The 140,592-nt window shown below is 43.2% G+C and overlaps 6 protein-coding genes across 11 annotated transcripts in view; 3 read left to right on the top strand and 3 right to left on the bottom strand.

Moving 5' to 3' along the window:
* Positions 1–14,080, bottom strand: part of map4k5 (mitogen-activated protein kinase kinase kinase kinase 5) — a 54,182-nt gene extending 40,102 nt beyond the window's left edge. For 4 of the 5 annotated variants that reach the window (XM_080849877.1, XM_080849879.1, XM_080849880.1 and 1 more), the window contains exons 1-2: positions 13,935–14,080; positions 12,708–12,994 (exon numbers count right to left, since the gene is read on the bottom strand). In XM_080849877.1, the coding sequence (XP_080706003.1) occupies positions 12,708–12,815 (108 nt within the window). In that variant the 5' untranslated portion in view covers positions 12,816–12,994; positions 13,935–14,080. Of the gene's footprint in view, positions 1–12,707; positions 12,995–13,726; positions 13,760–13,934 lie in introns of those variants that run through there. The other variant, XM_080849878.1, reaches the window with a different exon arrangement.
* An 839-nt stretch (positions 14,081–14,919) lies between these two features.
* On the top strand, positions 14,920–26,288 carry atl1 (atlastin GTPase 1; the record flags this gene model as incomplete). Its single annotated transcript, XM_080850545.1, has 14 exons — positions 14,920–14,953; positions 18,127–18,377; positions 19,576–19,710; positions 20,202–20,306; positions 20,787–20,837; positions 21,213–21,269; positions 21,532–21,624; positions 21,785–21,923; positions 22,765–22,892; positions 23,358–23,414; positions 23,669–23,740; positions 24,838–25,269; positions 25,778–25,792; positions 26,178–26,288. The coding sequence occupies 14 exons, from the start codon at positions 14,920–14,922 to the stop codon at positions 26,286–26,288; spliced, it is 1,680 nt and encodes a 559-aa protein (XP_080706671.1).
* A 16,016-nt stretch (positions 26,289–42,304) lies between these two features.
* sav1 (salvador family WW domain containing protein 1) lies at positions 42,305–54,061 on the bottom strand. Its single transcript, XM_080850361.1, has 5 exons — positions 53,468–54,061; positions 51,921–52,472; positions 45,861–46,134; positions 44,918–45,073; positions 42,305–43,648 (listed from the first exon to the last, which is right to left on the bottom strand). The coding sequence occupies exons 1-5, from the start codon at positions 53,559–53,561 to the stop codon at positions 43,429–43,431; spliced, it is 1,296 nt and encodes a 431-aa protein (XP_080706487.1). The 5' UTR covers positions 53,562–54,061; the 3' UTR covers positions 42,305–43,428.
* Positions 54,062–61,966: 7,905 nt separating this feature from the next.
* nin (ninein (GSK3B interacting protein)) lies at positions 61,967–92,121 on the bottom strand (the record flags this gene model as incomplete). Its single annotated transcript, XM_080849701.1, has 30 exons — positions 91,918–92,121; positions 90,593–90,686; positions 87,378–87,580; positions 83,564–83,609; positions 83,172–83,350; positions 82,587–82,733; positions 82,175–82,333; positions 81,813–81,949; positions 81,180–81,320; positions 80,673–80,847; positions 80,400–80,510; positions 79,985–80,074; positions 79,754–79,892; positions 79,386–79,495; positions 79,051–79,209; positions 78,004–78,947; positions 74,564–77,746; positions 73,931–74,029; positions 73,604–73,673; positions 72,385–72,570; positions 71,937–72,053; positions 70,684–70,785; positions 70,136–70,249; positions 69,819–69,965; positions 69,372–69,551; positions 65,985–66,134; positions 65,661–65,762; positions 65,322–65,432; positions 62,305–62,418; positions 61,967–62,182 (listed from the first exon to the last, which is right to left on the bottom strand). The coding sequence occupies exons 1-30, from the start codon at positions 92,104–92,106 to the stop codon at positions 61,967–61,969; spliced, it is 7,914 nt and encodes a 2,637-aa protein (XP_080705827.1). The 5' UTR covers positions 92,107–92,121.
* A 16,908-nt stretch (positions 92,122–109,029) lies between these two features.
* On the top strand, positions 109,030–117,062 carry LOC308374863 (uncharacterized protein). 2 transcript variants are annotated; one of them, XM_080850818.1, is made up of 7 exons: positions 109,030–109,592; positions 110,393–110,431; positions 110,601–110,889; positions 111,051–111,684; positions 111,991–112,081; positions 116,625–116,752; positions 116,868–117,062. In XM_080850818.1, exons 4-7 carry the CDS (start codon positions 111,556–111,558, stop codon positions 116,970–116,972), a joined length of 453 nt encoding a protein of 150 aa, XP_080706944.1. In that variant the 5' UTR covers positions 109,030–109,592; positions 110,393–110,431; positions 110,601–110,889; positions 111,051–111,555; the 3' UTR covers positions 116,973–117,062. The 2 variants fall into 2 exon arrangements, with proteins under 2 accessions (XP_080706944.1, XP_080706943.1); XM_080850817.1 differs by having other exon boundaries at positions 111,934–112,081.
* Positions 117,063–122,032: 4,970 nt separating this feature from the next.
* Positions 122,033–128,620, top strand: fcf1 (FCF1 rRNA-processing protein; the record flags this gene model as incomplete). Its single annotated transcript, XM_080850525.1, is given in 9 exon segments — positions 122,033–122,057; positions 122,060–122,103; positions 122,623–122,690; positions 125,503–125,574; positions 125,678–125,826; positions 126,689–126,761; positions 127,319–127,406; positions 127,499–127,593; positions 128,482–128,620. Coding segments are annotated over 9 exon segments (663 nt in total). The 3' UTR covers positions 128,531–128,620.
* Between the last annotated feature and the right edge of the window lie 11,972 nt (positions 128,621–140,592).

Genomic DNA, 140,592 nt, shown 5'->3' with positions numbered 1-140,592 from the left:
GCAATCGGAGAAATCCGGCATGCCCACACGTCATATTTCACATTAATGAACTGACAAACTGATAATTCCTTGATTTTAACTGATTTACTTGATAATTACTGATTATTATTCTTCAGAGAACAGGGAGTTGGTACATGAGATGATTCAACAAGAGAGAAGGACTACATACAGAAATAGGGAGACCGGAAGAGAGAGAGATTTTTGGCCTATGAAGTCTAGACAGGGAGAAACAGAGGGGGTGAGAAAGAGATTCAGTTCCTCTGTGTGTATGTGATTGAAAGAGACAGAGAAAATGTGACAATACGAACTCATTACAACTCAACATTATAAATCAACAAGCTCTACAGATTCAGTTTTGAAGATTGGATACATTTAGTTCATTCTCGAAGGTAGCCACACACACACACACACACACACACACACACACACACACACACACACACACACACAGTGTTTGGAGTAACCGATATGATAAGGGAAACAAGAGAGATAAGAATGTAATGATCTCTCAGGAGGAGGCAGTAAGTAAATCAAAACATTGCACCGTCACGCCCCCCCCCCCCACACACACACGCCAAACAGTGAAAAAAACTCAAACCACCCAAGTAACAAGTCCAGATAACCCTTACCCTTCGCAGCAGTTAATGATTTAGCTTCAGGAGTGATGGGAGGTGGAGTTTAGATCAGAGAGTTTGAGCAGGGCAGTTTGGGCTGATGGGGTTCATTTGCAGACACATCTACCATCAGGGTAACTGCCAGTCACATATAGATACACACACACACACACACACACACACACACAAAGATGACACATAGCCACAGTGACAGACACACCCGCACAGTCTCACATGAGTCTAGTGGTGATGACACGTTGACACTGATGATGCAATGACACTGCTGTTTCTGCGTAGCCTTCTTCTAGTCATTGAACCACACTGAGTGAAGAGAAAAAGGGCTTCTCTCTCTCTCTCTCAGCTGTTCAAAAGAGATGGCAGAAGAAAAGGAGAGGAGAGAGGAAGGAGGAGGAGGAAGGGAAGAGAAGAGAAGAAAAGAAAAGAAAAGAAAAGAAAAGAGGGATGGGGAGGGAGGAGGCTAAACATGAGGCTTCAGGAGAGGAAAGGGGAGGAGTAGAGAGGAGAGGAGAGAGTTAGAGAGGGTATAGTTGAAGAGAGTGCAGTGGAGAGGAGAGTGGGAAAGACACGACAGGAGATAAGACAACCATGGGACATTAGGAGAGGACAGGAGGAGGCTAAAAAAGGGGAGAAAAATTGTGTGGGAGGCAGTGAAGGACGGAATGTGAGCACGTCCTCTGTGACTTGCCTGTAAGCAGTTCTAACAGCAACATCCAGGGAGTAGCTCTGTGTGTGTGTGTGTGTGTGTGTGTGTGTGTGTGTGTTTGAGATCAAGTAGGCCTACATATCCAACACATTTAACATTTCCATTTTCCACCGAAGAAACACAACAAAGAAGATCTGTGTGCACCATCCAGAACATAGAAAACAGCATACAACCATCATCCCATCTCCTGCTGCAGACAGACAGACAGACAGACAGACAGACAGACAGACAGACAGACAGACAGACAGACCACACTCTGCACTAGTGCAACACAGCAGGGGCAGCCACACACACAACCCAAAAGCAACCCACTGGCACCAGGAGAAACCCCAGGCACTGCAGCCGTCCTGCCTGACTGAGGTTACGTTCACTCTGAGCAACACTGTACATGCCACAGCTCAGAATCAGCTTTACCAACACTGCCACACCCCGGTCTTGGGCAATTTGGGAGAGGAGAAAACCCCATTTAGTTTAATTCACACAATAAAGGCTCAGAGAGAGGCAGGGCACGACGACACTCAAATTAATCATGGTGTTCATGTGCTTCTGTCATGTTTTCCATGACAGCAGTCAATATAACAACTGAAGAGTTCCGGCTGTGCAATGTAAGAGGGCGGTCACGCTATGGGATAGCTCCCGTATATTTCATAATTTACGTGCAACACTTCAACGTTTTCCCTATTTCACCGTATACATTTTATCAAAAGTAAACTCGCCTACATTCTGATACGATTTAACTGGCTTACAATGTTGAGACCACGACAGGGAAAATATTCTGCTGCAACTCAAGCATCAACGGCTAAGATGGCCGAGGTGCTAACTGTTACTAGCCTGGTGCAGGAACTTGAAAAACACAAAGAAAGCTTGGCCGAAGAACTCAAAACGTTCCTCTCGACATCTTTAGAGACCTCCCTAACACCTATACGGACGTCTCTCAACACAATCAGCGCTGCATTGGACTCTCACAGTCACAACCAAAAGATAACGACCATTGAAAATACACTTTCCACCCATAGTGATGAGCTAGCCGAGATGACAACCAGACTTGATCAGCTGGAGAAAGCCAACGCTGCACTAGCATCCAAAGCAGAGGACCTTGAGAATCGTTCTAGACGTCAAAATAAAAACAAAACTGAACAATTATTTGACCTGTATATTGAACTAAACATCAGAACATTTCTTTTCATGACAAATACCCACAAAGTGTGCAGCTTACCCCTATGGAGAGTTATTTTGTTCTCGTTGTCAATATGCTTTTAAAGCTCTGCAAGTTTTTGTCCTAGAGACATAAAAGGAACACCCCCAGAAACCTTGAATCGTCTACTTTTAATATATATACAAAACTAAAATAAATTAGCACTTTGTAAGGAGAATAGAACTCACACCTTGACATTTCAGTCTCTGAGTGTCAAAACAACGACCCACCCTATAGCAAATGAGGGCGATTCCTATGATAAACGCATGGTAAATCTGCGATCGCTATTGGGTCTTGTCGTAAAAAAACCTGAGAACACACACTGTTACACCCGTAAACAAGTCCACGTTGGGTTGTTTTCATACATCATAGTACTGAAGACAGCGAGGACAAACGTATCCACTTTGAGCTTCGCCTTGACCCAGCTGAAGATATTTGTGAGGAGTTATATTCGTTTGACTAGCTCTTGCAATGAACATTGCTGATTCACTTAAAGGAAGTAAAACAAATCATATAAATGACTTCATGCCACTAAGACTACTATGCAGTAAAATACATATTATGGTCATAGTTGCAGCGTAAATTATTTCAGGCTATATACGTCTGTGTTTAGTAGTAGACGCGACAATATTTTTCTGCTCTCTGTCTGTGAGTGGGAGTGTGTGTGTGTGTGTGTGTGTGTGTGTGTGTGTGTGTGTGTGTGTGTGTGTGTGTGTGTGCGCGCATCGTGGCGGAATTCAGAGAGCAGAGGAGAATAGTAAACACGCGACCATGTAGGGACAAGAATGACATGCCATCGTGTAAATAAGATAAATAAAATAAGGCTATTTATTTTGCTTAAAAAAAGAACACGCTATAGACCTGTTTTATAGGAAAGATAATCTAAGATGACTTCTGTTGTAATCTGGCGCTATAAAGAAAACAAAATGTAAAAAAATTAACTTGACCTTCAAGGGGGGGGCGGGGGGTGCTGTTGGGGGGGTGGGGCGCACCCTAATATAAGGGTAAGGGAAACCATAGATATTTTTTTTTTCTAAATACAGTGTGCCTATGGGGGCAACACTGGAGAGAGCTTTTCCCCAGCCAAAGTTTCCCACAGCAGTTGACCGTGCATGATTCAACAAACATTTTCAGAACATCCCTTCAGGCTTACTAGGAGACATTTTCAGTCACCACACACAGCTATTCCCCCCCCCCCCCCAATGTCTTAACTGATAGTCAGATGCATACCTGAGATTCTAGGGGAAGGTGTGTGTGTGTGTGTGTGTGTGTGTGTGTGTGTGGGGGGGGGGGGGGTTGGAGGGTATGGGGCATGGTTGATGGGAACCGTTTAGCATGAAGCATCTGCTGACAGCTCTGTTATCAGCCAATCAGATTTTGAGAAAAAACAGCTGTCCCCTGCACATGGCCCTGCGCATTTCACACACACACACACACACACACACACACACACACACACACACACACACACACACACACACACACACACACACACACATACACATACACACCTGGGAAAAGACCACAGATAAACCTGGAAGTGTAGGTGGCCTTCAGACAGATGCATGGACGGAAATACGCACGCACACACCTAAGGACAAAATAATCACAAGGTCCGCTGAAGAAAAGCATTCAAATCATTATTGAATTAGCATGCCAAATAAGATGCTCTGTTGGAAACAGTCCTGTCTGTTCATCACACACACACACACACACACACACACACACACACACACAGAGAGAGTTTAAGTAGTGTGTGTTGCCTGACAGGCACCATGCAGGTACGTTGTTATGCCACACAATGCTCTGAAGAAGTTATGTAACCTGAGGTAAACAGACCTGTCACTCCACACACCTTATTAAACACACACACACACACACACACACACACACACACACACACACACACACACACACACACACACACACACACCGTCAAGCCAGCAGATGCTTCACTCCCTCTCTTTTCTCCGCATTCTGGAAAAGGATATTAATCTTTTCATACCGGAACATGTACTCCTGCCCAAACACATCCTGCCCTCAACTAAATATACTGCTGGCACAGAGCAACACACACACACACATGCACAGGTCATAATCTGGCACAAAGCAACACACACACACAGCATTGGTCATAATCTGACCCTAGACTGAATTAGCAATTTGTTTTCATCTGTGATATTCTGGCAGATTCTGCCCCTAGTTAAATACTCCATGCATGGCCTACTTGTTGAGCCCCTATAATCAGAGCAAACACTTCAGACTGGCGGAAACTGAGAGGATCATGCATGTGGACGTGTAGTGCTTAAACCCCCCAAGCCCCAAATCGAAGAACATACTGTATTACTGTAGCAAAACTTTGACATGCAGTCATTTACGGTGTGAATGCTGCAAAACAACGGCAGCACTGGATGTGCACACCTATAACTGGAGGGTTTAGGAGAGCCAATACCCAAAAGCTCATGCCTGGTTGGCGAGCCTGGCAAGCACTTTTAGAAGCACTGCTAGAAGTGCTCCTCTATAGTCAACGCCTTGAAACAAAGGAAAGTCAATTAGAAGATTTACTGCCGATAAATTCACAGGAATTGCAGCCCTAGGCGTTAAAAGCAGCGTCATACATCATAAATAGCGCCATAAATATTAGTAAAAAGGCAGCTGTTTCTGACAGAGCCGCAGACCGAAGATTTGTAGCCCTGGTGGGTGAGAGAATAAGGGTGAGAAATAAGGAAGCCTTAAGCAGAACCTACCCAAAGGGGGAAGGCCTCTCTGTTCTTTAACCTTCATAGTTTCAAGGCAGCACCATTTCTCTAAGGCAAAAGCAGAACTCGTACACTAACCCATCTCTGGAAGGATGAGAGTATTGAAGATTCAAAAAGATATTTAAATGCTAGCAGGTTATTATTTCACAGCATCTGTACACCTTAGGCTTGTGTGTGCATGTGTGGACCAATGACACAAGACCGAGTTAGTGTTGAGAGTATTCAATCTTGTGTTTGTATCTGTGCAAGCGTATCTAAATGAAGGTGTAAACTGTACACTATAAATATGCCGTGTGTGTGTGTGTGTGTGTGTGTGTGTGTGTGTGTGTGCGCACACGCTATAGGAGCAGGTTCTCCAGTAGAAGATACTGGCTGCAGTTGTGGAATATGACTCCACGCCAATGATGTCACTTCGCCTCCTGGACAGAGCGGTCGAGTCTGGCACAATGTGAGGTCTATGTCCGGGGTCAAAGTGTTAATCACACTATGTCATCTCTCACACACACACACACACACACACACACACACACACACACACACACACACACACACACACACACACTTAGGAGGGCTGACCCAGTTCTGACTGAGGGAAGTTTTGGGACGCTCCAGCATCTCAACTGACAGGTCATAACCCTCCCGTGGCGGACTCCGACTGGTGGCATGAAAGGAAGGAGCCGGAATGCTTTGGTTTTCACTCCCCTGTCATTACAAAATAAAGCCCCCGCACACCCCACACCCCTCCATCCAGTCCAACCCCACCCTCGGCTCATTCACATGCAGACAATACCAGTGGACCATCTCCTCACATGACATTCCTGCTATGGTAATATGAGACAGCAGCAGGCCTGCCAGGACTGACACATTCCTCCTCAGATGCATAGAAAACCAGGCTACCCTGACACACACATTTATCACCTCTCAAATGTTCCCAGGCAAAAACGGGTTTGTGTAGTTTTACTCACACAAAAGTATACACACACACACACACACATTCCTGTACATTTTTTTCTGTTTCCCTCTCTCTCTCACACACAGACACACACAGACACACACACACACACACACACACAGACAGACAGACACAGACACAGACACCTGAGCTTTGTAGATGTGAAGAGCTGTGCAGCAGTGGCAGTCTTCAAAAGCTAAAGACTCTGGGGCCAGAGGGTCAGGACTCAGCAGCACTGTATAGCTGCAGCTACATGTGGGGAAAACTGCTCTTTCATCTTGCATAACAACTGTGCGTGCGTGCGTGCGTGTGTGTGTGTGTGTGTGTGTGTGTGTGTGTGTGTGTGTGTGTGTGTCTGTTCGACAGAGAGACCGTGTGAATGTGTGAGAATGTGTGAGCAGAAATATATGATCGTGTAAGAGAGAATGTGGTTATATGGTGTGTGTGTGTGTGTGTGTGTGTGTGTGTGTGTGTGTGTGTGTGTGTGTGTGTGTGAGAGAAATAAAAACCTCCATCCCTAAACTGTGCGTGTGTGTAGGAAGAGAGAGAGACTGAATGTGTGAGAATGTGTAAGGAGAAGTATATGATTGTGTGAGGTTGAGGTTATTTGGTGTGTGTTTGTGCATGTAAATACAAACTAAGAGAGAGATCTGTAGCCTGAGGGAGTGTTTACACACACCTTCACTGATGTGCATATCTGTGTGTGTTTCCCTGTGACTGTGTGTAGCACAGCAGCATATTGGGCTCTGTGCCGCACTCCTCAAATGCACGGTATTTCCTGTGTGTGTGAGTCCAGGGAGGAGAAAGGGGGGAGAATAGACTGAGAGAGAAAGAGCGGCGTGCAGCGAGCAAAAAACAGAGGGAGGAGAGGGAGAGGCAGAGGGAAAGAGAGAGAGAGAAGCAGGGAGAGAAAAACATACAGCACGGTTGTTTTGAAAAGGCCCCAGTCCTGTTTCAGCCTGTTCTGTGTGCATACAGGGAGAGGGAGCACAACCAACCAGCCGACTCTGTCTATCTGTGTGTGTTGAATATCAGCGCCGGCATTCCAGCAGCCAACAGCTTGTCTGATCAGGACAGACCTTATGGGAGAGGCCACCACATAACTTTCTCTGCAGGGCAGACACACACTTACTCCCCAGAAACAGCTCTAGACGGTTACAGCTTCACACACACACACACACACACACTTACTCTCCAGAAACAAATCCAGACGGTTACAGCTCCACACACACGTCACACACGTCACACACGTCACACACGCACATGCACACACTTCATTCAGCACGTTGCAGTCTTTGCAAAGAAACATATTGTATTGTCTAAAGTAAACCACACAAGCGACCTATGGGAAGAATACAAAACTGCATGTGAAGACATGATCTTTCATGTGCGCTCCGAAGGTCCTGCAGCATGCGCACATACACACACACACACACACACACGCGCACACACACACGCACACGCACACGCACACGCACACGCACACGCACACGCACACGCACACGCAGGCAGAGAGCCTTCTCTTAAGCTCCTAGTGTTTTCCAGTCGGACCAGCGGGCAGCCTGCCGAGACTGAAGTCAGCAGTCACCACAGGTGAAGTGAAACAATGCTGCGGTAGTGTGCCAGATCGAGACTGCATGCAGCCGCACCGTTTCCCTCCTGAGGGCCCTTAAATCACATTACCTGCCCCACTGTTACCCTCCTGAGGGCCCTTAAATCACATTACCTGCCCCACTGTTACCCTCCTGAGGGCCCTTAAATCACATTACCTGCCCCACTGTTACCCTCCTGAGGGCCCTTAAATCACATTACCTGCCCCACCGTTACCCTCCTGAGGGCCCTTAAATCACATTACCTGCCCCACCGTTACCCTCCTGAGGGCCCTTAAATCACATTACCTGCCCCACCGTTACCCTCCTGAGGGCCCTTAAATCACATTACCTGCCCCACTGTTACCCTCCTGAGGGCCCTTAAATCACATTACCTGCCCCACTGTTACCCTCCTGAGGGCCCTTAAATCACATTACCTGCCCCACTGTTACCCTCCTGAGGGCCCTTAAATCACATTACCTGCCCCACCGTTACCCTCCTGAGGGCCCTTAAATCACATTACCTGCCCCACCGTTACCCTCCTGAGGGCCCTTAAATCACATTACCTGCCCCACTGTTACCCTCCTGAGGGCCCTTAAATCACATTACCTGCCCCACCGTTACCCTCCTGAGGGCCCTTAAATCACATTACCTGCCCCACCGTTACCCTCCTGAGGGCCCTTAAATCACATTACCTGCCCCACTGTTACCCTCCTGAGGGCCCTTAAATCACATTACCTGCCCCACCGTTACCCTCCTGAGGGCCCTTAAATCACATTACCTGCCCCACCGTTACCCTCCTGAGGGCCCTTAAATCACATTACCTGCCCCACTGTTACCCTCCTGAGGGCCCTTAAATCACATTACCTGCCCCACCGTTACCCTCCTGAGGGCCCTTAAATCACATTACCTGCCCCACCGTTACCCTCCTGAGGGCCCTTAAATCACATTACCTGCCCCACTGTTACCCTCCTGAGGGCCCTTAAGTCCCACAGTCAGTGCCTATGAATGTGTGCATGTAACTGTGTGCATGAAAGGATATGTATGCATGTGTGTATGGGATGTACATGTGTGTAACAACATGTGTTGACGTTGCATTGCCATCTAGACTGCCTGACTGTGGCCAAGAGGCTGCCAGTAATTATTTTTGTTATGCAATCCAGGTAACCTATTAGTGTGTTAGTATTTGTGGGTGTGCGCTAAAGGCAATATTATTGTTGTTAGGAAGTGCTCAGCTATCAGCATTCTTATCGCTCGCTGTGAGACAAGGTTGTGGCAGTAAAACAGTAGTCAGTGTACTAAATACATAAAACATATCTCGGAGTTAACTCGGATGACCCACATCCCAACAGCAAACCTACACACACTCACACACACACACTACACACGATAGGTACACCATCTGGGAAAACAAAATTATAAATTAAATAGAAATTATAGTTATAAGCTATGGTAGCTAGCTACCCTCTAATCCACTACAGAGCAACTACAGTTTCAACAATTCTTATCAATGAGGGAACTTCTGGACATCCATGCATCATGCAAGATAGATTGTGTGTGCATTGCACAGTGAGAGGACATGTTCTCCAACCATGGCAAAGTCTAGGAGAACCACCACTGACTAAGAGAACAACTACAGATTAGTAGAACAACAACAGAAACAGCAGATGAATAGTCAAACATTTTCACAAGAAATGAGTGGCATAGGGCATATCTTCATATTTACAGAACAATTGTGAAATTGTGCGCAGATGCCAGACTGTGTTTGGGGGGGACAAACCCAGTCGAACACATAGTAGGGTTCCTCTGTCTCTCTCGGCTGAATAATCTTGCCTACCTTTTTTTACTTTCCATGAGCCAATGATTAACTAAAATAGTTACTTTGAAAGTCATCAAAAGGAAGGTTATTTATGTGCGACCATTCGGTCCATAGAGGTTTATATATCTTCTGCTGGAATTTGTACTATTTGCAGCCATGGTAGAGCCTGGCCCCGAGGCAAGGAGCTGTGAGTGGACAGACTCTCTCTGGGCTCCTGCCCCTCTTGGTGAAGCTCTGGAGCTCCAACCCAGCATGTGGAAAATGGAAAGAATAAGCCTGACCCATGATAGCTGCCTTTCAAAAAAAATCTCCAACTGTCCTCTCCTTGCCACAAACACACACGCACACGCACACGCACACAGACACAGACACAGACACAGACACAGACACAGACACAGACACAGACACTGATCTGTGCGGCAGCACAGGAAGTTATGCAAGACATGACAAAGCGGCCTTTTCCTGACGAATTTCACTACTTTTAGGAGTAGTATTTTGTGGGCTGCCGCTGTGGATAGTGGCATATTGCGCATCGTTGGGCGTTCTGTCGGAAACTGGTCATTTGTCACAACAGCAGAGCTGGGAGAACACGCCTGTGGCTCGCATACCTGATGGGAGAGAAGGGACAGAGTTGTTCTACTGCTCTCAGGCAAAACTCTCAGAGAACCTGAAACTAACCTTCTTACTTCAGTGCTGTGTACTGCTTCTTTGAGTGCGAATGCGTGAGTGTGTGTGTATTCACTTAGGTAAGGCGTTCTTTTGTGTGTGTGTGTGTGTGTGTGTGTAAGTGTATTCACTTCGCTTCCTCTCACATATATTCGACTGGGTAACAGGAAGCACAGACAGAAACACACACACACACACACACACACATTAACGTGGCATTGGGTCATAAAAAAAGCCAGGAGGTCCGGCGGAAGCCAGAGGCGGATGACTGGACCACTTTCACTGCTCTTCCAGGAACTTCTCCAGCATTATCCAGGATCCCTAGACAGAGCAGGGAAGGTCAGAGGTTCCGGGCGACGGCTGAGGCCTTATTACAGTGAAGACTCTGACCTGCTGCTACCGACAGCAATGCACCAGCGGAGGGAGGTGCAGCTGGGGGCATCCACTGACAATTAGGAGGGGTGGAATGAGATTCTGTCCCCACCACACACACACACATCTTTCTAATTTACTGTTTAAAGTCAGGCTAGCTCCTCTCAGTTAGCCACAAGTCTCTAGAAGCTTCTACTAGATAGGAGGGAGGTCAGGGGGGAGGTTCGGGAGGGGTCGCTAATTGTTACTCTTACTTTAGTCTTTACCACTGCTGCATCTCGTATGAACTCAATTACACAGGCTTCTTGATGGGACTTTACTGCAGTGAGCCTAAGAGCCCATATGATTTCAGCTGTATTGAACTGCATGCTGGAGTGAATTGTGATCGGCATGACGCTCAGCTGTAACCAGCCAGGGAGAGTCGCATTAGAAGGTGAGATGTTCTTTTCCATACAGAGAGCATCTGGTACTGATCAGTGGACTCATGATTCTGCTGTCAAAATGAAAAAGTGAGCCAGTTATTTTTCCACGCTGCCCATATAACGAGGGCCAGGCTGCTGCCTTTATTTACATGGAGCAGCCAGTCACTGGTATCCTGCTGGGACCTTAACTCTTCACCACTGACACTCACACTAGGTTGAGGAGTAGTTTGTTAGGCAACACATGAGCTACAAACACAGTTATAGCTGATGGATGAACATGCTTTTCTCCCTCCATGATTAAAACTGTGACACTGCTTCAGGATCACTTCATCGGTTGAATTTGGGGTTAGTAGATTATGAAACTACAGAGGTCCTGTCCTTCAAAGTGTATTGATAATATGCTGTCCCTTCATGTGGATAGCTCACAGTCTTGTCACACCTGATACGCAATATCATCCTGGCTCTTTTCAAATACATGCTGATAAGCTCTTGTCTCCTCCCCCCCCCCCCCCCACCTTTTGAGAGGAATGTTGTCAATTCAGATGTTGCTGGGAATGAGTCTTTGCAAAACCTCTTCCTCTCAGTCAGACACACACAGCAAAGTCAAGTTTACAAAACAAGCATCAAATACATCAAAACCATTTAAGAAATAAGTACCATAATATCTGCAACAGTTTAAAGTGTGAATCAGAGGCTGATTCCTCTGATTCACACTTTAATCCCCCCCCCCTTCATCGCATTGCCAAGTGTGTCTGGACCATGCTGTGCAAACAGGTGCATTTGCTATAGCAGCAAGGTCTGGCTGGGTGGCCAATGTTGTAGGTAGGAAGGCTATGGGGGAGGGTTGGGTGATGTGGTGTGAACTTGAGTAACTCAAAAAGCCAACAGATCTCACTGAGGCTCTTTGTTGGTGGCTTTGTGACTCATTTTTCTTTTATTAGAAATGATACACTGTTAACCCTTCTACCATTGAAACAGCAGAGAGAGTGAAACAAAAAAAAGAGTGATGCAACACAAGTGTGCACATATTTGCTTGCACACTCAACAACAAAAATATACGTTTTTTTTTACTTTTTGGGCTTCTCTGAGTTTTAGTCAAGCGATTCTTGGAAAGGTCATTGTTGACTTGGGTATGAGCACGTTTACTTTGGTGGGGGGGGGGGCAGTAAGAGGCGCTACATGTTATTCAGCTGTTACATGACTTGTGACTGCAAACACACGAATGCTGCACGTCAAAAACAAACATCAAAAACAACCTCACTCTGCGGGTGTAGACATTTGTTTCTGGGTAAGATTTGTTTCCAAATCTTAAAGGAGGTTGCCAATTTGAACAACTATTCACGGAACTCTGGCAGTTTCTACAGAAAGAGTCACCTAACATACAGAACCTGCAATTAATTGAACAAAGAAGGTGTGGATGAGTTATTAGACTAAGAGCAGAAGAGTCCATAATATTCACCATGAATGCCACTCACTACCCAAATAGGCTTCCATTAACAAATGGGACTATGTCTAGTCCGTGAATCCGACTTGGTCATATCTCCAAAGCTCCTTAACAGAAAATGTGATATTGAATGTAAAGATAAAAGTTTACCTTGTACACATCTCCGTATGTCCCGCTGCCGACGCGCTGAATCAGCTCAAAGTCGTGCTGAGGATTTCTGCGCTGTATCTCGCCACTGGGTCGGGGGTAGATGTCCATTGTGGCGTCCTTGCTAGTTGCAGCTATCGCAGTTGCAGTTTCTTGTTGCTGTTTCTTGTTTACATTGACAAGAGGTTCCAGCCAACAAACAAAGTCTTCCGCAAATAAAACAATGTGATATCCTTAGTGGTCTAATACAGTGCCACTCCAACTTCCAAGTAGGGATTTTGGTCCATTTCCTGGTCGCCAAAAAAAAGTGAGGAAGAGATATTAAACCACAATCTCATTTCGACTTGGACAGGTGTTTACTTTAATTGCTTAAGTAAGCGCACATTCCTTATCTCTATCAATGTCAACATTACCATTGTTATGTTGCGGTTTGATTAATTTACGTAAGCAACTGTGTGCAGTGTCTCACTGGAAATCACAAATGTATCTGCATTCACTTCACCCAAGGTTTAACTTTCAACCATTCACTTCTATCTCCCTACGTATCCAGCTAGGATAGCAAGCTAACAGGTCGCTGGGAAACAATATGTACTTTGCTGTAACATAACTGTTAAACGATCAAAGTAGCTAACGTCAAATTCAGGAACACTTCGCCTCACTAGATACGAGTATATTGTTAAATTCACGTCAGACAAGATATCGCTAGCCTGAGTAATTACGTAAAATAGCCTACGTTAAACAATCCAGATTCTTGACAGACAACTGATAAGCTAATATTCGCTAGCATCGGCAACGTAAACTATAACGTTGCATGAATAAATCCGGAGACCTAGCCAGAGTTAGCACACTAACGTCAATGTTAGATGGTTCTGATACTGAGCGTTAAGTTAACGTTAGCTCGTAGATAAACCAAAGTTATCCCACTGACTATCAAATGCTTCATCATTAAAAAAAATGGAGCAACAAGTGATGGCAAACGTCAGTTTGACAATATTTAACGACAACGAACCAAAGGAGCTTACATTAAATGTGACTGGAAACGCACACCAGACAGGCGACACAGAGATGGCCACTTAGCTAACTCTCTCCCTGCATCTTCATAACGTTAACCAAGCCCTATGGTTACCCTGCCTTGCTGTGACTACAAGCTGCTAGCTAGCTAGCAGAAAACTCAACAGCTTTAAAGTGAACTGTCTGCCAAGCTTCTATCATCAATGTTTACGAACTCACCTTTTCAATTGTTCAAATCAATTATACACCAAAATATTGACTAGTATTTTCTCTTATGTAAAAAGCAGCGATTTTGTGTCGAAATTTACATCCGAACGGTTGTTTCGCAGAGTTTGACGGAGGCTGAAACTTCTATTCAACAGACAACTGAAATGCTACAGAACGAGTCTGGCTAGCTTACAGTCAGCTACCTGGCGACTCTCCACTCCCCGCCTCAAGATGCATGTCACTTCCTCCTGTGCACAGAAAATAATTTTAAGTTGTCCTAACCTTTGTCAGAGAACAATGTAGGCGACGCCGACTTTATTAATTCACAGTGATTAAAGCACAAACAAGGTGATATTCAACTTTTGGTTTTGTGTTAGGATTGGGGTTAAGGTTACAATGTTGCGTTTTGAGTGTTGTCAATTTTCCTCAAAAAAATGGAAAATAGCCTTGACAATCTTGGGGTTAAAATGGCCTTCATGTCATTAATGTTCACAGATTTACACAAACAATGGCAAAAATTATCAGTTTAAGCTCTTGTAGATGGCATCATCTAGCGATCAATTATTATATTACAAGAGTGCATGCAGCCCACGCTTTTATTATTGAGAATAGCCTAAATGAATGTTAGATGGCTTAACTTTGTACAACGTGTGATTTATACTGACCACAGTACGTATACGTATGAGGAAATAAATACAGTGTTTTTTGTCTCAAACCTTCCCACGTAGCTGGGATAGCTCTCTCTCTCTATTGGAATCAGCAAAGGGTCATTATTTTTGACAAAATGCATGGCAGTCTTACATTGCCCTCTAGAGGCTATTTGAGGGTTTGCACTTTCTTCATACATGAGAAATAAGCCTCAGCGTCCTCCTCTGGATGAGAACGAGCATCTTCCGTGGTGATCTGATAGAGTAGTTGCCTCATGATTGGTGATTTTCTTACTGTACTACCAACACACCCTTAAACAGAGGAACGGAGACCGACATTCAGCAGCACAATGGCCAGGAATCGCAAAGACAGAGACAGCTGGGGTAAGTTTAGTGCTCGTTTCGTGAAGGACCGCCTAGGCTGTGGCTTATTTTTTCGTGAGGCGAGACGCACCTAAGTGATGTGCCTGCAGTTGCTAAATTCTGTATCGTCTCTGACGAGATACTCGGCCAAGTCGCCTCCCTCGGTTGCGTCTTCAATAATTTATTAGAAAGCGATGGCGATATGTGGTCTTATTCTATTAGCAATTCTATATGAGGAGGTTTGTCGACCCTTATTTTTATCCATCGTAACGGGTCGGCCTGGACTATAGCTTCGCATCGTCACTATTGCAATAAGCGCTCTCTGAATCACATACACCCAACACACACAGTCAACGCTCGGTGCAGGCCAGAGCCAGGGTTGTTTTGTTCCTTTGCTGGTTAGGACTTTATTGTGATAAATACAAAGCCTTCTATGGTCTTTGGTATGCATTTATGTGGCTTATGCAAATGGACATCTCATGGTATTCATGTAGCATTGCCTTAGCTTCAAGATCAGATGCGAATATACGCTATAGGAGCTTCAATTTAAGCATTTTATTAACCGAATAACACGGGTAGCCTATCATTTGTGATACAGTAGCATTTTACATCAGTGTCACATGATCAATGCGCGGTGAAATGTATGTAGCTTGACATCAGGCTACGACCGTTTCAGATCAGGAATGGTTGAAGATGCAGCTCATGTCACAACATAGCCTATAAAATACATGTCCGATGAAGGCAATGTAGTTGTGGGTTGAAATGACCGGAGGTACAAACTTTAGGGGGCTATAATTCAAGAAGCAAAATCAGTTCTGACCTACATAGCAGTCGTGGTGTAGTTCTGACGTCTGGGCTGCGTCTGAACCTGGGATGATCATTAAAGGGAAGTGTGTGCGTGAGTGTGTGTGTGTGTGTGTGTGTGTGTGTGTGTGTGTGTGTGTGTGTGTGTGTGCGTGTGTGTGTGCGTGTGCGTGTGCGTGTGCGTGTGCGTGTGTGTGTGTGTGTGTGTGTGTGTGTGTGTGTGTGTGTGTGTGTGTGTGTGTGTGTGTGTGTGTGTGTGTGTGTGTGTCTGTGAGTTCAGTGCAGGCCTATGGTTTATGTTTGTGATGCTACCACCGATGTGTGATGCGCTCTATTCAAAGAAACACAGAGGGATTTAAGCGTGAATAATTTACGCGCTCTGTATGCTGCATTAACCTTAACGCTGCTGCTGTAGGCCTCCGTTGTCCTAGGGCACTAAAAGAAATAAATCTGACCCTCGCCAAGTAGTAAGGTCCACAGGGAAAGGTGAATGAGTAGCTGCCACATTCCGAGAAGCAAAGATGTCCCAGGAGAATTTGAGTCAAACAAATATTTTGGCCAGCTGGTTTTACAACTGGCACAAAGGGCACAGAATATAACTAAAGGAGGAAGCAGAAAATGTTAGTTTACATTTTTTGATAGTCGTACAGTTTTAGTGAAGGGCAAGGTTGAGCAGAGCAGCCTAAATTAGACCAGTATTTGTGAAATATTTAAGACCTACATAGAAATTGCCCTTATGTAAAATTTAACAAAATATCCATTTAAAGTTAGAACATGATCATGGATCTGTTTGTGTGAATTGTGTACCTATTAGAGGTGTACCTACCTACCAGAGTGGATGAGGGAGCAGCGTTTTGGTCCATTTCCCAGTTTTCTGGTCTTTCCTCATGCTCCAACAGATCACCTTTAAATTACAGAAACAGGTGTAATTATGAAGAGTTACTGCCTCCCTTAATGGCTGAAGCTAGAGCTGGGACTTGTGCCTTGTACAAAGGGACTAAGGCCATGCTACTCTCATTGAGACTATGAAGTCCTCCACTCAGATACACACACCTATTGCTTAGCACTTGAGGTTATTTGGGGACAGGGTAGGGGTTAGATCTTGACTAAGGGGGGTTAGTGGTTTAGATCTTTAGAAATACACATATAGGGATGGGAACATTCTCCTATAAGAATGGTCCATCATCTCCTCAAACTATACTTGACACACAAGTTATCAAATCAAAGACATCCATGACACAGTAAGATTTTTAATGCATGTAGTATAAGTTTGCTAGCTAGGGAATGGAACAGCTGAATAGACTAAGTGAAATCAATTAACATTAGCTTATTATGTTCCTCTATATGCAGTTTTAATTAAGCTAGAATGAATCTCCTCAGGCTGAAATAAAGTCGGTGCCCTTCTCATATGAGTAAAGGCAGATAGATTGCCGGCCGAGTTGCTCCTCTGTGTTATGATGCCCTGGAGTCCTTGTCATTCTTTCTCCAGCTTTTCAGCAGCAGTATTATTTATCACTTCAATACTTTTGTTATTCTGTTACACTGTATCAGCATAATTGTTGGTGAATTTTCCTGCTTTTTTTAATAAAATAATTTGCATACACATACACATAAATGCCAGCACACACAAACACATGCACATACAGTACACTGTGTACCACACCCAGCCATGTTTGTATGGTGTGGCCTTACCTAACCCATCCCACACAGCCTCGTCATGGCCAGCAAACAGCAGGAGAGAGGCGAGAAGCCCCATGTCACTCTACCCGGAGACCAGTGTTACCATCCAGCTGGCTTACGTTCCCTAGACGCTTCCTCAATGTTCTCTCACCGCTAGCAGCCTGTTGTTTGGAGCAGAGGAGCCAATTGGTGTTACTCACCAGCAGGCCCTGTGTTCTAACCCATCTATATAGCGTGATATATTGATCTGAAGCTGCCTGTAAATGAGGCGTTTCCTGAAGAATGCAGTGAGGTGCTAGTTCAAATAATGATGCTTTTAACAGTGGGAGTTCTTGTAAGGTTATTGGGTTATGGATTCATTTGTTGGAGATAACACTGAGACGGACTGATTAGTAGAGGACAGATATCCACTAATAAGATGTCTAGGATTGAGAGGAAATAGTTTGAATTGCCTCTCTTTATGTGAGTGTCTCCTGTCGCAAATGCATTTAGAGGATTGAGAAATGGATTGGGTGACTGTTCTGACCAACTCAGAAGTTACAATACAGCAATAAAATAAAGCAGAAACCCTGTAAAGAGACATGGTGGATATTCTTATTTCATATTTCTGAATGGCTTTTTGTTGTAGTTGTGAATTGTCTTTTGGTGCTGTAAAAATGGATTTAATTAATCTCAGTCTGTTTGTTGTTTATTTGTTTGTGTTCTCCCAGGCTCGTTCACAGATAAGGGCATATATGACTGGAGCTCAGAGGAGGAGGAGCCAGATGGTAAAGCGCGGCCTGTACAGGTGCTGGTTGTCAAGGACGACCACTCCTTTGAGCTAGACGAGGTGGCCCTCAGCCGCATCCTGCTGTCGGAGGAAGTGAGAGACCGTGAGGTGGTGGCCATTTCAGTGGCCGGAGCTTTCCGGAAGGGCAAGTCCTTCCTCATGGACTTCATGCTGCGCTACATGTACGACCAGGTGAGTGGAAGAACAGGTGTCGGAAGAGGCAGGAGGGAGGTATCAGCAGAGATAGGAGAGATTTTTTTTCCCTAAATGATTTTGGCGGTTTAAGGAATCTGCCAAAAGTGAAGAAACCTACCTGCATTCGTGCAATGAGTTCATTTAATTTAAATGATCAGAAATAGTCCATAAAATGAACTTAAAATGTTTATAAATATTCACAGTGGCCTTCAATATTTGTGTCCCTGTGCTTGTTCACTCTGAGTGTGTTAAGATGACCTTCATGGTTCATTACTATCTCATCTATAACACTTAAACCCTTTAGGCCCAATCACTGTTATTCTCCATCTTCCATTTACTGATTTAAGGATATCATTCATCATTGTTTATTCAGGGAGAATTGACTTAGCACAGGGCTCTTTTGCAGCAATGCCCTGACTGAGGCTACAGAATACAGTAGAACAATAAAATAAACAAACCATAACAAAACAAAACAGACAAAATACATTTTAAAAACACATTAAAAAACTCAGAAAAAAATAACATAAAGTAAAAAATTGAATCAGAGAATCATTTAAAACAACAACAGCAGTGAGGCACATCCTTAGCATCTTAAAGGCTCTAAAATTGACTGAACTTAAAGGCTATTTTACCTATATGATATGGCGACCCATAGCTATTCAATATGACTGATTGCAAAAAATAGAGCTCAACTTCAGTTGTAAGTTGTTTTGGATAATGAATACGTTTTTGATACATAATGGCCCTGTAAAGGTTTGAGCTGAAGGCTAGATCAGGCTAGCAAGAGTGGTTAGAGTCTCAGTTACGTAAGGATAGAAAGTCCCAGGCCACACAGTCTAGTTTCAGAGTGTTTGTGTATGTAAAGATGCTCGTTCATCTTCTTATGTGAGTCCTGCGTGTTTGTGTTAATCTGGGTCGATGGGTGTGGGTGTGTGGGTGTGTGCATTTGCTTGTCTGTGACTGTGTGTTTGAATGTGTATGTGTTGTGTATGTGTGTGTGTGTGTGTGTGTGTGTGTGTGTATGTATGTGTGAGTGTCTGTGTGTGTGTGTGTGTGTGTGTGTGTGTGTGTGTGTGTGTGTGTGTGTGTGTGTGTGTGTGGTGTGTTTGTGTGTGTGTGTGTGTGTGCGTATGCGTGTGCGTGTGTGTGCGTGCTTGTGTGTGTATGTGTGTGTGTGTGTGTGTGTGTTTTGTAGGCCTCTGAGGGTTGGTTGGGGGATCCAGAGGAGCCTCTGACTGGTTTCTCGTGGAGGGGGGGATCAGAGAGGGAGACCACTGGAATCCAAATCTGGAGTGAGGTCTTCTTGGTGGATAAACCGGATGGGACGAAGGTAGGAAAGCACACAGACACACACACTCACACACACACACACACACACACTCACACACACACACACAAACACACACACACACACACACACAAACACACACACACACACACACACACAAACTAATTGACAGAAATATTACCTCTCTGTAGTAATATTACTCTCACACATGTATGCCAACAAACATATGCACAAGAGTACAATCAATGTACAATCCTCAAAAGACATCTTCCTTTTTTATATCATGTACAAAACATATTTAGCCTAATAATTATTTGTGCAAAAAGACCAGTCTAGAGTTTACTTTACCAACCATCTGAACTCGCTAATGTCTGGCACTCTGTGGAGAAATGCAATCAGGGGTAAAAGAGGCAAAAACATGGCAGTCCAGTCAGAAAGCACTATCCTCTGTCTTTTTCACAATGTCCCATCTGACCTTGTCGTGCAGCCATGACTGTCCTCACGTGTTGTCCTGCTGTCCTGGTGTCTTGCAGGTGGCCGTGCTGTTGATGGACACCCAGGGGACGTTTGACAGCCAGTCCACTCTTAGGGACTCAGCCACTGTGTTTGCCCTCAGCACCATGATCAGCTCCATGCAGGTATGAGATACGGTGGGCGGCTCTCAAGGTCCTAATGTCAACCAGGGTCTAAGTTCACTACCATCAGAAGCAAATAGTAATGGACAACTAAATGTGATTATTCTCTTTTTCTTTCTCTCTGTCTGCTATATCTTAACCATACTCCGTTATCTCTGTTTAGTTGGTCATTAGTAAAAAATATGTCTAAGTCATGGCTATAAATAGAAACGTTTAATTTCTTGTGGACATCCTTTCATTAAAGAGTTATTACATTAAACCTCCCTGCATAAACAGCTGTGTCATACCTTATAGGAGTTCCTGCATAGCACAAGCAAAATATAGCAGCACTCATATATTAGTGTTCTTTACAATAGTAAATTGTAATTTGATAATAATCTGTAATGATTCTTACCAACCCATTGCACACTGGTTGTTTAGTTAAGTGGTACTAAAGAAATACATCTTAATGTATTAACAATCTTTATACAATCCTGCCTTTAGGTGTACAACATCTCCCAGAATGTCCAGGAGGATGACCTGCAGCATCTACAGGTGGGTTAATGGTAGACACATGTTGAGTTTTCTGAGTTGCAAAGTAAAAAAATGACCAAGTGGGTCAAAATGAGTCTTAAGATCTGTTTGATCGCCCACACAAACACACACACACACACACACACACACACACACACACACACACACACACACACACTCACATACATAGGTACACCTGTTCATGCACACCCACACACAAGCAGCCCCCCTCACAAACACACGCACACGCACACACACACACTCACACACACACACACACACACACACACACACACACACACACACACACACACACACACACACACACACACACACACACACAAACAGAAGGCTGGTTTTGATTGTTTGTGCTTGCTTTGGTCTTTGTCTCTGCAGCTCTTCACTGAGTATGGCAGACTAGCCATGGAGGAAACATTCCTGAAACCATTCCAGGTATTCACTCTCCTTTGGAAAATAACTCTTCTCTTAGCATTTTTGAAATCCACCATTCCTTCTTCTCCAGATCTAAATGCAAAAAATGCTTAATGCTTATTTCATCCTGTGTGTGTGTGTGTGCTGTATGTATGTGTTGAATTATTTTCAAAACGTTTAAAATTGTTTCCAGCAGTCTGTGCTGGTACTGAACTAAGGGATATTTTAATCGTATTTTTTTGTCCGGAACGTTCCCTCGGCTGATACGTTGAATGTGTTTCAGTCTATGATCTTCCTGGTGCGAGACTGGAGCTTTCCATATGAGTTCTCATACGGACAGGAAGGAGGAATGAAGTTCCTGGAAAAGAGACTTAAGGTCAGAGGTCTCCACAGCAGGATTGCCAAGTCATGATTACAGATACCATTTTCCTGCTTTCATAACAGACATGTTCAGCACTACCGCAAATATGCACCAGAGGGTGCTAAACTGGCTGCTTTCATACTTATGTGAAGATTAATACAATTTGTGTTAACAGATCTCAGAGAATCAGCATGAGGAGCTGCAGAACGTGCGGAAACACATCCACTCGTGCTTCACCAACATCTCCTGCTTTCTCATGCCCCACCCGGGCCTCAAGGTGGCCACTAACCCACACTTCGATGGCCGACTTCAAGGTGCCTGCCAGATTTTACAAACAGCTGTCTTTCTGTGCATTCGACTAAAGTGTTCACCTGTTAGAGAAATGTGTGTAGCAAGATGCTTACAACACCAAGACTATGGGTTTTGAGCACACCTAGGGAGCACACATACTGATAAAAAAAAAGTGTACGCTGTACTGTTGCCCGGCGCTCAAGCTTGTGCTGAGTGAATTAGCATAAATGCAATAACTGTAAATTCATCTTGCGTGAATCTGAAGCCCGTAGAGCATATCTGTTTATGCACACAGCCGCAGTTAAAGGAACCAAATGAAGTGATGGAAATGACTCTGGAAGTAAATGAAATGTGTCACACATGTGTATTATAGTAGAGTTAGCATTAGCGATCATTATATTATAACACTCTGCAGTATGTAATGTGTGATGTGGTGTTGATGGCCATTATTTCTAATTGGGCTGAATTGTGCTGTGGTCTTCCTGTCTCTCCCTCTCTCCCTCTCCTCTCCTCCGCTCTCTCTCTCCTCCTGTCTTTCTCTCCTCCTGGTTCTCTCTCCTGTCTCCCTCTCCCCCTCTCCCTCTCTCCCTCTCCTCTCCTCCGCTCTCACTCTCCTCCTGTCTCTCTCTCCTCCTGTCTCTCTCTCCTGTCTCCATCTCCCCCTCTCCCTCTCTCCCTCTACCTCTACCTCTTCTCCTCTCCCTCTCCCCTCTCCCCCTCTCTCCCTCTCCTCCTCTCCCTCTCCCCTCTCCACTCTCCTCCTCTCTCCCTCTTCCTCTCTCCTTCTCCCCCTCTCTCTCTCCTCCTCTCTTCCTCTCCCCTCTCTCTCCACCTCTCTCCCTCTCTTCCTGTCCTCCCCCACAGAGATTGACCCTGAGTTCACCAACCACCTGCGCGTCCTGGTGCCCTGGCTGCTGAGCCCACGTAACCTGGACGTCAAGGAGATCAACGGCAGCAACATCACCTGCCGAGGCCTGCTCGAGTACTTCAAGGTGAGCCGGTGACTCTGGAGCCTCTCTCACTCCCCTCGGCCCAAGAGTATCGTTTCCTCTCACTCACTTCTCATTTACATGAGACAAATGAGAGAGATATGACCTCTAGGACGCCTAGGACTCACTGTAAACCATGAGACATGTCGTCTAGGACTCACTGTAAACCATGGGTTACAAAATGATGGTTGTGGACCCTGCAGTCAAGGGCTTAGATAAACCCTGGTTTTACATTCGATTCTTTTTGATTGTGAAACTTTAACAGAGAATTGGAAGAGATACTTCACCAGTCTTTAGAGTTCTGGTTGATGATGACACAGGTTCAGAGATGCCTCATTACAATTTATGTATGCTTTTAATGGTGGTCTATACTCCATATACTCCATATATGAGTATGGATAATGCAATTGCAGCAGTAACTGAATGTGGACAGCCTTAACAATTTGTAAATCAACATTTTTGTTTTAGGCTTACATAAAGATATACCAAGGAGAAGAACTGCCACATCCCAAGTCCATGCTACAGGTACAGTATCTAATCATTACTAGCGCCAGGAGGGAGAGAGAGCGAGAGAGAAAGAGAGAGAGTGGTGTTGTGCTGTTTGCGTTTCAGAAAAAAATTGAATCTCTAATTACAATATTACAGAGATGTAGGTGTCTTGTCTCATTTTTACTAAATCTACCTTTTATATGTGGATTTGTACATTCAAATGAAATGTGTGTTTTCGTTTAGTTTCTATGGATATATGCCGTCTTCATGTGATTGTGTTCTTTCTTCAGGCTACAGCGGAGGCTAATAACCTGGCTGCCGTCGCAGCAGCCAAAGACCTGTACAGCAAAAAGATGGAAGAGGTGATCCATCCATCCTTTCCTTCATCACTCTCTCCAACCATCATTTATTTATCTATGCACTTGTAGGTTAGCCTGACGATGTCATACTCATAATTCTAGTCAGAATATGAGTCTGATACTGACCCATTGGGCTGTGATTATGGGGTGTGTTTCAATGAACCAGGAAAAATACCTCTTCGCTCAATTGGATACAACCAATCAGAGCAACATAGTATGACCATCTGATACATTAAAACATTTACCGGATCCCGTAGGAAGGACGGCAAAAACATATTTTCGATCGACAAATGCCTTGATCGCGTTTCTCTGTTCCTCTTTCAAAATTAATGCGCACGTACTTATTAGCAGCAAGGCTAGCTAGCTACTATGTGTTTCAATGGATTTTTTGTCTAAGCGTTAGCAATAACCTATCAATAATGGTCTAGAGCGCATCAGTTAAGACCTACAATCCTCGGCAACATTCGTGTTGCACATACACAACTAACCGAGTCAATGTAGACATAAAAAGTCGTGTAGATAGCTTAAATCACATAAAATATGTCCCACTAACAGGCTCCTGAGACGCCGCCTTCTTGGTACGATTTCTAATCTATCTATCTAATCAACTCAAGCGTTGGCTGGTCATCTGTCCATCATCGTATAAAGCCCGCCCTGACAATTTGATTGGTACGGCATATTGGGCACAATCCGGCCGCTGATACTCTCTCCCCAACTGCATAGAGCCAGACCTAACTTCCCAGACAAAAAAATTGTGGGCGGGGTTTGGGCTGGTATCCAGGCTACTTGTATGTCACTTGTCTATGCATTCAAATCAGTTAGCATCATTTTTTTCCCATTTGTTCCTCCGTTTTTATCTATGATCTACTCTTGTTTATCACTTTAACCATCCTTACATCCCCCTTTCATTTACTCACAGTCTATCCAGTCAACATGTAGTTCTTGCGGTGTTGTTTATACATTACTGTATTGTTTATATATGTTGTTGATCTTTCTTCGGGTGTGTTTGTGTATGAGTTCTTTGATGTATTCTGTGAGCTCCAACAATGTGTGTTGTATGCCACCTGTTGTTCTCATCATTATCATGCTTTCCCGTGCAGGTGAGCGGTGGCGACCGTCCCTTCCTGGCGCCCACCGAGCTGCAAGCACGGCACGCCGAGATCCGGCAGGAGGCGCTGGCCGTGTTCCGTGGCGTGAAGAAGATGGGCGGTGAGGAGTTCAGCCGCCGCTACCTGCAGCAGCTTGAGGCGGAGGTGGATGAGCTGTTCGTGCAGTACATCAAGCACAACGACTCCAAGAACATCTTCCACGCCGCGCGCACGCCCGCCACGCTCTTCGTGGTCATCTTCATCATGTACGTTGCGGCCGGCGTCACGGGCTTCGTGGGCGTGGACGTGATCGCCAGCGTGTGCAACATGGTGCTGGGCATGGCGCTCATCACCCTCTGCACCTGGGCGTACATCCGCTACTCGGGCGAGTACCGCGAGCTGGGTGCCGTCATCGACCAGGTGGCTGGGGCACTGTGGGACCAGGTGAGGTGGAAGTTAGAAGCACAAATGCTCATGAATGGATTCCATCCCTTTGTATTTGGACTAGATGGGTGAAAATGGATATGCAGTATGCATACAGTACATAGTATCAAGTAAATGGACATGCATCAATGGACATGAAGTGGTTGTCCACATAGTCTCTTATATAGACACACACATATATAATCTGGTCTGTCTCTATACAGTCACATTTACATGCATGCGCACACATAGATAAACTCAGAATATGATTTGTCTCACCGACAGACAGACACACACACACACACACACACACACACACACACACACACACACACACACACACACACACACACACAATCACACACAGTACCATAAGTGCTAGAGAGTGTACACTGAAGAGTACCAGCTTTCCTGTGACATGGACACTTAATAAGAATAAGTTTAAATCCCCAGTCAGAAATGCAACTAAACTGTACCTTTAATAGACAGTGGAGTTGAATACATCTGTTTTTCTTTTCTTTTTCTTTAGGGAAGCACAAATGAGGTGAGTCCACAGGAACAAATCATCAACTCAGCCCTTCGTAATCCAACGTCTGGAGGCATTGGTTGGGTATGCTATTGAATGCTACAAAACTGGGTCTTTTTTTACTGTTGTATAGGTTAAATCCTCCTCTACTGCCTCTGAAATAAGCCTAGGTGTAGGGAAGACAGAATTATGTCGTCAGTCAAGCTTAAGTCTCTTGATGATGCTTTTCAAATCCAGTTCAAATGGAATTAATCCAATTTTAAATTCAACTGAATCACTGAGTTGAGGCCAAAAAAAGGAATGAATGTGATAAAACATAATTTCATTGGTGTGTGATGAAGACATTGTCAGACTGAATGAAATGGAAAATAAGTCAATGATGAAGGGTTTGTCTCTTCCTCAGGCTCTCTACAAACTGTACAACGCAGCAGCCAATCACCGCCACCTTTATAACCACGCCTTCCCGGGTCAGGGGGCGGAGTCGCAGGAAGAACAGGACAGGAACAGAAACTAAGTGGCAGATCGCAAAGGATCATGGGTCTTGCCAGGAACACACGATGGACATTGGGACAGAGGGAAGAGGGTGGGCGGGAGGGAGGGAGGGGTGGAGAGGAAAGAAAGGGAAAGAGAAAGAACACAGGAGTGAAATAGAAGCAGAAAGTTGTTGGAAAAAAGAATAACACACTGAAAAAAGAATGGGGGGTTGGTGAGTGAGAGCTAGAGGACAAGAAAAAGACAGAGGGAGGGAGAGAGAAACAGAGAAAAAGAGAGAGAGAGGGGACCACACACACTCAATGGGCACTCTTCTTCTCTTACACTGTCTCGAGCAGTCCACAGATGCAATCACATCTTTTATGCTAAAAAACAAACCTGGGAGGAAACATGATGCCAAATCATGATCATGATCCCCCCCCCCCCCCCCCCCTCTGCCCACACACACACACACACACCCATCCCTGGCAAACGGCACTCAGGCTTGTGTGGAACCTTCACAACCCAAACATCGTCATTATCATTATCATCATCATGATTATCATCATTGCAAAGCTAACACTCCTCTGTTGCTGACACATCTGTAAATAACCCATCCATCACCTGCAGGAGGGGGTAGGAACAGGGGAGGGGCCAGGGGAAGGTGTTCTGTTCACACAGGTAGTTGGTTGTTGCTGTACCACATTAACAGGTCTACAGGGACTCAGGGGGGAGTTTTTTTGGAAAGGCCAGCGATGGTTCACCACTGAGGGAAATATGACTCCAACTCCTGGCCCCCGACAGATAAGAAATAGCAGTGAGCTCCGGAAACAGCACAAGGTTTGAGCAAAATGTCAAATGATGCAAAGGGATGGAATGATCCAGATGATGTGAGAAGATCAGGAGCGCCTGGGACCCTTTCAGCAGAGCCACCTCTGGTTCTTCCCCTGGAGTTTGCGAAGCCACTGGGCACATACTGACTCTGGCTCCCCGCTGTACAAAATTATATATGGTTTGATCCCAAACATTTAGCTCTCTTTAAACAGGTTACTGTTGTCGTAACTGCTACTGCTATTATTACTATATGTTTGACCGAGCTGATTACGTTTGTGTCTGAGATCACTCAAATACGCACCTTTCCAATAAGCATGGTGAAATGTCTCTGTCCATTCTAGATCATCGCGTCCTTGGTGAGGTATACTGTACTTAGCTACTTACTGTTCTTCTTATTGTGTGAAGACCATAGGGCTTTCTTCTCTGTGTGTTTTGAGTTGATGTAGATAGAACTATTGTGTGCCAAGCTAAACTCAGCCACCACTGCAATGCCGTCACAGACGCTTTCGGATGCCAACCTGGCGAAGCAAAGACACAGCCCAGTCAATCCCTTCCTGTCTTTCCTCCTGTGCACTCAGTAGGAGCGTTTAGGATGTGTAACCCTTTAGATTGAAGGGTTTTAGGTTAGGATTGGGACTTTAGGGTAGGATGGTTCTAGCCAGTTAGATTTACATTTACACACACACACACACACACACACTCTCAGGGTGAGAGCCGTGCCTGATACTGCAGCCTGCCAACTTGTACTTTAGGCTAAAGGTATGTCTTACAGTATGTTTATAGTGCAGGTTTTTCCACCACAGTTTGATAAACACACAGACCACACAGTTAGCTTAGCAAGGTTTTTTGCACTCTCAAGGTTGTAAACACAAAAACAAAAACTTGCACATATAAACACAAACTGCTGCCATTCCTTTACTGCAGTTGTGGCATCTGTAGAATGTAGTCCAACGAGGAATGGGTGGATTTTAAGACGGTGCACAAAAAAAAGCGCTTCTCCAGCCATCTGTGTCAAATACTAACTCACATTTCATGTCACATTCTAAAATATATTAGACCGCAGCGCTTAAGGTCAAATGTGCTGAAGCCTTCATACATGACCAGTTTGCCACGTTATTTTGCTTGTTGTTTTGACGGACTAATGTTCATGTGCTGATGATGTATTGGGCCACGGGGGGGGGGGGGGGGGGGAGGTTATCAGCACCCTAGTTCTAGTGTTCTAGTGTTCTCATGTTTGCTTCTGTCACTTAAAGCTAAAGCAGTCACACAGGTTTGGGACCTTTGTCTGCCTCCCTGTACAAACAAAGTGTCCTTTATTTCTGTACTGAACTTCACCATTCTGTCCCTTTGGTTAAGGCTGCCTCAAGAGTGTGCTTTTAAATACGTTATCAGAAATAAAGTCTCATAACTGGTTTAAACAGGAAACTTGTCTGTGAGCAGCTGACACGCTTATTGTGCATTTGAGAAATTAATTATGAAGGATTCATGAGAACTTGGGCTCTATTAAGAGTCCCTTGGATTCAGGTGTCTCCTCTAAAAACAAGTTTGGAAACAGTGTTCTGGTCATTGCTGGTGACCACTTTAGCACATTCTATTTGCTTGTTTATTTATTTCTGTGGTATTGTTTTGTGACAACACCCCACCCCACAATGGTTAATGCATGTGGGAACGCTATGGGCCCCTTTCCCTCTGCTCAGCCCTACGCTGATCCCTGTGACCTTGTGGTGACCTTGTGGTGTCCAGAATTCTTGTTATGTTTGGCCCAACACCCCCATCCCTCCCTCCCTGACTCGGTGGCCTGTTGCCCTTTCTAGAATGTACGGTGTTGATTTGTAACTTCTGTTTTTGTTTTTATTGTTGGATGGGGAGGGTGTTCTAGTGAGATGCTTGGTGTACATATAATAAAAGTTATTGGAAAGAGATTTTCTGCTTCACATAAATATTGTAAATGTACGTGGTTTGGGTTGGATTGCCTTCTTTTGGTCTGTGATGGCAGCACGTAAAATGGGCATCAGGTCACTTTCATTTCAGAGAATTTTGGTATATTGGCGCTTAGATGAAGTAAAAGTGCACTGTAAGAGACAAAAGACACTGTATAACGTGCATAGAGACTTTATAAGACATTTATAAACCACAAATAGCTTATAATCATCTGTGAGCTTTTATGCTCTGAATATAAAGGCTTCTGTATGAAATCTGAGTGTGTTATTCAGTGTTCATGTGACAACAAAACTGTCTTACTTGTATCAGCACTGTCTTCCACGCTTTGTAACACCACAGACCTTCAGACATGGCATACCATCTTTTTATTAAATGGGGAAAAAAATGTTGTCCTGTCCATTCTGGGTATACTGTTGAAGTGTTGATACTGATCATAGGCTATTGTTGTATTGTTTACTGCAGTAAAGCACTTGAACTTGAGTATGCATTCATCACAGTTAGAATTGTGGGCTTCCTCAGTGTCAATCACATGACATGTTGTGAGAATTCAACTTTGACCTGAGAATTCTACTTTGTCAGTTGCACCTGGCTGAGATAGAAACAGTACAAAGAGCTTGCTGACAACTACTTCACTTATTAAAGTTTATTTTGATTGATTAGCTTATATTTTTATTTGAACTATTTTGTTTAATTGCTGTTTTTGTGTTTTTTGACAGAAAGTTTTTTTTTAATGGTAAGACATTTATAGGTGAGTAAAATTGAGCAAACTTAGCCATTGCAAGCAGGACACAGATATTCTGAAGAGAAACAGTGGCTACTGTGGCAGTGGGACCGTCAGGAGGGGATGGGAAGACAGATGAGCTGGGCTGAGCAAGTCCACCTTGCTAACCCCCTGGAGAAGTGTGAGTTGAGTTCAGACTGCAGATTGAAGAAAGACATGTTCTAGTATAGAAACAGAATAGCCTTATATGTTTCAGACATATCAGTAATCTGTAAAGGCATTTACTGTATATAATATAGCCTTCTGTAGGTTATGAATGTGAAGGAAAGACAATCAATAGGCCTACATCAGCTTCACAGATAATTCATGTGCCAAGTCAAAGTCACTTCCCCATGTGTAAATATCCAGAGTGGTATCATTCTATGTTATTGGAGGGAAGTCCTTTTTTTTTACCCACGCACAGCTTCTACAACTGTGTTTTGGTTTATATTCAGTAACATATCGTTAATCTCAATTCATACTTATCCGAGCCCTCGCAAACCTCGGAGAGGCTCTCGTACGGGATAGTTAGAAAAATTAGGAGGCGCACGACAGCCACTCTGAGGTGCAAGGTTAATATCGGAGAGGCGTGCCCTGTGTCCGACTCCGTGAAATAAGAATAGTATAAATTTCGCTTTATACCCTCTGGTTTCTTGAAATTAAAACAATTCCTTACCATGTGGAGCCATGCTGCATTAGAAACAACCCGGGGCAACATTCCAAAAACTGCATGTCATTTTATAACCTTGTTTATGCAATGAGCCTGTGTAATAACTTTTGATCAAAGGTAAACTGTTTGTTAGGCTAATAAATCAGGTCAAACAGCCTTCAATTCAATGTGAAAAATAGTACAATTATTCAAAGATGATCTGTGTTTGAAGAAAAAACAGACTCTAAAATTCAAAAGCAAAATGTTTTGTATATATGGCTTGTAGAACCTGATAATGTAATAATTTCCTGATAACGTAATAACCCTGATAATGTAATAAAAAATCCCTCATAAGTCCCTAAAAGATGTAATAAAACCTGATAATGTAATAATACCCCGATAATGTAATAAAGTGCAGGTTAGCCTCAATTTTGCAAAACCTGATAATGTAATAATTACCTGATATTGTAATAACTTTGGTTGGTGCTGTAGCATCAGGTCTCCAGTTTCAGAGGTCCAAACAGTGAAGCTGTCCAGAGACCTGCTTCTTCACTATTAGCAGATACAGTATATATTTTATATGATTGCGAATGCACAATTTTTACAATGGTGAAAGGGATATTCAGTGGTAATCAACTAATAGAGAAATAATGAGAACATTTTGGCATGTTATAGACCGGCAGCTAATGGGCACATAGAACATTGAGTTTCTAAGTCCTCATTGATCATCAATAGCTGACATTTCGCTATTTGATTTATATCAAATTCTCTTTTGATTTTGTGTGGCAATGTCCCTTAAAAATGACACTGTACCAGGCCAATCAAATCGTCTTTTGTCATTCGTCAGTCGCTCGGATTGGTTGTAGCGCCATTCCTATTGTGTGGCATTGCGTGCAGAGGCAACTTAACAGACAACCGTTAATCCCGCCCACACTGAAAATCGTGTTGTGCCAGACCCTTGTACAGCTTCTTGCTGTACAGGTTTGGCTTGCGAGGCTAAAGGCCTATACCATTGGGATCAAAATATGAGCAAAACAATAGTAGGTGGTTGTCTACACAGCATCACTACTTGGTCTGAATAACTGGTGTCCCAACATTTCAGCACTGACCAAAGTTTTTACAATATCAGGAATTTGTTACATTATCAGGTTCTGCAAAATTGAGGCTAACCTGATAATGTAATAACTTCCCATTAATGTAACATTTTATTACATTATTGGTATGGCGATTGTTACATTATTGGGAAATGCACTTTATTACATTATTGGGATATTATTACATTATCAGGTTTTATTACATCTTTTAGGGACTTATGAGGGATTTTTTTATTACATTATCAGGGTTATTACGTTATCAGGAAATTATTACATTATCAGGTTCTACATGGCTATACTTGCACTATAATTAGTGGTCCTAAATCAAATCAAATGAAGCACATTTAAATACACCATAATTGCAATGTAGTTCCATTCAAGAAGCAGGGATGAATGCTAAATATGTCTAGAAATGAATTAAACAGTATATTTAAACTAGAAAATGCATTTCCTGAAGGAAATACCAGTGCATGAAATGCAAAAGTTAAGAAAGTAAGAAGAAAAGAAAGAAGAGTGAAAGAAGGAAAGAAGAAAAGAAAGAAGAGTGAAAGAAGAAAGGAAAGAAGAGTGGAAGAAGGAAAGAAGAAAAGAAGAGATTGAAGAAAGGAAAGAAGAAAAGAAAGAAGAAAGGAAAGAAGAGTGGAAGAAGGAAACAAGAAAAGAAAGGAAAGAAGAGTGGGAGAAGAAAACAAGAAAAGAAAGAAGAGTGAAAGAAGGAAAGAAGACTGGAAGAAGGAAAGAAGAGTGGAAGAAGGAATAGGAAAGGAAAGGAAAGAAGAGTGGAAGAAGGAAAGAAGAAAGAAAGAAGAGTGAAGAAAGGAAAGAAGAGTGGAAGAAGGAAAGAAGAAAAAAAGGAAAGAAGAGTGAAAGAAGGAAAGAAGACTGAAAGAAGGAAAGAAGAAAGGAAAGAAGAGTGGAAGAAGGAATGAAGAAAAGAAAGAAGAGTGAAAGAAGAAAGGAAAGAAGAGTGGAAGAAGCAAAGAAGAAAAGAAGAGATTGAAGAAAGGAAAGAAGAAAAGAAAGAAGAAAGGAAAGAAGAGTGGGAGAAGAAAACAAGAAAAGAAAGAAGAGTGAAAGAAGGAAAGAAGACTGGAAGAAGGAAAGAAGAGTGGAAGAAGGAATAGGAAAGGAAAGGAAAGAAGAGTGGAAGAAGGAAAGAAGAAAGAAAGAAGAGTGAAGAAAGGAAAGAAGAGTGGAAGAAGGAAAGAAGAAAAAAAGGAAAGAAGAGTGAAAGAAGGAAAGAAGACTGAAAGAAGGAAAGAAGAAAGGAAAGAAGAGTGGAAGAAGGAATGAAGAAAAGAAAGAAGAGTGAAGAAAGGAAAGAGGAGTGGAAGAAGGAAAGAAGAAAAAAAGGAAAGAGTGAAAGAAGGAAAGAAGACTGAAAGAAGGAAAGAAGAAAAGAAAGAAGAAAGGAAAGAAGAGTGGAAGAAGGAAAGAAGAAAAGAAAGAAGAGTGAAGAAAGGAAAGAAGAGTGGAAGGAAAGAATAAAAGAAAGAAGAGTGAAAGAAGGAAAGAAGAGTGGAAGAAGGAAAGAAGGGTGAAAGAAGGAAAGAAGAGTGGAAGAGGGAAAGAAGAGTGGAAGAAAGAAAGAAGAGTGAAAGAAGGAAAGAAGAAAGGAAAGAAGAGTAAAAGAAGGAAAGAGTGGAAGAAGGAAAGAAGAGTGGAAGAAGGGAAAAAGAAAGGAAAGAAGAGTGGAAGAAGGAAAGAAGAGTGGAAGAAAGGAAAAAAGAAAGGAAGGAAGAGTGAAATTAAGAAAGAAGAGAGGAGAGAACAAGCGTGGCTCTTGATAAAGACAGTAAAGAGAGAGTGAAGAGGGAAAATATTGAGAGAGAGAGATTGAGTGTGAGAAAAAAAAAAGTAGAGTATGGAAGGTGTCTCTTAATATTCCTAGTTATACAGTTGAATGGAGAGGGACAGAGAGAAGAGGAGCCTTGGAACCTTGGCGCAGGTGTAAGTGAAGCACAGGTGCAAGCCAGTTTAATGACCCTATTATGATGTCATAATGGCCCAATGTAAGTCAATGGGAAAATTTGTATTAGTTTTTCTTTAATATCTTAAAAAGTATAAAGTTTAAAAAAGTAAAAAATACATAGCATAAGTGTCCTTTACAAGACCTACGCAACAAAGTTTGAACAAAGTTTCTAAGTTAAGCGGTTCGAGCTGAATTAATCGCAGAAAAAGGTGAGAAGAAGAAGAAGAAGAAGAAGAAGAAGCCTAGGAATAACAATACAGGGCATTTCATGCACTGTAACTAGAAAATGCATTTCCTGAAGGAAATACCAGTGCATGAAATGCAAAAGTTAAGAAAGGAAGAAGAAAAGAAAGAAGAGTGAAAGAAGGAAAGAAGAAAGGAAAGAAGACTGGAAGAAGGAAAGAAGAGTGAAGAACGGAGAGAAGAGAGGAAGAAGGAAAGAAGAGTGAAAGAAGGAAAGAAGGAAAGAAAGAAGAGTGAAGAAAGGAAAGAAGAGTGGAAGAAGAAAAGAAACTAGAAAATGCATTTCCTGAAGGAAATACCAGTGCATGAAATGCAAAAGTTAGGAAAGGAAGAAGAAAAGAAAGAAGAGTGAAAGAAGGAAATAAGAAAGGAAAGAAGAGTGGAAGAAGGAAAGAAGAGTGAAAGAAGGAAAGAAGAAAAGAAAGAAGAGTGAAGAAAGGAAAGAAGAGTGGAAGAAGAAAAGAAAGAAGAGTGAAGAAAGGAAAGAAGAGTGAAAGAAGGAAATAATAGTTGAAGAAGGAAAGAAGAGTGAAAGAAGGAAATAAGAAAGGAGAGTGAAGAAAGGAAAGAAAAGTGAAAGAAGGAAAGAAGAGTGGAAGAAGGAAAGAAGAAAGGAAAGAAGAGTGGAAGAAGGAAAGAAGAGTGGAAGAGAAAAAGAGTGAAAATATTGAAAAAAGGAGATACAAATGGAGTGAAGAAGAGAGATTGAGTGTGAGAGAAAGTAGACTGAGAGGGATAGAGAGAAAGATGGAGAGATGGAGAGAAAAAAAAGTAGAGAATGGAAGGTGTCTTAATGTTCCTAGTTACAGTTAAATTGAGAGGGACAGAGAGAAGAGGTTCCTTTGATTTGGCGCAGGTGTCAGTGAAGCACAGGTGCAAGCCAGTTTAATGACCCTATTATGATGTCATAATGGCCCATGTAAGTCAATGGGAAAATTTGTATTAGTTTTAATTTAATATCTTAAAAAGTATAAAGTTTAGAAAAGTGAAAAATACATAGCATAAGTGTCCTTTACAAGACCTACGCGACAAAGTTTGAACGAAGTTTGTAAGTTAAGCGGTTCGAGCTGAATTAATCGCAGAAAAAGGTAAGAAGAACTAGAAAATGCATTTCCTGAAGGAAATACCAGTGCATGAAATGCAAAAGTTAAGAAAGAACGAATAAAAGAAAAGAAAGTGAAAGAAGGAAGGAAGAAAGGAAAGAACAGTAAAAGAAGGAAAGAAGAAAGGAAAGAAGAGTGGAAGAAAGAAAGAAGAGTGGAAGAAGGGAAGAAGAAAGGAATGAAGAGTGAAGAAAGGAAATTAGAGTGGAAGAAGGAAAGAAGAGTGAAGAAAGAGAAGAAGAGTGGAAGAAGGGAAGAAGAGCCGAAGAAGATAAGAAGAAAAGAAAGAAGAGTGAAAGAAGGAAAGAAGAAAAGAAAAAGGTAAGAAGAGTGGAAGAAGGGAAGAAGAAAGGAAAGAAGAGTGGAAGAAGGAAAGAAGAAAGTAAAGAAGAGTAGAAAGAAGGAAAGAAGAAAGGAAAGAAGAGAGGAAGAAACAAAGTAAGGAAAGAAGAGTGAAAATATTGAAAGAAGGAGAAAAAAGAGTGAAGCAGAGAGATGGAGTGTGAGAGAAAGTAGAGTGAGAGTGATGGAGAGAAAGAAGGAGAGAGAGAAAAAAAGTACAGTATGGAAGGTGTCTTAATATTCCTAGTTATACAGTTGAATGGAGAGGTACAGAGAGAAGAGGACCCTTGGAGGCTTGCCGCAGGTGTCAGTGAAGCACAGGTGCAAGCCAGTTTAATTACAGTGCATGAAATGCCCTGTATTGTTATTCCTAGGCTTCTTCTTCTTCTTCTTCTTCTTATTCTTGTTACCTTTTTCTGCGATTAATTCAGCCCGAACCGCTTAACGTAGAAACTTCATTCAAACTTTGTCGCGTAGGTCTTGTAAAGGACACTTATGCTATGTATTTTTCACTTTTCTAAACTTTATACTTTTTAAGATATTAAATAAAAACGAATCGAAATTTTCCCATTGACTTACATTGGGCCATTATGACATCATAATAGGGTATTTAAACTGGCTTGCACCTGTGCTTCACTGACAGCTGCGCCAAATCAAAGGAACTTCTTCTCTGTCCCTCTCAATTTAACTGTAACTAGGAACATTAAGACACCTTCCATTCTCTACTTTTTTTCTCTCCATCTCTCCATCTTTCTCTCTATCCCTCTCAGTCTACTTTCTCTCACACTCAATCTCTCTTCTTCACTCCATTTTTATCTCCTTTTTTCAATATTTTCACTCTCTTTTTCTCTTTCACTCTTCTTTCCTTCTTCCACTCATCTTTCCTTCTTCCACTCTTCTTTCCTTCTTTCACTTTTCTTTCCTTTCTTCACTCCTTTCTTCTTTCCTTTTTTCACTCTTCTTTCCTTCTTCAACTATTATTTCCTTCTTTCACTCTTCTTTACTTTCTTCACTCTTCTTTCTTTTCTTCTTTCCTTCTTTCACTCTTCTTTCCTTCATCCTCTCTTCTCTTCTTTCTTCACTCTTCTATCCTTTCTTCTTTCCTTCTTCCACTCTTCTTTCCTTTCTTCTTTCCTTCTTTCACTCTTCTTTCTTTTCTTCTTCCTTTCCTAACTTTTGCATTTCATGCACTGGTATTTCCTTCAGGAAATGCATTTTCTAGTTACCCTATTATGATGTCATAATGGCCCAATGTAAGTCAATGGGAAAATTTAGATTCGTTTTTCCTTAATAACTTAAAAAGTATAAAGTTTAGAAAAGTGAAAAATACATAGCATAAGTGTCCTTTACAAGACCTACGCGACAAAGTTTGAATGAAGTTTCTACGTTAAGCGGTTCGGGCTGAATTAATCGCAGAAAAAGGTAACAAGAAGAAGAAGAAGAAGAGGAAGCCTAGGAATAACAATACAGGGCATTTCATGCACTGTAATAACTCGAAAATGCATTCCCTGAAGGAAATACCAGTGCATGAAATGCAAAGGTTAAGAAAGGAAGAAGAAAAGAAAGAAGAGTGAAAGAAGGAAAGAAGAGTGGAAGAAGGAAAGACAAAAGGAAAGAAGAGTGAAGAAAGGAGAGAAGAGTGGAAGAAGGAAAGAAGAAAGGAAAGAAGAGTGAAAGAAGGAAAGAAGAAAAGAAAGAAGAGTGAAGAAAGGAAATAAGAGTGGAAGAAGGAAAGAAGAAAAGAAAGAAGAGTGAAATAATGAAAGAAGAAAGGAAAGAAGAGTGAAGGAAGGAAAGAAGAGTGGAAGAAGGAAATAAGAAAGGAAAGAAGAGTGGAAGAAGGAAAGAAGAGTGAACAAGAGTGGCTCTGGATGAAGAAATAAAGAGAGAGTGAAAATATTGAAAAAAGGAGATAAAAATGGAGTGAAGAAGAGAGATTGAGTGTGAGAGAAAGTTGACTGAGAGAGAAAGATGGAGAGATGGAGAAAAAAAAATAGAGAATGGATGGTGTCTTAATGTTCCTAGTTACAGTTAAATTGAGAGGGACAGAGAGAGAAGAGGGTCCTTTGATTTGGCACAGGTGTCAGTAAAGCACAGGTGCAAGCCAGTTTAAAGACCCTATTATGATGTCATAATGGCCCAATGTAAGTCAATGGGAGAAATTTATATTCGTTTTTCTTTAATATCTTAAAAAGTATAAAGTTTAGAAAAGTGAAAAATACATAGCATAAGTGTCGTTTACAAGACCTACGCGACAAAGTTTGAATGAAGTTTCTACGTTAAGCGGTTCGGGCTGAATTAATCGCAGAAAAAGGTAACAAGAATAAGAAGAAGAAGAAGAAGCCTAGGAATAACAATACAGGGCATTTCATGCACTGTAATAAGAAGAAGAAAATGCCTAGGAATAACAATACAGGGCATTTCATGCACTGTAATAAGAGTGAAGAAAGGAAAGAAGAGTGAAAGAAGGAAATCATAGTTGAAGAAGGAAAGAAGAAAGGAAAGAAGACTGAAAGAAGGAAAGAAGAAAGGAGAGTGAAGAAAGGAAAGAAAAGTGAAAGAAGAAAATCATAGTTGAAGAAGGAAAGAAGAAAGGAAAGAAGAGTGAAAGAAGGAAAGAAGAAAGGAGAGTGAAGAAAGGAAAGAAAAGTGAAAGAAGAGTGGAAGAAGGAAAGAAGAAAGGACAGAAGAGTGGAAGAAGGAAAGAAGAGTGAACAAAAGTGAAAGAGAAAAAGAGAGTGAAAATATTGAAAAAAGGAGATACAAATGGAGTGAAGAAGAGAGATTGAGTGTGAGAGAAAGTAGACTGAGAGGGATAGAGAGAAAGATGGAGAGATGGAGAGAAAAAAAAGTAGAAGATGGAAGGTGTCTTAATCTTCCTAGTTACAGTTAAATTGAGAGGGACAGAGAAGAGGTTCCTTGGATTTGGCGCAGGTGTCAGTGAAGCACAGGTGCAAGCCAGTTTAATGACCCTATTATGATGTCATAATGGCCCAATGTAAGTCAATGGGAAAATTTAGATTCGTTTTTATTTAATATCTTAAAAAGGATAACGTTTAGAAAAGTGAAAAATACATAGCATAAGTGTCCTTCACAAGACCTACGCGACAAAGTTTGAATGAAGTTTCTACGTTAAGCGGTTCGGGCTGAATTAATCGCAGAAAAAGGTGAGAAGAATAAGAAGAAGAAGCCTAGGAATAACAATACAGGGCATTTCATGCACTGTAATAACTAGAAAATGCATTTCCTGAAGGAAATACCAGTGCATGAAATGCAAAAGTTAGGAAAGGAAGAAGAAAAGAAAGAGGAGTGAAAGAAGGAAAGAAGAGTGGAAGAAGGAAAGAAGAAAGGAAAGAAGAGTGAAGAAAGGAGAGAAGAGAGGATGAAGGAAAGAAGAGTGAAAGAAGAAAAGAAAGAAGAGTGAAGAAAGGAAAGAAGAGTGAAAGAAGGAAATAACAGTTGAAGGAAAGAAGAGTGAAAGAAGGAAAGAAGAAAGGAGAGTGAAGAAAGGAAAGAAAAGTAAAAGAAGGAAAGAAGAGTGGAAGAAGGAAAGACAAAAGGAAAGAAGAGTGGAAGAAGGAAAGAAGAGTGAACAAGAGTGAAAGAGAAAAAGAGAGTGAAAATATTGAAAAATGGAGATAAAAATGGAGTGAAGAAGAGAGATTGAGTGTGAGAGAAAGTAGACTGAGAGGGATAGAGAGAAAGATGGAGAGAAAAAAAAGTAGAGAATGGAAGGTGTCTTAATGTTCCTAGTTACAGTTAAATTGAGAGGGACAGAAGAGGTTCCTTGGATTTGGCGCAGGTGTCAGTGAAGCACAGGTGCAAGCCAGTTTAAAGACCCTATTATGATGTCATAATGGCCCAATGTAAGTCAATGGGAAAATGTTGATTCGTTTTTATTTAATATCTTAAAAAGTATAAAGTTTAGAAAAGTGAAAAATACATAGCATAAGTGTCCTTTACAAGACCTACGTGACAAAGTTTGAATGAAGTTTCTACGTTAAGCGGTTCGGGCTGAATTAATCGCAGAAAAAGGTGAGAAGAATAAGAAGAAGAAGCCTAGGAATAACAATACAGGGCATTTCATGCACTGTAATGATACTTTATATAACTATGCTACAAATTATACAGTACCTACTGAGTTTCACCAAAGTGTTCCAAATTTGCCCCCTTAACTGCAACAGCTAAAATATTAAAATCAAATATTGAAATATTTGCATTACGGAAACAGGATTAAGGTTAAGATCAAGTCTGCACAGAGAAGAAAAATCGACTTCAAAGTTAAAAGTCAAAGTTACAACTATGAAATGACCCTGGGGAACAATATAATTTTGACATTGACTAAGAGGCAAGACATGGGGGAGGTGCTGGGTGGATATGATCCTGATCTTTTGACATGGATGATAAACGCCCCAAAGGACCTTGTGCATTAATAAACTCATTGGGCTTATCCTAAAACACGCTTGGTTCTGTGAGATGCTGTTGAGTTGAAGTGTCTATTTTCATAATGGCTCCCTCAAAATGTATCCTGAGGTATTTGTTGACAAATACCACCACGTTTTGGTATGAAAGTATTTGTGTCAGTACGTCTACACCAAACTATTCATCCATCCAATAGGTATAAGATTGGGTTACTATGTGTCCATGTCACTGTAAGTGCAAAACACATCACTTTCCCCAAAAGGGATGCATTACACTTTTCTTTGGAATGGCTCACAGATTGTACATACCTGTTTTGTTTCAACTCATGGCCAGACTAGTTTCCTCATTAAGCTGCCGAATATTTATATAAGTATATAGACACACACACAGACACATTCCTGAGAAATGGAAAGCAATTCCGATTAATTCTCTCCATCATTTCCAGCAGCTCAAAAATGATCCAACTCTGGTTTCCTTCAAATGACAATACAGGCCATTATGGGAACACATTTCCTGTCTGGGATTTATAAGAGCCCTTATTTCATCACACCCACGAAAACACGCACGTACACACACCTCCCTGACATGTAACTCCCTGATGCCTTCTTCCCTGGCGGAAAGTGAAGTACAGTACCTTGCGTAAGTATTCACCCCCTTGGATGTTTTACCCTTTTATGGCTTTTATAAATCAGTCATGGTCAATATAAGTTGGCTTTTTGGACAAAAAAATTCACAAAATAGCTCTCTTTAATGTCAAAGTGAAAATATATTTCTACACAGTTATGTAAATTACAAATTACAAATATGTAATGAAAATAAGTGATTGCATAAGTATTCACCCCCTTTATCACCCCCTTTATATAGACTGACCTAATTCAACAGAGGTCCAGCCAATTGGTGCTAGAAGTCTCACAATTAGTGATATGGGGATCAGTGTGCAGTAAATGTGTCTCAAGTGATTGTAGTATAACGACACCTGTGTCTGGAAGGTCTATTCACTGGTCAGTATTCAGTAATCAGTATTCCTGGCTACTGTTACACCATGAAGACCACAGATCACCCTAAGAAACTCAGAGAAAAGGTTATTGAAAAGTACAGGTCAGGGGAAGGATACAAAAAAATGTCCAAGGCACTTAACATCCCCTGAAACTCTGTTCAATCCATCATCAAGAAATGGAAGAAATATGGCACATGTGTAAATCTGCCTAGATCAGGCCGTCCTTACAAACTGAGTGACCATGCAAGAAGGAAACTAGTAAGAGAGGCCACCAAGACACCTATGACTACTCTGAAAAAGTTTCAAGCTTCAGCAGCTGGTATGGGAGAGACTCTGCATACCACCACTGTTGCCTTGGTTCTTCACCAATCACAGCTTCATTGAAGAGAGCCACTGTTGAAAAAATGCTCCACTTTGGTCTCATCAAACCACAGAACCTTCTTCCACTTGACCATGGAGACTTCCACATGCCTTTTGGCGAACTGTAGTCGATCCTTTTTTTCAACAGTGGCTCTCTTCCATAAAGCTTAGATTGGTGAAGAACCAAGGCAACAGTGGTGGTATGCAGAGTTTCTCCAATCTCAACTGCTGAAGCTTGAAACTTCTTCAGAGTAGTCATAGGTCTATTGGTGGCCTATCTTACTAGTCTCCTTCTTGAACGGCCCCTCAGTTTGTGAGGACGGCCTGATCTAGGCAGATTTACACATGTGCCACAATCCATCCATTTCTTGATGATGGATTTAACAGAATTCCAGGGGATGTTTAGTGCCTTGGACATTTTTTTGTATCCTTCCCCTGACTTATACTTTTCAACAACCTTTTCTCTGAGTTGCTTAGAGTGATCTTGGGTCTTAATGGTTTAACAATAGCCAGTAATACTGATTACTGAATACTGACCAGTGAATGGACCTTCCAGACACAGGTGTCGTTATACTACAATCACTTGAGACACATTTACTGCACACTGATCCCCATATCACTAATTGTGAGACTTCTAGCACCAATTGGCTGGACCTCTGTTGAATTAGGTGAGTCTATATAAAGGGGGTGATAAAGGGGGTGAATACTTATGCAAGCACTTATTTTCATTACATATTTGTATTTAATTTACATAACTGTGTAGAAATATTTTTTCACTTTGACATTAAAGAGAGCTATTTTGTGATTTTTTTTGTCCAAAAAGCCAACTTATATTGACCATGACTGATTTATAAAAGCCATAAAAGGGTAAAACATCCAAGGGGGTGAATACTTACGCAAGGTACTGTATGTTGTCCGGAGACAAGCAGGTTGTGTCCTATGTCTCACCTTGGACCAGGCACTGAGAGTAGCTCATCACTGTCAACCTCCCCCCTGTTGTAAGTGTGAAGAGGGTTTATGGGTCTACATGTTACTGTTACGATCATTTAATTCCCTCGTCCGGTCCTGTTTACCCTTCACTGAAGCAGTCTTTCTTTTCCAGCCGCAGACGTGGTTCCTACAAGCAACTCCATTGTTTCTTAACTGTCTTACAAGAGAAACCGCTTCTCTTACTAAAACTGCATCGGTTTCTCCACCATATATTCAGAGAAATGTGGTACAAGCCACTCAAAGAACAGAGAAAATGCGACATGAAAAGACCCCTGAATGACAGAAACCATGACCTCCGTGATATAAATACATAAGTATATTAGCTTATGATATATTTTTAATGATACAGAGCACGTAATGAAAAAAAACAAAAAAAAAAAACATATAATTACCAGGTCTTCAGAAGAAGGCAGAGAGAGAGCCAAGAGGCACGGTGACCACAAGGCATTCCGTGAGACTGAACTATGGGCCTTCAAAAGTTCACCACCTTTAAAATACATTAATATAGCGTCTTTAAAATAAGACATATGACCCAAGCTGAATCCCAGGCCTCCCTCAGAAGGTTAGCTGGGCATACAGAGAGGATTGTCTCCCAAGAGGACTGACACGTTATAAAAGGGAAGTAGAGGAGGAGAGGAGAGCGGTCACTTACACGGAGGATTAGGAGGAAAATGCCATTATAAAAATACTTTTGAAGTATCATATGTTTTGAGAGGCAAAAAAAAAAGGACATATACTCTGTAAAAGGGGAAGCTGCCTATATCAGCTTTCAAAAATGTCAATTTGCCTCTGCCTTTTTCAAATGAGCGCGCGCACACACACACAAACACACAAACACACACACTTTCTGTGTAGTGTAGACGGAGTAAGTTCTATAGAGCCTGTTACATTTGTAAACAAGAGAGTCTCTCAGGTTTAGTGCACCCACAGGAGTTCTCGCTGGTGTTTTGAGGTCCGCTGGATTTGGCTTGAGTGGCAAAGGCACTGATGTGTTTTGGCATCAAGAACAATGACAGCAAAAATAAAAATAACAACAACAACAAAACAACAACAAAGCAGCTCCGATATGACGTCAGTCATCAAACAAGGAGTCAAGAGAGCCCCACCATGTAGCGAGTCACATGCAAAGTGTGACACAGTCAGACTTGATGTGCCACCATAATTAAAACTAAATTCAAAATAAAAAACAAGCAAGAGAATAAACAAACAAACACACAGACAGACACTGCCCTGACTGGGCCTCCCTGGGCATGATGGACGACTCAGGAGAGACACTGACGGCCAGGTTGTGACATGCATTCCCACCCTCATCATCATCATCAACAACACTGCTGATCATGACGTTCCCTTCAATCCTGTCCTTACACCGCTAATCCTGCTCTACCCTTCTTCATCACTGTCCCCACAGGTTGAGGCGGTGAGCACGTTGTCTGAGGACACGCGGTGGCTGAGATCACCCCGTCTGGCCCTGGCCTCTCACATGTTGACGGGGTAGCTGTTGGCGGCCGGCGGCTGCTGGGCGTACCACTGCTGGCGCTTCTGGCGGGCCTCCACCTCGGTGAGCAGAGCCTGGCGGTAGGACTCGTAGGACTTGACGATGCGCTCCAGCTCCTTCATGAAGAGCAGCTTCAGCATGCCCTGGTACGTGTCCAGGTCCACCAGCTGGAACAGCTCCCACTTTAGGATGTGGTCGTACCTACACAAACACACACCCACACGTTATCACAGCCCAGCAGAGAAATGTGTTACACATGCACACACCAGTCATGTGATGCAACTAGGGCTGGGCAACGATTCCAATTTTGAATCCGATTAATCGCATGATTTCCCTGATTAATCACGATTAATTGCATTTTTATACGCAAAATCCAATAATCAATTAAAAAGCAGTGTATAGCACACTTTATTTTAAATGTTCTGCTATATGAACAAAATGCCACAACATTTGTTGTGCAAACACTTAACATCAGCAGTAGCAGTTTAATAAAATACATACTTTGTGTAATTCTCAACTTAAACAATGTTATCAAAACAAATACAAAACTAAAGCTTATTGCCACTGCCAGGGCATTAATGTTTAGAGTGTGCTAAAGCACCAAAAAGTTGTGTTGACAATATTACAACTCAATTCCATGTACTTGATAGCTGGTTTCCCTGTAATGTAACTAACCAGCCTGGTAATGACGTTGTTTCTGCCATATCCCTTTTGATTTTGCTTTGTTGGCTGACGTTTGTAGCTCGCTAGTTAATGGCAACTCCCCATGCTAGCTAGCGATAGCTAGCACGTTAAAATTAGTTAGCTTAATTTATCGGGAGCCGGGAGGACAGGGGATATCATTGCACAACAAGCTCAAAATCATATTTTCGATAGTTAATTTTCTTGTCATCCGGATGCGATCTTAATGATGGATCCAGTAGGGTGACAGGCTTGGATAGCCAGCGGCTTAGCTGCTGCTAGCATCATTCAGAGACAACGAACTTCTAGATTTTAGCTAACAGCTGACCGGTTAACGCCCACTGACGTTAACCTTTGCTGGAGGTGATGCACAGGCAATTAATCGCCACATTATTTCGAGAAGTTTAGCTTTCGTGGATGCGTGTTAACTTGAGTGTGGTCAACTTTTCAAGTATATGTCTATGCCCTTCTCCAGGTTTGTTTATCCGCCCATTCTTTTCTTTTTCGGTTGCGCAGCAGTCAGCAGCAGACTTTTTCAAAATAAAAGCCTGTAGGCAACAGACATTTACAATAATAAAATAAATAATTAAACGATATAAAATTGTCAGCGTTAATTAATTGATGAATTAACGCAATAATAACGCGTTAACTTGCCCAGCCCTAGATGCAACAGAATAATTCCTGAAATATGGGGTTACATGTATTCTCAGCAAAACACACAACAAATAAAGCACTTGGGCAGAGACTTTGCTACTGTGTGTGTGTGTGTGTGTGTGTGAGCATACTGACTTGAGTGGGGCTCTGGCGTAGACCTGGAGCCAGTCTGGGATCTCTGCGGTGTGGTAAGGGTTGGCAGGCACCAGGACCGGCTGCACACGATCAGTGGGACGAGGCTGGTACGTCACTGGAGGGGGGAGGGGCGGGGGCTGGTCATAACGAGGGACACTACAGGAGGGAGAGAGAGACAGTCAGAGAGATAGATCGATAGAGAGAGAAAGAATAAATGGTGCGAGGTGTCTATGCAATAGTTAAGTATGAGGTGACAAGAGAGCGACAAGAGTGGTAAGGAAACAAAATAAAAAGGAGAGATGAGAAGTGAAAAATATGACAGTCAAAAAATATATTGTACACCTTTGCCCACCATCAGCCCTACAGTGAGCCCTGTCCCCTACAGTGAGCCCTGTCTCCACCATCAGCCCTACAGTGAGCTTTGTGCCCACCATCAGCCATACAGTGAGCCCTGTCTCCACCATCAGCCCTACAGTGAGCCCTGTCCTCTACAGTGAGCCCTGTCTCCACCATCAGCCCTACAGTGAGCCTTGTGCCCACCATCAGCCCTACAGTGAGCCCTGTCCTCTACAGTGAGCCCTGTCTCCACCATCAGCCCTACAGTGAGCCCTGTCCTCTACAGTGAGCCCTGTCCTCTACAGTGAGCCCTGTCTCCACCATCAGCCCTACAGTGAGCCCTGTCCTCTACAGTGAGCCCTGTCTCCACCATCAGCCCTACAGTGAGCCCTGTCCTCTACAGTGAGCCCTGTCCTCTACAGTGAGCCCTGTCCCCTACAGTGAGCCTTGTGCCCACCATCAGCCATACAGTGAGCCCTATCCTCTACAGTGAGCCCTGTCTCCACCATCAGCCCTACAGTGAGCCCTGTCCTCTACAGTGAGCCCTGTCCTCTACAGTGAGCCCTGTCCCCACCATCAGCAGGGCCACATCTCACCCCCTCCTCACCTGGGGGCACACGGGTGGCGGTACTGGGCACGCTTGTTGACGTGGTCCACGTAGTAGACGCCGAACTCTGCCGATTCCACCTTCTCCCAGCCGGGCGGCAGGCCCTCGCGCTCCAGTGGGTGGCTCCAGTGCGTGGTGTTCGTGTTGTGATCGATGTAGTAGCGCCGGCCGCGGATGGTCCAGTCCACCGTCCAGCCGCCCGGCAGCGGGATCTCGTCGCTGCCACTGGGGGTGGACAGGTTGCCCAGGGACTTGGCCTGCATGCGCCCAATGCCTTAGGGGGATATGAAGGGGTAGAGAGAGGGAGGGATGGAGGGGTACAGAGAGGGAGAGATGGAGGGGTAGAGAGAGGGAGGGATGGAGGGGTAGAGAGAGGGAGGGATGGAGGGGAAGAGAGAGGGAGGGATTGGGGGGTAGAGAGAGGGAGGCATGGCGGGGTAGAGAGAGGGAGGCATGGCGGGGTAGAGAGAGGGAGGGATGGAGGGGAAGAAAGAGGGAGGCATGGAGGATTAGAGAGAGGGAGGCATGGAGGGGTAGAGAGAGGGAGGCATGGAGGGGTAGAGACAGGGAGGCATGGAGGGGTAGAGAGAGGGAGAGATGGAGGGGTAGAGAGAGGGAGGGGTTAAGAGGGGGAGGGATTGAGGGGTAGAGTTTAATGTCTGGATCATACTGTAAATGGGTTTGGACATTTTTTTTTACAAAACTTCTTGTGCTTGGCCATGAGAAGCAATGCTTAGCTCTTTTAACAAAGACACACACACACACACGAACGCACGCACACTCCTGTTTGTACATGAGTAGCAGTGCAATACAAGTTTGAATTTGCATCTGAAGGGACTAAGGGCAAAAGAGAGGAGACGAGCAGAAAAGATAACAGCTAAAATGAGAGGAGGGAGAGAACAAAAGTGGATGAAGAGAAGAATTTTGAGAGAGAGAGAGAGTACTCTCCACAGTCCCTGGAGTGAAGTCTGTTCCTCAGAGACTGCTCCAGTTCTTTAGCTCAGGAATGTTCTCATCCCCCTCACACACACACACACACACACACACAAAACCACACAGGCCAGACCAAGACCTCACACACATACAACACACAAACAAGCCATAACCGAAAGGCATTCCTCTATAGAGGAAGGCTGTACTCTCAGGTCTGCGGCCTCTTGTGCTGGGACTACTACTCTGTTTGTGTATGTATGTGTGTGTGTGTGTGTGTGTGTGTGCGTGCGCTTGTGCATATGTGTGCGCTAGCATACTGACTTCGTTCCTGGAGTCAGTAGCAAAACCCAACCAGTCATGGAGCCAGTACCTCATCTGAAGTCAGAATCTCATCTCATCTCAACTTTCTTTGTCTGTTTGAATTAGATTGTGTGTGTGTGTGTGTGTGTGGCCTATGCCATACAATGGCAGAAAACAATCAAAGCTATCTACAGAAGCTGCACAGAACAATTATAACTTTTGACACACACACAAATCAAAATGAAAGCAGAGTGGAGGAAGGGACCCAAAGTGAGCAAAACATTATGATGATGAAAGCTGAAAGGGAGTGAGTGTGTGTGTGTGTGTGTGTGTGTGTGTGTGTGTGTGTGTGTGTGTGTGTATCCATACAACTCAACGGTTGGTCTAAGGGTCTCTGCTACTGAATAGCTAACAGCAAATTGAAGCCAAGAGCAGATGTGCTGTGACCGTCTCACCTCCACTTCTACAGTCTATGCTTGAATGTCAACTTCTAGACGGCTTCACTAAGCACAACCTGATCAGCTCACCCAGGCGTTCTCACAGAAACACACAAAATGCATTCTGTGTCAGCACCCCTAAACCCACTGTTTGGCCACAATGCTAAATTGAACTTCAAATAGATGAGGACACGTGCATACACAGTGGGAGAGGGAGAGAAGGTGAGCGGGTTGGCAGCAGGACAGCTGAGAAATTCTACATACCACTGACAGGGCATCTACTTGGTGCCAGCTGGCCTGTGCCAGGTTGGCATAAGGCAGAGTGCATGAGAGGGAGAGAGACACCGTTTTGAGGAAGGCAGCACATATCTAACCATAGGCCATTTTCCAAAAAACAAGTCACACACTTATTTTATATTTAGGATACATTATCACTAGCGGTGCACGATTCAGAAAATGTCACGATTCGAATCAATACCGATTTTTAGGCTCACGATTCGATTCAAAATCGATTTTCGATTCAAAAACGAGTCTCGATTCAAAAAAATTGATTCACAGTATGAAAATGTTAGTGCTCTCAAACGATTAAAATATTCAAATCACGATTAATCGCATTTTTGTCATAGTTCACTCAAAATTAATCGCGATTAATCGCAAATGAATTAATCGCAAATTTTATTTTAATGCTCTTATCATGGAAAAGTGGATTGGCTTGCTTTATGCAATGTTTTATTTTATTGAAAAACAACATTGCCAAACAGGGCGGTACAAAATATAGCGTATAGCGCTCACCATCACTCAAACCGTAACGATAGCCTAATACACAGTTTGCGAAGCCAAAAAGAACGTTAATCTTTTTTTTTTATATGAATCGATTTTTGGAATTCTATGAATCGATTCTGAATCGGAAGCACTTGAATCGCGATACAAATGTGAATCGATTTTTTTTGCACACCCCTAATTATCACACACTTATTTTATGTCAAGGCTACATGTGGATGCAAGGAGCCAGATGAAGTTCTAAGCAGGATGAAATCTGGTGTGAGGCAGCAGCACATCCTCAAGGGAGGGAACCTGTGTTGTGTTAGCAGATACTTACAGACCTAGGAGACAACAGAATGGTCTCCATTTTGGGTTAATTTATTGACCTTAACACACACAGGAGCAGGATGTGCTTTCTCCTGTACCGGATCTACCATAACACGACCTGGGGCGTGTGTGTTTTGAAGGGTAGCACAAGAGCTGTTCCGTGTGCTTACAAGTCACCAGTCACCTAATCTGCCAGAATAATAAAGTAAAGTCCACCTAAGTTTACCTATCTGTCTATTAATGTTCTCCGTGTAGTGTAATGTACCACCAAAGCTTTGTCTTTCCTAACCACACAGCAAAACTGAGTAATTAGAGGGAGTAGCTGACTGTACCAGATCAGGAGTGCAGGCACTCACAGTAACTGCTGGTAGTGAAGAAATCGGACTACGTTTGAACCAAGTTTGGGAGTTGCACATGGTTGGATTTCATGACTGAAATGACAGATGACCTTAAAAAATCGACAGCCATATGAATCCAAGTTTACATGGCATCATACTTATATCAAATGATATGATTTTGTAGTTTTGTGTGTCTACTACTGTGTACAATGTTGTGGCAATATTTGTGTGGTCATGTGAGGCTTTACAATGAATAGACAAACACACCCACAAAGTAGAGTATCTGTTGGAGGTTGTGTGTGTATGTGTATGTGTGAGTGCGAGTGTGAGTGTGAGTATGTGTGTGTGTGTGTGTGTGTGTGTGTGTTTGTGCGTGTGCGTGTGCGTGTGTCTCCAGAATGGGACGGCCCATGTGGGAAGAGCGACCACATGCCATCATCAAACTCAACTGTTCTGTGCTTGTGTGTTTGTCTGTGTGTGTTTAGGCAATGAAAGTACAAGTGAAAGAGGATATGGGACATTTCAGTAAAACAAACAAATGTGATCGGTCTAGTTATTGAGCTGATATGGTACCCCGACTATTACTGTGTATGCATGCATGTGTGCGTTATAAATAGTAGCAAACATAAATCGGATTGGGTGGGGAGCAACATGAGAGTAACCCTGCCCTAACCCACGTAGTAATTCAAAGCGTACACACAAACACACACACACACTACTTTGCAAGCATTACATAATCCAAAGGAAGGAATTTTCAGAATTAGTAGTGGATATTTTTAGCATCAGGCCATGGCTGTAGGAGTTGAGTATTTTCCATCAGATAAGTCTGCCACTATTGTGATGCTGCCATGAGTGGGCACTGGTCTTCCGGCTCAAGTGGGCCACTGGGTGTACACATGTCTTCATTCTTCCAAACAAAGAGCGCAGTACAGCAACTACTCGAGACAACATGATTCCTTTGGTAAGCCTATAACTTCAGCTGACAATTATGTATCACTTAAAATTGATGAGAAAAAGGGGAATTAAGCTTTTAAAATAACCAATTAAAGGCACCTTTAATATAATAGCCCTTCAATATTACACTGCTACTGTAATACTGCTATGCAATTAACATGTGCTGAATAGGTGCTACATTAATATTATTGGTTTTCAGATACTGATGCAAATACAAACATAAATACTTAATATCACAATACATTGCTACATACATAGTTGTATCTGGTCAGCTCTAATTCCCCTCTACCATGCAGCTAAATCACTGTTAAACTAACTTGCCCCTGTAGATCTGCACCCCTCCCTTGTGCTGTGACAGCACGGACCACTCTCATCTGACAATAATGAAACCAGCGTCGGAAATTAGCGAGGGCAAAGGGCAAAACTGCCCCTAAGAAATATAGTTTTGCCCCTAAAATTACTAGGAGAGGGGCAAATTGTTGCGTGAAGAACCGAACGTTCTAACTAAAAATATTTGGAGCGCTTCCTAATCAGACCTGTGACTGCGTGAGGAGAAATGAGGATCAGCGCAGTCACCATCTCAGGTTAAGATCAAATTAATTCACACACCCAGCGACTGTCAAAATGTTTAAGTTAGATTGTCCAGGGGTGGAGGATGACGACGACGAGAAAAAGACCAGATTTTTTTTTCAAGGCATGTCGGACTTGTGGACAACGAGTTGCCCAAGTCGTTGTCAGCACAGGCAAATGTTTCTGCTGACTTCTTCAAGGGGAGCGAAAACATATAGAAATCCATGGCCTTTCGTCACCAGGCGCCAAGCAACACGCCATCGCCTACGGTGAATGATAACTAGTGATAATACTTTTAGAAATGATTTAGTTCGGTTAAGCTAGTTAAATGTTAGTTAGCTAACGTTAGCTATCTCTGATTGTGCGTTAGCTACAAAGGCTTGCTTGCAAGCTAGCTTACTAGTCTTATCTGTATTTCCTGTAGGCCTACTATGGTAGGTATAACATGATTAAAGGTAACACAAAAATCCATAAATATAATGTGTTATTATTATTAAAAAAAGAAAGAAAAAAACGATTGTTAATAGTTGAATAATGAAATAACAATGAATAATAATAATAACAACTAATAACCACAAAGAAATAAGAATAAACGTGAATATGATTGTGTAATTTACGTTGTCTGTTTGGTTTTTCTTCAAAAAATCTAAGAAAACACTTTGAATATGTAGACTAATGCCTAATAGTCTTATTATTGCCATTTAATGACAATTGTTCATATACTTTAAAGTAACACTATGCAACAATTTAACACTTTTTGAGGTATGGTTTTATAGGCAACTAGTTTTGGTACCATCCTCTAATTCATTTTGATCGCATATGGACATGTGAAGGACCGATCAAGACCTGTGTCTTTCCCACTAGCCATCAAAGATATGCCCTATGTAGTTCTGTGTAACGGGCTGGAACACCCTGCAAAAATGGAAGAAAAGCTTTCACATGCATGACATGCCAGGTACTGCAAAAATACACCAGTTAGTGTGGTGGCAAGCTTCTATCTGTGTCAGCTGGGCTGTTGGTGGTGGTTACAAGGTTTTTGCATGCCTTTTAGGTAGTTGGCGTACTAGTTTTGGAACAGAATTCCGTATTGCTGCTTTAAGCCTAAATAAGTGTGTTTATTATTTTGAACAAAGGTTAAATGTTTTTCACAAGTTTCTAAAAGTGCCCCCAATTTTTTGTGAAATGCCCCTGGATTTCAGTAAATGGGGGCAAAAATTGCCCCCTAAAAAATATGTAAATTTCCCACCCTGAATGAAACCCTTGGCATAGGTCACAGTGCATAAAGCTCATCAAGATTTGGGGACCTAGATGAGACAGTGCTGCGGGTGCCAGAAGACCAAGAGCAGAACAGGAGGCCAATTTAGACAGTGGAGTCTGATGCCAGCCCTAGAACCAAGTGCTTCACCCTCTCTCCTCCCCGTGCCCACCCTTGGCCTCACCTGCAGGGGGTCTGGTCTGAGCTGGTGGTGGAGTGCGCGGGGGCATCCTGGAGAAGGGATGCTCGCTGGCATGGTGCTCGTAGTAGCGATAGTCGTCATGGAAACGTTCTGGAGGAGGCAGCTGCAGCGGCGGTGGTGGTCGGTGCAGGCCCTGAGGGGCCCTGTAGTAACCAGGGGCCATGGCGGCCGCAGCAGAGGCGGGACCATCTGCGTAATAGAAACGGCCGCCTCCCACGTCCCCACCGCCGTTTTCTGCCTCACCTGTCGGCCCCGGCGACGGCAGGAAGGACTGCTGCGAGCCGCCGTACTCCAGCGGCAGCTCGCTCGGCCCGCGCAGGCCGTATGGCGGCGCAGACACACGCTGGCTGGCCCGGAGTGCCACCTCCTGGGCAGAACGCGGCGGATGCTGCCGCAGGAAGCTTTTGGTGCCGTGCGGCGGGCCGGCCTCGGGCCCTGCTGAGGGGTAGCTGGAGGCAGGAATCGGCTCAGGGAGGGCAACGTCACCACGCCGCGGAATAGTAGGGCCATGCCTGATGAAGGATGGCATAAGATCTTTGTGGGAGGGGGGGAAAGAAAGGGCAATGGAAGTGAGAAGAAAACCAGAACAGATGAGGAAATGTAGAATGCATATATAGTATATAGTAAAAGGATTTCCACGCACCAGTATTTTACATAATCTGAACTGAATGTTACACTTTTACATTACAACTGATCAATGGGTCTAGAAGCCATGCAACACTGCCCCTTCGTAAGACACTGTGACAACAGTATTGGGGGAAAATACCATCTATGAGTACATCTGCAACGTGATGGTTTAAAGAGCAGAATTAGCCTTCAAAAACGCCTGTGTCAAACAGTATAGAAGCAATCAAGTTATTTGCCTGAGTTCCTCTTCACCTCAACCACAAGCTGAAACGCTATAGTCAAACCCACAGTCGTTCACACAAGACAAGAATCAATTAATTTCATTGTGATCTATTCATGTATTTACAGAGAAATGGTGAAATCATCTCAATCCAATGTCATTCACGACACAACACTTGAGGTTGAAGTTAAAGGCTGTGCTGCTCGTTTCCAGATCCTACTTGATCTTGACTACTTTTCATCGCGTATTTTGAACGCTCAAACGTACAACGTTACTCACCGAAAATCTAAGTAACGTTATATTGTGTGCTACAGATAAAAAAATAATACTCCATTTTGTGATTTATGAATACAAAGAAATGCATGCAATGCCAAAGAGTGCACAATTTCTTCCAACTTCATATATTTTCGACAGCTAATTGACAGCATAACCATCCCACTGTACCTGTTCATAAAAGTGACAGTACTAGCGTTCAAGTGAAGGAAGTGCTAGAATTTACGAGTCGCCAAGCTATACACATTCTTGATTTCTAGCTAGTGGATATCATTAATTGTGCATATGCTTGCGATGACTGAAAATGCTGGACAGTGAGCTATCCAAATCCAATGATATATAACGTTTGCTACGTCCCCAAGGCTATCTGCAAGTCCGCAACTGACAACAAAGTTATATATAAGCTTACTTCTAAGAAGTGGTGAGGTCTCCTTCTTCACATACTTCCCGTGGATTTCGGCTGGTTTCGAGGCTTCGTTTTTACTTTTCTTTCTTGAGAGCATAACTCAAAAATAAACGACATCAACGCAGCAATAAAATCGTGAATAATCCATCTGGCAAACATTCACGGCGCTGACATTCGCGACGAAGTAAAAAAAGGACTGTCCTTGGAGTCCGACTTCATTTCACTGCTGAAAACTGATAGACATCAGTGGTTTAATATCTAGCTGTAGTAGCTGGCGACCAACTTTCGCATGGAGACAAAACAAACCCTTACCAACCACACAGCAAAGTTAGGTTGGAAAGCTAGCTAATTAGCAACGCTATGATAGCTAACTAACTTTTTCAGCTAGCAGACTTGCTAACTAGCTAACTTTGCTATATCTTACTGAAGTATACGACAGAATGTGCTTCACCAGTAATCGCTGTAAATATCAAACTAAAAAAACATAAACAGTCACTAGTGTGTCCCCCTTTGTTAATATATTATGGCTGGGGTGGACAGCCCTTGTTCTGACGCCTGGATCCAAGGGCTCTTTTCCGTTGCTGCCTGTTGGGTACTCCCCACGGCTCCATGTCCCTGCCCATTTCTTCCCACTTCACTCACTTCCCAACGGCAGCGTACTTCATTCCACATCGCAAAGGCTTGTGGGTAAGCTCCAGACTTTGTTGCCACAGGTATCTAGAATAATTTGTAATGACGAAAAGACCGCACTGATGCAATGACATAACAAAAGTTCCCTCATCACTTGTGTAACGGACTTTAACCAGCCCGCTACAATGATTATAAATAAAATGTCTGTATGGTAAAGGAACGTGTAGCGGAGTCGTGGGCACAATCTGTCATCAATTTATTCACCTGCAACACAGCAGTAAGGGGCGATTACACACACACGAGGGTAATGCTGGTATCCCTTTAACAGACTTCCAAACAAGGGTAACTAATGAAAAGTTTGTAAGCTACCATATGCTGTCCAGTGTTACATCCATTACAACCTACCAGCTACAACACTAGTAGTAAAACATACAGTGATCGTATAGTGTATTTATGTAAATGATAAAATTGCAACCATAGAAACAAACATAGTACATGACAGATTATAAATGTAAGTATTCACTTCAAATTCAAATATAAGTACACACTCAGGCTCAACATACCTGCAACACAGCAGTAAGGGGCGATTACACACACACGAGGGTAATGCTGGTATCTACACAATAATGAATTAGCCAGTTAGCACCCATTTAATGGCTAGACAAACATTTACATCTAACACGTATTAAACGCCGCTAATTTGCATATTCAACACGATGCAATTACCGGATATGATAGACAACAAGCTAATATCACACAAAAAACACATACCATGGGAAACTTTGAAAAATACATACTACTAATTCATTTTGTTAACGGAGAACTAAAGACACCCAGCTTACCCCTTTAACAGACTTCCAAACAAGGGAAAGTCTTGAGGTGTGTCACACCAATTATCGCCCCATTAGCAACAACACCTGAGCCCAGTAGTGGAACCAACAAAAATATATACATATATGCAGAGATTTGGGGAAGTTCATAAAAAGCACTAAACTTCATTTTTTACATTGTTACACTTGCACCAAAAGTATTCTGTTTTTTTGCTTCGGCCTTTCACAAGGACCTGCTGTGTACATTATGGAACATTGGGCACCAAAATCTTTGTCTTCTTCCATATTTTGTTCCAGTGAAGTTGTAGCCTTTCAATTCAAGCAGCTTTCACTGCTGCCCTGTGAACTCCGCTGATTTGCATGCAGTGACATGATGTTTTCTTTATTCAAATTGTTGCATGCTTGTCGTCTTATCTAAGCCTGAAATACACTTCTGTGTCCTTCTCGGTCCTCGAAAAAAAAAGGGCGGGAGGTCAGATTGATTTGACCGTACTGATCAGCCCTACACACTTCTCCGACAGCTATGCGTGCTGAAACCTATTTAACGCCAGACCACTGGGTGGGGGTAATGACTGTTTGTCGAGCCCGGAGCTACCCCATTACCTCTTTGTTTGAAGTCATTGATTCTTTTTCCTCATGTAGGCTACCTCTGGACCTGTCGAGCAGGTGTTGTCACATGGGTCTTGGAGACATGTAGCTTAGTCAGCGTGAGCATGTCTAATTAAGTAATATAGCAAAAGTGGGAGTGGGAGTGGGGTAGGTAAGGGATAATCCCACGGGTGGTGTTCGGCCGTAGCCACCGAGGCTGCAGGCGAGTGGGCAGCCGTGGCCTACTGGTTAGGGTTTCAGGCCGGAAACCGTAGGGTGGCCGTTTCGATCCCCGACCAGTAGGTAAAATGTGGGCAAGGGAAGTGGTAGACCACTGCTCTCCCATGCCCACATCCACGGCTGAAGTGCCCTTGAACAAGGCACCTAACCCCGATCACTGCTCCCCGGGCGCCGCCAATGGCAGCTCACTGCTCCGGGTTAGTGTGTAACCTCACTTCACTGTGTGTGTGTGTCACTTCCCTGGATGGGTTAAATGCAGAGGTCAATTTCAGAGTGTGTGTGTCTACACCACCTCTGCCATAAAGAGGAATTTCACTTTTTTTTCACTTTTTCACTCCCACGAGTGCTATATTGCTTTTATAAAACAATTCTACCATCAACAAATTAACATTTCAACACGAAGTTATTGATTAAAAATAGTTTATTTCGCCATTGTTTCCCCGCAACAAAAAATAGTTCCATTGTCAACGTCTTGGTTTGGAATTTTAAGGATTTTGAATTAACGGTTATCATCAACGCAAATTTTTCATCGCGGAGTGATTTATTATTAGCTGTGAAAAGTCCCGTTACTGTTGGTATGTTGACGAATAACCTATAGCATGGAACGTCTCTCGTCCAATCAGAAACAGATAAATTACGCGATAGAACCAGAGAGTTTTATAATGCTATATATTCACATGAGAAGGAAAATGTATTTCCATCATGGTAGTAGTTTTTTGTGGAAAACATAGTAGCGATCTATAACAAAACGATATGCGTAACATACATACAATATAGAAACTATTATAAAACGATTCAATACAATTAATACGTACTTATTTTCTTTGGTATTTTCGTCACATTCAGATTTGCAATGATTGCTGGGAAGCCTAATAGCCTATGGTGCGTGATTTTTCGCTTTATATCACTACTTCACCATGACAACGCACTCACTAATTTATTTCCGGGAGACGGTTGCCCTTGTCAAAAGTGGTAACGTGAATGTGTCACTATGAGCAAAGCATGCACACTTCGAACAAAATTACCCCCCAAACTCAAGAGGTGCGCGTTCCTCTCCGACCAGCTCTCGGATGGCTCGGATGGGCGTTAACACCTGGGGGAAGGTGTTGCCAAGGCGTGCCAAGGCGTGCCAAGGCGTGCCCAAGTGTCCGACCAGATTGCAGAAGTGAAAATCAGCCTTTATCTAGTACTGGCTCTGCTCAGCCAACTCATGTTGTAATGTTCAGTTGATTTAATCACTCACATTATCACTAACAACACACACATTATCACTCACAACACTCACATTATTACTCACAACATTCATGGCAGACTTAATTAAACCGAAACGACAAAATCAAATGAGGGTCACCTCTCTTGACAAATTCAGTGATTGTTATATCTGTAATCCAGACAAAATGACAACTGGTGCATCTTTGTCGTCTTTACAGCCTAATTCATCTTGGCCATCATATTTCTTTACTTCAGTTTCAACCCAAAATGTGTTTTATTATTCCTTTTTACTATAGTGGTGTTGCTGAGACTTCAGCAGAAGTCTGGGGCTGTAATGAACGCCATTAATATATGTGTGTGTGTGTGTGTGTGTGTGTGTGTGTGTGTGTGTGTGTGTGTGTGTGTGGTTGACAGGTTTTTATAGCAAAAGAGGACAGACCATGCCTGGTATGAAAGTACTTCATAGAAAATATGAAGTGAAACAGTGGAAAGGAAACATGAAGAAGACAGGATAATTGAAACAGATTCACTAATAGCCCTCAAAATACCACTCTTCTCGTTGAAGGTCCTCCACCACATCATAATCATTATTCATATCATCTTACTCATCAACTTCATATCATTTTCATCCTGACCATCCATCATAGCCATCGACGATTTGGACTGGGGAACATATGGATCTGTACACAAACAATTCAACATTGAAATAAGATTAAACACTTAATAATCACTTTTGGAATATGGAAATGTGAGTTAAAATTTAGTTTGGTTGTGTTGTAAAAACAAACAAACAAAACAAAAGAAAGCGCATCAGTTAACCTTTCATGTAAAATGCACTACAACCATTTTTGGTGGTTGTAGTGCATTTTACATGAAAGGTTAACTGATGCGCTCATGTATGTTTGTCTAGTGTTGTGAATAACTATACCTGCTTGGCAGCGTCATATTTCCTAAGGTAATTGTTAGTTATTCACAACACTAGACAAACATACATGAGCGCATCAGTTAACCTTTCATGTAAAATGCACTACAACCACCAAAAATACTCCACCCAAATACCCCAAAAATACTCCAAAAATACTCCACCCAAAAGTGACTCATGCAGCTGTAACTAAATGCTGTGACCCAACAAGGCTACTGTGGCATTCAAAATATAATGATATTAATAAGTTGATGAACATGGATTAATGCATAAGTATGAAAAGCCTCGCTCAAAATGGCTGACAAACAATACCAAACAGACTTAGAAAGTCTGACCTGACATTCATACATGAGATCGAGCTAATCCATAGACCATCTCCTTATTGTTGCTTAATGACTACAATAAACCTCAGATCTACACTTGTGGCCTTTTGACTCTCGATTGAGGAATTGAGAGAGACTGACTGGTTTTCTCCGCGACATGAACTAAAGAACATTTTGAAGCACTAAATATTATTTTGGGGAATATATTATGTGTTGCTGTCTCCTCTATTTTTGCATTTTTTAGTGTTGCATTGCAATAAAGATGCAATAGAAGTATGTTACCTCAGTAGTAGTTGTAGTAAAAATAGTAGATATGGAGGAAACACTTTTAGTTGTTCAGTGTTATTTATTTTCCTTGAAGAAGTATGAAAGAATATGATGTCATTCTCAAGTCTTGAAGGAGATGCTTTTTACCAGTTATCAATTTTATTAATTTTTTCGCTGCACCATTTTTGCACGCTATTACACTTTTTTTGTGCTTTTGCATTCATTGCCAAGTCTTTCAGCAGATGTGGTTCATTCTCATGCAGCAATTTGTAGAAAAAAGACTTAATTCGATCTCCTCGGAGTCCAGAGCTGTGAAGCCTCTTCTGAATCCACAAACTGAACATCTGGGTTAAAAAACATGGATTTAATAAAAAAAAACTGTGACTTGACCCAGGGGCATCTCTTATCATAGTATACTATATACTCATTACAGATGAGCACAGTTTGCAGTGTGCTTATGTAGTCTCTGCCTGACTGTATATAAAAGTCCAAGCATGAACAACACAAAAGCAGAGATGTGCTGTTACAAGCTAACCGCAACATTTCCTCTGTGGACAAACAAATGAGTGTTTTTATTATTCACGCTGCAAGACAGCTAGAGGACCGTGAAGAGAATCCATACAGTCAAACAGTCAACATACAGTCATATTCACTGTGGTTGGTTAGGTCCATTTGCCTTTAGGTTTCAGTTTCAGTTCTAAAATTCCCTCCTGAATAACTAAGCAGTTTCCCACTTGCTACTGCCTAATCAGGTCTCTACTTCATACAATCCTAGTGGGAAAAGAACTGGTATGGAAATTGGCATATTCACAGACATTTGAAGTCCTTATCAGAGTTGATAACCTGATTGTTACTGAAAGTGTCTTTAAATATTACACAATTCTACAAAAGAGAGCAGTTTTGGCAATGTGGCCAAATATTATAGGGAAAGAAATGTCTTGGAACAATTAATTAATTTCTTTTAGAACTATCACCACCACATATTCACACCAGTTTCCAAAAACAACCTAAATGTTACACTCAAGACCACAGAAATGCTCTTAAGTATGTCAGTTTTACAAACACATGTACAAACTTGTCTGACCAGATGTGATATATCCAGACCTACTCAAACGAGCAAATAATTCTGGACTGTTGATTAACAACAATAACAACAACAAAAGCACTTAACAAACATATGACCTGCATGTGTGTAAATAGTTTTACTAGTTTGGTTCCCTTAAAACAGCAAATATTACACCATAATAAGAGAGTTAGAGATCAACGTACTTTAATACAGTCTGTTTATCTAAAACATGACATACCATTTAAATAATTGAACTGCTCTCTAGCAGGTAAACTTTAGACAAAAAGCCTTGAACTTATACCACAAAACTGGATGATTACGTCACATAACCTACTCAATCAGACTGAATCCAACATAAAACATCAGCGCAAAAAAAAATACATTTTTAAAGCCTACCTGTTTTTTAAAGTGATGCTCTGTGAAGGATGTAGAAAAATCTCAAGACAGCAGAGAAAGAATGGGCAACTACACAAGTGAGAGAAAAGGACATTCTGCTTCAGACTTTACTACTGAAAGCAATGCAAAATGTTTACTAGCGCCACCCAACACCTACTTTTCCATAGGAAACATGGCGCTACAGCTAAGTGCTATTTAGTGCTCTGCAAAAGGCACAACAATCACCAAAACCCTTTATACTCCACTTAAAACATACTCATGCAGCTTGAATTATAGTCAGTATTTAGTAGATAAACATTTGGCTGCAATTGAACGACATGAGTTTATTTTGTATTCCAAAGGAGAAGACTGCCGTGACCATAGGCCAAATCCAACCCATCAATCTTCTCAATATGGAAGGAAAGATCTTCTTTATTGTGGTAGCAAGAAGGTTGATCTACCTTTGGATTGGTCACTCAAATAGGCTTTAAAGGAGTTAAAAAAACTGTTTATTTCACATTTCATGCATGGGTCTTCCATGGTACTTAAAACACTAGTGTCACTTTATAGTCTAGTAGCAGCTTGCCATTGCTTATCATAACCCCCTCCTACATTCACAAGTTGGTAGCGGGAATGTTTCCTGGATCACCAGTACAGCTTGAAGCTTTCTTAGGGCCCAAAGAACATTCTTTCCTTCAACACACATCCTTCAGGCTATACACACATGCATACTATGAACATTCATTGCAAAAGATAAGCTCCACTGCAAAGGCTTTTCATGGGTTGAAACTCATTCACTGACAGTCAAACAGAGTGATTTCAGGGACAATGTAACCATTCACTTATTGTCCATCAGTATTAATGCCTTCTGAAGATCATTGTGCAATACCTGCAGACACCCTAGTGGGCAGTTAGTGAACATGTTGTTACATACAGCACCCCATTTGATGCATTGTAATACTGAAATCATAAAAACTCTCATACATTTGTTGTCGATGACGTCTTAACAAATCTTTACAAACAATCGGATATGGATTCCAACAACCAAAACAGAACAAACAAACAAATAAATACAGGGAACACAAACTGGCATGCATAAAGTGCACCTCGTCCTCAGGAATCTCCACACCATTGGTCCTAGCACATATTGGTAAAATCATTCAGTGTGCTCATCAGAACATTTCCCTAGAAAAACATACACAGAAATAGACGCAGGCCAAACCCCTTCATACTTCACTTGCGCTTCATACTTGCGCTTACTAAAATATAGTGCTTCAAAAACTGACCCTATGATCTAAGATTAAGCCACATCAGAATTCTGGAGAAGATCAGGTAAAACCTGTAAGATCATCTCATTAGATACAATATTCTTTGATTCCTGGAACCCTTTCCACACTAGGATCCATAACATTAAAATCATACATGTAGTGTTTCCATGCTTTCTTGATTATATTTTCCAATTATATGATAACTAATTATACCTTTTTTCTCCAATCAATGCCACGATTTAGAGTATACAGCTACCTAAAGTGACATATGAAGCATATTTTTTTAATTCTACATTTCCTCAACGTACTGATACTGGCTTCCTGATGCCATGAAGGCATGGCAGTGGGGGCTGTCTGACAAAGCTAGACACAGTTTAAAAGAAGCAACCTAACAAACAAATAGTTAACCAGAGACATTGACAACATTCACTGCAATTTCATAAACTGGCTGACCGAAAATTCAAGCACTCTCCAGGACTTTGGTAGGTCTAGTTGACTTTCAACTCTAATTTGTGAATCTTAAGGGAATGCTGTCCAGTACAGTCAAAGCTTGGTGGGAATCCCCCCCGAACCCCCTTTAACAAACAAAAACCTTTCAAAGTACACAGTTTTTCCGTACTACAACAGCACACAATAAAGTAGTATCCTTCATTTTCCTCAAATGAGCTGGTGTGTCAAATCCTGTGTCTCAACCAATCAAGGCAAACCAAATCCTTCCTTTGGAGGACTCACAGGTTACCTGTGATTGGTTGTGTTCAGCAAGAACCTTTGCCAGGATTGGTCAGGAGCGAGTGAATTTGTAAGGGGTGGGTGAGAGCGGGGATGGGCCGAGTTCGCGGACAATCTTGTTGAGGCTGGATATCTTCTCTTCCAGGAGGAAGTTCTTCTTCTCGGCCGTCTTGTGGCGCTGCTCGCTGAGCTGCAGGGCCTGAAGGAGCTGGGTGTTTTCCACATATAGGTCCTTGATCATGCCATCAGCCTTGCCGTTCTTATGCAACTGCATAAACACACATACAGAGAACAGTGATCACACAGGTAATTGAGGGATAAAGTCTGTTTGTATGTGTGTGTGTGTGTGTGTGTGTGTGTGTGTGTGTATGAGTATGAGTGTGTACTTACCTGATCTTTGAGTTGAGAGACCTTGTCCTGTAGCAGCATCTTCACATTCCTGAGTGCCAACTCCACATCCCGCATCCTCCCCTCCATCTTCATCAGCTTCATCTCTCGCTCGTCCTGCCACACACACACGGATAGAGTCAATCTTCAGGTCTCTGTCGTGACACACACACACGCGATCAGTGTCTCCTCTCGTCCTGCCACACACACACACGGATAGAATCAATCTCCAGGTCTCTGTCGTGACACACACACACACACACACACATGCGATCAGTGTCTCCTCTCGTCCTGCCACACACACACGGATAGAATCAATCTTCTGGTCTCTGTCGTGACACACACACACACACACACACACGATCAGTGTCTCCTCTCGTCCTGCCACATACACACGGGATAGAATCAATCTTCAGAGATTCTAGAGACTGTAGAGACACGTGACACACACACACACACACACTCCCATGATCAGTGTCTCCTCTCCTCAACCAGTTGTGAAAGTGACATGGTCAAGTCTGCTGTTAGGACTGTTCAAAGCTAGTTAGTGCAACCCCACCCCAAAGCACCTTGCTCTCGGTGTCTTTAATTGTGGTACAAATGACTGAATCATTTACAAAATAATGAACCATACACCATGCAGTAATCACTCATGACCTTCTGTGAATGTCCATCACAACCAGTCTTGGTGGTTATGTGTCTGACACACACACACACACACACACACACACACACACACACACACACACTTAAGATTTTTGTTTTTGTATATTTAAGCACACAGATATGGGATATAACAGACTTTATTTGGTCTTGATGGTCAAAGTTAAAAACAGGTAAAGTCACAGCACATATTCTATAAATAACATAAAAATCAAAATAAATAGTAATTAAAAAATAAAGTTCTACACACAGATGAATTAATTAAATTAATAAATGAATTTACGTTCGAAAACCTCAAATAAATAAAATCACACAGAAAAAGAACAGACACACACTAGATGTATTTGGATTTAGGTTCACAGCGAAAGGAATCGCACCTTTCCAACTAAAATAGCCTGTTTCTGTTCTCTGTCATGAATGAGAACCTACAGGAAGGTAACACTGGCGTATGGAGTCAAGGTTCCCAGCTTCAGAATCACAGTGACATAACAGGGTACAACTGTGCACAAATCTGACTGGGCAATCTAAAAAACAATGTTCTACCACGTAATCAGTTCAGTACAAATGGACACAATTTTGAACATGCAAACATAAAATAACACATAAGACTAAGACTTGACAATGAGTGCTTAAGAACACAAATATGGTGAGTCAACCAGTGCTAGAGTATCTGTGATCGTGAGATCTGGCTCATGCTCATGGCCCCCACCCCCCGATTGGTACATTCACTTCTGAGTACAATCAACAAGCATACCCGGTTTCACCTCAAGTATGAAAAAGTCAATTATTAAAACTCACGCACAATTAAAAATCACAGCTCCTATGACATAGGATTGTTACTGACAAATAGGAATACAATGATTCGTACATTCATTAAAACAAAAATGCACACTTTCCCCTTGGGAGAAACATTTAAGTGATGCTTTAAAAGCCGTTGATAACCATGATGTTAAGGCAGCAAATGTTGTGCATACTGTCGTTTTAATTTCTTTTAAAAAGATGGAAGCTGCAGAGGGTTGTTTACTCTCCGCCTAGTGGTAATATGTCGTCATTACATGGTAATGCTTTTCCCCACCCCCTCTCCTGATGTCGAAGCTTAAATAATCGTCCACTTGGAGAGGAAGGGAAACATCTTCACGGGGCAAGACTGTGTGTCAATGTGACCGTACGTGTACGTGTATGCGTGTGCGTTGGTTGGTTGGTTGGAGCCAGTTGAAAGGAAGTGATGTCATAGTCCTCCGCTCCTCCTGTAGCCATCGCTGTGAGCTCCGCGAGGCTCAGCCATCCCTGCACCCTAAAAGCACATACACACACTCAGCCCAGGGCCGTAACTCTCTCGCACACTAGGCAACATACAAAGATAGACTGTCGGCCAAGCAAGCAAGCAAGCAAGCAAGCAAGCAAGCCAGACACACCCATGCACACCTCACGCACACACTTGTAGATGCACACTAACACACAGAAAGCGACGGTACATACACGGGTGGCATAGAAATCGATAGACAGACAAAAAAAGCAAAAAAAAGACAACAAACTAACAGCAACTCTTTCATCCAGACAGTCTCTTCATAGTCTCGCAAAGCCAGACGGGTTTTTCCACAAACATCTGGACCCAACCATGGTGAAATGGGGACTAGATATGGGTGAAAAGAATTTAGAGCGTCTGACAGTTCAAAGTCTAGTCAAATGGCTATTAAAAAGGTTGGTAGGAAGGTTTGGCTCTTCTTCTCTTTAGAAGAAAAGTACAAGCCTGGAGAGAATCCTGTGGTGGGAAAAAGAGCTGGTAGGTGTGGCCTTGATAGCATTTGTTTTTGACACACATCTAGTCCACAATTTCATCAAGCGGTCTGTGGAGACTGTGAATTCTTGTCATGTAAGTGCTGAAGTTGAGCCTGTGGCCACATGACTACTCTGAAGCGAACAGGCATCTCATTCAGCACGGACATCCCTGTGCCACCCGTGGAACCCACCTCACCACACACACACAAACACCGCGCAGTTCTTGGGGACACCACACACACTCACACTCAGCAGTTCATGAGGACACCACACACAAACAATTCTCTTCTTACTAGAAGAGATGAGAACACATGGACACGCACACACACACACCACCCTCACACAAAGTATTATTCCTTCACCTTTTACAGGACAAAGTGTGTAATCGCAATTACCCAGCACCCTTTGCAAGGAGGACAGAATATAACCCATGACTCATGTGTGCTCGATTGGTACACATCTGGAATGAATGCCTTCACCTTCAGTTTAAGTGAAGAAGAAGAAAAAGAAGATAGAGAAAAAAATCCACACACACACTAACAGCCAGTGTACTCACTGTGTGAGAAGGCCTCTCTTACCTGCATGTTGAAGTCAGGGCCATGATCTTCGGCACGGTGTGGAGCTCTGCGTTCCCCGGGCATCCTGACTGGAGACTGCGGCAGCATCCCTCCCAGCTGAACCTGCAGGGCCTACCAGGTGAGCCACGACGGAAGTGGCATAAACCATGAGAGAGGAGGGTGATGCATAAATTTAGTGTATGTGTGCGTGTGTGTGTGTGTGTGTGTGCGTGCACTTGTGCAGGTGAGCCAAGAAACAAGTGGCAAAGGAGTGGATAAAGTGTGTGTGTGTCTGTGTGGGGGACTGTGTGTGTCTTTGCATGTGTATGTGTGCACGCATGCATGTGTTCTCTCCGTTACCTCGAGCAGTTGGGCCTCCAGGTGGGTCTGCCTGTTTATTAGTGTTGCGTTCTCTTGCCTCAGTGTCTCCAGCTGCCGCTGTTCTTCACTGTTCTCACACACCTTCACACACACACACACACACACACACACACACACACACACCAAATATTTCACTTACAAAGTAGTATGAGTTTTTGCTGCCCCTGTAGTACGGTTTAAACAGTGTAGTATTATTCCCATGTCCTGCCAGTAAAACAACGTCCTTCCATTCCAGCAGGGGCTTGTTTCACTGATTCCACATGCGTAGGGATTAGGTTTAGGAGATGCATCATGGGTGATTACCTTGTTCTGGGCGGAGAACAGCTCGTTGCGCAGGGAGTCCAGCTCCCGCTTGAGAGAGGCCTTCTCCTGCTCCACCACCCTCAGCAGCCCGGCCTGACTCTGCTGCTGCCGCTGCTTCAGGCTCAACACACTCGACTCCAGCTGACGGGACTACACACACGCACATTATACATTACATATTAACACACACACACACATTATATATTATCACACACACACATATATATATACAGCCGCGGAAAAAATTAAGAGACCACTTCAAAATGATCAGTTTCTCTGGTTTTACTATTTATTGGTATGTGTTAAAGTAAAATGTACATTTTAGTTTTATTCTATAACCTACTGGCAACATTCCTACCAAATTTCAAATAAAAATATTGTCATTTAGATCATTTATTTGCAGAAAAATGACAATTGGTCAAAATAGCAAAAATGATGCAGTGTCTTCAGATCTCGAATAATGCAAAGAAAACAAGCTCATATTCATTTTTAAACAACACAATACTAATGCTTACACTTAGGAAGAGTTCAGAAATCAATATTTGGTGGAATAACCTTGATTTAAAATCACAACTTTCATGTGTCTTGGCATGCTCTCCACCAGTCTTTCACATTGCCGTTGGGTGACTTTATGCTACTCCTGGCGCAAGAATTCAAGCAGCTCGGCTTCTTTTCATGGCTTGTGACCATCCATCTTCCTCTTGATCACATTTCAGAGGTTTTTTATGGGATTCAGGTCTCGAAATTGGGCTGGCCATGACAGGGTCCTGATCTGGTGGTACTCCATCCACACCTTTACTGGCCTGGCTGTGTGGCATAGAGCATTGCCCTGCTGGAAAAAACACTTCTCAGAGTTGGGGAACATTGTCAGAGCAAAAGGAAGCAAGTTTTTCTTCCGGGACAACGTTGTACTTTGCCTGGCTGAGGTTTGTAAAAGACCATAAGGATTGAAAAAGCAGACTGGAGGTTCTTCTAAGTTCGTCTTCTCTGATGAGTCCGATTTCACAGTAGGTGCAAGACTCTCTGGCTTGTAGGCCTCTCCAGGTCTCCGTCTAACCATCAGACGACCATGTGTTGGGCAAAGCTGAAAATTGGACTCATCAGAGAAGACGAACTAGAAGACCCTCCAGTCCGCTTTTTTCAATCCTTATGGTCTTTTACAAACCTCAGCCAGGCAAAGTACAATGTTGTCCCGGAAGAAAAACTTGCTTCCTTTAGCTCTGACAATGTTCCCCAACTCTGAGAAATGTTTTTTCCAGCAGGGCAATGCTCCATGCCACACAGCCAGGCCAGTAAAGGTGTGGATGGAGTACCACCAGATCAGGACCCTGTCATGGCCAGCCCAATTTCGAGACCTGAATCCCATAAAAAACCTCTGAAATGTGATCAAGAGGAAGATGGATGGTCACAAGCCATGAAAAGAAGCCGAGCTGCTTGAATTCTTGCGCCAGGAGTAGCATAAAGTCACCCAACGGCAATGTGAAAGACTGGTGGAGAGCATGCCAAGACACATGAAAGTTGTGATTTTAAATCAAGGTTATTCCACCAAATATTGATTTCTGAACTCTTCCTAAGTGTAAGCATTAGAATTGTGTAGTTTAAAAATGAATATGAGTATCTAGTTCGTCTTCTCTGATGAGTCCAATTTTCAGCTTTGCCCAACACATGGTCGTCTGATGGTTAGACGGAGACCTGGAGAGGCCTACAAGCCAGAGAGTCTTGCACCTACTGTGAAATCGGACTCATCAGAGAAGACGAACTTAGAAGAACCTCCAGTCCGCTTTTTCAATCCTTATGGTCTTTTACAAACCTCAGCCAGGCAAAGTACAACATTGTCCCGGAAGAAAAACTTGCTTCCTTTTGCTCTGACAATGTTCCCCAACTCTGAGAAGTGTTTTTTCCAGCAGGGCAATGCTCCATGCCACACAGCCAGGCCAGTAAAGGTGTGGATGGAGTACCACCAGATCAGGACCCTGTCATGGCCCTGCTGGAAAAAACATTTCTCAGAGTTGGGGAACATTGTCAGAGCTAAAGGAAGCAAGTTTTTCTTCCGGGACAACGTTGTACTTTGCCTGGCTGAGGTTTGTAAAAGACCATAAGGATTGAAAAAAGCGGACTGGAGGGTCTTCTAGTTCGTCTTCTCTGATGAGTCCAATTTTCAGCTTTGCCCAACACATGGTCGTCTGATGGTTAGACGGAGACCTGGAGAGGCCTACAAGCCAGAGAGTCTTGCACCTACTGTGAAATCGGACTCATCAGAGAAGACGAACTTAGAAGAACCTCCAGTCCGCTTTTTCAATCCTTATGGTCTTTTACAAACCTCAGCCAGGCAAAGTACAACATTGTCCCGGAAGAAAAACTTGCTTCCTTTTGCTCTGACAATGTTCCCCAACTCTGAGAAGTGTTTTTTCCAGCAGGGCAATGCTCCATGCCACACAGCCAGGCCAGTAAAGGTGTGGATGGAGTACCACCAGATCAGGACCCTGTCATGGCCAGCCCAATTTCGAGACCTGAATCCCATAAAAAACCTCTGAAATGTGATCAAGAGGAAGATGGATGGTCACAAGCCATGAAAAGAAGCCGAGCTGCTTGAATTCTTGCGCCAGGAGTAGCATAAAGTCACCCAACGGCAATGTGAAAGACTGGTGGAGAGCATGCCAAGACACATGAAAGTTGTGATTTTAAATCAAGGTTATTCCACCAAATATTGATTTCTGAACTCTTCCTAAGTGTAAGCATTAGTATTGTGTAGTTTAAAAATGAATATGAGCTTGTTTTCTTTGCATTATTCGAGATCTGAAGACACTGCATCTTTTTTGCTATTTTGACCAATTGTCATTTTTCTGCAAATAAATGATCTAAATGACAATATTTTTATTTGAAATTTGGTAGGAATGTTGCCAGTAGGTTATAGAATAAAACAAAAATGTACATTTTACTTTAACACATACCAATAAATAGTAAAACCAGAGAAACTGATAATTTTGAAGTGGTCTCTTAATTTTTTCCGCGGCTGTATATATATAAAATAGCAAAGTATTGAGTCAATTGGGATGAACCCCACTCTTCTTTTTCCATTGTGTGTTGTGGAGTACCCATGTTCTTGTGTGCATCTGGGGCAACTGGTCTGGCAATTGTAGTTTCATACATGAATGTGTGTGCAATCCTGTGTCTCCAGTGGTGACTGTGTATGTGTGTATGTGTGTGTGTGTGTGAGTGAGTGTGTGTTTGTGTGGGTGTTGTCTGCTTCTCTTTGTGTGTCTGTGTGTGTGTGTGTGTGTGTGTGTGTGTGTGTGTGTGTGTGTGTGTGTGTATTCCAGTGTTGTCTGCTTCTCTCTGTGTGTGTATTGCGATATTGTCTGCTTCTCTCCGTGTGTCTGTGCGCACCTTCTCGCGTGTGTTCTGCAGCTCCCCCTTGGTGTGCTGGAGCTCTCGCAGCAGCCGCTCGTTCTCCTGCTGCAGCAGCTGCTGGTCCTGCTCCAGGAGGCGCCGCAGCTCCCCGCTCAGCAGCTGCCTCTGGGGCGCTGGGAAGCCGCTCGCCTGCAGGCTCACCTCCAGCAGCTGGATCTGCACAGGCACGGGGTCAAGGGTCTCACTAAGCAACATTACACATAAGACAACACAGCGATACTTACTGCAACAGATTTTTTTTTTTTTTTAAATAAGCCACCTCAATACACAATGGTATAAGTGCAGATACACTGTGGTTTAAGACATCACAAGGTGTACTTGTATCAAAACCAATGAGACATAAGACATGGCTTGGAAAACGTGTAGTACTATCTTAAATAGGAAATGAAAATGCCACAAAGTTTTGATGTCAAAGCGGTATACCTTCTCGTTAGCATTGTGCAGTTTCTGGTGCAGTGAGATCACTTCCTGTTTGAGGGACTCTCGCTCCTGTTGTGTGACCCTGAGGTCAGATTTCAGTCGACTGGTCTGCAGATTCACCATCTGAAGGGTGCTCTCAAGTGCCTGGCTCTGAGTAGAAACAAAGTACACAGTTATAGTTACCACAGACACAGACACAATTTCTGTGCGTTTGTGGGTCAATTAGTGCCAAGTGCAATGAGGTCTCATCAATGGATGCGTTTGTGTATGAACAATGTGATTGAGTTGTTCTGCATTTAAGAGGCACACGGTGAGCCTACCTTCTCCTGAGCTTTGGACAGCTGGCTGCGCAGGCTCTGCGTCTGCTTCTCAGCCGTCTGCCTCTCCTGCAGCAGATGGGTGAGCTGGCATTCCATAGTGCCCAGTTTAGCCAACTGAGGAGACACACGAAGAACGCCATGACCACCACAATCAACCATAAAACCATTAGAACAGCAGAAACATGGCACAAAACCTGGTCTTTTACAGCAGCATCTTGATCATCAAAACATCTTGAAAAATGTATATGTCTCAGGATCACTCTGTAGAATCAATTCAATCCAGCATGTTCATGGTTTTGTTTTTTTGTTTACTTTTCTGTATCTGTTTGATGAAACTATATAAAAAAGATAATAATGCAAACATAATAAACAACTAAACCTTCCTATTACGGCAGTGAAGAACATGCATGATTAAATTAAATCAATACAGTCATTAACATGTTTTACCAGATAAAGAACACAGTCTGTATATCATCAATGGCTACATAAACCTAGATTACTCCAGGAGAGTGGTGGACACAACTATGTCAATGGAGGGATCTCTGTACCTTTTCTACACAGCAAGCTAGTTCCTCTCTAAGGAGCTCCTTCTCTTCCTGTAGTCTCTGGGCTCTGGACACAGCGCTGGCCACGTCCCCCCCATCCTTCAGCTGCAACACGGAGCAGAACAGGCCAAACTCACTTCATTTAATTAACTATCGTTAGTCAGTTCATTACACTTCATCATTTCATAGTTCAATTTCTTAGTTCGTTAGCCTTGATACATGATATTTAGATTACACCTTAGTAGTACTGCTAAGTGCATAACTTCATGACACAAGCACTAGATTAAACACTCATTTAAACGTGGTTATATTTATGAGAAGTATATTGGTCCTGCCTGCATGGTTTCAGTTAAAATAAAATGCTGAAACTTAAGCATTCGAAAACATTGATACTACACAACTGATCATTATTTATCTAAAGTGATTTGTGACCGTCAATTCTTGTCGAAGCCTCTATCTATCTTCTTATGTAAGAGGCCTTTGCAACATTTGAGGCATTTTCATCTACTATGCAGAATTTTAAGTATAAAGCATTATTTCTTGTAACACGATTTCATTCACATCCTTTGTGTGGATTGTACAATTGAATTAAAAGCACACGTTCAGGTAGTTGCAACCACTGACACCGATAAAAAGCCCTCTCCTCAGTATGTGTATCCGCCTTGGCTCTCTCTCCCAATCAGATGTCCCACACTGACCTGTCCACACAGAGAGGAGAGCTACACTGACCTGTCCACACAGAGAGGAGAGCTGCACTGACCTGTCCACACAGAGAGGAGAGCTACACTGACCTGTCCACACAGAGAGGAGAGCTACACTGACCTGTCCACACAGAGAGGAGAGCTGCACTGACCTGTCCACACAGAGAGGAGAGCTGCACTGACCTGTCCACACAGAGAGGAGAGCTACACTGACCTGTCCACACAGAAAGGAGAGCTACACTGACCTGTCCACACAGAGAGGAGAGCTACACTGACCTGTCCACACAGAGAGGAGAGCTGCACTGACCTGTCCACACAGAGAGGAGAGCTACACTGACCTGTCCACACAGAGAGGAGAGCTGCACTGACCTGTCCACACAGAGAGGAGAGCTGCACTGACCTGTCCACACAGAGAGGAGAGCTGCACTGACCTGTCCACACAGAGAGGAGAGCTACACTGACCTGTCCACACAGAGAGGAGAGCTGCAGTGACCTGTCCACACAGAGAGGAGAGCTGCACTGACCTGTCCACACAGAGAGGAGAGCTACACTGACCTGTCCACACAGAGAGGAGAGCTGCCGTGAGAGCAGGGTCTTCTCGCGCTGTAGACCAGCACTCTCCTCCTGGGCTTTGGTTAGCTCCGCCTCCAGGGCGCTCACACATGCTTCCATCTGACCAATGAGAGAACAACAATCAACCTTTTAGCGGAGATAGAGTGCAAAAATGACCTATGACCTTACCCATCAGGCTTTCAGGACAGTAAGAGTTTAGGTGGCGATTACATTTCTGTATATAGTAAATAGTTGTTTTACCGCAAATCTGTTGTAAAAATAGTCAACCAACAGAACACTAATCCACTGAAGCGCTGTTCTTCTGTCTCTTAAGACAACAACAAAGTAAGTACTTGATGTGGCCAATCTCACAATATTGGTGGTATGTGGTTTTGTAAAACCCCAATACCTGCTAACCCTACCTCCTAAAGATAATAAGAGACAACCCTACCTCGCCCCTCTCGCTCCCTGAGAGCGTGCTGCGCTGGTGCCCGGCCTCTCTCCTCTCGCTGTGTCGAATCAGCTCTCCCAGCTGCATGCTCAGCTCCTGCACGTCTGCGGCGTTCTGGGCGTTCTTCTGCGATAGCAGCCCGTTCTCCTCCTCCAGCTGATGCCCACGCAACCGCAGCTCAGAGATCTGCAAACGCAGGTGATCAAATAAAGGCAGATTAGCACATTTTATTCCCATCAAGAGATTTTGTCCAGCAACAAAACTGGCCCTCTTTGGGTACTTGTGTTGCCCGACACCACTCGTGGATTTGGTTATGGTCTAAAAATGGTAATAAACAAAGTGCCTTCTGCAGAAATGCGTCACTCTGTTATTTGTCTTGTTATTGCGGTTATTCCATGCAAGAACTTCCAGGCAAAAAACTTAGCGAAAGGTACTACAACACATCCTTCACAGACCAGTCCAAACTGCCTCAAACTAGGACACATCGAGGAGTCTGAGGCCCTGGTGCACAATTGATGAGGTCGATAAACACATCAGAATCTCTAGTTTGTGAATCAGATGCCGCACAGGTCCTTAGCTGGCAGTAGTATAATGTTGGCCTTCTAGGCAGAGTTAGAGAATGCCACTTCTCGGGATATAGAACTTAGAGAGCTAATCAAGTGGAACAGACTAAAATGGTCAAAAGGAAAATGATGCAAGGTGGAAAATCACTGAATACATATCAAAGTGACAATTCTAAGTTGAGGTGTTTGGATCACTTTGTGAGGCGCAGAAACACACTGGAGGGTTGGCTGATCCCATCTCTAGAGCACGTGCTGGAGCATGGTCTAGGAGAAATGTGATGGTCTATGGGTGCTTTGGCACGGGTAGAGTATGCAATTTGTACAGGGTAAAAATAATCTTTTACAAGGATGACTATAACTCCAAATTACCATAATATGCTATACACTCTGGACGGTATTTGACTGCAGCTCAAACAAGACAGGGACCCAAAGCATCGCTACAAATGATACAAGACCTGTTAAGTAAAGCAATGGTCAAGCTGTAATGCTGAAAAAGTTGCAATAACTGTAAAGGAAGTACAGTTTGAACAAAGCACTTTTTCAAACACCAAATTGCTACTATTTGACACTTTTCACCGATGGAAAATGTGTCATTTTCTAGGTTTCCATACTTTTGAACAGAAGTGTATGGTTTGTAGTCTGGTTTTGAGACACACCTGTTTTTTGAATGACTCCGCCATCTTCTGCGCAGCAACCTTTTCTTTTCTAGAGAGCTCCAGTTTTAGGCTAGAGAGAGGGAGACAGAGAGAATAAGAGAGTTGCATAGAGATGTTTCAATTCAGCATACAGGCAAGTGGTATAAAATCTAAATGGACCATTAAGGATAGCTACCGTTTTTTGAATCTGGTGAAAATGTGAAATATGATACTGAGACTAATAGTACTAAAAGGCAACAGGTCTTACAGCGCACACACAGGTCTGACAGTACACAAACACATACACACACACACACACACACACACACACAACCACACAGGTCTTACAGCATGTCCTCTTGACTTTCTCGGTCTTCCTCTTCTTTTATGGCAGAGATTTTATGCCTCAACAAGAGATTCTCCTCGGCTAGGCGTCCGGCCTCACTCCTGGAAGCAACAGCAAAACATATGATATTAAGCCTTTAATACACACGCAGAAACTACATCATGGTCCCAAAGACCTACATTGTAAAATATAGCAAGATTAAGCAAAGACCATGGTTATTACATAGAACATACAGCCAATAGCATGGCATTCATGCTCTTCAATGGTCCATTGAAAAAGGAAGGCAGTAATTTTGACAGGTACACGAGACATACAAAAGTTGAAGGAATTGGAGCAGGAATGACTGGAAGTGCACAAATGAAGTTAAGGCATTAGGGGTTAGAGTTTTTTGGGGGGCTGGGATTAAACTGGAGTCTTGTTGAGACTAAAGCTGGGATTGTTATCTTTAAAATGTTGGGTTTGGGATCCGCTAAACAGGAGGAGTGAAGCCACGATACTTAGCCTTGTACAAGCGGTGCAGCACAGGAGGAAAAAGGGGTTTGAACAAGCTTGAAGATTACGGGAGGTGGTGGGGTGTTTTTTGTGCATCCAAATGGGTCACAACACGGCTACAGGAAGGAATTCTGTTACGTTACCTATGTGCCTGCATCCGATTGCGTATTTGGAATGACTTCTCCTGAAGCTCAGTGAGTGCTCCACGCAGCTTAGAATTCTGCTTCTCGAACTCGGAACAGCACTCCTCCAGGTCCGACACCGCCTGGATCTTGGCCTCCATCTGAGAGTTCAAATCCAGGAAGGTGTCAGAGTCTGACGTATTTCCGGAAGAATCTGAGGATTCCTGCTGCATGGCCTGGAGCATATCATCCACATCATATTCATCTTGCTTCTCTAGTTCGTGGACCACAGCGCTTAGCTTGGTGTTCTCCTCTCGCATTCGTCCAATTTCATCCAGGAGCGCAGAGTGCTGGTCGTGGAACTCTTGAATGATATGCATCTTGCCCTCCAGGCTCACCACCCGCTTCTCTAGCTTCTCGTTGTGATCAGCCAGCTGCACGTTCTCGCAGATGCACTCCTCGTACCGCATCTGTAAGTCAGTGAGCTCCAGAGCCTTGATCTCTAGGTCCTTGGCTTGCTCAATCATAGTAGATAATTCAGACTTCAGGTCACAGTTCTCAACCAGAGCCTGTTGTCCAGTGATGAGACTCTCGCTATTGACCTCCAAGATGACCTCAAGCTCACTGGTTCGCTGCTGGAGCTGGGAGAGTTGTTGCTGTAAAGACTGGTTGTCTTCAGAGGCAGCCTTATGTTGCTCTTGTAGGTTGGCAAGGACACGTGCTTGATCCTGAAACTGGCCTACTCGGTCTTGCAGTTCAAGAATTTCCTGGACACCGGCATCACGCTCCTTCACTGCCAATGCACAGTCCTCCTGGAGCTTAGCCACCAACTCTGCTTCGCTTTCCAGTTCTTTGATCCTCTCCAGGAGGACGTCAACACCTGCCTGTTCAATGATCTTCATATCCTCTGTAGAAGGCTCAATGTCTTCCACAGCATCGTGGTCACCACCTTCTTCCTTGTTCTCCTCTGAGACCTCTAGTACCTTTCTTTCTGTGTTTGTGACATCTGCGCCAGTGCCTACAGTGTCCCCAAGATCTACACTGTGTGCCCCAAGATCTGTAAAGTCTACCCCTGAGTCTGAAACACCTACCCCATCATCTTCATTCTGTGCTCCTGTGTCAACATCTTCCCCTGTGCTGGCAGAATCTGCCTCATTGTGAGTAACATGTTCCCCTGTGTCACCCGTGTCTGTTCCCATGCCCTCAACTACTGCCCCTGTGCTGACAACATCAGTAACCTCAACTTCTGTGTTTATAACATCGGCCCATGTGTCTGTGACCACTGTGGCCCCACCATTTGCATCTACCATCTCTACAACATCCAACTCCAACACCTCAGATTTTGTGTGGGTAGTCTCTCCCACCGCATCCATGACCTTTACTGCAGCGTCAGCTTCCTCAGCCTCTGGGATCGCCACTTCCTCAGCCTCTGGGATCGCCACTTCCTCAGCCTCTGGGATCGCCACCTCCTCAGCCTCTGGGATCGCCACCTCCTCAGCCTCTGGGATCGCCACCTCCTCAGCCTCTGGGATCGCCACCTCCTCAGCCTCTGGGATCGCCACCTCCTCAGCCTCTGGGATCGCCACTTCCTCAGCCTCTGGGATCGCCACCTCCTCAGCCTCTGGGATCGCCACTTCCTCAGCCTCAGGCTCAGCAGCATCAGGAAGCACAATCTCTATTCCAGTTCCCTCAACATCATCCTCAGGCTTGGCCTCTTCAATAACACCTCCATCTCCAGTTTCAGCTACCTCTGCATTCTCCTTTGTTTCTACATTCGCAACGTAATCTGCGAGATCTACCTGGTCATCCTCATTATTGATGTCCGTGTCTGTGATCTCATTGTTCTCAATGAAAGTTGTGACCTCTGCATAGTCATGTTCTGCAGGAAGAACTTCAGGTTCTTCATCTATATCTTCAACCTCAGAGCCTGCAACTTTGTTGTCAGCTTCTTCATTCTCTGTAACCTCAACCAGGTCTTCCTCCTCTGCACCTTCCTTGTGAGCTTCTGCATCACCTGTGGTTTCAGTTAGGTTGTCATCGTCATTCACCATGTCTAAAACGTCCTTCTCATCATTGCTGGCACTCAAATCACCCTCTTCTGCGGGGTCAGATTGAACAATGGCATCAGCATCACTGTTGTGAGCCTCAGTCTCATCAGTACCTCCTTCAGCATGATGTGCAACTTCACATGCTGTGATTTGCGTGTTGGCATCACCACCGTTCTCCCTGTCCAGTTCCTCAGCAGTCTCCTCTGGAATTGGTAGAGCAAATACAGGAAGATCACATGATGCCTCTTCCTCGACATCATCATCATAATCATCATATACACCTTCAGGATCTTCAGAACCCTTGGAGAGAATGATAATGTCTTCTGGGTCAAGGTCTCCTCCCAGCCGCTCTCCCTTTTCTGCCAAGCTGGAGGCTGCTTGGGCTTCCTTCAGTTTTTCCTCCAGCTCCATCAGGGTGCACTGCATCTCCAGCCTCTCATTCTCAAAATCCTCTGCTGCCTGCCCAAGCAGCTGCTCCACCTCCTGGATCTTGGCCTTAAGCTGATCCCTTTCCTCCAGGAGCTGCCTTCTCTCCTCCAGCTGTGTCTCCGCCAGGTTAAGCGCCTCAACGTGTCGTGATTCCAGGTCGGACAGGCTGGCCTGCAGGTCAGCACGCTCCTGCTCAAAGTCATTTGCCGCCTGTCGGAGAAGCAGCTCCACCTCAAAGGCCTTTCTCTCTGACTGGGCCAGGAGATCGTCTTTGGCATCAAGGTTCTCCTGCAGCCGGACGTGGAGCTCGTTCAGCTGCCGGCTAAGCTCAATTTCTTTGGTCTGGGCTGAACTAATAAAGTTCTCCAGTTCATTTTGGAGCTCCTGGTTCTTTGCTCTCAGGGCCTCCATCTCCTCCTTATGGTGTTGCTCGAGATCGTCACGCTCTTTGGAAAGCTCATGGCTGAGAGTTGCTTTTTCCAGTTCTAAGGCTTCCTTCAGGGCCTTCTGCTGCTTTTCTGCATCTTGGTTATCAGCTTCCATCTCTGCCTCCCACTTGGTCCTTGCCTCTGCATGGAGTTCAGAGAGTGCCTGAAGCTCATTCTGGTAGTGCTGTTCGAGGTTATGAACGTCTGCTTGGAAGCGTTCTGACACGGCATCCTGATCACCTGAGAATCGAGCCTCAACCTCTTTGATTTTCTGGGAGAAGTGGCTCTCAAGTTCCCTCCTGCATGTGGTCAATTAGGGACAGTTAACAACCCACACCTCCCCTTTTACTTACCTAAGTGCAAACTACCTTTGAGGTACAAATGCAACATTTAACAACAATTAAGAAAGTCTACGTAGTTGAACAAGAACTGCATTTCTGGAATACAGAATAAAAAAGAAGGGTAAATGTTTTAAGTAAAAGTTATGAGGTTAATTTATGAATGAGCCCTCCTCCAATGCCCCTTGCCCTCCCATCCCACGGAAGTGAGCCCTTACCTCTCAACAGCGATGTTGTCCCTGAGTTTGTCCAGCAGGGTGCTGAGTCTCTCCCGCTCCTCACTGTGTTTGGTGCTGAGATCCTGCATGGCCTCTCGGTGGCTCTGCTCTAGACAGGCTTTCTCCTCCTCCAGGGTCTCCTGCCACCTCCGTTCCACCTCCTCCTTCTCCTGGCGGTGTCTGGCCCTCTCTTTCTCTAACCTCTCCTGCAGCTCGCATTCGTGCTGCTCCTCAAGTTGGGCTCTCTCCTTCTCAAACTCCTCAGACAACCTCATCTCAGTCTCCTCCTCCACAACCTGGAGTCTCTCTCTCTCCTTAGCCAGACTTTCCTGGAGGGAGGCTTCATGCTGCTCCTCTAAAAGAGCTCTCTCCTCCTCCCACTGCTCCCTGAGCTTGGCCTCCTTCTGCTCTTGCTCGTTGAGGAGCCTCATTCCCTCCTCAACCAGCAGAGCCTCCAGTACTTCCTTGTGCTGCCCCTCTATCTGGCCTCTCTCCTGTTCCCACTCCTCTGTCAGCCTCCTCTGCAGCTCCTTGCTCTCCTCCTCAAATGTCTCCCTCGCCTCCTCTAGCCGAGCAGTGAGCACCTCCTCGTGGCTCTTCTGAAGCTGACCCCTCTCCTGTTCCCACTTCTCAAACAACCTCCTCTCATCCTTTTCCCTCTCTTCCTGAAGCCTCTGCCTCTCCTCTTCCATCCTGGCCTGAAACACCTCCTCTTGTTGCTGCTCCAGTTGGTGGATCAGCTCAGTGTGTTCCTTTTCTAGCTCCTTCATGGCGTCTGTGTGCCGCACCTCCAAAGCCCTCAGCTGTTCCTGCAGCTCACCGGCCTGAGCCAGTGCCTCTTGGAGCTCCTGCTGGAGGGAGGACATCCCCTCCCGGTGTCGCCTGTCCAGTGTCTCCCGCTCCTCAACCTGGTTTTCCTCCAAAGTCAGTCTTTCTTCCTCTACCTGAGATGACATAGACAGCATAGGATGAACTAGCAGTCCTTAAAGTCACTCTGCTATACAACTGATGTTGGAACTATAACTGATATACTGTGGATTAGCATACCTGGTCCAGTTGATTCTGGAGCTTGTGTGCCCGGGCGAGGACCTGTGCCACCTCGTCCTTAATGGCCTGCACCTCCTCCTGGTGCTGGGAAGAGAGTACGCTCCTCAGCTCGTCCTGTGCTGCCTGCTGTTCCTCCAGACGCTGCTGGTACTCGCTCACCTGTGGTCCAGAAGAAACATGCAACACAACACACGCACTGGATTGTTAGAGGTATTTGGTCATTCCTCAGGGATGGAATTAATTACAAGAGAGACTTTCCAGCATCCCAATACAAAACACTTTGCCAGGTACTTTATATACATATTATTATAGATGTGCAGGGAAGTGTGTCTCACCTGTTCTTTGATGCTCTGTATCTCTCTGAAGTGCTGCTCCTTCAGCTGTTCCAGAAGCATTTCTGTCTCCAGGGACATGTTGAAGGGCTGACCCTCTTCTAGCCCCAGACCTACGTACATATACATATCACACACACACTCAGTAAAGGTTATCAATCAGTGAGAGTGAAGACTTTGCTTTCATACGGCTTTGCATTCACATACAGAAGAATGGTGCAAACTCTAGTGGTCACTGTTTCAACACTTTTACACATGCATAAACCCACATACAGAAATAAAAGCACACCCAAAGTTCTGTTTGCCTCAGTCAAACGACCACACAGACATACACACAATGAACACACACGGTTACATACGAGAGCTGTTACCCTGGTCTGACTCCATGCCTGGGCTCTTGTTCTCGAGCTCATCAGACAGAGAAAGCAGGGAGGAGGGTGGAGGGGCTCGGCCTAGCACCTGATACTCCTCGAGCTGAGCCTGCAGCTCATCAACACGATCCTGCAGCTCCTACACATAACACAACAGAGTGCCTTAATTATGCCATGCTGGTCCATGCAGAGAGCAGGGGGGGAGAGAGAGATATAGAGATAGATTCTTACTCTGCACTGGTCCTCGTAGTTGCTGCGAAGCTGACGCAGACGATCCTCCTGCAGGAAGAACTCAGCACTGCCTGGGTCAAGGTCTCCAAACTACAAAGGAACATGATGATGTAAAGGCCACAGAAGGACAGAGCTAAATAATATACAGCAGCCATCCAACCTAAATACCACAACCATCACATAAATACAGAGTAAGCTAACTTGGCTATGGAAGGGTAGGGGAAGGATATATTCTGAGGGGGGTGGAAGGGGGGTGGTGTTACATTCAGTTTGTGTACACCAGCTGTTAAATGCAATTTGTGTTATGGCATACTATTGTCTTACATGTCTTAATGACATAAGTGGTGTCAATAAAAGGTTGATCACAAAAAAGAAAGTAAGCTTACTATGTGGACAACACAAACACTTTCCTCACCTTTTCTTTAAGGACGTTGTCCAGATTCTTCTGCAGCTTGCTGACCTGGTTTTCGGTCTCCACCAACCTCTCTGTGCTGTCCAGCAGCTCTGACTCCAGACGGACATTTTCCTACAGAAAAAACACATTACTCCCAGGATCTTCTACTGGGAAAAACTAAACACTAATAGCTACTGCTAGTGGTGTTAAACGTTTTCCCCTATCATTTTACAAAGTGAAGAAGGGGTTCAGCTTTTGAAATTCCGCAATATTCGACGAGGGACACACTCATACTTTGACTGTGAGTGCGAGGTGCTCCCGCAGGAAGGTCTCGTCCTCACGGATCTTGGCGATCTCTGCCTCCAGGTTCTCCTGCTGCTGGCTAGCCTGCTGCTGCAGCCGGTCCATCTCCTGGGTCAGCTCTGATCGCAACACTGCCACCTTCTCCTTGTGCTCCTGCTCCACTTCACTGCAGGGGGGGGGGGGGCAGGGGTAATTAAGTAAGCAAGCAAGCGAAGTAACTCAAGTAAGTGAACACCGCACAGAAACCTCACAAAATGGAAATTCAACTTAATTTGCTACCATGGCCTTGAGGAAAAAACATTTTAACATTTTCTGTCAATGTAAAGTACTATATGTATGTTAAAGATGTTTAGAGATTGTGTGCAATTCACACAATGATACGCGCAAAATACAAGCGTGCACCTTCATGCATTTTAAACACCATCAAGAGCCAAATGGCACCGTTTTAATGGGTCTGAAATATGTGGGCCCATGAGATGGATTATCACGAGGGCTCACCGCAGCTTGAGCTCGTTGTGGCGCTCGATGGCTGAGTGGTGTTCATCCACCTCAGTAGCCAGCCGGGACTTGAGCTTCTCCGCCTTCTCCAGATCGGAGCGAATCTTCTCCTTCTCCCGCAGTTCCAGGTCCACGCGCTCACTAACACATGCATCGACACACACACACACACACACACACACACACACACACACACACACACACATAAAAAAAAAAAAAAAAAAAAAGTCAGAACTCTAGGTAGACAGAGAGACCAGGAAAACCAATTATAGACAAAAATGAGATAATGATAGTGTGACAGCCACATTGCTTTTAATAATAAATCAACCGGGCAACGGTGGGGCAGTCAAAAACACTAGTGAAGAGACAGGTAAATACAGAAAACATTGGGCTATATATGTCAAGGTTTAGGGGTTAGGTAAATTAATGCCATGAGAAAAAACAATAATGCTGGGTACACATAGAAAGGGACACAGACACATAGAGACAAGACTGCATTGGGACAGGTGACAATTCAATTCAATTCATCCTTTAAAAATAGCCGCAGGACAAGGCTCAAAGAAAACAAATAAACAATGTAAACATGCAGAAGTGGAGAAAGGTTTATGCTGGTGCTTGCAGGTGCACACTCACACAAGGTGGCGGATCTCTGCCTTGAAGCTCGCCAGCGCCGCCTTGTGGATGCTGTTTTTAGTCATCAACAGCTCGTTCTCCAGAGCCACCGTCAGCTCACTCAGATTCACCCGCCCTTCCAAGCTAAACTCCAGAGCCTGCAGTCACACAAACGCACGCGCGCACACACACACACACACACACACACACACACACAATATCAGAAGGCTTGTCTAAATGGTTATGCAACCATCAAGTGTATTCATCAAAATTTCCATTCTATAGAGCTGATTATAATTTTAACTCCAACAAAACAAGATACTCACAGATGGCTGTGTGTGTGTGTGTGTGTGTGAATGTGTGTGTGTAAAAGACTGCCTCACCTCAAGAATCTCAGGACTGTTGTCAATACCCTCGTCCATCCAGGCATCCACCAGCTCCTCTGCCACCGTATGTCCAGTCCCATCGTCCAGCGAGGAGAAGAGACGCAGGCCAATAGTGCTGGTGACGATACTCGTTCTGCGACCACTCTCGTCAAACGGCTACACAAAGACAATCGAAGGTATGAAAGAGCCTGTATGTGTTTGTGTGTGTGTGTGTGTGTGTGTGTGTGTGTGTGTGTGTGTGTGTGTATGTGAGAAAGATCATTCTGGCAAGATATTTAGCCCTGCCAGTTTGTCGACTGGAGATCCACAGCAAAATCAGGGAGCCCGTGAACCCTTTTGTGGCATTTGCATGTATAGCAATGGCATTTGTGCTGATGATGGAGGTGTGTGAGTGTGTGTGTGTGAGTACCTGCATAGAGTGGTGTCGTTTCAGCTGACGGTAGGGTGTGGAGGATGAAGGGGTGGGGGGCTGATTCTGGCTGATGATGTAGCGCATGAAGTCCAGCACACTCATGTCTCCCTCCACATCCAAACACTGCAACAATTCATCATTCAACTACACACACGGGCACACAGACGCACACACACACACACACACACACACACTTAGAATCACAGAAAAGCTTGATCCTGACACATCACATTATGAACACACTAGGATTTATCCCTGTGTAACCTCTTTCCCTTCAACACACTAAAAATACCTGTTATCTCAGTGCAAGGTAATCCCTGGTGTCTCGGTCACCTCTTCTATCTTTAGCCTTGTCTCTTGCTCACACTCACTTTTTTTTAATCCCACAATACTTACTCTCCACTTTACTAATCCCACATCCTCCATCAATTATATTTCTCCGTCACACTCAAATGCACAGGCAGACACCTGTGCACACGCACATGTGAACAGCCCCACACACACACACACACAGCTCCCCACCCCACCCCCAACACGCATACAGTCACACACACTCACACACACAGTCACACAATCACACACCTCCAGGCCCAGGTGCTGGCAGAGTTTGAAGAGCTGCTCTTGTGTGGCTGGCTGATCCCATGGTAGTGCCAGCTCGGAACAGGCGGCCCGTAACCTGTCTTCCTGCCGCTCAGAGATAGCCCCAGACATTGAGCCGCTGGGCGTGCCAGGCTCGTCTGGGTTCCACAGGTGAAGCTGACCTGAGAACAGATTCATGGCAACCGTTGCTTTCTAAATAATTGACCACGAACACAACTAGCATTCAAAAAAACGAAACATAAAAATGTTAAGGCCAAAATAGTGGTTAAAAGGCAACAACTAAGTGTTACGGGAGATGAGATCCAAGAGATGCAGTTGTGTGTGTGTGTGTGTGTGTGTGTGGTATTATTATTATTAAGGCATTAAGGGCTCACCCTCTGCCTCATATTCCTCTGGGCTACTTCCGTGAGTGTTCCAGCGCTGGAAGAAAAGGAAACCACACGTGTATTTAATCAGTTACAGCACTGTGGCATCCAACACAAAAACAGATACCCTCTATGCATCCAATGTGATTTAACAGCAAAAAGTCCTAAATAACGCAAATAAATTACACCAACATCACGTCAGAAAAAAGACAACAAAGGGAAATGTTGCCATGGTCTTACAAAATATAACATTCCGTTGTCTTACAATACAAAAAAACAACAACAACAACAAACAGTGGTTTAGACTCAAGACTTGGCATACAAACAGGACAAAAGAGGAGCATATTCCACAATTCAAAATAGGGCTGAAGAAAATAAACTTGATGCCAAGAAGATGGTAAACGGCCCCTAAACAGCACCATATTGCATCCCATCTCTTTACTTCTATTTAAGTGCTGTCAATCAACATTCTTTCTCCCGTGACTTAGTCCTTTTGTGGGTGAAAAAAAGAAAGTGTGGAATGGGGGGAGGGGGGAAAGAACTGACCACAGAGAAAGGGCAGCCAACTCTTTAGGATGAAAGGGGAAAGGGTCAAGCAACAGCCTACTGAGGTCTATGGGTATGAGACACTGAGGACACGGCTATGGAGGAATGTTCCAACATGTACTGCACACTGTAACCACAGAAGGTGTTCATCCTTCACCAGATGAAGAGGCTGCCATTTAGAAGTTTTAGTGCAGTGAAAGTGTTTAAGTAGGCTAAAGATTGTGCTAAACGTGGCATTTGGAGAGCTTAATTTCTAATATTTGGCCTGGGCAGTTGCAAGATCCATAGCATAATCAAGGAGCCTATGAGAGACTCTTTCATGGCATATGCGTGTTGACAGAATTCATTGGACTTGTAAGCGGTGCGTGTGTGTGTGTGTGTGTGCGCGTGCATTGTGATGCAGTGCAGTGTGAAAACTCATTGTCGGAATGTCAGACTGAGCTGAGCAGATGGGCTCCCAGTCTTCTGGAGTGTATCAGCATCTGCACTAGGGACGTACGTGTGTGTGTGTGTGTGTGTGTGTGTGTGTGTGTGTGTGTGTTCCCATTGTTCCCTATCAGACTCGCTAGTCCTCAATCTTAACCCCTAACCCCCCCCATATTCTCCGGTTTTCCATCTGTCTCTCCTGCGGCTGCACATTGTTAAGGGGGTTCAGATTAGAATACATACAAAATGAGTCTGTGTGTGTGTGTGTGCGCCCGTGCATGCTTGCTAATGGCCGTCACTTGGATATAAAACACAAGGTGGACTAAATACAGTTATATTCAACCACTCAAACAAACAAAACAGAAACACACACACACACACAGACACACACAAACTCACATTTGACCATCCACCCAATCTCTTGGACTGAAACCCAACATTGCATTAAATTATTCCAGAGGTTACAATCTTAGCATGCTGCTTTGGGGAACTTTGCATAATGATTTATTACATTAAACATAAAACTATAACTTAAATGATCTATGATTTTAAATAAAATCAGAATGACCATTTAATTGCTTAAGTTAACATACCTTTAAAAACACAATCAATGCAACATGATGTGCTCTTAAGTGCACCAACAATTAAAGCAGTCCAGCATAATACACTGACTATTTTTTACAGTTACTCTCTTCATAAACCGTAAAAACAACTTATGGACTGAATACATTCGTCTATTATATCAACTATTATATAATACACATTTTGATAAGAGATCGTATTTTGTTTATTTGAACTTGTATGTAAGAATCATAGCTAACTCACTGGAAATGTTTCACTGCATGGATCACTATCATCAAATTCCCCACATGATTTATAGCCTGGCCTTCATATATAAGAGGAAATTACTCATAAGTGTGTGGGGGTGTGTGTGTGTGCGTCTGGAGCCGTCCTGCTGGGTGGATCATTATAATAATGCAGATGAAAGTGGAGGATTATACCCCCTAAACACACTTCGCGGCTCACACTGCTAATCACACACACACACACGGCACATGGCAGAGCCTTTCAAATTGTCAAAGGATAAGGGATACAGCTAGTGGACAGAAACACACACACATAGCATGAACAGCAGATGAAATTAAGGCTACAGATAAATGCTACTGAAACATTTATAAACAGTTATAGGGTTGAATTTAATGTGATGACTTAAATCATAGTTTTAGACCAAAAGAAAGGCCTGAGGCCGTAAAACACACCATGTCAGTGAAGCAGGCAAAAAGACGTTGTATTAACTGAATGAATATCCTACTGGATACAAAGATACATGCAATTTAGTATTAGGGGGATGACAGTGTCATGTGTGAGAGGGATACAAATGTTTGGAAACCAAAAATGTATTTAAATCTGGTTTATCACACACACACACACACACACACACACACACACACACACACACACACGCACACACACACACGCACACACACACACAAAGTAGCAGAGGATTAATGAGTGTGTGTGCTCTGACCCTTTAAATGACCCTGCCGTCATCCCCCCCGTGTCTCACTCACTAACCTCCTTCCACTCCTCGCTTCTCTCACTTGCTCTCCCACTTTCTCTCTGTCTCACACAAACACACACCCTTGCATATTTGATATTGTCAGAGAGAAAGGAGGTCGTTCTGCTTTGTCAACACAAGGGGTGTATGGGGGTGGGGTGGGATGGGGGTGTGGACGGCTGTTGCCTTGACAACAATAACACAGTATACACTATTAACATCAAGGCCAAAGTCCTAGCCTCCACACTCATTCTGTTGGGCCTCAAAACAGACAGACACACACACACACACACACACACACACACACACACTTTCTACCCCTTTAAACACAGGCCATACATGCTGAAGAACACTGATCTGAAATGGAATGGTTTTGTGCCTGAAGAAATCTCTGATGCAACCAAATAAGTCAACAATTTCATGTGCATTGTGTTTGTGTGCATCCTCAGGAAGAGTTGGTATGAGTTGGTGGCTCTAACCGTTCTAACAAGCACAGATAAAACATTTACAGCCACAACTAAATCTTGCTACCTGAAAACAAACTCCAAATTCATTTTCTGAAATACTTTTCACTTTTGGTACTTTTCATCTTATTGCCACTCACATCTATTGCAGTGACTTTGTTGACAGTGCATTTAGTAAATAACACAACACCAAAAACTACAGAAAACACACTGTGAGCAATTGTAAAATGTAACCCTCTTCAGGGTAGTTGAGAGTGTGTGTGTTAGTGTGTGTGTGTGTACGACTGGTGAGAGGAGAGGGGAAAAGATGGTGCTCTAAGCGGAGCCTCTGGTATGAGTTCGCATCTCTAAGCAAAGTAAGCTGATTAGCTAAGAATAACACAGCGGTACGGCGCTAAAGAATACACAGTAGGGATGAGCAGCAGGGACAGCGTGTGTGCGTGCATGTGCGTGTGTGTGTGTGTGTATTGGAAGCATTTCAGCTTTCCATACAAACAGTGTCTGAGACTTCCTAGAACACCTTTGGACCGCGGATGTCCAGCTCAAAATGAACCTTTTCAAGTTACAAATGGAACCATTTTCCAATCGCTTGACCTTCTTTACTTTAAGGTGCAGGAGTGGAAACAATAGGATTAGCAAATTACCACAAAGGCTGGAATGATACAACCTCTTTGTTTTCCCTTTGGGAGATCCTAATCTTAACTTGTAATCCCCATCAAAGGAGGGGACTGAGGAGAATGTATGTGCACCCCCCTACCCACCCACCCACAGCATTGGACTATGTTTCTCACAAATACAGATCATAAGACTCCAGCAGTCAGTGTCTTACCTCACGTTTCCGAGGTACTGCGGAGTCCTCATTCTCCTCCTCATCATCATCATCCTCCTCACCCCCAACTTCATCCCTCTGCCCCTCTGCTAGTCCTTCCTCGTGTTCGGGGAAGTTGCTGATGCCCTCTATGTACTCTGGGGTGGAGCGCCGGCCGTACCGCTTAGTGCCTTTCACAAACTTGGGGTGCATCTCAGGAGAGTCTGCAGAACACAGAGAAGGAGGGAGAGGAGAGGACAAATGTAAATGCATTTTTTATAAACATTTATCTCTGTTAAACTCTATGCATTAACAAAGGCAATAGAAAATGACAATAGAATACTACCAAAATCAGGAGGATAATCTGAATAACAAAGCTGAGAGACTAGAGCTGTTTTACATGATTGGTCAGTCTGTTAAACAGCTGAACGTAAAGAGAGAATAGAAAGGCTGTTTTCTCCTCTTCATTTTTTCTAGTCCACAACTTTCTCATACACACATTTCATCATGGTTGGTTGGCTTCTTTCACAGAGGCCAACATGTTTAAAGATTTTTTAACTGAAGACACAGCCACAGTGATGGGACAGACAGTGGCAGGGACACGACACGCGTTGTTTGACACGGATTTGCACCTATTAAGAGTAAGACCCGAGTCAAACTCCAGACAGCATCCAAGGAGCAGTCCAAGAAATACTTAGGGAGGAACAATTGTGCTAAAGTGCCTTCAGCATTGCACTTGCCAGCATAAGCCTCCTGAAGAGAATCTCAACTGTTGTCCCTTTGTCCCCCACAAACAGCACCATATTATAGTAGTATAGTATATAGTGAGGATTCGTATTCAGACATACAGTATTTACACTCAATCCAGCTAACAGCTGTTAACACACTTTGTACATCTTTAGACTTGGCTGTTTTTCAAACAAATATGTCCAAAGGCTACAAAACCCATGGGTTTGTGGATGCTACTGGATTACATGCTGTGCTCTGTCAACTTGTTAAGGAGTCTTCCTCATTGACTGATGAAGATGAACTTGTAGTGTAACTAAAAGTAACTATACAACTGATCCTTCAGCTTCACCTCTTTGAGAGTCTTCTCTGTTACATCATTGCTCTGTGGCACCAGTGTCCGTGTAAGACAACTTTAAAGGATATTTTACATAACACACAAAGACAATAGGGATCACCTGCTGTCAAAGAGCTACTTTAAAACTCCTCAAAGCTTATGGGATACTGGTGGTGCAGAAGCTCACAGTAAAAACCAAGCATCTTAGCCATTTCAAAGGGTGGCGAACAGGAAGGAAAAAGAGAAAAAGTAAAATTAAAGAATAAGATGTAAATACTTCAGTGAGTTCGCACCTCTAAAGATGTAGAGAACTGCCTGTGCAAGGTCAAAAAAACATCTTCATCAATCTCCTGTGGATCTCCTGGGTTTATACCTTCTCTGTAGGCACTTGGTATACAAAAGCATACAAAAGTACAGTTTGCAGTAGGGCCAACTTGTTTTAACAAAGCTGAAACTGAAATTCCTTCAGCATTTAGAGAATTCAACCAGCCCTTATCATGTCGGTCACTCAATTAGGAACCTTTTTGAGCAGAACAGACCATTCGACCACAGCCTTCATCTACAGTTATCCCTGCTTAAAGCAGACGTTCCTCTCCCTGTGTCAGGAAAGCTACCCCTATGACCTTTGAACTAAGGCCCTAGACCTGGCAGCACTGTCCTGGCGTTATAGATGAGAGGCTTCTCTTGACTCGTCACACAACTGGCACGGCACCCAGTTACATCATTACACCTCTGCTGACACATCTCACGGTTGCTATGACAACTAATCCAGCCATGTCTCTTCATGCTTTCAGTTGGGCACAGACAGACAGACAGGTTTCGACCAGCAAGTCTTTATGGTTTTTAGCTTACAACAGCAGAAGCACTTGAACATGCGGGCTCATCAAGCAGTCTGCTTTACTCAGTGTTTCCTCTCAGTGTCAATATAATTGTGGTGGTGTGTGTGTGTGTGTGTGTGTGTGCGCGCGTGTTGCTTGTCTACTTTCAAAGGATACGCCCTTTGCATATTATCCCTTCAAACACTATCAAACCGTATTTAAACCAATAAACCTCTGTAGCACTTTGTGTTATCTTTAGGGCTGGGCAAGTTAACGCGTTAATCTTACGTTAATTCATCAATTAATTAACGCCGACAATAATTTTATCGCGCGTTAACGCAGGTTTTATTATTTATTTTATTTTGTTAAAAGTCTGTTGCCTACAGGCTTTTATTTTGAAAAGTCTGCTGCGCAACCGGAAAAGAAACAAATGGGCAGATAAACAAACCTGGGCATAGACATAATGCACTTGAAAAGTTGACAACACGCAAGTTAACACAGATACACGAAAGCTAAACTTCTCCAAATAATGTGGCGATTCATTGCCTGTGCATCACCTCCAGCAAAGGTTAACGTCAGTGGGCGTTAACTGGTCAGCTGTTCGCTAGAATCTAGATGTTCTTCGTCTCGCTAGCAGCAGCCATATACATATATAGACCTATATGTCTATGGCAGCAGCTAAGCAGCTGGCTATCCTAGCCTGTCACCCTACTGATATGGATCCATCATTAAGATCACATCAGGATGACAAGAAAACCAACTATCGAAAATATGATTTTGAGCTTGTTGTGCAATGATATCCCCTGTCCTCCCGGCTCCCGATAAGTTAAGCTAACTAATGTTACCGTGCTAGCTATCGGTAGCTAGCATGGGTAGTTGTCATTAACTAGCGAGCTACAAACGTCCAAATCAAAAGAGATATGGCAGAAACAACGTCATAACCAGGCTGGTTAGTTACATTACAGGGAAACCAGCCATCAAGTCAACACAACTTTTTGGTGCGTCACCACACTCTAAACATTAATGCCTGGCAGTGGCAATAAGCTTTAGTTTTGTATTTGTTTTGATAACATTGTTTAAGTTGAGAATTACACACTATTACAAGTATTTATTTTATTAAACTGCTACTATATAAAAATGTTGTGGCACTTTTGTTCATATGGCAGAACATTTAAAATAAAAGTGCATTATACTTTTTAATGGATTATTGGATTTTGCGTATAGAAATGCGATTAATCGTGATTAATCAGGGAAATCATGCGATTAATCGCGATTAAAAGTTTTAATCGTTGCCCAGCCCTAGTTATCTTATGTTTTTTGATGGGACAAGTGACAGATGGGTTTCCCCGGGATACCTGGCTGTGCTGCCGTCTCTTCGTTCTCTGTAGGCTTTCCAACAGCTGAAGACAACACCAGAATCAAGGCGTTCTTAAACTGCTCAAAATCCACCTGTAGAACCCAGAAAAGAACAGCATTCAGTCAGTCACACAGAGAAGGATGAAAACAGGGCCATTTCATGCGCCTGGTGTCTGAACGACTCCATGGTAACCGGTCACTCAGTAACACAGGCTACCAGCCTTGATTTCAACTGTCTGGCAGATAAGAGATTGCTTGGAGCGGAGCCATCATTAAAGGTCTGCTAGAGGCCTGAAGTATGGGACACAGGAGGAGGGGTTGGGTCCTTGACAGAGAGGGGGAGGATGCTAGAGCAGCAGCTGTCTGCCTGCCAGACTGCCTGATGCATATTCACATCCTTTGTGTGCATGTGCACCACCATTAAGGGATGGGGTGTGGTGGGGTCGAGAACACCATGGACACTCCAGAGGAGCTACCCGACTGCCTGCATGCTCAGACACACACACACACACACACACACACACACACACACACACACACACACACACACAGGAGTGTGCGCTGGGACTGAAGCATTAGAAATCAGTTTAAAGAGTTTTTCAGTCAGAGATTTCACACTAATTGGTCACCTCTGTGAACTCCCTGCGAGTGGGTTTTATATTAGCACGTGTGTGTGTGTGTGAAATAATTGTTGAGTAGGACAGAGTTCAGCTCTAGCTAATCAACCTCCTCCCAACACACAGAGATGCTCACAGGACTGTTTTTCCTGGTTGCTGTGACAACAGACACCTGGGATATGATTGGACAAAGACTTCCACATCTACATCTCCAGACAGAGAAAGATTGAGACCCTCACCAATGCTAATTTCCTAATCTCCCTCACTCCTCTTTTTTGCCCCTCTAGCTACCAATTGAGTTTGTCCTTTTACTTTTTATCTATTTCAACTTGTAAACTATGTTTCCATGTTTTCTTTTTTTACTTGTTGTCTATGTTAGTATTCGGATGATGTGGTGAATGGGCCTTGATCATCAAATGGTGAAAGGCACATAGGGCCTTTTCTCAGTCTGCCTCACTTCCCTCTCTCCATAAGCTGCTATACAGAAGGCAGGGTTTGGACCTTCACACAATCCAAATGAGTGGAAGCTCAAAAGCCAATTAAATACTTAAGCTGTTCAGGAAAACTATATAAACTTTGTGTTATGTGTGCGTTTCTGAAGTGTGATGTGGGGCCTGTAACCAAGTAGATCTTAAAAAAACTAGAAAGCATTCTGACTAGATCACTGCTCCAGATGGCCTTCAGCCTGATCGTGATTGGATGCTTACCCTGCCCGTCAGCTGGTCCTGGTTCTGTAATAGGGTGTTGAGGAGGGCGGGCTCGGCCTCCTGGAGCTGTAGAGCCTGGCACAGTTCAGCCAGCTCCTCAGGGCTGAGGGAGCCGGCGCCGCTGCCATCGAAGCTGTGGAAGACTTCCTTCAGACGCTCCTCATACAGGTCCTGCTGCGAGTCGTCCATCCCATAGGACAGACCCCTGCCCTGAGAGAGAGAGGTAGATGGAGAGGGAGAATAAAAAGGATTAGATATGGACATAGATCTTCAGATGTGTTTGAGGCCACACACACACACACTCTAGGAAAAAAAGCTGAGCGAGGGAGATTGTGATGTGAGCTTCACTCAGTCCAAGTTGAATCCAGTTCAATTGCAGTAATAGTTAAGGATTAGTTACATCAGAGTACAAACCCGATATATAGATATACCGCTTATAGCCGTGTGCCCTCACCAATCCAACCAGTTAAAGACAATCAACTTCTATCTCCTTTAACATAGCAAAGCTGCACACTCTTAAGAAACAAAACCAAACAGCCTTTTATGAATGATAGATACAGATGCAGTGCATGTTTTACATCTATTAAATTAAAAGCACACTTGAATCAGAGTCAGACCACAAATCTAAAACCTGAACTCCAAAAACAGGATAATTAAATAACATAAATAAATCCGAACCACAGAAATCGAAAAGCTGTGCAAAAGTTCTTCAGAACAGTTCTCCCATGTTCACAAGGTCTTCCTCTGCCAGGATACCTGATGATCACTTCCATGGGTCAATTCACTATTTTCTGACCATTTCTACAGTCAGAAAATACAATTTCTAAACATGACATACAAAGCAGCAGGCTCTCCGACACACACTAGCTACTGCGCAAAACAGAACCCCCACACAGCAAAGATAACTACAAACAAGTCAAGAGAAAATTACTGGCAGCATCATACCAAGTCACAGCTATGCCAACAAACCTCAGCGTAACACAAACTGTTCCATCATTCAGGCAAACAAAGCATGCACATATAGGTGCATGTGTTTCAAAGAAAGCCAGAAAGTGGAGAAACTCACAGTAAGGAAAGACACCTCCACGTTCGATCTCTCTGGTCCAAGGGTGAGTCTCATATCTCAAGGCGTGTGTCTACATCTGTGTGTGTTAGTGTAATGACAGATTCAGACACACTGCTTCTTCTGATAAGGCTTCGGCAACTCTACCTTCTCTGGGTGCCAACCACCCAATTATGAACCCAGCAGGTAGGTGTTCCCAGTGTACTCTACCTACCACTTGCAATGATGGGAGCATGGGGGATTTGTATAAGCCTCTTGGCACAAGGATCAGTGATTGGACAAGCTATTGATGGCCTTGGATGCCTCAAGTATTTCGTAACCCTTCACATTTTAGACCTCACCTGAAAGACACCTCACCTGTTGGGAGATGAGGCCAACTCTGCATGGATAATGCTGCACTACAGAAACAGACATTATTCATGCCAACGGAGGCCAGACCTGACAAGAGAAGACCACGGAAAATGGAAGAGGTTGGAAAAACTTTAGACGTGGAAAAAGGACAGTTACTACGTTTAACCCATTTAGGCTTGAAACGCCTGGAAAAAATGCCTGTAAAACCTATGGGCGATTTCAGAAACCTCCCCTAAAACCTGAAGTTTTTCTAGAAATTCAGCAATTGTGTCAATGCCTACATTATGAACCACAAAAGGCCGACAAGAGTCTGGGTCAGTTTAATAAACTGTGTGTTAATATTCAACGCGTACCTTTAAGGTACATTTAGGTACACAACCGAAGTTGATGGCATAAAACAATGTTTAGTGTTGCAACATATCACATACGTGTTGATAATGTGTGATGAATCTAAGACAAAACAGAGCAACGACAACTTTATAACTTGGACGTTGTAGTTTCTGGCAAATTGAATACTTCATTGTATTGAAAGGGATCTTTACTCTGCCAAAACTGAATTAAATTCAAAGTAGCTTTACTGGTATAACCATTCATGTACACTTTTGCCAAAGCAGAGTGTTACAATTAAACAATGATAATAATTTTTTTTTAAAAACAGTGGTGTTCACCAAAGGTTAAGATTTAAATGGAAATATACACTAGGAATTGAACTGGAAAGTATCATACAACACATACATGAATGCACATGAGCTTGTGACACATACGTACTGTATATGTCATTCACAGACAAGAAGAACATAAAATAATTAAATACAATTAATTATAATAAAATGCTGCCATATCTAAATTTTGTATACACAACAAGCTCAAAGGTTAATCTGTGTTGACACATCCCCCACAGTTTCTGAAAACTAGCTTAAATGAAAAGTCTTACACATTTAAGTGCATTACATAGATAGTCCCCCTGGAGTTTCCCAGTGAGCCCTGGCCTTTGACCAGATTTGAATCATTAAATCAGTCAAGAATCATGCAAGAGACGAGCGGGTTGGAACATGAAGAGGAAGGGAGGGTGGTTTTGTTTTCAGATCTCAGACCAGCACTAGTTGGATGAGCAGGTCATGAATATTACTGCTGTTTAGCTAGTTTTCATTGGTCACCACTTTTATTTATTCTGAACGGCAAAGGACTTCCTCATTTGTGCAGAGACCCATACAATACACCTACACAAAGATAGAAAGCACATAAATAATTAAAAACAGGACCTACAGCCCATGACCTCAGTGTGGCTAGATAACTCTTTGACCCTCCTGTGATGTGCCCGGCGGGTGGCCAGTGGGACAGGATGGCACTTGACCAAGTCGGCTGCACTGCCTGCCGGTCAGCTAATTGCCTTCAAGTGGGACTAGGGCTAATGGCTCCTGACAAGGTCAATTAGACAGTCTGTAGCTGGGTACTTGCCACACAAGAGAAGACCCACACATGGCTCGCCAGTGAAAGTGATCCGATGGGCAGTCTCCATTAAAGAAGGCAGTAAACAATCAAGTAGGCTCTTTCAACAGTCAGCCTTCACTGGCTCATACCTAAGAGGTAGACCTGTTCATGAATTCACATATATACAATGAACTAAATATACTAGGGTCTATGGTGCCAGCATATAGCTGTCTATAAGTCTGATTAGTCACTTTAGCCAAATACAACTTGTAATATAATATACTGTGTAAAGCAAATCCAAGCACAATATTTTTCAGCAGTGCGCTTGACTTTGTTTACACTGCTGAGTTTTTTTTTTGCATAGAAACAATTGACAAAATAGGCTGCAGCGAATTTACGCTACTATTCTACTCTTCTAGCTAATACACTAACGAGTTATCTTTAATCAGAATGACGCAACATACACCTGCACTCCGCTGTGACCCCTGATGTCGTGCAAACATGAATGTAAACACAACTAATCACGGCTGCAAATAGAACTGCTTTAGCCTTAGCGCTAGTACACACACATTCAAGTGACTGCCAGAAGAGGAGTGGCCAGCTCTGTCCTCCTGGGTTTGGGTTGCCAGTCAGCCTGTCAGATGAGTGGGTCGGCTATCAATCTAGCAGCTCATCCCGACTCATGTCGTAATCAGCTTTGAGTGACAGCGGCAATCAAACGGACGCCCAGGCGAGCCCAGAGCATGGACGGGGTTCAGCCATTCAGAGCTGAAAACTCAACAGGCAAAACAAAATTGGATGGGACAATTTTTTGCTGATTATTGGTCTAGTCAAACTGTAAAGCAAGGAGTACCGCTTTAGTTCACTTATGATCACGCTGGTATGGCAACAGTCACAGTATCAATTCAATCAACTTCAGCAGTCATGAATCAACACACCCAGTGAGTTCAGGTGCTCAAGCACTGTGTGAGGCATGCATTATACAGTACACCGACAGGCATATTTCTAATAGTAACTGTTACGGCCACCTTGGCCTTGCAGGGGGTTGTATTTGTATTTGCGGTTACTTGTTACTTGTTTTGTCTGCTCTCTCTCTCCCAGCCTCTAGGTCTAGGTCAGCCCTGGTCCCGCATGTTCAGGGATGGAACGTGCCAACTACTTGGCGTGTCCCACCTGACGGGATAAAAGAGGCCTGGCCTTGGAGAGAGGGGGCGGGAGCTTTGCGTTGTGTTTTGTTATGTTTGGGATTCTTTTGTATTGTATTTAGCCGTAATTAAAACCCATACGTGAACGGTTGCATTGTCTCCTGCCCAATTCGTTGTTGCTCTTGAGCCAGGGTAACAGATGGGGGCTCGGTCCAAACGGGTTTTGTTAGGTGCGCCTTTGTGTTGGTTAACAGTCGGGTCAACCAGACAGGCCGCGGCCTGGTAAGGATTTTTTGGCGTAGTTAAACTGTGTTCATTCTTCCCTTTTTCATTCCCTTCCTTACAATATTCTTTTCCTTTTTTCAACAACCACGGGAAAACTGTTCTCTGGGCCTTTACCTTTCAGGCTTGTGTGTTTTGTGGGACGTGGGGTATATGTTTCTGAACAGTTAGAGCACTAGAGCAGTGGTCTCGGGGGCACTCCGAGGCATTGGTGGAATCGCCAGTTTCCTGGTTGTTTTGCCGTGCCTACGGGCTTGGTGCTCAATTCATCCCACCACGGGCCTGTTTGAAGCTCCGCGTTTATTTAAGTACATGGGTTAGTTTTGCCTGAGGGGAATGGTCATTGTTTTGGCTTATATTATCGCTGGGTCTCGGTCTGATTTTGGTGTAAAAAAGGGTCTGTAGAAAAGTTCTTGTAAGAACCTTCAAAGGCTGTGTTTGATGCATTAACCAAGGTTCAGTTGATACAGTTGGCTGGTAATTGTAACATTCACCTCCCATCCATTCGCAATAAAAGTGCTGTTAAGAAAGTGGTGAAATCGGCATTATGTGTTAAGCGTGTAATTCAAGAATCCGATTACGTATCTGATGATGACTGTGCGGAGGAAAAACCTGTGTCAACATTGTCTTTTGAGGAGCAGAAGGAGTTGCTTTGTATGCAGTTAGCAAACAGCAAAGAACTGCATCAAATGCAATTAGAAAGGCTCCGGGTCAGTGAAGACACAGAAAGCGCTAGGAGGGCAGCAAAAGTTAGACCTTGAAGCTCAGCGCTTAGATCTCATTCGGCAGGGGAAAATAACTACACCTGGTGCGGGAGATGCTAAACTAGATATCGCAAGTAGTCTACGTTTGCTTCCGCACTTTAATGAAGAAGATGTCGATAATTTTTTCCTTCTGTTTGAGCGAGTGGCTGATGCGCAAGGCTGGCCTGGCGCACACCGCGCGCTTCTGATTCAGAGCCATCTCACAGGAAAAGGACAGCGCGCTTTGTCGGCTTTAAGTGTTGAAGAGGCTGGTGATTACAATACTGTTAAAGCTTCGGTCTTGCGAGCGTATGAGCTTATTCCCGAGGCTTATCGTCAGCGGTTTAGGAATTTGCGAAAGCGTTCAGATCAGACTAACGTTGAATTTGCCAGAGAGTTGTGCCTTCAGTGTCAGAGATGGGGTGTCGCTTGTTAGGTAAAAACACATGACGAGTTACTGGATTTGATTGTCTTGGAGCAGTTTAAGAACACATTACCAGAGCGTGTGGCAACTTATGTTGCGGAGAAACAGGTTAAGAACGAGTCTGACGCTGCGGTGCTAGTAGATGAGTATGAGTTAACTCACAAAGCCCATATGCGCTCGTCTAATGCTCAGAAAGCTGATGTTTTTCCCTCTAGAAATTAGGGGTGCAACGGATCATCATTGATCCGCGATCCGTTCGGATCATCTATTTCGGTTCGGCACACGCATGATCCGCGGATTGATTTATGAAAAAAAAAAAAATTGTGCGCATGTTCAGTCCACACACAGCCGTAACCATTGCTGCTAGTTCCAGGGACAGAGCTACTTAACACGCTCTGGGTAAAAGTCTGCAACAGTTCCCTTTTCAATAAGCAAACAGTCCTATGGCTCGTTGTGATTTATTGTCCTCAGCGTCCTCAGAGTTTTTTGATCCGTTGCACCCCTACTAGAAATACAAACGTAATATACAGTAATACCCCGAGTCAAGCCACTGGTGCAGATCGCTCGGTCGTTAAGTCTGACCCAGATCAGTCTTGCCATTACGGTCATGAAAAGGGACATACGAAATGGAACTGTTCAAAGTTAAAAGAACAACGCTTTTCTTATGTGAAGCCTGACATGTTGGCCGCATCTCCTTCGATGTTGAATGTTGATTCATTGTGTAGGCCTACTGTGGATTCCGATTATTCTCCATTCATTTCCGATGGATTTGTTGGTTTTAAAGACAGTGAGGAGTTAATTAAAGTAAAAATTTTGCGTGATACCGGAGCATCAGAATCTTTTATAGTGGAGTCGGTTCTACCATTTTCTTCTAAGTCAAGCTCTGGTAGATCTCTTGGTTCGGGGAATTGACCTCACAACTTTTGAAGTCCCTTTACATAGAGTCGTGTTGTACTCAGAGTTAGTTGAGGGCGAGGTTGAGTTGGGGATACGCCCTGCCCTCCCTGTTGAATCGGTCCATGTGATAATTGGTAATAATTCCGCTGGTGGATGTGTTTGGCAGAGTAATCATGTACCAGTGGTGTCTTTCTCTCCTCAGCTGGGGAATGGGACTGACGAATGTGCAAAGCAGTTCCATGACGTGTTTGCGGCATGTGCCGTGACTCGCTCAGCTACTCGTGCTGCAACAGAGCCCAAACCGGTCAAGGTGGCTGCAGAAAAGACTAGGTTTGCCTTACCAGATTTCCCATTGAATCTGTCGCATGGAGACCTAGTTAAGGAACAGCGTGCAGATCAGTCTCTGTGTTCCTTGTTTGAACGTGCTGTCCCATCTGACATTTTTGAGAGCTTGGCTCATGGGTACTCCATAAGAAACGGTCTGCTTGTGAGAAAATGTAGACACCGTCCACTGATATTTCAGTGGGGGAGCCATGGGTACAGGTTGTGGTGCCTGCATCGGCTAAACATGAAGTCATGAAAACCGTCCACGACACATTGGGGCATTCAGGTGTGAGAAAGACATATGACCGCATTATGCATAATTTTTTTTTGCCTAAATTAAAGAAGGACGTCTTTGCGTACATTAAAACTTGCCACATCTGTCAGATGACTGGTAAGCCGAACCAGGTAATTAAGCCTGCACCTTTGCAGCCAGTACCTGTGGAGGCTGGTCCATTTGAACACTTACAGCTGGACTGTGTTGGGCCGTTGCCTGCGTCGAAAAATGGGTGTAGGTATTTGTTGACTATCATGTGTCAGGTTACTCGTTACCCTGCTGCCTACCCACTACGTGCTATAACCACCAGGTCCATTGTGAAGGCTCTTTCCCAGTTTTTCTCCATCTTTAGCATACCAAAGGTCGTTCAGACTGACCGAGGTTCTAATTTTATGTCTCGCATATTTTCTCAGGTCATGGGTCAACTGCATATCAAGCATCAAAAAGCTTCAGCTTATCACCCTCAGAGCCAGGGTGCCCTTGAGCGTTTCCACCAGACGTTGAAGTCCCTGCTTCGTGCGTACTGTATGGAGTTGGGACGGGACTGGGAAGAAGGGCTTCCTTGGTTGCTGCTTGCCTCTAGGGAGGTAGTACAGGAGAGGACAGGGTTTAGCCCTAATGAGCTGGTCTTTGGTCATTTGGTGCGTGGTCCTTTGGCTGTGCTTAAGGATGGCGCAGGCCTCCAGGAGCCAGCGCAGACCTTAGGTGACTACGTAAATGGTTTTAAAAGACGTCTCTATGAGGCAGTTCGTCTAGCTCGTGAAAACCTGACCGCCACTCAGGCTAAGATGCGACCAGAAAGCTCAGCGCCGGGTATTTGCCGTGGGGGATAAAGTGCTCGCTCTGTTGCCGGTTATATACCCACCATTTCAAGCAAAGTCTGCTGGTCCGTATACAGTGACCAAAAAGGTGTCGGATATTAATTATGTCATTGCCACTCCTGACAGGAGAAAAAACCTACAGCTATGTCATGTTAACTTGCTGAAGCCGTATCATGAACGTCGAAACAGGCCTGCAGGTGGTGCTGTGGCACGGCCTGTTGCTGTGAGTGAGAGGGTTCTGTCACCTGCTTCTCCTGTATGTCCTTCGGTGGCAGCGCAGGAACAGGAGGAGATCAGGGCTCCAGATGATGGTGGCTTGCGTGCACGCTTAAACAATTCAGAGACTTTGAGGCAGCTTCCCCAGTTGCTGCAGCACCTGTCTGAGGACAAGCGTGCCGAGCTAATCTGTCTTATTCATGAGTTTCCAATGTTGTTTTCAGATACTCCTACTCAGACACATTTGTTGAAACATGATATTGATGTTGGTGATGTGTTACCAGTCAGACAGCGTTTTTACCGTGTTTCTCCAGAGAAAAGGAAACACATAGATACAGAGGTGAGTTATCTCCTTGAGAATGGCCTTGCTGAGCCATCTTCGTCAGCCTGGGCATAACCATGCCTGCTTGTTAACAAGCCTGACGGTACATTCAGGTTCTGCACTGACTATCGTAAACTCAATGCTGTTACAAAACCAGACAGTTTTCCCCTCCCGAGGATCGAGGACTGTGTAGGTGGGGGCCGCCAGTTTTGTTAGCAAGTTTGACCTACTCAAAGGGTACTGGCAAGTACCTTTGACTGACCGTGCGAAAGAAGTCTCACCTTTCATTACCTCGCAAGGTTTGTTTTCCTACAACGTCATGAGTTTTGGTTTGAGAAATGCACCAGCCACCTTCCAGCACCTTATGAACACTGTTGTGGCTGGACTGGACGACTGCGCTGTGTACTTCGACGATGTAGTGGTCTATAGCAATACCTGGGGGGCACTTGGACATCATTAGAGCTCTTTTTCATCGCCTTTCTGATGCCAATTTGACTGTCAACCTTGCAAAGTGTGAGTTTGCGAGGGCGATAGTCACTTATTTAGGAAAAGTGGTGGGGCAAGGACAGGTGCGCCCTGTTCGGGCTAAAACTTTCGTCATTGACCGGTACCCGTCACCCACAAGTAAAAAAAGACTTAATGCGTTTTTTAGGCATGGTGGGATTTTATCGTAGTTTCTGTCCAAATTTTTCGTCTGTCGTTGCGCCATTGACTGACCTCTTGAAGTCCTCTGCGAAGTTCAACTGGACTCCTGTATGCCAGTGTGCTTTTGAGTGTAACAGCTCTCCTTACCTCTTCACCTGTTTTGGCTGCACCTCAGTTGAACAGACCGTTTAAACTATATGTAGATGCTAGCCAGGTAGGAGCTGGGGCTGTGTTGCTCCAGGACGATGAGCAAGGCATCGAACGGCCAGTTAGTTTTTTTTCTAGGAAGTTTCTGTCCTATCAGTTCAGCTGTGACGCTGTGATCGAAAAAGAAGCGCTGGCGTTAATTTGGGCACTGCAGCATTTTGACGTATATGTCAGGGGTGCGGTTTCTCTCGTGGTATATTCTGACCACAATCCTCTGACCTTTCTGCAGTCGCTTCAAAACCCAAACCAGCGGTTAATGCGCTGGGCACTGTTTCTTCAGCCATTTAGTCTTGATATTCGCCATGTTAAAGGCTCAGAAAATGTCATTGCTGACGCCCTGTCCCATGCTCCTGCTGAGTAAAGGTTTATCTAGGGTTAGGGTTATGTATGTTCTCAGTGCTCTTCTCTTGGTCTGCTTTGTTTTCCAGGGCCCAGATGTCGGACAGCTGGGAACCAGAGTTGTGGGTGAAACAGCGGTTACTTGTTTTGTCTGCTCTCTCTCTCCCAGCCTCTAGGTCTAGGTCAGCCCTGGTCCCGCATGTTCCGGGATGGGATGTGCCAACTACAGGGCGTGTCCCACCTGACGGGATAAAAGAGTCCTGGCCTTGGAGAGAGGGGGCGGGAGCTTTGCGTTGTGTTTTGTTATGTTTGGGATTCTTTTGTATTGTATTTAGCACGTAATTAAAACCCATACGTGAACGGTTGCATTGTCTCCTGCCCAATTCGTTGTTGCTCTTGAGCCAGGGTAACAGTAACATACGAAACATTTCTGCTAACACAACTGATGATCGCCATTCTAATTTCAGTCTGACATACTGACTGACCTTGGGTGACCCACACCAAAACGTTCTATTATCTCCCTCTCATATATGGCCTTAAAAAGGTCCAGTCCACGATTCTAATCTCATACACTTTTTTTTAATCAAATTCAGAGAATTGCTTCTCACGGTCCTCTAGCTGTCTGTTGCCGTCACAGCAGTGGTTGAGTTCAGAAGAACTCTGGTGTTCATACACACACCTGGCTCTGTAAATGAAAGACCAGCATAGTGGCTTGGACCGAGCCATAGACAACCCCATTCAATCAACACCATGCCTCCCAAGCACGGAAGGGAGGGCTGTATTTTGACTGGCTGTTGCTCTGAAATATTAGCAACCTTTTGCGAAACTGAATCACGGACTATTCCTTTAACGGCAGAGTTACTTTGAAACAACACAATAACACTTCCAACACTAAGGCCTTTTTTGACTCTGTTAAGTATTCTGCCATGCCTGATATTTTTGTATATTTCACCTAACTAAAAACCATGAGGCCAAAGTGGCATTTATGATTATATTCTAGAACACCTCAGCAAAAAATGAATGAAAGTAAAAGGAATGTAGCAAAACAAGTTTTTTTATTAAAATGAAATCTAAAGACACTAAAATGAAATCTAGTTTTAGAGGTGCTCAGACTTTGTACAAAAACACATTGTTAATATTTTGGAAGTTTCCTTTTTTACTCTGAACCTTGTAAACATAGGTGTTTGCTCCACATAGGTGAGTTTAGCATTCAGAAAGTGTGTGTGGTTTCTATACTAACTATGAGTATTATAGAAAGTGACACTTTTCTTCACTTAGACCACTATGCATATTGATGAGAGAGGTGTGAACATTCTGGGACACCTTGGTCAAATGACAATGGCCATGACGTAATAGCCCTGGAATGTCTTTGTGCCCCACTACCCCCTACAGGTTTTCTTGACACATCAGGAACCAATGGTGATCAGTGAATTACCATGCCCTTATCATATGAATAGTTGTCATTTGCTAATGGGAGGGTCAAAACCTCACTCAGAGGCTGAAATGTGCAAGGGATTAGTTATATCCTCCTTACAAAGTGAAGATTTATACTTTAGTTTCAAACTGTATATATTTAAAAAGTAAAGGGTTCAAGGTTGCTGTGGGTGTTAGTTTTATGTTTGTAGGACAAAAACTCGCTGAGATTTAAAATTGTATTAATAAAAATATCACAAAGTGCCCCACGGGGCCCCTTCGTGCTGGAAGGACTAAGCACTAAATCCAGTGACCAAACGTATCATGCCTGTTTCTAGTGGCTTTGGATGGAAGGCGAACTGGTAGGGAGAGGCTTCTATAATACAAAGGTCATGGATTCAATTTCTAAGGGGCACAGCTACATAAACATGCATAAACCAAGAAGGGACACAGAGGTTGGTGGTTTCAAAAGGCAACAATTCGCCATCATTTTACATCCGCAACCTCATTCACACACACTCACCCTCACCCTCACCCTCACACTCACAGCAGTGGTAGATTAGTTTCACACCCACACATCCCACTACATACCCTTTGGTCCAGCTGCTCTTTGTCAGTGACATCATTAGTGGCCGGCAGAGAGTGTGGAGAAGGGACAGGTGTCTTGCTCCAGCCCTAAGACCCCCTTTCACTCTGCACACAATGGTCCGTCAAGTCGCAATCAGACTGACACACACGCCTCGGCTCACTAATATGAATGAGGCCCTTGCATTAACAGACACGTGCACACACACACAAGCACACACACACCCAGCAGGAGCAGCAGCTCGCCAAATATTAATCCAGCAGCTCCACCCTTGTAGACCCTTCAACAAAGCCAGTCAGAGCAGTGTCTGTCTGAGGAAGGGTGTCCAGAACAAAGGGTGTTTTAGAGTTGAATGTCTTTAAAAGCTTGCAAGAGAAAGAAGCTATGACAGAGATGGATATGTTCCCTTGGAAATGCATTAAAAATATTTAGGCCCAATCTCAATACTTCCCCTTACCCCTTATCTTACCCCTTACCCTTGAAATTGCGCGTTCATGTGAGAGCTAGTGGTGTCTCAATACCCAACTTGATCAAGATTAAGGGGTAAGGTTAAGGGGTGTATGGCTCTCGTTTTTGAGATGATCGGAGGGCTACCTTAACTCCAAGGGCTATCCCAGAGCACACCGCGAAACCAGCTCGGGAATTTTCAAAAAAACATGGCTGCTTGAAGCGAGGAATATTTTACATGAATAAAGCTATCTACACAACTTTTTATATGTTTATAATGACTCGGTTTGATCTGAAATGTGCTACTCGAACGATGTATAGTATTTTAGGTCTTAACTGAAGCTTTCAAACGGTAGTTTTAGGATACATTTAGCGCGTATACCACCACTCCATTGGCTTATATGGTAGCTTGCCAGCTATCATGCTAAATACACTACATGTAAGTATTTTTGGCTTATAATTAATTTAAAAATGACGACAGTCTTGTTTCGTGCTCTACACAGTTGTATACATATATATTTGCAACCATGTTCTTCATTAGACTTTTTTTTTTAAATCGCTAGTTTCATAGCTCATACAGTCACGCATGACGTACCCGAAACCTAGTGGCGTCTCATTTCATAGGGGAAAGATCTCAGCCCTTGGCCCTTACACTTGCAAGTGCTAGGGTTAAGACTAAGACAAGATTAAGCAAAAGGGGCAAGGAGAAGAATCGAGATTCGGCCTTAATGGTATATACTTTTGTTGACAAGACAATGATTGAACAAATATCAGAGACAGCATCTCGTCCACCTGATCATGTTTACAAAATAGCTTTTGGAAAAAATGTGACCAAACACAGACCATATCAAAATATCACAATAACAAAAAAAATCGAACCGCTGGATTCTGAACAAAGGTGGGAGCCCAGATGGTTCATGGAGGTGTGTGTATACTGGTATGGTGCTGTAGTGCGCCTCAGTCTTAGTAGTCAGAAGACACGCAGAATGACAGAGAAAGAGTGTGTGTGCATGTTTGTTTGTGTGTGTGTGTGTGTGTGTCTGTGTGTGTGTGTGTGTGAGAGAGGGAGAGAGAAACAGAGACCACGCACTTTGTGCAGCAGCAGTAGTTAACCCATTTGATGACCTGTCAGGTGTATCTAGAGAATCAGGCCAAAGCCAATCTAGGCCAGGTATATCAAGGGGCAGCGTTGGGGGGTAATCCAAGCACCTGCTAGAGACATATGGATTGATCTGAGACACTCACTACGACCTCAACACTGAACGTCATAAGAATTCAAGTCGGTGCCGTCTATCCACCAGCAATGGCTGATGAAATCATGCCAACTTACTAATCAAATCTTTTTAATGGTAACAGTCTATTTAAATGGTTGACTGCTAGGACGTTGGCTAATAAAGCCCACACGCCATGGTCAATACTCCATGGCCCGTTAGCTTGCTCGAATCCTGTCCATTCAAGTGAACTAAACAGGAAGTGCTAAAGCAACAGGCGTCCAGTCTTTCAACCTTCCCGAAAACAGGGAGATGCATATACAAAAGATAAAATATTAACGGTTCGAAGATGAACAATGAAGACATTAAACCATCTTATGATGAACGCTTTGCTTGTGACTTTGGCTCTTTGAATTTAGGATATTAACAACAAACACGAACGTCGACTCCGAATAATACTTGAGAAGGGAAATATTCCCATTTATTCCATTTGTCTTACCATCCCAAACTGACAAGCAAGATGTATGCACATGAATGACCGGCATTGTTCCTGGTGGCCTGCATTAAAAATAGTTGAATAGCGGAACCATGACGAACGCAAACAAAGTAATCAGGCAGCAGCAATAGAACGTCTAGCGGTGTTGAAAAAGACCTACAGGAGAGAACATTTTTTCTGGACATAGGTTATTTCAGTTAATTTGAAGCAAGCCCAAAGTAGCCTATCAACGCTGAAACTATCCTGCAGAATGTTGACCACAAGTCAAACTTGTAATATTAAATACTGAATTAAGTTACTGTATGCTATGTCACACAGCCTCTTGGCTAGATTACACAATGTTTCTCGAATAGGACACAATACAATACAAAGTGCAATGACGGCAAACAAATATGGAATGTTTTCAAAAAGTTGGCAACCATTCAAACATGAGCTACAGAACATGCAAATCAAAGCAGTCGCCTAACTGTTGCGCTTGCCGAAGAGAAAGGGTACCGCTTGGGATGAAACAACGAACCGGCTTGCCAAGAATTCATTCATATATTAGCAAATAACATAAAACACCCAGACCATTCAAACATTCTAAACACCGGGGACTTACCCACGCGGGTTTGAAATTTGGAGATGCTTCCACCCGTTTCCAACAAACTATGCAGTCCCTTGGGCCAGTGAATAAATATCGCAAAGTTCACTGTTGTTTCAACATTGCGGTAGCACGGATTTCCCTCAAATTTAACGTAGCTACAGTGTCGGCAGTAACGCGTTTAGTTTCCGTAAACGCCGAAGAAAGCAGTCTCACTTTGTTTGGCGAAGCAGTTTTGCCGTGACCCGTTCACTGCTACAGATATTCCTGTCTAGTCAACTGAATCTCTTGTTGAGGATTTTGAAAAGCCTCTGAGAGAGGAAGAGGCGGTGACGTGCCGAGACGCAATGGGCTTTCTCCTCCAGTCGGACTGCTTCTTTGCAGATCTGATGACGAAGCATCTACTGTGCTTTTCCAAACAACCTTTTTCATTTTAAGGTAGACTAGCCTACACAAACATAATTTCCAGAAGACAAAATAAGAAATGAGACACCAACAGGATAGGATAGGGTACTGGACATATAACAACAATGTATAGCCGGTATGACGGAGGAGAGAGAAATGGGAGGAAGAAAGACCATGTTTATTGTAGGCCTATAGGGCCAAAACTTTCTTTTATAATAATAATTATTATTATTCAGTCAAGCCCTTGTTAAATCAAACTAAGGCATTTTTTTTATTATTATTGATCGTCACTTTTCAATGGTTGTAACAGGATGTAGAATGTATTGATAGTTGAGTAAGACCTATTCAATATAATACACTTTTTAAAAGAGATATAAAAACAATAGGGGATTGAAGGACAGTGCAGTTGGTATTTTTTTGAGGTACAGGTCTAATAGCCTACATAGTCATCAAATATTTTTAAATGGATCTATTTTTAATACAAGTCCTGCAGTCAGTCGTGTACCATTTCAAGAAACACATTTTGATAGCCTATACTGCTGAGGGTGATGGTGTAAACAGAAGACACACAAGACAACCTCCCATACCCACGTCTCTTTAAGTTGGGCCAAAGTCTTTGCTTTACTTGTCTCTTAATACCACCACTTACCACTGTTTTCTGATCAGTGTTTCTGTCTATAACCACAGCTCATTGATAGGACCTTTCAAATGATCAAAAAGTTCTGTCAGAGCAGATATCAGATGTCTGATATCTGGTGAAATGAAAGACTTGATCCAGATCAGCTGCAAAGCGTGTGGAAGATGGTGTCATAAGTTGTCTTTAGTCTCCATGGTATCTGTCCCAGGTGGGCAGGGTGAGGTCATGTGTTTTCTAGTACGTGTCTAACTGGGTTATGGGGGTTTTCCCTGTTGCATCTGAAATGTACATTTTGCTATCCAAAGCTCAATAAAGGATCCACCTATTTTCTGATATTTGTGTTTTGTTATTTTGCTAATGGCTGTGACATAACTGTGTGCGCACAGTTAGACTGCTGCTCTTACATCCAGTAACCTCAAGTCACATTTAAATATTTAGTTCTCAAGCCCTATGTTAGTCAGCTGCAACCCCGCTGATTCTGTCCCCAAATATTCGTACTCAAAAATATAATATGGTATACTCTCATAATCTCATACCTTATCGGCCTACTTAATTTCTTGTAAGCCATCCTAGCATGGAACTGATCTGTGCAGATCTGGACAATTTAATTTCTATATTTGTCCATTTTACTTCCTTTTCTGTCACTGGACAAGAAACCGATCACATAAATACAAGTAAGGCTCTGGCATTTTATGCTAGAATGCAAATGTGCATTCTTCTGACCTGAGTAGATTGCAAATCTGGTTGCACCATCTACTTGTAGCAGAGAGTAATGCAAGTGAACCTTGTGTTAAGTCAAGCTTATAAGTAGAACCCAGGCCCACTGCCTACTAATTAAGGTTGATTCAAAATTGAATCATATTTTATAAATGCATTACATTAAATTATATATCTAAACTAGGAGGGTCCATGATGCAAGCTACATGTAAGACAATTACCAATTTTGTTTGTCCTAATCAATACGTCAACCTCCCCAATAGAGCTGGACACTCAGAATAGCCATCTGAAGGAAGTCGAGGAGGGAATTAAAGAGAAACCAGCCCACTTCCATGTCACTACCATCATCTCTGAGAGTTCTTCTTGCTCCGAACAAGACAACAGCTCAGTCTGCATAGGTAGTCCCAAAATCACCAGGCCACGAAGAAAGGTTTAAATGGTCCAGCCCTGCCCCTGACAGACTGATTTTACTTACTACTGCAATTCTTGCTGGTCTTATTGGTCAACACATGCTTAATTCAACTCATTGCTACATTTGGTTACAGCAATTTTGGACTTCCTGGTTTGGCTGTTTCAGGAGGGCAGAGGAGCAGTTCCCTTTTCACGGTAAGATGTTTTTTCCCCCCCCTCCAAGTGTTTTTAAGGGTTCAAATCAACCACAAGAAATACTTAGATGAGCAATGAATTGGTAAACAGGATGTTTCCCCAAGTTCTACCCAGGCTGTTCCGGTGGCTCCAGAGGAATGAACCTCAACAATCTCACCTCTTGTCTATCAACTCTTGAAGGACATGTTATGACCATTTGACCTTCAGAATTAGAAACAAAAAATAAATAAAAATAATGTTGTTTCATCCCTTGTATGTGTGAGAGTCTTGTATGTTCTGATAAAGTTGAAAGACTAAATGAACGCCTATTTTTAAATCCATGCCTGACTAAAAGCACCAGAGAATCACAAAGATTAGATACAAAGTTAGACATCGTCCATACACACTGTAAAAAAAAAATGTAATAAAACAGAATTTTACTGTTTTTTTTTACAGTTTTTTTCTGTATTTTTAAAATACCATTCATTTTACAAAAAGAAACTGTGATTTTACATGACAAATGTAAAATAACATGAAATCACTGTAAATGTAAAAACACAGAATATTTCTGTTGTTTTACACAGAAAAAACCCATTAGAAATACGTATATTTACTGTTGTAACACGGGTAGATGAAATCAAGCATTCTGATTGGTTGAGAGTGAGTCACTCAAAAATATCGAAACTGAACAAAGATGGCGGCGTGTAGCCTGTTAGTGGGAAATATTTGATGTGAATTAAGCTATCTACACGACTTTTTATACGTCTACATTGACTCGGTTAGTTGTTTATGTGCAACACGGATGGTGCACAGTATTGGTGGTTTTAACTAAGGCTCTCAAATATTATTTTAGGTTGCTGATTTCGCGTAGACCAAAACCTCATTAAGAACCATAGTAGCTTAAGCTAGCTAGCCTCTCTGCTAAAAGTATACCGTTAGCATACAGATTATGCTCTCATACATAGACATATACATGTGTTATGTCTATGCTCTCATACGCCTCCCGCATTGAGGCCGATGTAGGGTCTGCGCGCGCCCAAATAGAACATTCTTGCACTGGTTACCACGGAGTTTCAACACTGACAAGACACACGACAGCAGAAGACTAAAGGTAAATGTCTTTGTACTTTAATTGAGTTCTCAAAAATAAAAAGCTTAATACCCTGGCATTGTATTTGACGATGAAAGGCTCATTGTGTATAGGTTGTCGTGCTGTCATGTTGGTGTGCTGAATGGGGGCCGTAATGTGAGTGTAGCCAACACCATATGAGGCTCTGGCTAACTTTGACTAGCTAGCTTGCACTAACAACCTTCAGTTTGTAGTCGTTAGGTAATGTAAGCCATAGTAGCTAGCTAAGGTAACATGTACAGTTCAAGTTAGCTAGCTAGCCAACCTGGATAATTTAATCTGTAAAATTGGTTGGCATTTTGTATTTGCTATTGAAAACATGCAGAGTGAGAGAAAGTAAAAACCTGGCTAGTAACATATTGCGTTTTCTAATGACGAAGGCTCTTTTAAGCACATATCATAGATACTCTTTTGCCATAGCTTTAAGGCTAGCTATTTAGCATATCGTGTTGGCTAGTTTGCTCCATTTTATATTATAACCATAGAGCAGGGGCAACGCCAGTGGTGTAAATCAGTTTTCCCCAAACCCTTTTCTCTCGAAGCACAATCTATGTATTCTATGGGGAAAAAAGTCTCACGGCACACCAGCATTACATGTTATTGTGTTGTTTGGTTGTGAAATGCCTTTTAAGTTTAGTTTGTTCGAGTTCCCCCCCACAGACAAGGCACAATGGAATCGGGAGCAATTTCCTGTGAACTTGAATGCATAGCTTGAGTATTGGTCATTGTATTGTCTGTTCCTGACCTGTTACATTTTCTTTTTCTGTTCAATTCTACAACAGAGTAACCGGCCTTGAACGGTTCAAATAAAACACAGTTCGGTAAGATTTAATTACTCAAATACGGCACTATCTATCAATCTAATTTTGCTACATGGTTTGATAAGCTAGCAAAACAATGGCAATGGTAGAAGTGGCTGTCTGTTTTTTTTTTTGTTTTTTTTACTGTAGTGAATAATGACTAAAACCTTGTTTTTCTTCTCTTTATCAGCAAATGGAGGCTAGCTTTAAAAAAAATACTGGCATCTATCTACCTAGATGGCAGAGAGATCTGCAAGATAGTTTACCACCTGCGAAGGAATTACTTGATGAATGAAAATCTCAAGATGGCCTACCTTCTGAAGTGTATATATAGATTGATTTCTCATGTATAATGCCGACTTCAATGAGTTTATTGATACAGATCGTAACACAGACATCAACGAACTTGATACATTTCAGTTGTTTTTTTCTGGTCGGGTTCTGAGCTAGCGGATGCAGAAATTCAACTGATATGTCCGGTAAGTCTGTAAGATAAGAAAACTTTGGTTGAATAGTTGTTGCTAATTTTTTAAGTAATTGTGCAGTCCTGTTGAAAATATGTGTTTTAAATGTTTGTTTAGGGATTTTAAACTGCACCAATGGCTCATACATTTTTGTATTGGTTTGTGTTTTTCTCCAGCCTCCTCCCCTGCCAAGACAGACACATTTTCTACCTTCCCATGACAGGCTGGACGACAGTGGATTGGAGTACTCAAAGTACTAATTCAATCAAAAGCTCCAAACATACTCACAGAATATGAGAAATCTGGTACCATATGCACAAAAAACAGGGTGCTACTTGTGAGGGTTGCTGTCAGCAATCTTGAGGAGAGATGAGGATTGTAAGTTGACGACACTGTCAAAGTGTGAGATTCAAAAGTATTGACAGTGGAGTGGAAGTTGTTCTTATATATCTCATACTTAAAATTAATATTTTAGTCAATACATGTGAAGTGTGAGTATAACTGATGGCAATACATGTTTCTAATTGAAGAGTTCAGGTGCAAAAACTTAAAAATTTAGGTATGATATAAAGGGAAATATTCTCAGTGCCTACTATACGATAATCATGCCAGCTGTGTTTTTTCCAATTTACCACAAAAAAGGTCAGGTGGACTTCTGAACTCTTCAATGTGTGTTTAGAAATGGTTTGGTTGATGCTGTCTGTTATTTTCAGTTACCCATCCAGTGATGACAAGGTGCGTCTTGACAAGAATGTTGTCACCACGTTTCCTAAATTGAGTGTCAAAATCCAGGAACACAATGAGGGATATGTAAGTGTTACCTTCCCACCCCACATTTTACTGATGTACCAAATGTTTATTGTTTCAGAAATAAGGGCCATTGTATTTTTGGTATTATTGACTGATGCCTCATGTCCACTCTCTACCTTCAACCCATGAAAAGGAACACTTACCCCCCCCCCCCCCCCCCCCCCCCCCCCCCCCCCAATATCTCAGTAAATATAGCCTGTAAATTCAAATGAATAAATTGGATGGAATATTTATCTTTGTACATCTTAGTTTGACTTCGATAGCCAGTTTGAGGGGAAAGCTGATCTTTTCCTTCGCAAATGGCAGATGAACATCATCCCTAAGCTAATGAAGGTTGCTGCGTTGGAGTTGTCTGAGGATCTGGAAAATCCTTCAACCACCAGGAACAACAGTGATGGTATGTTGGTTCGCATTCAGAAAGATAGGGGGGAAATGCACTTATAACTTTTATGCAATGGATAATAACTGAAGCCAGTTTAATTGTTCAAGATAACTTAAAGTGCATATGACACCTCAATACTATTTTTTTTTAATAAATAGAACGAAGGTGGTATTTCACAATCGATATATATATGTTGAGGAAAAATATACACATTTGACTTGTTAAAATCATCATTTGAATGCAGCGCCACTGAGCTACCGACTTCCCAAGCGACTCACTACCACCCTGCGTTAAAAAACTTAAATTACTTAAACGGAGGTACTCTGTTGCACTTGGTCGCCATTTTTCCTGACAGAAAACACATTTTCTCAGGGAGCCACCGGCTATTTTCTCAGTTGTAAATATGCCTTCACGGTGCGTTGCAGCATATTGCTCGAACGTCAGTTCCCATTCTTTTAGCCTTTTCAAATTTCCAAAAGACGAGGAAGTACGCGAGAAGTGGGTGCAGAATGTGTGTCGCACAAGAGTGCCTTCTCCAGCAAGCTTGAAATGACAACTAAAGTAATTTGCTGTGAAGTAATGCTGGAAGCATTGCTCTCTTTCCATTAAATAGGGAATGTATTTCACGTATTTAGAATGGCTGACCTAACAAACAACAGCTGTGAAAGAGCTACAGTACCTTGCGTAAGTATTCACCCCCTTGGATGTTTTACCCTTTTATGGCTTTTATAAATCAGTCATGGTCAATATAAGTTGGCTTTTTGGACAAAAAAATTCACAAAATAGCTCTCTTTAATGTCAAAGTGAAAATATATTTCTACACAGTCATGTAAATTAAATACAAATATGTAATGAAAATAAGTGATTGCATAAGTATTCACCCCCTTTATCACCCCCTTTATATACAGTGCCACTTGAAAGTATGTGAACCCCTTGAGGACTTAAGCGTTTTCTGTTGTTTTACCATGATTTTTCATTTTTTTATCACCAATTTTCCATAGATGAAATGTCAGGTTTATGTTTATCATTTGCATGTACTTGTTTAGAGGAAATTGTTTGAGAAGCTGAAAAACTACATGAAACATGGAATTAGTCCATTTCAAAAGTAAGTGAACCCCCAGCTGAATTGATAAAGTCAAGCAGGTAACAGATTCAGTGAAACTTATTTGGGTGAATAATTAGTCAATTGAGCAAACCGATCATCTGAGACATCCTTAGGGAAAGGTTATGGCCATACAGATTAAAAGAGAGAGGAAACCAACCGAACTACTGTAGTGCCAAGGTGTACCCACACAGATCAACAATGCAGAGAGGAAACGAGATATCCGAGAACATCAGGAAGAAGGTACTGACAGCCCATCAGTCTTGGGAAAGCTATAAGACCATCTCCAAAAGATTCCAGCTCCATCCATCCATCCAAGACAAATAATTTTGAAATGGAGGGTATTCAACATGACCGCATCTCTGCCTAGAAGTGGACGCCCATCAAGACCATCACCAAGAAGCACCAGAAGAAGAATAAATCAGGTAAAAGTCAACCCACACATCACCTCTAAAGAGTTTCGGACCTCTCTGGCAGCATCTGGGGTAAATGTACATGGGTCTACAATCAGACGAAAATTGTTGGTTTTGATCGTGACAAAATAATTCTATCTCGGACTCATCTGTTTAAAGAAGGGACTTCCAGAAGGCCTTTGGTTTATCCAAGTGCTCTCGGGCAAAGTTGAAACGGGCAGTTTTGTTCTTTCTTGAGAGCAGAGGCTTCCTTCTAGCAACCCGATCATGAATGTCATGTCTATTCAATTTTCGTCTGATTGTAGACCCATGTACATTTACCCCAGATGCTGCCAGAGAGGTCTGAAACTCTTTAGAGGTGATGTGTGGGTTGACTTTTACCTGATTTATTCTTCTTCTGGTGCTTCTTGGTGATGGTCTTGATGGGCGTCCACTTCTAGGCAGAGATGCGGTCATGTTGAATGCCCTCCATTTCTAAATTATTTGTCTTGGATGGATGGATGGAGCTGGAATCTTTTGGAGATGGTCTTGTAGCTTTCCCAAGACTGATGGGCTGTCAGAACCTTCTTCCTGATGTTCTCGGATATCTCGTTTCCTTTCGGCATTGTTGATCTGTGTGGGTACACCTTGGCACTACAGTAGTTTGGTTGGTTTCCTCCCTCTTTTAATCTGTGTTGCCCAAACCTTTCCCTAAGGATGTCTCAGATGATCGGTTTGCTTAATTGACTAATTAAGCACCCAAATAAGTTTCACTGAATCTGTTACCTGCTTGACTTTACAAATTCAGCTGGGGGTTCACTTACTTTTGAAATGGACTAATTCCATGTTTCATGTAGTCTTTTGGCTACTCAAACAATTCCCTCTAAAAAAAGTACATGCAAATGATAAACATAAACCTGACATTCCTTCTATGGAAAATTGGTGATGAAAAAAATGAAAAATCATGGTAAAACAACAGAAAACTCCGAAGTGGTCAAGGGGTTCACATACTTTAAAGTGGCACTGTAGACTGACCTAATTCAACAGAGGTCCAGCCAATTGGTGCTAGAAGTCTCACAATTAGTGATATGGGGATCAGTGTGCAGTAAATGTGTCTCAAGTGATTGTAGTATAACGACACCTGTGTCTGGAAGGTCTATTCACTGGTCAGTATTCAGTAATCAGTATTCCTGGCTACTGTTACAACATGAAGACCACAGATCACCCTAAGAAACTCAGAGAAAAGGTTATTGAAAAGTACAGGTCAGGGGAAGGATACAAAAAAATGTCCAAGGCACTTAACATCCCCTGAAATTCTGTTCAATCCATCATGAAGAAATGGAAGGAATATGGCACATGTGTAAATCTGCCTAGATCAGGCCGTCCTTACAAACTGAGTGACCATGCAAGAAGGAAACTAGTAAGAGAGGCCACCAAGACACCTATGACTACTCTGAAGAAGTTTCAAGCTTCAGCAGCTGGTATGGGAGAGACTCTGCATACCACCACTGTTGCCTTGGTTCTTCACCAATCAAAGCTTCATTGAAGAGAGCCACTGTTGAAAAAATGCTCCACTTTGGTCTCATCAAACCACAGAACCTTCTTCCACTTGACCATGGAGACTTCCACATGCCTTTTGGCGAACTGTAGTCGATCCTTTTTTTCAACAGTGGCTCTCTTCCATAAAGCTTAGATTGGTGAAGAACCAAGGCAACAGTGGTGGTATGCAGAGTTTCTCCAATCTCAACTGCTGAAGCTTGAAACTTCTTCAGAGTAGTCATAGGTCTATTGGTGGCCTATCTTACTAGTCTCCTTCTTGAACGGCCCCTCAGTTTGTGAGGACGGCCTGATCTAGGCAGATTTACACATGTGCCACAATCCATCCATTTCTTGATGATGGATTTAACAGAATTCCAGGGGATGTTTAGTGCCTTGGACATTTTTTTGTATCCTTCCCCTGACTTATACTTTTCAACAACCTTTTCTCTGAGTTGCTTAGAGTGATCTTGGGTCTTAATGGTTTAACAATAGCCAGTAATACTGATTACTGAATACTGACCAGTGAATGGACCTTCCAGACACAGGTGTCGTTATACTACAATCACTTGAGACACATTCACTGCACACTGACCCCCATTACACAAATTGTGAGACTTCTAGCACCAATTGGCTGGACCTCTGTTGAAATAGGTCAGTCTATACAAAGGGGGTGATAAAGGGGGTGAATACTTATGCAAGCACTTATTTTCATTACATATTTGTATTTAATTTACATAACTGTGTAGAAATATATTTTCACTTTGACATTAAAGAGAGCTATTTTGTGAATTTTTTTGTCCAAAAAGCAAACTTATATTGACCATGACTGATTTATAAAAGCCATAAAAGGGTAAAACATCCAAGGGGGTGAATACTTACGCAAGGTACTGTAAGAGACTGGAGGCAAACGGTACATCTGCCTCAATGAGGGGGGCGTTATACTTATTAGCAGCGAGGCTAGCTAACTTCTATGTCATCACTGTCAGAACTCGGCTCTTCTGCTGGCTCGTCTTCCAGATACGGCTCAATGCTCACAATCACCTTTACAAACTGATCCGGATCGAAGTCTTCCTCAATCTCATCTCTGCTTGAGTCTGTTGCAGAAAATTGCTCAAAATTGCTGAATTCTTCAACCTCCATCGCTAGTTGTGTGGCGTGGGAACGAATGAGGTCTACTGCCAGGTGACCCTGTGATGTCAGTGGTGGTAGACTTCATTCGTTCCCACACCACACAGCTATCGATGGAGGGTGAAGAATTCAGCAATTTTGAGCAATTTTCTGCCACAGACTTCAGGTTTCAGGTAAGCCGGCACTGCTTGCCGAAGAGCGTCGCGAAAACCACACTTTGAAATCGTGTACAAACCTAATTTTTCAATCATCGGGTTTACACATGACTTCAAAGTACTATGTTTTATGTATAGTCTTGATAATTATATGCCGTTTACCTTTTTTTTTTAGGTGTCATATGCACTTTAACCTTGTGTTATGGTAGATATCTAATTTGGATTCTAATATTTTCATGTAGACATGCTTTGCTTCAAAGCACTTCAGATGCTCATACACCTTCTTCCACCAATGCCATCAGGACGAGGGGCTGGATGGAGTCGCTGCAGTGTTAAATCAGCCATTTCCTACCTCATGGACTTTGTGCAAGTATGTTTGTGTCTTATGACTTATTGGTTGCATCACTGAACCTCCTGATGTTGTGTTGTGGTCTCCTCCCCATGCTGGTTTAATAATGTAGTAATTCAAACGTTTTGTGTTACAGCCTAGAACGAGCATTTCATCATTGCTTGAGAATCCTGATTCATCGAGAGGCCACCAGCCTAGCATTGTGTGCATTGGACACCCAAGCGGAGCTGCCCAGCAGTAGCTGATCGTCGCAAGAAGTGACAAGATTGCTATGCCACTTGGAGATGAAGGGCTGATGTATTGGGCCTTATTGAAAAAAAAAACATTTACATTTGCAGTCGAGTTGGAAATTATATTAGAAGATATCAAGAGTCTGTGGATTTTTGTTTAGTTTTTTTTTTTTACTTTTTTTCTTTCATTTCCAATTCAGTTGAATTTGTTTTTGTTTGTTTCAGAACCAGTTGCTGTATGGTTACCTGTTAGTTTTTTTTTTATATATATACAGAATAAAAATACAGAGAATGGGAAATTGTAGTTGTTCTCAGCTTAGTCTTGTTCAAACACAATTCATTTAAGCCCCTTTTCCGACTGGCCAAAAACTGGTTTAAACCATTTAAAATTAAAATAATTATTGTGTTATTAGGTGAGTATAGTTTTTTTAAGTTGAAAGTGCTTTAAATATTCATTTTTTTTAACTAGTTTTTAAAGATTAATCAAATTATTGTTGTATACTATTATATTACATCTCATAAAAAATTATATACAGGATTTTTAAACAAATAATGCCATTAAAACCAACTAATAACAGCACATTTCTGTAAATGTAAGCATTATTACCCGTATAACAATGTTAATCTACCATCTTCATGGGTAATTTAATTTAACAGCACATTTCTGTAATTATGAGACCAATAAATGGATTTAGTGTGTGAACAAGTGATAGAGAGAGGCATATTCTCAAAGGCTGAAAGATCAGGTAAGTGACTATACACTAAAAATTATAATAAACGGTAATTTTCTGGCAGCTGGGGCGCCAGAAAAAATACCGTAAAATAACATTAAATTACAACATTTTCACATTTTAAAACAATTAAATGACCTAGAAAAATGGAAAATAAATGTTGTATTACGAATAATGTTCGTAATACAACGTTTATTTACCGTTTTTCTAGGTCATTTAATTGTTTTAAAATGTGAAAATGTTGTTATTTAATGTTAAAAAACCTGAAAATAAGGGAAAATCTTGGTAAAATTACAACTAAAACCTGTATTTTAATTACGGGAAATAACCGTATTTTTACGGTACAGTAATTTTCTGTTATTTTACGGTATTTTTCTGGCACCCCAGCTGCCGGAAAAAAACCGTTTTTTTACGGTACAGTAATTTTCTGTTATTTTACGGTATTTTTCTGGCACCCCAGCTGCCGGAAAAAAACCGTTTTTTTACGATTTTTTTTTTTACAGTGCAGAGTAGTTTTGGTGTCTGTGAGCAACTTAGGTTTGGTAAACTTGGTTTGTGTTTGAACGCTTTTATACGTATTAATAAATATGAATGAACGTTATAATATTTCACAAAATGTACAGCAAAATGTTTGAGTTAGGATGGTAAAATGATCGGCTTCATTTAACTCTTTCAGCCCCAAGCTGCCCCTTAGGGTTGGTGGTATATTTTGCTTTACAGGTCCAAAAGCATCACAGAAAGTGCTAAAGGGGCTTCTGTCAGGAAAGCACAATTTTACTTGATGTCACAAATGAATGTGAATGAATTTGGCTGGTCAACGAACCCTGTGTTGTTTACAACACCTCATGTGCTAAAAATGCACACTATTACAGAAAAAAGTGAACTTAGTAATGCATGCCAGGCCATCACTAGAACACATTACAGATTTAATATATCAGACAATTGCAATTGCTTTTACCAATTTCCTCTTCTATCACGAGTTTCTACATGTCAGACTCCTTCACTTGTCTTTTCAATCAATCATATCCTCTTTCTCAATTTCTTCAGAAAAAACTGCAGTATTCACGAGTTCAATGCCTGAATGATTCGTCTTCAAGGTCTTCCCATGGCTACCTTAACTTGCTCTTTTTGATGCAGATGTCCAGGGCTTTTCTCAGGTCCTCCACTCTCACTCAAACTTATCTTCTATTCCCACCTCCCCACTGTTGTACCATGGTTCCTCAGGACTCTCTTAATGCTTGCACCATTCACTGCCTGTGCAAAGGTTGGCCTCATCCCAGACATCATGGTTTCTCTGCAAAGAACAAAACAACTAATGAAAAAATACCATAAGGGATTTTCTGATAGTGTGATGTTGATCAGTCCTTGTAATGGTGAGCTAAAGCAACAGTCACCAGAAATATTCAGTCAGTCAGTGTTTTCATCTAACAGAAATATAGTTCTGCATCAGTCACAATCAATTTGTAGACCTTTTGTAACTTTTAATCTTATCATTATCTTTCTCGCAATTCTTTCTTTATTAGCTTATTCATGAAACCTTGAAGCTTTCCAGCCAAATGTGTTTAAAAGTGGTTAATTTCTCGAGGCTTTGAAAGCACGCTACTGACACCTGCTGGAAAAAAGTATGGTGAAAACGTTTTTTATTTCATTACAAGATTTTTTGCTCAATGTAATTACCTCCAGCAAGGAGGAAATGCGATCGGGTCCGTTAATTTATTTGTCCGTCTGTTTGTCTGTTTGTCTGTTTGTCTGTCTGTGGGCAAGATTTCTCAGAAACTACTGGGCGGATCTTTCTGAAATTTTTTGGATCCGGATTTGTGTACCTTCTTGCTGGAGGTCAGAAATCTCGGATTGCTCTTGTTCCATAATGAAATTGAAACCGTTCATTTGATCTAGCCATCAGCCTAGATTCCAAACTGATATAATTATTTTCGAAACACTGTTATTGACTTGTATTAATCAAGTGCCTTGTATTAATAATTACCTTGTATGAATCATGTGCTTATGTAAGCAGGAACATGGCTTTTCTGTGTTTCTGTGTGTGTTTAACTTAGATTATTAGGTGCTGACACCACTTAGTCTGCATATGTGTAAGAGTTATATACTTAAGAGAAGGAACCTTTTGTCTGTGTTTGGGTGAGCTTAGAGGTGATAAGAAGGGTTGAACTGTGCTTATTCGACTCTGTGTAAAACTGACATCCTTGCATGACAGGAAGTCCATGGCTACACAAACAAAATCTTTGACAGTTACAAACACTTGAATGAGACACAGATTTTCCAGAGGGATGAAAAAAATATATCATGTACAGTAAGTGCAAACATATTACAAAGCATGCACATACACATGTACAGCAGACCCACTACAGACCACTGAGGACAGATACAGAGAATGATAGGCGAGATTAAATAGGTATGTCTTAAGTGCACGTTTAAAGGTTTACACCGTTTCAGCCATTCTTAGTTCGTCTGGCAGAGTAGTCCAAAGGCTGGGAGCATAGAAGCTGAAAGCTGCCTCTCCATGTCTCTTTGTCCTGCCCTTTGGAACAATACAGAGTTCAGTGCCAGTAGACCTCAGGGATATAGTGGGTGTGTATCTTGAGAGCATGTCTGGCATATATTCAGGTGCATGACTATGAAGTGATTTATAGATAAATAATTCCCAGGGTGAGTTAATCTGGCTATTTGGATAGAGCTGTGATGTTCCCCCTCGCAGCTCATGCTTCATTTTCAGGGAACACGCTATCCAGTCTCACTCATGCTTGCCATGTCATATATAAATATTTATAAATGTGATGCAGTATTATTATTATTAGTATTATACTCATCTCATGCATGTGTCAAACCTATGTGTGACAATAATTGAATCCAGGAACATGGCTTCAGCATTCTAAGGTATAAATAGGAGGGTTTCTACTAGGAAAGAGATTGTTTGGGAAACACTTGCAGAAAAAAGAAACTCATTGAGAAAGGTATAGCTTTCAAGTTATTGTAGACATAACTGGTTATATGAGAATTTCAGTCCGTTTCTTGATTCTTTACGTGCATTCTATTCAAGAGGTTACCTATTATAAAGACATAGGGACAAAACGCTATTAATCAAACCACAGGTAAAGAAATCTTATTTACATGATCATAGAATATACTCTGGTGGTAATGTTATGATGCAGGGCATGGTCATGTCTAGACAAAGAATAGTATCATACATGGAGCAATTGATGCATTTGACTAATTATTTACTTTTAAGCTGCCACTAACAACTGCCATAACCTCCTGTCTGCTGTGGGCCAGTTTTCGACAGATTCCACATCCTTTTTTTTTTTTTTTTTTTACATGTATGATCAAATGATTTGCAAATGATTTGTTAGCAGTAATTATTCATAATTAGCCTATGTATCAGCTCAGCTCATATATTTCAAAATAAAATGGCATATTTCGTAATTTCTTAATTTAGTTAGGCTATATAAATATTTAATTATATTCATCTATTAATTAATTTGTTTCAAGTACTTACGGTTTCTTCTGCCCTCCTCATAAATCAGTCATGAGCAGCACGGAATGAAAAGAAAATATAGCTGCAAGCAGCGATGGCGGTTTACTCCTCCAAACATTGCGAACCAGGGAAAAATTTAATTTTGTGACAATTTGTCACTGTATAGAAAAATCCATTCTGCAGACTTGCCAATGGGATATTAAATTTCATATCCAACATTTACAATGCTTTTGCCTTGAAGTTTAGACTGAGTGGAGGTTGTGTGTGTGCGCTTACCCTGTGTGTCTGTGAGAATGTATGTGTGTGACACCAAGCTGTGTGTCTGAGAGAATGTGTGTGCGTAAAATCAAGCCTGCGCGTGTGTGAAGACAGAGACTGAGTGTGTGAGACACGCGCGGAGGAGCAAAGTAGCAGAGAGAGAGACCTTCTATACTGAAAATCACCCTAGAAATTAGCCAAGCATGCATGTTTCAAATATTCACCAAAAATCCACTTTTCATCTTACAGTCAACTTTTTTTCAGATTTGTGTAGGCTACCTCATTTTTGAAAATCGGTCATACGGTTCAAAAGTTGCGTGTGTTACAAAAGTCCAACTTTGACCTGTTGGTGGCGCTAGAGTGGTGTAATGACAGCCATGAAACTTGGTGTGAATGAAGAAGGGACTGTCCTTAATGAGTGTGCCAAATTTCACAAAAATTTCAGTCTCTTCTTTATTCACACCAAGTTTCATGTCTCTCATTAGACCGGAGGAACCGGAGGAAACCTAATAATGAAAATGCACACTTTCTCCGTACTCCAGACCAGTTCGTGGCAGTAATGCTGTTTGCTAAAAAGAACTGTCGTTTGTTGATGACGTATGAGGAAGTCGATCCACACTTATCAGGGGCTGTACACGAGGACGCAGACTCATCAACAGAATGGTGATTGTTTTTCTTTCTTAATCGTTGTAACAATTTCTGAAATATGCCGCGTTTATTGTAGATATTACAATGACCTCGACTATGTCTGGCTAGACAGACTTTAAGCTACTGACTAAAATAATCGTTCCCGGCTATTAGAACTTGACTAGTGATAACTTTTTTTTTTACCAAAGCTAGTTATGTCCCCTAGTAACAGTCCATGGATATTTAGGGTCAACATCCAATCAATTTACAACCCTCCATTCCTTGCGTCTGAAGCAATGTATAGTTTGTCTCTGGAACAGTATACAGTGTGGACGCAGATGCTTAGTTTGTTTCCACTCGTATGTATTTGAGTCAGGAGTGTTCGAGTCACACACAGACAGCTATGGGAAGCGAATCGCTGAATTTGACAAAGGTGTATTGGATTACAATGGCGGACAACAACGTTACTTTGTGATGTATTGATTGTTGTCCTACTGCATTTATGTGATGACCTCTGTAAGTGGACAACTCTGACAGAACTCACTCCTTATATAGGGTAAGCAGAAGAAGACTAAGAAGTTTGCCACAATGAAGAGAATGATCAGTCTAAAAGATTCACGATTGTAAGTATAATGGTACTTACGTCCTAATATACTGGATAAAGGTCACGATAACAGTTTGCCTATGCATCGTTTATGTCACATTGACCACATTAAGGCCACTCCTTTTCTGCTTCTACTTTCTCCTTCTGAACCAAATACAAGGGACGGACCAAGGATTATTTCACCAAGGTTTAACCCATGTGCTGTTAATTTAGACAAACACCGTTAAAGAAGCAACAAGGAGTTCTGTTCCAAAACTAGCAAGCTAACTACCTAAAAGCCATGCAAACAACCTTGCAAACACCACCAACCACTGATAGAAGCTTGCCAACACACTAACTAGTGTCTTCTGGCTGTAATGTTTTGAAAGAGGGGGGGGGGGGGGTACACAGAACCGGTACACAGAACTATAGGGCATATCCTGGATGGTACGAGTTAAATGAGGCCCTGTGGATCCAAAACTCTATGTTGATAATTCATAATAGTCAAAGTCAAAGTAGCTTTATTGTCAACTACTTCACATGTGAACATACAAAGCAGTCGAAAGAACGTTTCCCATTCTCCCCACAGTGAAACATATAAAGTGCACAGGCACAACAGATAAACATTTCTTAGAGCTAAGTAGTATACAGTATACAGACAAGACATTACATAACTTAACATAACATATAACTAAATAGAACATACAGGTAAACGTACAGCAGCATCGGTTTTATTACTTAAAGGTGCATTAAGAATTAATAGCTATTCGCTAAAGGTATGCTAGCAGCTAAAACTAACGAAATCTCTTGAAATGTGCTGACTTTGACATTATGACGAACTAATTACTCAACGACTGTCCTTACACAGTCAAACATCAATCATGTGCAACACAAGACTAAGCAAGACGGCAAATAAGCTACTTACTAGATCGGCAGAAGGTAATCAAAGTCAGGTCGGCGGGCATCGGCAGGCAAAACTACAGAAGGCAGTTATATGCCTATCGACCCTGCTATGCCATTGGCACGGACGCAATTCTCCATATTAAAAGTCATTGTAGCGCCCCAATTTTTTTTAAGCTGTTATTTTAAGGTTAAACTGCTTATCCTAACCCTAATCCTGAAGCATAATTGTTGCATATTGCGCCTTTAAAAGTGAGGTTTTGTTAGTGCAAAAAAAGGCAATTGGTAATGGCAGCTGTATGATGTGTTGTGCATTAGCAGTGCAAGTTAAAAGAGGTAAAAGTGATAAGTGATAAAGTGCAGAGACAGTTTGTTTCAGAGTCCTGAGTGATTTTTGGAGGGGGGGGGGGGGGGGGGGGGTTAGCCTGTTGTCAGACTGTCGGATATGGCTGGGGGGAGTGAGTGGAGAGAATTTAGCTTCCTGACAGTTTGGTGGATGAAGCTATTGCTGAGTCTGGTGGTGCGGCAACGGAGGGTCCTATACCTTCTTTCAGAGGGTAGGAGGCTGAAAAGGCTGTGTACGGGGTGGCTGGTGTCCTTCACAATCGAGGTGGCTTTCCGGGTGAGGCGGGTGGTGTATATGTTTTGCAAGGAAGGGAGTGGGGCACCAATGATCCTAGCAGCTGTGTTCACCACGCGTTGCAGTGCTTTTCTGCTGTGTTCAGGGCAGCTACTGCCCCACACAGTGATGCAGCTTGACAGGATGCTTTCAATGGTGCCCCTGTAGAATGTGTTCAGGATGGGAGTGGGAGCTTTTGCTTTCTTGAGCTTGCGGAGGAAGTAAAGGCGCCGCTGGGCTTTCTTCGCCAGTGATGCAGAGTTGGTGGCCCAGGAGAGGTCCTCACTGATGTGTACCCCCAGGAATTTGGTGCTGCTCACTCGCTCCACAGCAGCACCATCGATGATCAGTGGTGGGTGTTCAGTGTGTCTTCTCCTGAAGTCAACCACAATCTCCTTTGTTTTGCTGACATTCAGCAGGAGGTTGTTGTCTCTGCACCACGTGGTCAAGAGGTTGACCTCCTTCCTGTAGTAGGTCTCATCGTTCTTGGTGATGAAACCCACCAGAGTAGTGTCGTCCGCAAACTTTACCATGTGATTGGTGCTGTAGGTAGGTTTGCAGTCGTGAGTCAGCAGGGTGAAGAGCAGGGGACTGAGCACACAGCCTTGTGGGGCCCCTGTGCTCAGTGTGATGCTGCTCGAGATGTTGTTGCCGACTCGTACTGCTTGTGGCCGCTCGCTGAGGAAGTCCAACACCCAATTGCAAAGGGAGGTGTTGAGCCCAAGCTGGTCCAGTTTACAGATGAGTTGTTGTGGGATTATGGTATTAAAAGCTGAACTGAAGTCTATGAAAAGCATTCTCACATGTGAGTATGCTTTTACCAGGTGGGTGAGGGCTGGGTGGAGAGCAGAGCAGATTGCGTCCTCTGTGGAACGTTTGGCCCGGTATGCAAACTGAAAGGGGTCCAGGGTGGGGGGGAGGATGGACTTGATGTGTGACATGACTAGCCGTTCAAAGCACTTCATTATGATGGGGGTAAGTGCCACAGGGCGATAGTCATACTTTGTGTAAATAGTTATACTTTGTGAAAATGGTGTTTCCATTTTTTCCGCTCGCAATTTCAAATTGTGAATTAAGCATTTTCAATTACCTTCATTTACCTTCATGAATTTACCCCACTGTTGAAAAATATGTGAATGATGGCGACAACTTGACAGTGCTGACTGGTTACTAATTGAAATTCCTTGTCTTGTTCAGTGGACCAGCTTGTTTCATTACTGGGCAAACTGGAGTAGCTGAATTGCTTGATATGGTCATTAATGTCTTTATATCTTCAGAATAACTTTAGATGTCTGACTCATGTCAAAGTATAATTGTTTTCCCTTTTACACAGAAAAGAAAAGGATCAATCGAAAAAGACTGTGAAAAAGAAGGAGGACCCCTCAGAAATGAAAGAAAAGGAGGTGTAAGTTATTCATACAAACATTTAATGGTATCTGTAGATATGAATTAGGTAAATGCAAGAGGAAGAAAAATAGTAAATCCATGATTCAATTTTTTTCCTCCAGGCCAAAGTATCCATCCTGTCTCTTCTTCCAGTACAACACACAACTGGGTCCCCCATATCACATTCTTGTGGATACCAACTTTATTAACTTTTCCATCAAGGGCAAATTGGATGTAGTGCAATCAATGATGGATTGTCTATATGCAAAGTGTAAGTACCGGAGTCTAAACCCAGTATGTTTTTGACAAAATGCTCAAAATCCTCCATTTGACGGCCTAAAGGGGTTACCTGTTAAATAGTAGGCACACTTTATACTAACTCAGTTCCCTACAGTCATCGACTATTCAAATCATATCCAAAAGCCAAGAGCTTATTGGAAGTCATTGTAGTGAGACCTCTAGGGGCAGATTTATTAAGATTTATTGATTTTATTGATGAACAAATCACATGCTTAAGAACTCAGTTGCAACTGCATTCATTTGAATAAGGGTGGCTCTGTTTACAGTATTTTTGTGCAGGAGTTTGTTTTGTTTGGAACAGTGGAGCAAAAGCCATTAAAGGACTATGAGTAAATCCAACATCATGTGATCTATTGTCAGGTTAATACATCTCATTTAGTTTATGACTCACCCACCCTTTTTGTTTTTAGATGAACATTTATAAATTCATAAAGGAATATGCAAATACATACCAAAATGTTAGTCTTGTTATAGGTTTAAGAGCTCTGTTGTGACCCATTTATGAAATTGCGACACTTTTTAAGGCCGAAATGGTTTTGTGGTGGTTTTGAAACGGTGACCTACTTCCTTTCATGCATCTGTGAGATTATGTTTCAGGCTAACATTCTTTTTGGGTTTATTTACTTCTTAAAACCTAATCGTATCTAAATTCACAATCTTATAATAGAAAAGAATTAACTGTATATCCACATTCCCTTGCTCAGAGTGTGCAGAGAGAATGTGTGTGTGTTTGTAATAGTAATGCTAGTCAATGCTATCTCCATTATAGTTGTATAAATACTCAAGTGTGTTTTGTGAACTTATCTGTGCTTTGCTATATACTTGTTTTCCAGGTATTCCTTGCATCACAGACTGTGTTTTAGCTGAACTGGAAAAGCTGGGCATGAAGTATAGAGTGGCACTGAGGTACAGGACTTCCTACATTTACACTTAAACTAGGCCTACATAAAAAGGTTCATTAGAAGCTTAGTCCTATTCCACTTAGTTATATTCTCATTGTTTGAACATTTCTCATATGATGCGCCCTTTGCTTCCAGACATAGTGAATCTTTTGACTTAAATATTTAATTTTTAAATGAAAGAATATGAAGCTATTTTTGCTTTTGTACTCTGACTAGTCAAAACCAGTGTGTAATGTTTTTATTTTTATTTTATGTTTCTCAATGCACCCTAAGTATTAACTGCAGGGCTGCATACATTTTACAAAATCAGTGTAAAAGATGACAAACGTGAGTTTTTTGCCAAAATGAAAGAAAATTGCAGTCGGAAATCCTTGGAGGGACTGACGATAATATGACATTAAGTGGGCAAGGCTGTCTCAGCTAACTGGCTACCTTTTAAATATTCTCTTGTCAACAACTGGTTCAATGCTGAATGTTGTTTGGCAATATAATCTCAATGCAAGCCAAGTTTAAGCTTATTAGATTGTAACTAATTTGGATTGAATGACATTTTCTCTATAGAATTGCCAAGGACCCACGCTTCGAGCGCTTGCCATGCTCACACAAAGGAACATATGCTGACGACTGCTTAGTCCAGAGGGTGTTACAGGTAATGTGGATTCCTTAATGTGGAGCTCATTCACTTCTCATGTGTTATGATGCATTGAAAGACTCTCATTTGTGTACATATTTTTTCACTAGCACAAATGTTACATTGTGGCAACAGTGGACAGAGACCTGAAAAGAAGGCTCCGTAAGATACCTGGCGTGCCAATCATGTATATCTCCAATCACAGGTCAGTGTTCAGTTTTGCCTTGTGTAAAAAAAAAAAAAAAGCAATGCATGATTTTAACCAGCCTTTTGGGAAACTACTGTGCTAACTGGTTGGGGCTTACCTCCTGGAAGCACTGGAACAGGTGAGGGGGTAGGAGTTGAAAACCTCTCTGACTTAGCCCTAATTCTGGGAGCTAAATGCAGACCACAGTCTGGGAAAGCAGTCCTTTCTCATGCTGTGGTTTGCATGTGGATACATCCAAAAACCATACAATAGGCTAGCCTGTACTATATTGTATCATCATGTATGCAATTACAACTGTCAAACTAACCTTCTCAGTAACCATAGACATGAAAAGAAACAAAAAAAATTAGACTTTACATTAAAAAAATGTTGGAAGCAGTGGAGGACCGTTGGTTTTACTTTTGGACAATAAATGACGAGTTATGCAAAGTATGAACTGTTTTTATTCAGAGGGAAATTTTTTAAAGTGCTTGCAAAGCAGTACATTGTTTTTCCTCTCACCTTCTTTGTCTCAACTGCCCTACACAGCTTTTCTGTTCTCTACCTCCCCCTCTCCCTCTCTGCACAAGCATTCAATATCTTGCTACACAGTGTACTGCAGCCAGCCAGCAGGGGTGTTGAAGTTGTGGTTGCCTCACATTTTAGAGACGGTACACAATAAACTGTTATTTACAGTCATTGTCCATAATGAACCAATAACGACTGCCGGTTTACCACAACATACGCAGGGGTATTTGAAATTGAAACAAAACTTGTTCTCTGCATAGTTTTTAGCAGTTGAGGAAAGTTCAAATGACAACTGTACATGATTTGAATTATTTTAAGATTGTTACTAATTAATAAATGCAATTATTAAATCGCCACTTCTCCCCATCTCCTTCTAAGGTACAACATAGAACGAATGCCAGATGATTATGGAGCACCAAGGACCTAAATTACTTGGAAACCATGCTAACCTGTCTTATTTTGAACTGTTTACACACCAAGTTCATTGTTGCAATGTTTTTTTCAAATTCAATTTCAGTGCAAAGGAATTATTGTAAATTAACAAAGATAATTGTTTTTTGTTGTGTTTGTTTGAAATAAAAAACATAAATGTACATGTGTGGTGGTATTTGAAATGACTTGCCTGTACAATGCCTGTACATACACCATAGAACCATAAAGGTGTTGATAGAACCCTTCTTTTAGCAGAGTATAGCTGATTTAGTAAGATTTCTGACAATGGAATTGAAGCACCTGTGCTAACAAGTTCACCGCATAATTTACAGAAAAAATAGTGTGATGGACTTCTCTCTACAGACCAGCTTTTTAAACGGGTTATCAGCTACATTCAATCACCCAAAAAACGTTATTTGTCTAGTAACAAAGAAAACCAACACTGTCTACCTTGAGCTGAGACACCCCCATGTGTGTTGCTGTCGGCACTAGACATTTTTGTTTATGTCATTACCCTGCTCAGGCATGCTTAGTGAATGTAATGGGGTAACTGGCTAGTGTGCTGAGTAATTATACTAACAACTACTGACTACAAGCACTGAATAGGGTGCTATGACAGACCGGAAGAAGATAAATCTAAAAGACCCCTCCTTCCAGTCCTTGCCCAGATCTGTCCTGGAAAAAAATCCTGTCTCTCAGTTTTACGGACAATATCCTCTGTTCCTTAGAAGTATAATTTCCTGACATTGAGTGTACAGGCTTTCAGCCAATGGGCATGTCTATCCTATTCAACTCCTGAAGGATGACCACCTTGACTCCCTTGATGTTTTCGCTTAGGAATGCAGTGGTGGCCTTAGAATAATGTGCAAGGTATTGTCATGTTGAAAAAAGTGCACGACGACCCAGGGTGAAGGGTATGACCTTCTCTCATATTTGTAAAGAGAGATTGCTTATTGTGTCAGGTTTCATAGGGGGTGAGCAAATATATGATGTATACTGTAAGTGATTATTTGTGCCAGATTGTGTGATTTGAGTACCTCAGAAACTGCTTCTCTGAATGTTCCTACACAACAGTAGATTTTTCCAAGGAATTGTGTGAAAAGCGAGGGTCTCGTTTTCCCAGTAGCTACCGTCTAGCCCTGAGTTGCACACACATCGTCACACGTAAACTGATGACCACACTACATTTCCCATAATACAACACATTGTAGCGGTAGCCGTGGCAGCGTTTCAAAGCTGAGTTACAGCACGTTCCGGTAAGCTAACTTTACAAACAACCACAACACACGTCAGTTCAATAAACTTCATTTATTTACTTAACACCATAGCGAACAGTGAGGTACCCACTGATTCAGTTACAGATTCCATTCCGTTCACAATACTTTCGTTAGTTATTCAAACACACGCAACACAACTCACGAGTCAACTGCAGGTCTCCTAGGTCCGTCCGCAACCTGGTCCGTGTGGAAACGCGAGCCACATTGGAGCTAGGTCCTTATTCTGTCCTGTGACAGAGTAATTGGGTTTTGCTAATGGAGAGGGGTGCTGAGTTGCCGTGAATACTTCTGTGTATGATTATTATTACTGATGTGATGTATTTGAAGACTATTAGTGAATGAGGAAATGTGTATGAATATTTATATTTATTATGAGGTGATATTGTTATGCTAAATGTGTCTATGGCTTTTGTAATGGTTGTTCTGTGAATATTGTATGTGTTGATTTACCTATCCTGGTGAGTTCTCCCAATTAGTAGTTGATTGGTTGGCTTATTTAAAGCTAGTGGGGAGACTGGGTAGAGAGATTCGGGGTTGCCAGTGTGTAACACATCAGCTTGCTGTGAGGCTGTGTTTAATTACCTGAACCAAAAGTGAGTTTTGTATTGCCTATGAAGGGCCGGTTTGATTTCTGTTTTGCCAAAGTATTTTCTTTATTATTCTTTTGTTATTATTTTTGCACTTCGCACTTGTAAAATAAACCGGCACTATTTTCTCACGTCAACTGCTGAGCGGCGTCCTGCTTTTTACCTTTGAAACCTTGGTTGGTGCGTCCCGTCCCGTGTGTGAATTGGGGGTGCAATACCGCCTTTTCCACAGTTGGTGGCAGCGGTGGGATCGTGGCGCGCTCCGAGAGAAGAAAGAACTCTGGAAGACGGGAGCTGATCCGTCAGAGGATGTCTATCCGACATCTAACCAAGGGTAAGCCGCCGCCAGAGCAAAATGAAGATAAAGATGAAGACGATGAGGGAGCCAGGGGACGTGATCCAGCACTTGCTGATGGGGCAGCAGACGACCTGGGTACCTTGAACCTGGCATCCCTCCACAGCCTCTTACAAAAGACTCTCAAGGGCCAAGAGCGTGAGGCCCACAAGCAGGAGCAAAGATGGCGTAGCGTGCAGGTGCAGCTGAACAATGTCCGCGATGAACTGGAGGAAGAGCGACGGCGTGGCGGTGAGGGACGTCGACCAGGCGGTGATGGCGATCGACTTCCAGTGGCACCACCACTACCAGCAGCACCTCCAGAACCAGGACCTCGACCAGCAGAACCACCAGGCCGAGCAGCGCCGTCTCCAGCAGCCTGGACCAGAGCAGCCGTGCCAAGGCTGGAGGAGGGAGATGACATCGAGCAGTATCTCACCACCTTCGAGAGGCTGGCAGAGGCCTATCGGTGGCCAAGAGCTGACTGGGCTGTGTACCTGGTACCCTACCTGACTGGACGGGCCCGCTCTGCATACGTGGCAATGGATATCCTGGAGGCCATGGACTACAGCAAGGTGAGGGATGCCATTCTCTCAAAATATGAGATCAGCGAGGAGATCTACAGGCAGCGCTTTCGTGATCCAGACATCCGGCCAGGAGAGACTCCGAAAGAGCTGTACAACCGTCTGAAGGACTTCTATCGAAAGTGGATTAAGCCAGACGGCAAGACTGTTGAAATGGTTGGAGAGCTCCTCATCTTGGAGCAGTATCTGCAAACCCTGTCTCCTGATGTGCGTGTGTGGGTGAAGGAGCATAACCCGATGACTGGCCAGCAGGCTGCTGAGCTGGTGGAGGCGTTCCTTGCTGCACGCCCGGGGTCAAAGACATTCCGGTACCAGAGCTTCAACAGACCACCAGCTGGGGGTAAGTCTGGGGGTTTCGGTGGGGGAGCTGGTCCTAGGGGGTCTGGACAGAGTAGGGCACCAAACACACAGACTCACCCTACCTCTACGTCACAGCCTAGACCACCATATACCTCACAGCCTAGACAGGCCTCAGCACCCACAGCCACACAGAGCAAACATAATGTTATATGCTACTACTGTAATCACCCAGGGCACATCAGCAGGGAGTGTCCCATCAAAAAGGCTAAAGAGATGAGTATGTGTAGCATACCTAGACCTGGTAGGACATCCGACGAGTGTGTCAGCAAAGTGCAGACTGTCCCAGTGTATGTCAACGGCAAACCTACTTTTGCTCTCCTAGATACCGGCAGCACACAGACCTTAGTTCAGCCCCATCTGATAGACAAGTCAGAGAAGCTGGGGGGTAAGCGTATAAGGGTGTGTTGTGTAAATGGGGACGAGCATGTCTATCCTGTGTCAGTGATATGCCTGGAGGTTAGAGGGCGGACCTTTTGGCTAAATGCAGGTGTGGTTGAAGGGTTGAGCCAGCCAGTAGTGTTGGGACAGGATATACTTATACTACCTGAGTTAGTGCAAACTACCAAGCCAGTCAGCATGGTAGCAACGCGATCTCAAGCCAAGGCTAAAGCTGAAGGTGACAAGTCACTGCTAGAGATGATGCCTTTCAGTCAGGAGGACATTAGCTTACCTGAGCATTCAAAGGTGCAGAAGAGCCGCAGACAGAGAAGGAGAGAGAAACTGCAAGGCACAGTGAAGAAGCTTGGAGACCAGGTGCCAGTTCCTGATGTCTCACAGGGAGCTTTGTGGGAGAGTCCCAGTAATGTTAGTGTACTACAGAGAGAAGATGACTCTTTAAAAGAGGTGTTTAGTAAAGTCACTGAGATAGATGGGGAGAAGACTGGTGTAGCTGCAGCGTTATCAGGGGAGCACTACTTTGTCCGGGAGGGCCTACTGTACCATCAACCTGAAGGGGGCAGCAGTGAGCAGTTGGTTGTCCCAAAGTCTCTGAGAGAGAAGGTGTTGGCATTGGGCCATGATATCCCTTGGGCAGGGCATCTTGGCAATGTGAAGACCCTTGAGAGGATAGCTGCACGTTTTCACTGGCCAGGGTTATACAGTGAGGTTCAGAGGTACTGCAAGTCGTGTTCCACCTGTCAGCTTACCAGTAGCTACAAAGTTAAGCCTTCACCACTACATCCACTTCCCATCATTGGTGTCCCTTTCCATAGGATAGCGATGGACATAGTTGGGCCATTGGAGAGAACACAGGCAGGTCACAGATTCATTCTAGTGATATGCGATTACGCTACCAGATACCCAGAGGCATTCCCCTTGCGTAAGATTACAGCTAGTGCTATTGCTCGGGCTTTGTTGCAACTGATATCTAGGGTAGGCATACCACATGAGATCCTCACAGACCAGGGAACTGCATTCTTGTCCAAAACCATGAAACAAGTTTATAGTTTGCTGGGGATAAGAGGGATCAGGACCACCCCCTACCACCCTCAGACGGACGGGCTGGTAGAGAGATATAACAGAACATTAAAGAGCATGATCAGGAAGTTTGTTGCTGATAATGGCAAGGACTGGGACCAGTGGCTGCCGTATCTGCTTTTTGCCTACAGGGAGGTGCCGCAGGCGTCCACAGGGTTCTCGCCCTTTGAACTGTTATACGGGCGTCAAGTCAGGGGCCCTCTGGATTTGCTGCGGGAGGCCTGGGGGAATCCTAGACCCACCGAGAATGACGGCATACTCACCTACGTCTTGAAGATGCGGGACAAACTGCAGGAGATGGCTAGCCTGGTGGAAGACAACATGCGGCAGGCCCAGCAGACCCAAGTCCGGTGGTACGACCAGTCAGCGCGGCAGAGGAGCTTCGAGCCAGGACAGCAGGTTCTCTTGCTGTTGCCGACGACGGAGAACAAGCTTCTGGCCCGCTGGCAGGGGCCATATCGGATTACTCGTCAGCTGGGGCCAGTGACCTATGAGCTGGAGATGCCAGGGAGGCGCAAGACCAGGCAGGTCTTCCACATCAATCTCCTCAAGGAGTGGCACGAACGGGAGTTGCCACTCAGCCACCAGCTGATGGTGCGAGCTGTGGGGGAGGATGAGGACGTTCCTGAGCAGTACTTCCCTGCGCAGGTCCCCACCACGGAGCCTGACTTCTCACACCTGACTACTCAACAGGCGCAGGAGCTTCGAGCTATCCTCCCAGAAGGGTTGTTTTCTGAGCAGCCAGGGCGGACATCAGTGGTGGAGTATGACTTCCAACTCAAAGACGCCAAGCCGGTGAGACAGCGGATGTACCGTATCCCAGAGCGGTTGTTGCCTGCACTCCAGGAGGAGTTGGAGTCGATGAAGCAGCTGGGGGTCATCGAGCGGTCCAACAGTGGCTGGAGTAGCCCCGTGGTTCTCGTTCCAAAGAAAGATGGAACCCTCCGTTTCTGCGTTGACTTCAGGCAACTGAACGCTCAGTCCAACTTCGACGCCTATCCAATGCCGAGGTTGGAGGACCTCATAGAACGGCTTGGAAAGGCGCAATTCATCACCACCCTCGACCTCTGCAAGGGGTATTGGCAGGTTCCCTTGGCTGATGGAGTTAAGCCTTACACTGCCTTTCGTACCCCTCAAGGTCTCTCCCAGTTCACGGTCATGCCTTTTGGCCTACAGGGGGCGCCTGCATGCTTCCAGAGGCTGATGGACCGTGTGCTGGAGGGCACCGACACCTTTGCAGCGGCCTATCTGGACGATGTGGTCGTCTATAGCGCCACCTGGGGGCAGCACATGCAGCATCTGGGAGAGGTGCTGCGTCGCATCCACGAAGCTGGGCTGACAATCCAGCCAAAGAAATGTGCCTTGGCTCAGTCGGAGGTTAGTTACCTCGGGCACATCATCGGTGGCGGGGTGATTAAGCCTCAAAAGGATAAGTTGGTGGCTGTCCGGGACTGTCCGCGACCCCAGACCAAGAAGGACGTCCGGTCTTTTTTGGGGCTCGCTGGATGGTACCGGAGATTCATCCCAAACTTTGCTACCCGCGCTGCACCTCTCACTGATCTGACCCGGAAGTCGGGGTCCACAAGGGTCAGGTGGGAGGAGGTGCATGAGGGGGCGTTCCAGGACCTGAAAGCAGCATTGCTCTGTGAACCAGTGTTGCAGAGTCCGGACTTTGAGAGCCAGTTCACAGTGCAGACCGATGCATCTGGAGTGGGACTTGGGGCCGTTCTTCTCCAAGGGGAGGCCGAAGAACAGAAGCCGGTGGCTTACATTAGCCGTAAGCTCTTCCCTCGTGAAACCAGATACTCTGTGGTGGAGCTGGAGTGCCTGGCGATGAAATGGGCTCTAGAGACTTTTAAATATTATCTGTTGGGAAGAGACTTTTTACTTGAGACTGATCATAAGGCATTGCAATGGTTGGGCAAAATGAAAGACTCTAATGCACGCATTACGCGATGGTTTTTGTCCCTGCAGCCATACAAGTTTCAGGTCAAGTACAGGGCGGGGAAACTGAACCCAGTAGCAGACTTCCTGTCTCGTCACCCTAGTGACGAGCCTTTAGAGGGGGGAGGAAATGTGAAAAGCGAGGGTCTCGTTTTCCCAGTAGCTACCGTCTAGCCCTGAGTTGCACACACATCGTCACACGTAAACTGATGACCACACTACATTTCCCATAATACAACACATTGTAGCGGTAGCCGTGGCAGCGTTTCAAAGCTGAGTTACAGCACGTTCCGGTAAGCTAACTTTACAAACAACCACAACACACGTCAGTTCAATAAACTTCATTTATTTACTTAACACCATAGCGAACAGTGAGGTACCCACTGATTCAGTTACAGATTCCATTCCGTTCACAATACTTTCGTTAGTTATTCAAACACACGCAACACAACTCACGAGTCAACTGCAGGTCTCCTAGGTCCGTCCGCAACCTGGTCCGTGTGGAAACGCGAGCCACATTGGAGCTAGGTCCTTATTCTGTCCTGTGACAGAGTAATTGGGTTTTGCTAATGGAGAGGGGTGCTGAGTTGCCGTGAATACTTCTGTGTATGATTATTATTACTGATGTGATGTATTTGAAGACTATTAGTGAATGAGGAAATGTGTATGAATATTTATATTTATTATGAGGTGATATTGTTATGCTAAATGTGTCTATGGCTTTTGTAATGGTTGTTCTGTGAATATTGTATGTGTTGATTTACCTATCCTGGTGAGTTCTCCCAATTAGTAGTTGATTGGTTGGCTTATTTAAAGCTAGTGGGGAGACTGGGTAGAGAGATTCGGGGTTGCCAGTGTGTAACACATCAGCTTGCTGTGAGGCTGTGTTTAATTACCTGAACCAAAAGTGAGTTTTGTATTGCCTATGAAGGGCCGGTTTGATTTCTGTTTTGCCAAAGTATTTTCTTTATTATTCTTTTGTTATTATTTTTGCACTTCGCACTTGTAAAATAAACCGGCACTATTTTCTCACGTCAACTGCTGAGCGGCGTCCTGCTTTTTACCTTTGAAACCTTGGTTGGTGCGTCCCGTCCCGTGTGTGAATTGGGGGTGCAATACCGCCTTTTCCACAAATTGGTTAAATAAATACAATTTGCGGTGAATCTTGATTTGTACTGCAACATGCAGATGCTGGGGTTAACATTCGGCATCAACAATGGAATTCAAACAGAGGTTCGGACCTAACCATAAACAAGTCGAGCCATTCAACCCTTTGGATTAGGAGTATGGAAGGGAGGGGTAATTTGATTAACAACCTTTTACAGCAACTTTACAGCAACTTGTTTAAATGCCACAGACATACCGTAGGGCAAAACAACAGCACATTTCAGACTACTTTGTTACTGGAGGCATGATTCAAAATTTCACCTGTTTTTTTCACATACAAATAATGAATTAGTAACTAAGCAACTCCATATATGGTCATTTTGTAGTTCACCTTAACAGTGTCACAAAGCAGTCCTGTTAATGACATCAATTGGTTGCCCTGATCTCGACTTATTTTGCTCTTTTGCTAAGCTTTTCCGATTTTAACTAATGGGCAAGATAAGCCAAGAGGAAGTCATCAAGAAAATGAAAACAAAATACATGACAATTAATGTAATATATTCGGACTGCTCTTAACAGTTAATATATTCCTAACAGCTAAAGATGACGGAGACCAACTTACACACGTCTGCTTCTCTTTATTTCCACTCTCAGACTAACTCACACAGGCAACATACGGGGATTACCACATACATCACCACTAGATGACACTGTTTAACTACCAATAAGATAGCAGGTCTAGCTACACAGTTATAGTATCAATATACTACACTCCTCCCCCTTAAACTATGAAGTTCCCATTAATAATAACTCCCTTATTTATTTAATTTTAAACAAAACATTTGCTCTGGCAACTACTTTTCAGAAATTTCAACTAAATCATTACTGCCAACACAATCCATTAAACCCATTTACATGTTAGTCTCAGGAACTCTTTTTCACATTTTCTTTTTTTATAAACAGGAACTCTTTTATTTTCAGGAACAATGTTTCTCAGGAACTGACAGGTCACAAGGTCAGTCGTTTAGGAGGCGCCCTCTCTCAGAGGGTAGCCTACCTGCGCCCAGATACCTCAGGGGAAGTGGCTGCTCGGTTGGCCGGTGTCACTGCCTTGTCACAGACCACTGAGCCTGGTAAAAGTGTAGCAAGTGTCTCCTTCGCCTGCATCCGTGGCAATGGTGTAGCTTCAGGTGAGTACGGGCTACTACCTACTGCTCCAGGTGTGCCTTTCCCCCCCAAATCCGCATGAACCACTGCAGGGTAGTCGTCGTTGACGTCCAACTGCTTATCCTGGAACTCACCGGTCTCTGGACTGGACGGCCGGTTGTACAGCAGATGGTCGATGTGGACAGTGCGTCGGCTCACTCCGTTCCACACCAGGTAAGTGACTGGACCGAGTCTCTTTTCCACCGTTCCTTTCGTCCACCTCTCCTTTCCTCCACGGAAGTTTCGGATCAGAACTGAGTCACCCTCAGACAGATGTCTCAGCTTGGAGGCGGTTTGATCATGGTAGTCTTTCTGTTTTTGTTGTTTGGCTTCCACCACTCGAGCGAGATCTGGTTTCAGTAGGCTGAACCTGGTCCTGATCTGACGTTTGAGGAAGAGTTCAGCTGGTGGGCAACCAGTAATGCTGTGTGGAGTAATCCTGTAGGACATCAGGAAGTTTGCTAGCCTGTGCTGAATTGTTATGGTGACATTTTGTTTCTTCTCATCGAGCACTTGTTTCAGCAGTGATGCTTTAACTGTCTGGACTGCTCGCTCTGCAGCTCCATTAGAAGCGGGGTGGTAGGCTGGTACCAAGGTCTGCTTTATGCCGTTGCTTTGCAGGAATGTCTTGTACTCCTGTGAGGTGAATTGAGGACCGTTGTCAAAAACAATCTCCTCGGGAAGACCGTAGGAAGAAAAGATGTTCCGCAGCACCTCAATCGTTTTGGCAGCTGTGGTTGTTGCCATGGGAATTACCTCAAGCCATTTTGAATGACTGTCCACCAACACAAGGAAGTGGTGTTGATCCTTCTCTGCAAAGTCAATATGTAGCCTCTGCCACACCCTAGTAGGCCACTGCCAGCAGTGTAGTGGTGCTACTGCTGGTAGTTTCCTCACACTCTGACAAGCATCACATTGCTGTACTGCACGTTCTATATCACTGTCTAACTGGGGCCACCACAAGTAGCTCCTGGCCAAGTTCTTCATCTTGCACCCTCCGGGGTGCCCTTGGTGTAGGTCGTGCAGTAGTCGGTCTCGGTGTGCTGGTGGGATGATTACTCGAATTCCCCACAGAATGCATCCTTGTTCCACAGACAGTTCATTCTTTCGGGTGTATAGTTAGTATGTTTCAGTGTGTCATCAGTGTGTCAAGTATGGTTTCAGTGTGTCATCCTTGACATAACTCGGCCATCCAGAACGAGTCAGCTCCAGTACCTTGCATAGGACTGGGTCCTTTAGTGTGCTCTGTGCAATCTCGGTAGCCTGCACGGGAAGCTCATCAACTAATGAGAAATAAAAGATACTGTTCTCCTCCGCTGTATTATCCTTTCCCTTCTCTGGCAGTCTAGATAATGCATTTGCATTTTCTGCTGACGTTCTGTACTCTATACTGTAGTCATAAGCCATCAGTCTCAGCGCCCATCGCTGCATACGCAAAGCGGCTAGTGTGGGGATTTCAGACTTGGGTCCTAAGATGGCAAGGAGGGGTTTGTGGTCAGTTATTAAGCTGAACTTGCGGCCATACAGATATTTATGAAATTTGGTCACGCCAAATATTATGGCCAAAGCCTCCTTCTCTATCTGACTATATTTACTCTCTGCCTCTGTCAGTGTGCGTGACGCAAAAGCGATTGGTTTCTCATCCCCATTTTCCATTATGTGTGACATGACCGCACCTATCCCATAAGGGGATGCATCGCAAGCTAATCTCAGGGGTTTCTTTGTGTCATACTGAACTACCACTGAGGTCTTCACTAGCTGTTCTTTTGCATTCTTGAATGCTGCTGCGCACTCTGGTGTCCATTTCCAGTCGACTTCTTTCTTTAGAAGTTGGTGAAGCGGCTGCAGTACGGTCGACAGGTCTTTCATGAAACGCCCATAGTAGTTTAACAGTCCAAGAAATGACCGTAGCTCTGTGACGTTTGTGGGCTGGGGTGCATTTCCTATGGCGGCAACCTTTGTCTCAGTGGGGTGAAGTCCCTCTCGGTCAATCAGATGCCCTAGGTACTCCACCTTCTCCTGCATGAAAGTACATTTTGCCCTTTTTACTCTCACCCCGTAGCTCTCCAGCCGGCTCAGTACCTCCTCTAGGTTCCTCAGGTGCTCCACTCTTGTTCTGCCCGTGACCAGTATGTCATCTAGGAAGCAGGTCACATGCTCCAAGCCTTGTAGGATCTGGTCCATCACATTCTGGAACATAGAAGGCGCACTGGACACCCCATATGATAAGTCTATGATAGACATACAGTCCTTTGTGAGTATTGACTGTCAAGTACTTCTCTGAGTCCTTCTCTAACTCAAGCTGTTGATAGGCATGTGACAGGTCTAATTTGCTAAAGAGAGTGCCCCCGGCCAGTGTGGCAAAGAGATCTTCAGCGTTCGGTAGTGGATAGTTCTCCTCCTCCACACTCTGATTTACCGTGACTTTATAGTCGCCACAGATACAAATTGACTTGTCTGATTTGGGTACAACTACTATTGGGGCGGCCCACTGACTACGTTCTATCTTTGAGATAATGCCTGCTTTCTCTAATCTGTCTAACTCTTTCTCCACTGCGTCTTTTAGTGCATATGGCACTGGTCTTGCTTTCCTGAAAACTGGCTTGGTATCTGGCTTCACTGTAATGCTGGCCTTAAACTCACGAATAGTGCCAGGCTCCTCAGAAAACACTGCTTTGTGTCTCTGCAACATTTCCTCTACGTCTGCGTTATTTCTGCCCCCTGCTGCTATAACTGAGAATATGCTTGCCCAGTCTAGTTCGAAGTTTGTGAGCCAGTTACGGCCAAGGAGGGCTGGTCTGTCACCTTTCACTATCACAAGGGGTAAATCACCACTATGGTTCCCATATTTCGCATTGACAGTCACTTGTCCCATCAAGGGAATGTTCTCACCGGAAAAGGTTGACAGCCACACTTTGCTTTCTTTCAGTGGCAGATGAGAGAGATGTTTCTTATACACTATCTCAGACACAAGTGTAACAGCAGCTCCTGTGTCAAGCTGCATATCCACTGGAGTTCCTTCTAACTTCACATTTACTCTGTCCTTTTTTCCATTACCAACTGTATTGGTTGGGTACACTGTATTCATGGGATATGACCCAAACAGATCATCATCATCATCATCATCATCATTTCCTGATGTGTCATTTGGACTGCTGTTTTCAGCCACATACCGTGTATGT

Source organism: Sprattus sprattus, assembly GCF_963457725.1.
Source record: "Sprattus sprattus genome assembly, chromosome: 13".
NCBI lineage: Eukaryota > Metazoa > Chordata > Actinopteri > Clupeiformes > Clupeidae > Sprattus > Sprattus sprattus.
This window is presented reverse-complemented; position numbering and strand designations above follow the sequence as displayed.

Bases quoted from the DNA above. Each gene is read 5' to 3' on its own strand.
- sav1 (XM_080850361.1), bottom strand. From the start codon at position 53,561: ATGCTCTCAAGAAAGAAAAGTAAAAACGAAGCCTCGAAACCAGCCGAA. The intron at 46,135-51,920 runs GTGAGGCCAAGG...TATCCCCCTAAG, and splicing joins TCAGACCAGACCCCCTGCAG to GCATTGGGCGCATGCAGGCC. The intron at 45,074-45,860 runs GTGAGGAGGGGG...TCCCTCCTGTAG, and splicing joins CGCCACCCGTGTGCCCCCAG to TGTCCCTCGTTATGACCAGC.
- LOC308374863 (XM_080850817.1), top strand. From the start codon at position 111,556: ATGGTTTGGTTGATGCTGTCTGTTATTTTCAGTTACCCATCCAGTGAT. The intron at 112,082-116,624 runs GTATGTTGGTTC...ATTTTCATGTAG, and splicing joins CACCAGGAACAACAGTGATG to ACATGCTTTGCTTCAAAGCA. The intron at 116,753-116,867 runs GTATGTTTGTGT...TTTGTGTTACAG, and splicing joins ACCTCATGGACTTTGTGCAA to CCTAGAACGAGCATTTCATC.